We start from the raw sequence: 144179 nt of genomic DNA, 5'->3' as shown, positions 1-144179 counted from the left end.
CCACAATAGCGGCAAGAGTGCCCCCCCCCCCCCACTGTCAGCATAAAGATCGTTCTCCTCTGCCATAGCTGTAACAGCTGTGGCAGAGAAGAACGATGTTTGCCCATTGAATTCAATGGAGCCAGCAATACAGCAGGTTCCACTGAAAGCAATGGGCTGCCGGCGATCGCGGGATGAATTGTCGGGAAGGGCTTAAATATATAAGCCCTTCCCTGCAATTCATCCAGAAATGTGTTGCAATAAAAATATATACCGGCGTATAAGGCGACTGTCACCTTATACGCCGGGAATACAGCGGAGCAAAGAATAAAAATCATTACTCACTTCACCGGTGCTTCTGCGGTGCTCCTGCAGGCTGTCACTCCCTCCTGGTCCCCGGCAGAGCATTGCTTTCTGGACGCAGTGGTTGAAATCCCCGCCTCCAGAAACACACGTGCCTTCAGCCAATCACAGCCATTCAATGACATCATTGTCATTGGCTGTGATTGGCTGAAGGCACGTGTGTTTCTGGAGGCGGGGATTTAAAGCCCTTTGTAGAGAAAGCAATGCTCTGCCGGGAACCAGGAGGGAGTGACAGCCTGCAGCAGCGGCGCAGAACACCAGGAGAAGTGAGTAATGATTTTTATTCTTTGCTCCACTGTATTCCCGGCGTATAAGGTGACAGTTGGGGGGTCGTCTTATACGCCCCGTCGCCTTATACGCCGGTATATATTTTTATTGTAACACATTTCTGGATGAATTGCAGGGAAGGGCTTATATATTTAAGCCCTTCCCGACAATTCATCCCGCGATCGCCGGCAGCCCATTGCTTTCAGTGGAACCTGCTGTATTGCCGGCTCCATTGAATTCAATGGGCAAACATCGTTCTTCTCTGCCACAGCTGTTACAGCTGTGGCAGAGAAGAATGATTTGTCTTCTATATGTTCTCAATGGGGTCGGCGCTGCTGCCGCCGGCCCCATTGAGCGCATATAGAGAAGAGAACAGAAATCGCAGATCGCACATAGGTGCGATCTGCGATTTCTATGGCCTAAGAAGGACCGTTGGGGTTCTTGAAACCTAAAATCACTCCTAACACTCTCCCTATAGCAGCTCCGGCATCAACAACACTTTCCCTGAACTATGTCAGAATGCATCTGTGGCGAGCCGCGAGAGGGGCAGATTTTAATACTCGGGTGACACCTAATCTCGCCAGCCACTCACTGCAGGGGGGTGGTATAGGGCTTGAACGTTGCAGGAGGAAGTTGTAATGCCTTCCCTGTCTTTCTATTGGCCAGAACAGCGCGCTAACGTCTCAGAGAGGAAATTGAAAGTAACCCGAACACCGCGTGGTACTCGTTACGAGTAACGAGCATCTCGAACACCCTAATATTTGAACGAGTATCGAGCTCGGACGAGTATGCTCGCTCATCTCTAAACAGTAGGTATTGCAAGTACACGTGTGTGTCTGAGAATTACCAAAGAAACTTTTTTGGAGTTAGGAATAAGAGGTTGGGGAGGTAGAGGACAGGGTTATGGGGGAGGGGTAGAGGAGGACATAAGGGGGGGGGGGAGGTAGGAGGAGATCCATATGAATTCTAATAGTGCTGTAAGACACAGATCCGAGAGTACGTAATTTGGCAAGGAACTTGTAGGGATGAACAAAAATAAAAGTACAGAAACCATACAAAGCTGTCTGATTATACTCTGGTCCCATCCCGGGTGTGTTTGACAGGTGAATAGGAGCGACTCATCCAAGGACCCAAAATAATTTTGAATTTCCCATGAGATCTATTTGACCAACCCCTAAGCTCTTCAAACCTAGGAATCTCATTGACCTTGGATCACCATTGAGGGATTGTAGGCGCTAGCGGTTGTAGCCACATTACTGGAATTAATAATTTTGCAGCCAAAATGAGATGTGTGATAAGGTTGGTTTTTGAGGGTCTGTGATTTTCAAAGGTCTAGATATAAACACGTACTCTGGAAGTAGACAAAACGAGCTATCAGCTACATCTTGAATTATAAACTCAGTCTGGTTCCAATAGGGATGCATTAATGGGCAGGACCACCATATGTGTGTTAGTGAGCCGCATGTCCGTTGCCACGCCAGCACAGATTTGAGCCTGATGGTCTGTAAGCAAAAAGCCATTCCAGTGACTTGTACCGCCGTGTCAGGAGTTTGTAATGATTTTCGTGTAATCTGACGCATTTAGAATAGCCATGTGATGTACAAAGAGGTGAACACGATTTGTTCGTTCGAGAGGGTCAAGGCCAAACGAGTTGGGGACCCAACGAGATTCGACAACATCTGGAACATGTGGCTCTCTTTCATACATAGCTCACTTTCTCAACCCTCTGCTGCCCCTTGACTATAGAAGTCTCTTCTATTCAACACATCAGCCCATCACACCCTATCCCCGAAGTCCCATCCGGCCTTCGCCACTCATAAACCATTACGCATTGTACTTCCAACAGAGCTGTCACCATTTTCATATCTGTTATGTATTTGATTGATTATTGTTTTTGTGATTATCCTTTGTTCCCCCTGTTTCCTTTTGCTTTCTGTAACTCCCCCCCCCCCACACACATTTCCTTTTACCAATCAAAAATAAAGAATATATACAAAAAAAGAATAGCCATGTGAGCTTCCCAAGACCACCTTTAATGCGAGGTATATTTTTTACTGTACTTTTTGCATTTGTGCGCTCAAAAAAAAGAAAAAGAAAACGCAGCCGCGGTCTTGTACAATGAAGTGGCTAGTTAGCCTAATTGGATTCATAGGTTTTATTTCCCTGCACAAACATGCAGAAAAATAGAAAATGCTGCAGATTTTTTTGGCACGATAGAATTGTGCATGGAAAATACGTGCTTGTGCCCAAAGCCATTGAAACGAATGGGTTCTATTAACTGCATTTGCGCACGTGAATACAGTGATGTGAATCGGCCCTAGACTGGATTTCCTCGGCTGTGGATTTGGCTGCGTCCCGCGACATAATTCCGCCCCGTGTGAAGCGTCCCTAAAAGAAAAAATGTTACAACTGTGTGTTAGCTGCAGGTCATTAGGGAAGTATTCAACGTGCTACAGAAACTGTGGATTTTTGTTGTGCGTTTTTTGGGGTCAGCGCTGTTTTCTGCAGCCATCCTTTACAATCCGACATGAATCATCAAGAAAACCGCAGCAGAGAGCGGGATGTTGAAGTGCAGATTTCTCCTGTGGATTTTTATTAGTGCAGCCACAGATTGCAGACGGATTAGCATCAGTTCAATGGGGCTAATCATCATATGGTAAACCCAACAGGGAATCCGAGTCAAGTCGTTGAAATCACCACTGTAGTCGATACTCAAATGAATGGGACATTTTTTGGCGTGGATTTCACCGCTGATTTAGTGGAGAGTTGGCGCAGATTCCACATGGATTCCCCAAAGGCACAGGACCATCCGGCAACTGCTATTGAGTGCTGCGGCTGCTGGTCAACAGCTGTGGCATCCCCTGACCAGCGGTAGGGCTCAGTAGCAGTTGCTGGGAAAATTGGGTGCGCTGTTGAGGCTGGCAGTGCAAAGTTTTCGGAGGTAAGGGGACCACTGTGCAGTCTTTAAAGATCGCCCTCATATTTTCTTCCTCCCCGATGAGGTGATCTGATCAGGTAACTGATGACTATGTGACGTCTCTGGGAGTCATGGAGGATAATGATAGTAATGACCCCAACACCGAGAGTAATGACAGAGCAGAACGCCCTCACTGTATCAGGGGGAGAACATTACCCTCTGGATTCAATCGCAGCTCGTGGCAGTATGTGGTATACGAGGCTCTCCAGGTCTGGATCTACAGCTCTCCACCATTTTTAGGTTAAATGATCTGCACTGATTAATCCCTTAGTTTTATCTTTCTGACCATTGATATTCTTGTTTTTCTGATTTAAACCTCCAGATTCATTGCACAGACATTGGGGGGAATTTATTAAAATGCTTTCACAAGAATTGCGGCGTAAAAAGTTGCTAATTTTTTGTGCCAAAATTTTAGACTTTTTGGTCCCTTTCAGCCAGTCTTGGCACTTTTCTATAAATTGGATGGGGCTTGGCGTAAGTGTGTGAGGCCATACATGGCCCCCAAAATTTACTATAATTAATGTCAGAAACGGGTGTAAATTATAGCGCAAATTTTGCTGGCGCACTGACGGTGCAAGTTGTAACAAATGTATTAAGATGTGTGTGCCTTAAAGCGACCCTCCAGTTTTAGGACTAAATTCTGCCCAATTATGTCTTGCCAGACGCAAGAGATAATTGCTGCGTTCCACCAGCACCCATATACTATCTTGGTGTGTATGCGCATGTAATAAGTGCTAAGATGGTGCATGCCGCAATTTTCTTATAGCGTGTATTTTGCGCGGCTCGTGTAAGCAGCTTAATTAAAGTGTATAGGAGATTGTTACTGCTTATTACCCATGTAAAAACTGCATTTGTAATACGCAGTCAGCATATGGTCATGTGAACCCGGCCTTAAGCTACATTCACACGGATGTATTTGCATGTAAAGCGTGAATGTTCGCTAGTTAATATGTTTTCAGTTGGCCAAGTTAGCTCTTAGTGTTCGAGCTCGAAGAAGCTTACAAATCACACACACTTTGAATGTGAAAAGAAGTCATCTCATCCTTATTAGCTCTGCTTCTCTCCACCCCTCTGAGGGGTTTGCAACGCAAGTGGGCGGGGCAGAAGCAGAGCTTAGCTCCACCCCCATCCCACCCCCTCCCATTGCAAATGCTGGAGTGGAGGAGAAAGGCTGAGTGCCGGTGAGGGGGAGGGAAGGTGGGGAACTGCTCTGATGGAAGTATATATTGGCTTATTGGCTGGCTGTGAAAATGCTGGCTGATACACACTCGTGTAAATAAGATCCAAGTAAAAGAAGTGTATTTTATATTGTGCGTAATAAGCTTTATAAAAAAAAAACATGTACAAAATATGATATGGCTTTGAGTTGTAAAGCTGGTGCTGATAATACCGAGGCCTCCAGGCTGGTTTCCTTGTCTCAAGTTGCTCAAAAATCAAGGTTGTCCAATACGTCTGAAAAGTTCTTGTAAAGGAAAATGACAAATTATGATATAATATATTGAAGCATATAAGACGGATACAAGACACAAAATGAGTATATATTTACTGCTCTCAGACAAGCGCAAAATTAATGCTTGCATTATGCACAGAATAGAACTCATTGATTTAAAAAAACAAAAACAAAAAACACAGCCTGGCCTATTTTTGGCCGTATTATGAATTGAAAATTGCCTATTAAAGTCATTGGATCATGTAAATACATATGTATCTCATGGACCTAATCGGCATCCACCCATATGAATGAGCCCTAAATGTAACTACTCCCTAACGGGGGGTTGGAGCTTTCTGCTCTATGATGGTGCTTTGTTTCCACCCTTCCACCTCTTTAGCAATGAGCTTCCTACCTTGCAGGGTGGTTAGGGTCACTACCTGTGAAATGCTGAACAAAGTGATGTGGAGGCGCGTTGGAGCTCAGAATCCAAGATGGCACCTGCCCCTCTGCCAAGCGTTGGCTATGTCTTCTGTAGAGATGGGCCTTGAATTTGACACCTGTGGTTTAGCAGGTCAGGGGGTTTAGCGGGTCACCCCCATCACTTTCCTTAACAGCTCTATAACTTAGTTTCTCGTGCGGCAGGGAGATGGCAGATTGCCTTTACGTGTAGAGAAGTAACAAGGATAGCATTTCTTCTGGTAAATGGGACATAGTAGCCACCTGATAACAGACTTGGCAAAAGGCAAATCAGTCAAGTGGAAGCATTCTCTGGCCAAGCACTGACACTTGCAGGAGGGTGGCCGCAGTCACATGGCAGCAGAGGCGTACCTTGAAGCTCCCGGGCCCCTATGCAAAACCTGTAATGGAGCCCCCAACTATAATCCTTTACTGATAGTACTGAGCTCCCTATATGGAGAAGAGAGGCCTTATGGGCCCCCTAAGGCTCCTGCGCCCGGGTGCAATAGCATCCTCTGCATCCTCCATAGTTACGCCCATGCATGGCAGTCATTGAGAGGAGGCATAGACTGCACTATGAGGCTTAATATCAGTGCAAATTTCAGAAGTTACCTACAAGGAAGGTGTAATACAACATTTAACCACAAGAGGGCACTGCTGACTAACTTACTGATTGCAATAGACCCTCGATCAGCTAAGCAAAAATAATCAGGAATGCAAGAAGAACAGTAATAGAGGCTTGCACATTAACTGCCTGGGAACCCCCTTGGATCCAGTGGAATAGTTCTGGATTTCAGGCGTTGTCCAGCCACTGCCTTATGCTGTGTGTTCACTGCTGCAAGCTGGAGGGCTCACCCGCTGATTACAGTACATATTAAAGGGACGGTGCTCTGATTTACCAATATCTGCTACATCACACAATACTTTTTAAAAGTGGGGTCTCACCTCAGGCTTGCGGTCACACACAGGGAAGTGAGCCGACAACAAGCTTAAATGGCATCTCAATAATTTGATGTTTGATTTTTCACTACTCCCCCCATGTATCAAAAGTGGAGACCAAACAGGCCAAGCGCCAGGCAGCACAAAAGCAATCCAGGGACTAATTCATAGGTGAAAAGGCAAAAAGGACTTATGTTTGCAGGAAAACAGTACAGTATATAGTTTATAAATAGAAAGTTAGGTAGAGAATAGAGATGAGCGAGCACACTCGTCCGAGCATTAGGGTACTCGAGATGCTCGTGACTCGAGACGAACACCACGCAGTGTTTGAGGGGTTTGCCTATACTCTTGCAACAGAAAAGTTTCAGGGGCCCACCTATACACTTGCTTCTAAAAGGTTTGAGGGTCCGCCTATACTCTTGCTACAGAAATGTTTCGGGGGTTCGCCTATACTCTTGCAACAGAAAAGTTTCAGGGGTCCACCTATACTGTGGGTGCACAAAGGTTTCCCATAGCGGTGTTCAGCTGTCTGGCACAAATACACAGAACGACTAGGGGGGAAGTGTGGGTCAAGGTCCTTGGTGGGGTGAAACTCTGCCATGTTTGGGTACTCTCTTTTCTTCCTGTTTAATACTGTCCCTGGGTTGCAGGGGCTCGCCTATGCTGTGGGTGCACAAAGATTTCCCATTGCGGTGTTTTAGCTATCTGGCACAAATACACTGAATGACTTTGGTAGGGCACAGAAGGCTTCCCCCATTGGGGTGTTCCACTATCTGACACCTACACAGAATGAAGTGTGTGGGGACACATGGATTTCCTATTGCTATGTAACTCACAGCATCTTGGGTCACACAAGCTGGAGGCTGGGACCGAGCCTGACGCTGGGCCTGCTGATGTGCTTCCCACACAGAGTATTGCGGGTCCTACTTCGGTCATGGTTTCTCAGGCTTATTATGCCACCTCCCCCTCCTTCTTGGGGTCTGGGGATCAGCGTTGGTCGGCATGTATTATCTCTCGTGCTACAAATTACCACAGTTATTCGAGATACAGGATGGGAGCATTCACAGGAAGCGTTGGTGATTTCATGAGACTTTCACAGGGTCACTGTATACCTGTGGCGGCTACTTTTGTGACACCTCCTGCTTCAAACCAATCTTTGGTGTTAGCATGTGCTGCTGCATTGTGGAGATGTGTAGAAGTGCTGGCACCTGAGTCCCCTTTATGCCGTTTGCGGCTCCGGACAATTTTGTGACAGAGGTGGCACGGGATTGGAATGATGATCGTACGTCAATTTATCATCCATTCTCAACAGCATTTTGGGCTATCGCCCACACTTTCAAAGAGGGTCGCTGCCTGGCCCTGCCAACCCTCTGCAGTGTATGTTTCCGGTTCCTCCTTATCACAGACGCACTTATAAATAGACATGAGGGTGGTGTGGCTATGAAGTGAGCGCGTGGCATGAGGCCAGCTGAACGCTGCGCAGGGAAACTTTTGTGTGCACTGCGGATGCAGGGTCGTGGGGGGGGGGGGGGGTTGGACAGCAATGCCAGCATGTAACCCAGGAGAAGAGGCAGCAGTATCACCAGCAGGCAGTGATTGTCCTTGGTTGCAGCTAATGTGGTGCTTGGCTAAGATGCGCTAGCGCGTGTGCCCAGCTAATGAGGGTCTGTCCCAAGTAAATTGTTAGGGGGGTGACCGCCAGGCTTTTGGCTTAATAGTGCAACCTGGGAGTCTCAGATGCAGCCATGCATGCTGCTCCTGCTGTTCCCTTACCGTTTCTGTGGTGTTTCCATGACTTTCTGATGTTTTCAGATTTGTCACACAACCTCCCTCATGCGGAGCACCGGTCCCATACAAAAATGCTCGAGTCCCGGGGGTTCGTTACTCGAAACGAGCTCTCGCGCATTACCAAAAGTTCGACTCCACTACCGAGCATTTCAGTGCTCGCTCATCTCTAGTAGAGAAAGCGTACTGATATGGGTGGGGGGTGGGGGGTCTCTCCTTGAGGCCCCCCTAAATGGTTTCTGAATCAAAACGAATTCTTTGGTATCCAAGAGCTTCAGTGGCAATTTTACTATTTCCATTAAGACAGAAATCACAATGTATCGTGGCAACGTGTTTCGGGGCTGCATAGGGCCCCTTTCTCAAGCATACATACAATAAAAACAAGCTTCTCTCTATAACAGAGTAAATGACATGCTGTTGTACGTATTGGCGTCCAAGCAGGGCGTGTTATGATGACGTCACTAGCGCGGATGTGTGCGGAGTAAAGCATTTGTATAATCATTTATTACAAAGGGGGACTCATTCCCAGATAACAGTAAGGCACATAACCTTAAATAGCATGATGTGGAGGTATTACAAAGGAAAATCCCTTCCAACAGGATGATTACGTAACTCAGAGCGCGACATTGCACTCCAATTTTGTGATAACGTCAGGAACGTGATGTTGCATTCCACGCTGCATTCCCAGGAGAATGCATTCATAAATAGGAAATATTGCATTTTACCAGGATGAATAGCGTGGTGATGTAAAATAAACGAGATGTTGCATTTCATATTGTATTCCAAAGGGAAAGAAAAACATAAAAAAGAAAAGATATTACAATCTTAGTTCTACCAAGAGGGATTGGTAGGTCCTCTGGGTATGAGTGCAATGATAGCCAAATATACTTATCTTAAGACAGATGTAACCAGTGTAATATGGAGAAAAACATTAGTATTAAAACTATAAAACTGGAAAGTGCATAATATCTAAAGTAGAGATGAGCGAGCATACTCGTTAAGGCGATTTACTCCAGAGAGCATCGCCTTTTTCGACTAAGTGCTGGCTCATCCCCAAAGATTCGGGAGGGGAGGGGCGCCGGGGTGAGCGGGGGGGGGGGGGGGGCGGGGGATCGGGAGGGAGAGAGATCACTCCCCTCTGCCGCCCTGCACCGCCCCCCGCGGCCCCCCCGAATCTTCAGGGTCGAGCCAGCAGTTACTTGAATAAGGCGATGCTCTCTCTCGTAAATCGCCTTAATGAGTATGCTCACTGATCTCTAATCTAAAGAGTAAATCATGGGAATAATACCATAATATTATAAATATATAAATGCATAAAAAACACTGTACAATGAAAATGCATGAATGTACATTAGACTAAAATTAAACCATTTTCATACATAATGGAATATAGAGAGACTCTTCATTTAATATCAGATTTTTTTCTAGTACTTCATTTAGACCGTTAGGGGTCAGACAGTTGAGGGAAAATTTCTCTTTTAATCTGGAAAATTTCCCATATTAGATTTATTTCCTACTGGTGTAATTTTCAGGTCTTTGAATCCCTCATTGTGGTTGATGAAAGAAATGTTTCAATACACTGTGCTTCAAGTATCTGTTTTTTATATTGGAATGGTGTTGCTTGAGTCTTCGCCTTAATATGTTGGTGGTCCTGCCAATATGTCTCAAATTGCAAGGGCATTCTATCAAATAAATAATGTAGGATGAACTACAGGTCAGATGGTCTTTAATTTGGACAAAGTTGCCTGGACTCACCTCTATTTGCCGTATGGTGTACTGTATATTGTCACAGCAGGTGCACCATTTAAGTTTACAACTAAAGGCTCGGCTCGATAGAACAGAAGGTATACTTCAAGGTGGGGGGTCCCTATAACATATAAATGAAGGTGTGGTGTTTTGTAGAGGTAGAACACTAAAAAATGTACTTGCACCTTCATCCCCATGTTACGTGCAGACATTAACAGTCTTACCTTCAGCCAGTCTACACATTGTAGCAAGCATCATCAACTCTGACCTTCTGAGCAAAGTCCCAGTAGGGAGTGGGTTTTCCTACAATTACCAATATTGATTACCATTGCATAGCCTGTTCTGCTTGTCCATCTTCATATCTGGAACAATCTACAAAAAACTCCAAATCTGCATTAGCAATTGGTTCATCTTTAACATGTTGAAATCCAACAGTTTCCTGTATCATAAGGATAATACAATCATATTGACATAGAACATCTTGCTGTTCTGTGAGCTCTAGTGATTTAAAATACAGAGTATTTTCAGGCTGCTCAGTGGTTACTGTGTCCATTTATCCCCTTTGAATCCGAGCGAAAATAATGTAGCAAGATGCAATGTAGTTTCTTTTATGGCCTCAGCCTATTGTAAGGCAATGACTTGTTCCTTCAATGGCTGCCTCTTGTGCAGGGCTCAGGGGGTACTGAGGCATAAAAGGAAGCACAGCCCCTTCTTTCAGCTTGATCAAGACAACTGGGATCGGCAACTTCCCAATATCTGTCTTGCTAGTTGCCCATAGGGTTTGTGGGATCTGAGTAAGCTGGGCTATATCTGCAAGGGCTGTGGACTTGTTAGCTTTTTCCAAGAAGGCAGAAGCATGTAACAAGCAAATAACCTAATCCTTGCAAGGTTTGTAGCACATCTGCCCCAATCAGATTTACAGGTGCAGTGTTGTTGCCTAGGAATTGTATTAGAATCTTATGCATGGGGGAGACAATTTTGTGACCCCAGTCTTTATCTGCATTAGGGCTCCTGCACACTGGCGAGGGCGATATTGGGCCATTATTCAGAAACGGCAGGAGACAGACTTGCTGTTTCTGGCGTCATCCTGCTTTCCCTGTAACTTGAACTGCTGCATACTTCTGTCAAGCATTTTAATGGTTACCTGCTTCAGCGCTCATAGCTCAGTTGTGGGGCATTGGCAATTACTTCCCTATTTAGCGGAGCTGGGAATCCTTCCTCTTTGCCTCAGTGTTGTTGTGTATAGGTCTCATTTCTGTGTTTTTATCTGTGCTTATCCTGTACTTTATCAGTGTTTGTTTGTTGATCTCCAGTCTTTTTAAACCTCCTGTCTTGTATCCCGTTGCATGTTCCTCAGTCTTGTCCGTGTACACTTCTCCATTTGCCTTTCCTCCACTATTCCCGGTCCTGTTCTTCATTTTTGGTGTATACAGTGGTGTGTTCAGTGTCCCATCAGAATTAGTCAGGGCCGAGAGGAAGAGCGTGGGGCAGTTCTAGGCAGGGTTGCCCTTCATCTTCCTCACTAAGATCATTGTTTTTGTCCATATTGCTCCTCACTGGTCTGTTTCTCATCACCTGGTACCAAAGCCTCTGATCACTATGGGTCAGCTAATAACCTCACCTGGATTGGTTCTGTGACAAAACTGGGAAGTTGACTGAGTGGGTCCACACTAGCAGTCCCTAACATCCATGTGTAACTTCATGCAAAACTCTTCTTCAATTATTCACTATTTAACCTCTCAATATCCAAGCATCCTATAGTGCCACCTTCTAACCACATGACTTCTGGTGATGACATGGTAAAATCGGCACTTCAGTCAAGTCTGTCTACTGCCTACTGTTGGGGTTTTGTTGTCCGCAATGTCTGTATGTCCAATAGAGGCCATCTGATGGGGTGTATTTTAGGAGAGCAAGGGTAGTCTGCTACCTGTGAGGGCAAGAATTACAGGATTAGGAGTACAGAGCCTGGAGGTGAAAAGGCTTCTCAGAGAGCACTACGTCTGTCTGTTGCCTGGATTTGTAAAGAGAGAGGGAGTCTGTGTTAGAGCCACAAGCTGTAGAAAATAGTTCAACTGCAGCAGAGATCTCAGAAAGCAGTGGTAGAGTTGTGCTGCTGGTTCTGGAAAAGCCTGGGTTAGTAATAGTTATGACTTCCATGCAATGGAACCGTAAGTGAGGCTGACCTCATCCTAAACATCAGGTGTCCGCAAGTCTACAAGGAATTATATAGCCTTTAGAGAAATAAATAAAACCTAAGAGTCAAGTGTTAGAGGTCAGGATGGCAATTTATCTTCACGGCCACCATGTATTTGTTCTTGGTGCTCAGATAAGCCAGGATCACTGATGCACCATAGTATTTCTAGGCTCTAGAATATATTTTCTTGTATTTATTTCAGGTCTGAATAGAATTATATAACATTTGGGGAGAAATATACATCCCGGAAGTCCAGCATTAGAGGTCAGGATGGCAAACATCTCCACAGCCACCATGTATTTGCCTTTGGTGCTGAGATAAGCCGGGATCATGGCTATCCAGACGCTGCAGAACACCAGCATGCTGAAGGTGATGTACTTGACCTCATTAAAACTGTCTGGTAATGTCCTGGCTAGGAAAGCTGTAATAAAACTAACAGTGGCCAGAATCCCCATATAACCCAGGACAGAGAAGAAGCAAAGATCTGACCCTTCATTACACTGAACTATAATCTTCTCCATATAAGAGTGCATGTCCAGCTCCTGGAAGGGGGGAGAGAAGGTCATCCAACTCATACAGAGGACAACCTGGACAGAGGAGCAGATCAGAAGCACACAATTAGGAAGCTTTACTCCAGTCCATCTTCTCCACACACTTCCAGGCTTGGTGGCTTTGAATGCGATGCAAACCATTATGGTCTTGGCGAACAATGAAGAGACAGATACTGACAGTAATATTCCAGCAGAGATCTGACGTAACATGCAGGTTCCATCTACAGGACGACCAAGGAACAAGAAGACACAGAGGAAGCTCAACATGATGGAGACCAAGAGGACAAAGCTCAGGTTCTTGTTATTTGCCCTCACAACTGGGGTGTTCTTATAGCTAATAAAAATCCCAAATATTCCTGCAGTCAATGTAAGAAGTAACATGGATCCGGATAGAACAATCGCTGATATCACATCATCAGAGTAAGAGAGAAATTCTACCAGTTTGGGGACACACTGAGTCTTGTTGTCATTGGGCCACTCATGGTCGAGACATCTCTTGCAGATTTCACTGTCTGAAGGAAGAAAACGATTATTGAAAAAGTTTTAAAGGGGTTGTCCCGCGATAGCAAGTGGGATTATACACTTCTGTATGGCCATATTAATGCACTTTGTAATATACATCGTGCATTAAATATGAGCCATACAGAAGTTATTCACTTACCTGCTCCGTTGCTGGAGTCCCCGTCACCATGGTGCCGTCTAGTTTCAGCGTTTAATCGCCGGATTAGACGCGCTTGCGCAGATGGTTCTTTTACCTTCGGCTCCCTCCGGCATCATCGGCGTTCTGGCTCCGCCCCATTGTACGCGTCATCGCGTAGCTCCGCCCCCATCACATGTGCCGATTCCAGCCTCCTGATTGGCTGGAATCGGCGCATGTGACGGGGCGGAGCTACGCGATGACGCGTACAAGGGGGCAAAGCCAGAACGCCGATGATGCCGGAGGGAGCCGAAGGTAAAAGAACCATCTGCGCAAGCACGTCTAATCCGGCGATTAGACGCTGAAACTAGACGGCACCATGGCGACGGGGACGCCAGCAACGGAGCAGGTAAGTGAATAACTTCTGTATGGCTCATATTTAATGCACGATGTATATTACAAAGTGCATTAATATGGCCATACAGAAGAGCATAACCCCACTTGCTATCGCGGGACAACCCCTTTAATGTTAAAAATAATTAAAATAGACAATAGAAATGTTTTATAAATCAATGCAGCAAATGCCCCTCACTCACTGTTACTTGTGAAGGAACATCATGTGACGTATTTCCACTATTTATGGAATCATTGCCCTTTGTAAATGGCTGTATAATGTATATAACACTAGCTGTGTCCACGTGAAATATGAATTTAATGGAAAGTTACTACGTTCACAGTTCTGCTTGTGTTGTAGGAGTTTCTTTATATACTGAGCCACATTTTTTTTTTCCCATTTGGGGTGTAGAGGTAAAGGTTATGTTAGAGCTTATCTCTGAGCACACCACATAAATATGATCATGTGAAAAAGATGCAGAAAACTATATCTGCCAACCTCAGCACTTCTCCCTGTTCTTTGCTAATAGTCAATGCAAAACAAAACATTACTGGGAAGCGAATATTTGTAGGGATATGCTTGGTATCAACATCTTATTTCTGGTTCCAGAACCAGTGAAAACAGTTGCTTCTACAGGGTGAGCCACGAAAAAGTAGCCCAACACCACACTTTTATGAAAGCTGTCTAAAAAGAAAATCTGTGTTTGTTGCCCACATCAACTAATCACAGTGTAGTATTTAGTTTACCTTGAAGTATAAATGAAAGATGCGATGTGATTGGTTGCTTTGGGCAACAAACACAGATTTTCTTTTAGATAGCTTTTAAAAGGAATGTGATGCTGGACTACTTTTCCATGACCCACCCTGTATAAGTTGGTTTTTCAGACTATTAACTAGTAGGTAGGTGCTGCTATATAATTTGGGTGCATTTAAGTTCCTTAGCAGAATTGCTGGTGCATTGGAGACCAGCAGATCATTGCAATGGTGGTTCTGTTTCTCTCTGTATAACATAGCATGTTTTATCACTAGAGAGATGAATTACCTTTTTGTATAAGATTTGTGCTCATACAAGATGAAAGCAGCGCTGTAATTGGCTACTAGGGCCAACAAAGTAGCTTCTCTTCTAGACAGTGTCATAAATGTATTTAAGAAAAGATATAAATTGTAAATGGAAAAATTAGATTTAGCATTCTTGGGTCATATTAGGCTTAGGTTCCCTTTAAGCTTAGTTTTTTTTGCATTGATATCTATGTGACTTTGTAATACAGGTTCCTTTTAACATAAAGTGCCTACATTACTTAACAACTCATATTAAGAGAACAACATGTTGTCATTGAAAATATAGATTTTGGGTCGCCATTGTGCAGACATATCATTATTATTTTGGAAGTACCAGATTTTGGTAAAACAAAGCCTTTTAATATGTCCCAAAAATATAACTTAGGAATGTGTGAGGCTGAAAAAAAAACTCTGTCCATCTTGCCTATTACCCCCAATGTCGATCCAGAAGAAGGCAAAAACTCCCATGAGGTAGAAGACAATTTTCTTCATTTTAGGGGGAAAAATCCTTTCTGACTCCAATCTGGCAACTAGAATAGTCCCCATATCACCGACCTTTCTGAAGTAATCGTAGACTATAACGTGTAATATTGTTTTGCTGAAGAATGGCATCCAGGCCCCTCTTATATTTTTTTAGTGACTTTGCCATCACCACATTATTAGGCAGAGAGTTCCATCATCTCACTGCTCTTACAGTAAAGAACCCTCTACCATGCTTTGTAGAAACCTTCTGTCCTCTAGATGTAGTGAGCGCCCCCTTGTTACATTCCTGCGTATGAATAGACGATGGAGAAATCTCTGTATTGTCCCCTGATAGATAGATAGATAGATAGATAGATAGATAGATAGATAGATAGATAGATAGATAGATATACTAGGTTGTTACCCACGACTTAGTCCACATGGAATTGGTATTTTCTTTATCTAATCTGTGTTTTTCTGCATAGTGAAACATAAAAAGTTGAAATAGTGAAGGGAATGGAACTGCAATATGCTATGTCAGTACAGTTCTGTAAACTACATTTTTGGTCTTGTCATATCTTGCTAGAATATGAGGGTTTTGTGGGCTGTATATGTGTGAGAGTGCTACGGGGTCTCTACTGTTCCAAGAGCAGCTTGTCTTTCAGCTTGTTGATGCCTTCTTGCCTCACCGTGGTCATCAATTCTTGGGTTCCAGACATTTTTGCAGCTCGAGCTCTGCTAGAGCTACGCCCTAAATCTGACTTGCGCTTATTAAAAGAAGACCAAAAAATTGATAGAGAATAAGATTATCAAAAAGAAACCATTTCTTAAACAGCTGAGGTAAAATAAAAGCTGTGCTGTGATTAGTTAAAAAATGGGCAACACAGATTTTCTCAATCCATGTTAATGGGTCTTTCGTTCAAGTTTTAATCCCGGGCAACACGAGGTATCCCTGCTACCGGTTTTCCCAGAAAATAAGACACAGTCTTATATTAATTTTTCCCGCAAAATGGACAGTGTCTTATTTTTGGGGGTTGTCTTAATACTCAACAGTTGGTGTTCGGGTCCCTCATTCTGGGCTGCGGAGCAACGGCAGTCTTCTGTGTAGTCCTCAGCGCTGAGAGAGCATTCTCTTCCTGGTTACAGGGCTTGAACACCCCACCTCCAGCAAGAGATTGGGTATACATAGATGATGGGAGAGATCTGTGTATTGTCCCCCAACATATATGCAGCAACTCAGACCCAGAGAGGGTAAGCAGCCGAGGGGAAATTGAGATGGTAGTTATAGTGGCTATGGTAGCTGCTCCTCTTGGAAACGTGGTACAGTGGGTCTGGACTGAGAGTACTGCAGCTGAAAATTATATTGGCAGTTATTATTGTGTGCTGCCCACAGGGTCCGGCAGGGTAAGATGATATTTGTCGTGACGCCAGCTCATGGATGGGTAGGAACATGTTCCGAGCAAAATAATAAAATATAAAAATTTGGAGAACTAAATAAAAATAGTTCTGTCTTCTGGAGTGTATAGTATGGTACCTCAGTGCAGATGGTATAGATGGTGGGAAGTTACTCCAGGAAGCAGACTTGGATGGTGAAAACAATGGTCTGAGCAGTGACTTGTAAAGAGGAAGAACAATATTCTCGTCATGTGCCCCTAGACCTCTTTTGTAGCTACGTGATTATGGAAACTGCATGAAAATTGGGCCAGTGTTTTTGTTATAAAACAACAGACAGACTATTGGGCTGGCTTCACAGGGGCATATTTTCTTGCACCTTTTGGTCACACATGAAAAAAATTAATATATACGATTTTTCTGCGTATTTGTGCACAAAATCTCACAGAAGTCAAAGGGGGACGCACAGCAGCATGCACAATATGCAAGGAGAAGCATGAATACTGCGTAGTTGTGCTGGGAAAAGAATGCATTTGGAATTAATTAGCCAATCGGCACATTGTTTTCCGTGCAAAAAGTACATGCCTTACAGGCACAAAAAGTACAGTACAATACGCTGATACACATGCAAAAAAGCATGTTTAACCATCCAAAATGCAGCACTCAGGCATGCGCAAAATCGCTTCTGCTCATGTGAAGGGCGCCTTAGTGCTGACAAAACGTGAATAGGATGAACTAAGGATAGCTTATCAATAGTAAAAGTCCCAGAATACCCCTGTATGATCAGTAGGAAATCCTACCTGTTTCATTTGATATTTCTCCTTGAGAACACAGCACACACCTGTAACAACAAGGATATATTTCATTCCCTGGGACTTTTCTGCTTCCTGGCTGACAAGGTTCTGTGCTCCCAGACTTTGGAATCTGTCAGTAAAAGTTTTAGAAAATTATGAAAATAGGCATATTGGCTCTGTTTTTTTTTTTTTTTTACAGCGTTTGCCATGCAGGATAAAAAGTGTGATCAATGTACTGTAAGGGTCTTTATACATGCAGTGATGCTAAAAAAGTAGTTTTTTTTTTCAATTTCTTATTTAAACATAGGGGGAAAAGTGTGTAGTAAGGCTTTTTTTATTACTATTTTTTACCTCTTTATTTTTTACTATTTTTATTCTACATCCCCCCCTGTATGGGAATTGAACCTGTCAAGCTATGATCGCTATGGTAATACTTTGCAGTATTTATGCAGTGACCCACAAAGTTGTAAGTATATGGGGATTAAAGGTTTGGGCACACACACAAACCATTGGTCAGCCTGGAAAATGAGAGAAATTGTCTGATTGGCAAAGCGCTGTGGTGTGATATGAGGTGATGTTGAGGGAGAGCCTCTGATTGGTGGCTGCACCCAGAGTCTATCCGCGCAGAGAGGAAGTGAGGAGTTGTTGTGGAGGAGGGGAGAAGGAGGTGCGTGTGGGAGGAACGATCCCACGGAATGCCAAGACTAGAGATGAGCGAGCACCAAAATGCTCGGGTGCTTGTTGCTCGAGTCAAGCTTTCCGTGATGCTCGAGGGTTCGTTTCGAGTAACGAACCCCATTGAAGTCAATGGGCGACCCGAGCATTTTTGTATATGACTGGTGCTCCGCTAAGGTTTTCATTTGTGCAAATCTGCAAAACCAATGAAAGTGATGGAAACGACACAGAAACAGATAGGGCAGGCGAGGGGCAACATGCTGGGCTGCATCTGAGGTTCCCAGGTCTCACTATTAAGCCACAATAACGGCAAGAGTGCCCCCCCCTAACAACTTTTACTTCGGGCAAACCCTCATTAGCAAGGCACACCTTAGCTAAGCACCACACTACCTCCAACCAAGCACAATCACTGCCTGCGGGTCACACCGCTTCATCTTCTCCTGGGTTACATGCTGCCCAACCCCCCCGCACGACCCTGCGTCTGCAGCGCACACAAAAGTGCCCCCGCGCAGCCCTCAGCTGCTCTCATGCCACACGCTGGCCTCATAGCCACACCACCCTCATGTCTATTTATAAGTGCGTCTGCCATGAGGAGGAACCGCAGGCACACACTGCAGAGGGTTGGCACGGCCAGGCAGTGACCCTCTTTGAAAGTGTGGGTGATAGCCCACAATGCTGTTGAGAATTAATAATAGATTGACGTTCCATCTTCATTCCAATCCTTTGCCACCTCCGTCAGGAGCTGCAAACGTGGGCATAAAGGGGAGTCCGCTGCCAGCCCAGCACTTCTACACATCTCCACAATGCAGCAATACTCTGTGTGGGAAGTATGTGAGCGGGCCCTGGATAAGCCTTTGTCCCAGCAAACACCTTGTGTGGCCCAAGGTGCTGCGAGTGACATAGCAATGGGGACTCCATGTGTCCACACACTACTCATTCTGTTTGGGTATCGGATACCTCATCGACAACGCAAGGGGTAAACCATCTGCACTCTGCACCCTACCCAGGTCTGTCAGTGTTTTGGGGACAGACAGGTAAAACACCTCAATGGGAAGTCTGTGTGCACCCGCAGCATGGGTGGCTAGCAGGAACACACAGATGGTACATAAAGAAATCCCATTGCAGTGCCCCGGATAACTGCAGTTACGTGAGAGGAAATACATGTTGGCTGCGGCCCACACTCCATGCCCTAGACATTCTGTTTTTTTTTTAAAGTGCCAGGCAGGTACAACTCCGCTATGGCAAGTCTGTGAGCACCCACAGCATGGGTGGCTAGCAGGAACACACAGACGGTACATAAAGAAATCCCATTGCAGTGCCCCGGATAGCTGAGTTTATGTGAGAGGAAATACATGTTGGCTGCGGCCCACACGCCATGCCCTAGACATTCTGTTTTTTTTTTAAAGTGCCAGGCAGGTACAACTCTGCTATGGCAAGTCTGTGTGCACCTGCAGCATTGGTAACATAGTAACATAGTTCGTTAGGCCGAATGAAGACAATGTCCATCTAGTCCAGCCTGTCTATCCTCCTATGTTGATCCAGAGGAAGGCAAAAAACCCCAAGAGCAGAAGCCAATTAGCCCTTTTTGGGGAAAAAATTCCTTCCCGACTCCCTAATGGCAATCAGACTGTTCCCTGGATCAACCCCTAATAGTTCCTACCTGCCTGTAAACCCGGATTAATAATTAACTTAAGATTTATAACCTATAATATCCTTCCTCTCCAGAAAGACATCAAGTCCCCTTTTAAACTGCTCTATGGATTTTGCCATCACCACGTCCTCAGGCAGAGAGTTCCACAGTCTCACTGCTCTTACAGTAAAGAACCGCTTTCTGTGTTGGTGATGAAACCTGCTTTCCTCTAGACGTAGCGGATGCCCTCTTGTTACCGTTGTAGTCCTGGGTATAAACAGATCCTGGGAGAGATCCTTGTATTGTCCCCTCATGTATTTATACATACTTATTTGATCACCCCTTAGCCGTCTTTTTTCTAGAGTAAATAGTCCCAATATTGATAACCTCTCTGGGTATTCTAGTCCCGTCATTTCATGTACTAGCTTAGTTGCTCTTCTTTGAACCCCCTCCAGTACTGTAACATCTTTCCTGAGCACCGGTGACCAGAACTGTACACAGTATTCCATGTGAGGCCTGACAAGTGCCTTATATAATGGAAGGATAATGTTCTCGTCCTTCGCCCCTATACCTCTTTTAATACACCCCAAGACTTTGTTTGCCTTTGTAGCAGCTGACTGGCATTGGTTACTCCAGTTTAGTCTACTATCCACTAGTACACCCAGGTCCTTTTCCATATCACTTATCCCTAGTGGTACCCCATTTAGTGAATATTGGTGACATCCGTTTTTGCTGCCCATGTGCATAACCTTACATTTTTCAATATTGAACTTCATTTGCCATTTTTCTGCCCAAGCCCCATGCTTATCCAGGTCCTTTTGTAGCTGTATATTGTCTTCCGTTGCATTGATTATATTGTATAATTTTTGATGGCAAGCAGGAACACACAGACGGTACAGAAAAAAATCCCATTGCAATTCCTCCGGATAGCTGCGGTTACGTGAGAGGAAATACATGTTGGCTGCGGCCCACACGCCATGCCCTAGTCAGTCTGGGTTGTTTTTCGGGCCAGATAGGTAGAACACTGTGATTGGAAGACTTAGTGCAACCATAGTATACACAGACCCCTGTACTATTCCTGTAGCAAAGATATAAGCTGAACCCAGTAGCAGTTATGTGGCAGAAGTCTGGGGAGGCTCCAGTAACATTTCTGTAGTAACAGTATAGACAGACCCCAGTAACATTTCATTAGCAGAAGTATAGGCAGACCCCGGTAACATTTATGTAGCAGCAGTATATGCAGACCCCTGTAACATTTTTGTAGCAGCAGTATACGCAGACCCCAGTACCATTTCTGTAGAAGTAAAGGCAGACCCCTGTAACATGTCTGTCGCCGCTGTATAAACAGACCCCTGTAACATTAATGTGGCAGCAGAATTGGCAGACCCCAGTAACATCCTTGTGGCAGCAGTATAGGCAAACCCCTGTAAAATTAACGTGGCAGCAGTATAGGCAGACCCCAGTAACATCCTCGTGGCAGCAGTGTAGGAAGACCCCTGTAACTTTCTTGTAGCAGAAGTATAGGCAGGCAGACCCCAGTAAAATTTCTGTAATAATAGTATAGGCCAACCTCTGAAACATTGGGATACCATGAGCGTAGGCGAAGGCTGGAAAAATTAGTTGGATAAGAGTGTAGGCGTGGGCCCCAAAAATTAGTGTACCAAGAGTACAAGTGTACCTCTGAAAAATTTATCAACAGAGAGGGCAGGTGAAACCGATAAACATTTTTTTAAAGACACAGCTCACTGTTGCTTAATTTGTAACAGAGCCTGTAGGCAGCCCTGTTGAAAAAATTGGTTCATGTTACAATCTCAATACTTTTGAAACTTCGAAAAATTGTAAAAACATTGGTAGATGTAGATGAGCCTTTTGGGCAGCAGAAAAATTGACCGTTCAGCGCGATGACATGTTGTTTCTGGAGGAGGAGTAGCAGTAGGAGGACTAATGTCAGAGACAGATTGACAAAGCTAAATGCCCCGTTTTACCGGTGACAGAGAAGAGTGCTTTTATCTGCGGTTGCAGCGAAAAGCATCTTTAGGTACCGCTGCTCTCCACTGGTGGAGAAGAGAAGTCTGGGGAAATCCAGGCTTTGTTCATCTTTATAAGTGTAAGCATGTCAGCACTGGCAGTTGACAGGCGGGTCCGCTTGTCTGTGATGATTCCCCCAGCTGCACTAAACACCCTCTCTGACAAGATGCTAGCGGCAGGGCAAGCCAGCACCTCCAGGGCATACAGCGCAAATTCGTGCCACGTGTCCAGCTTTGACACCCAATAGTTGTATGGAGCAGAGGCATCACGGAGGATGGTGGTACGATCGGCTGCATACTCTCTCACCATCTTTTTACAGTGCTCCCTCCGACTCAGCCTTGAATGGGGAGTGGTGACGCAGTCTTGCTGGGGAGCCATAAAGCTGGCAAAGGCCTTGGAGAGTGTTCCCCTGCATGCGCTGAACATGCTGCCTGATCTCTGCGCCTCCCCTGCTACTTGGTCCTCGGAACTGCGCCTTCTGCCGCTAGTGCTGTCAGATGGGAAGTTTACCATCAGTTTGTCCACCAGGGCCCTGTGGTATTGCATCACTCTCGAACCCCTTTCCTCTTCGGGAATGAGAGTGGAAAGGTTCTCCTTATACCGGGGGTCGAGAAGGGTGTACACCCAGTAATCTGTAGTGGCCAGAACACGTCTAATGAGAGGGTCACAAGAAAGGCAGCCTAACATGAAGTCAGCCATGTGTGCCAGGGTACCAGTACGCAACACATCGCTGTCCTTGCTAGGAAGATCACTTTCCGGATCCTCCTCGTCCACAGGCCATACACGCTGAACAGATGGGAGGCAAGCAGCATGGGTATCCTCAGCAGTGGGCCCTGCTGTCTCTTCCCCCTCCTCCTCCTGCCCTTCCCCCTCCTCCTCCTCCTCCAAAACGGGCTGAGATATAGACATGAGTGTGGTCTGACTATCAAGCGACATACTCTCTTCCCCCGTCTCGTGTTCCGAACGCAAAGAGTCAGCCTTTATGCTTTGCGGCGAACTTCTCAGCAGGCATAGCAGAGGAATGGTGATGCTAATGATTGCTGCATCGCCGCTCACCATCTGGGTAGACTCCTCAAAGTTTCTGAGGACCTGGCAGATGTCTGCCATCCAGGCCCACTCCTCGGTAAAGAATTGGGAAGGCTGACTCCCACTACGCCGCCCATGTTGGAGTTGATATTCCACTATTGCTCTACGCTGCTCATACAGCCTGGCCAACATGTGGAGCGTAGAATTCCACCGTGTGGGCACGTCGCACAGCAGTCGGTGCTCTGGTAGATTAAACTGATGTTGTAGGGTCCTCAGGGTGGCAGCGTCCGTGGTTGACTTGCGACAATGTGCGCAGACGCGGCGTACCTTGCCGAGCAGGTCAGAAAAGTGCGGGTAGTTTTTCAGAAACCACTGAATCACCAGATTGAAGACGTGGGCCAGGCATGGTACGTCTGTGAGGCTGCCGAGCTGCAGAGCCGCCACCAGGTTACGGCCGTCGTCACACACGACCATGTCTGGTTGGAGGCTCAGCGGCGAAAGCCAGAGGTCAGTCTGCTCTGTCAGACCCTGCAACAGTTCGGGGGCTGTGTGCCTCCTGTCACCTAGGCTGAGGAGTTTCAGCACGGCCTGCTGATGCTTGCCCACACCGACTGCTGGCGACGTGCTGCTCACATTTCTTAATTGAGAGGTAGAGGTTGCGTAGGAGGAGGAGGAGGGGGAGGGTTTAAAGAAGGTGGCATAGACCGCCGCAGATACCAGAACCGAGGAAGGACCCGCTATTCTGGGTGTGGGTAAGACGTGCGCGGTCCCAGGCTCTGACTCGGTCCCAGCCTCCACCAAATTCACCCAATGTGCCGTCAGGGAGATATAGTGGCCCTTCCTGCCAGTACTTGTCCACATGTCTGTGGTTAAGTGTACCTTCCCAGTAACCGTGTTGGTGAGGGCATGATTGATGTTGCGGGAGACATGCTGGTGTAGGGCTGGGACGGCACACCGGGAAAAATAGTGGCGACTGGGGACCGAGTAGCATGGGACCCCTGCCGCCACCATGTTTTTGAAAGCCTCCGTTTCCACAAGCCTGTACGGCAGCATCTCAAGGCTGATCAATTTGGCAATGTGCGCGTTTAATGCTTGAGCGTGCGGGTGCGTGGCGACGTATTTGCGCTTGCGCTCCAACGCTCGCACTAGCGATAGCTGGATGCTGCGCTGAGAGACATTGATGGATGGGGCCGAGGACAGCGGAAGTGAGAGTGTGGGTACAGGCCGGGAGGCACTCGTGCATGTGTCCTGAGAGGGGGGTTGGATCTGAGTGTCAGGTTGGGGCACAGGGGGAGAGGCAGTGGTGCGACCCGGAGGCGATGAACGGCCTTCGTCCCACCTTGTGGGGTGCTTAGCCATCATATGCCTGTGCATGCTGGTGGTGGTGAGGCTGATATTGGCGTGACACAGGTTGCACACCACTGTTTATTGGTCGCCCACGCTCTCACTGAAAAACATCCACACCTTTGAAGACCTAGGCCTCTGCAGGGTGGTTTGGCCCGAGGGGGTGCTTTGGGAAACAATTGGGGGATTATTCCCTCTGGCCCTGCCTCTACCCCTGCCCACCCCACTGCCTCTTCCAACCTGTCCTGCTGCTGTACTTGCCTCCCCCTCTGAAGACCTGTCCTCAGTTGGCTTAGCGAACCAGGTGGGGTCAGTCACCTCATCGTGCAGCGGCTCTTCCTCCGAACCCTCTGTGCGCTCCTCCCTTGGACTTACTGCCCTTACTACTACCTCACAGATAGACAACTGTGTCTCATCATCATCGACCTCCTCACCCACTGAAAGCTCTTGAGACAGTTGACGGAAGTCCACAGCCTCATCACCCGGACCCCGGGAACTTTCCAAAGGTTGGGCATCGGTCACGACAAACTCCTCAGGTGGTAGAGGAACCATTTTTTCCCAATAAAGGCAGGGGCCCGAGAACAGTTCCTGGGAGTCTGTCTGCTCAGCAGAATGTGTCATTTCCATGGAGTGAGGAGGCTGGGAGGAAGGAGGAGCAGCAGAGGATTCAGAGTTGCAGCAGTGGACGGCGTAGAAGACTGGGTGGTCGATACATTGCTGGATGCATTTTCTGCCATCCACAACAGGACCTGCTCACGCTGCTCAGCTTGTAATAAAGGTCTACCACGTGGACCCAAAAATTGTGATATGAAGCTGGGGACCCCAGAAACTTGCCTCCCTCCTAATTCCGCAGCAGCCGGCTGTGCGTGAAGTTGACGGGACGCACAGAGCGGTGTAAAAAATTATGCATTTATTGGCCTGCAGTTGGAGGATCACAGCGGTTATGTAGCGCACACTGCAGTACCAAAAAAATTATGCGCAAGGCTGCAAAAAGGCCTAGCTGGGTAATAGTGAGCCACTACAACTCCCAGCAGCCACGCAGTAAAATGCACACGGTCGCAGGTAGCCCAATGAAGGACCATTGGAGTACTTGTTGACAGGATTCTACACTACCACTGTTCCTGCCTCACCAGTACTGCCCCTATACTCTGTAAAATTGACTGCAGACTGAGAACGCTATAGCTGTAATAGCCTGCACAGCCCAAAATGAAAAAGAAAATTGTGCAAAACGGCTCCCAGCAGCCCAACAGTAATGCACACAGTCACAGGTAGCCCTAAGAAGGAGCTTTTTTGGGGTACTTGTTGACAGGATTCTACACTACCACTGTCCCTGCCTCACCAGTACTGCTCCTATACTCTGTATAATTGACTGCAGACTGAGAACGCTGTAGCCTGCACAGCCCAAGATGAAAAAAAAAATTGTGCAAAACTCCTCCCAGCAGCCACAACAGTAATGCACACGGTCACAGGTACCCCTAAGAAGGAGCTTTTTTGGGGGTGCTTGTTGACAGGATTCACACTACCACTGTCCCTGCCTCACCAGTACTGCACCTATACTCAGCAGTCACTTGATCTCACCAGCCACTCACTGCAGGGGGTTAGGATAGGGCTAGAATGTCACAGGAGGAAGTTGTAATGCCTTCCCTGCCTATTGGCCAGAAAATGGCACTAATCATGCAGGGAAGGAAATGGAATTGACTCGAGTAGCGCGTGGTGCTTGTCTCGAGTAACGAGCATCTGAAGCATCCTAATACCCGAGCGAGCATCAAACTCGGACAAGTACGTTCGCTCATCTCTAGTAAGGACACCTTTTGCATGTCCTTCACTTTCACGACAAAACAGGTTAAATGGTAAGTCATAATTCGGTATGCCCAAAGCCCGAGCAGACACAATTGCAGCTTTTAATTTTTGGAACCCTTCTTGTGCTTCTGGCGTCATTTGAAAGGATTGTCCCTTGTTGCTAGCGATTAGCACATCAAATAGTGGTTCCATCAGGCTTGTTGAACTGGGGACCCATTCTTGGCTGACCAATCCCAGAAAGGCCCGAAGTGACTGTGCACCCGCAGGCTGAGATGCCTGGGCAATAGCTGCCTTCCTGTCATCAGTGATGTGCTTCTTTTGTGCCGACATACAGTGTCCTAAAACACCACCTTTGTTTGTGCAATCTGCAACTTGTCTTTTGAAACCTTGCACCCTTCAGCTACCAGAAACAGCAAAAGGGATCGGGTTTCAATTAGACAGGCACTCCTGGTTGTTGTACATAACATCAAATCATCGACATATTGCAGCAGCTGTGTGTCTCTGTCTTCCGGATGCCAGGAAGACAACAAATAGGCCAGCGCCTGAGAAAACTCTGAGGGGGATGTGGCCCCCCCTTGTGGTAGTCTGGTCCAGCACAATTGTCTGCCTTTATGGGTGAAGGCTAGCAATAATTGGGATTCTGTGTCAATTCGCAAACTGGAAAACGCGTTCGCCAAATCTAAGATGCTGAAATATACTGCGTTCAAGGCTATTTGGTTGAGTAAAGTATGGGGATTTAGGACGAGGGGCGTGTCTATAATAATCAATTTATTGCTTTCACGCAGATCATGTACCATCTGGTACATCTGCGGCTATCCTGGGAGACATTTCTTTTTCACAGGAAATAACGGTGTATTATAAGGGGATCTGCAAACCCTTAGGACACCTGCTTCAAGGAAATCCTCAACTTGTATTGAGATTGCTCCTGTTTGGTCTTTGCTCAGGGGATATTGCTTTATGCACACTATAGCAGCTCCGTGTTTCAGCTTAATTTTTACAGGAGTGACCCATAACAAGCCCACATCAGTCTTACCCACTATCCCCAATTCTTCTGGAATGTCTTGCAACATTTCTTCAACATCTGCATCAAGAATCTGGCACTTTTTATCAATTTGCACTACACCTATCAGAGTTATCAACATCTCCTCAGACATAGGGCCTGTCACTGTAACACCTTTCTTTCCAAACCGTAGTACCACATTAATGGCACTCAGTACCTCTGCGCCAATCAAATTTACAGGAAAATTTTCTGAAACCAGCAGCTGGATACAGATGTCAATCATATCTGCTAGACGGATTTGTAAAGGTTTAGTCTGTTGCAACAAGCACAACCTGTTTGTTTCCAGGTGGGAGCATCAGTTCCACACTTGCATGTGGTCCTGGTTTGGGTGGAACAAACAAAGTGGGGCTGCCCATATCCTAGTCTGCTTGGGGGTATTCTATGCCAAGAAACTGAGCATGTGCCTGGCCTCTCATTGATGGACAGTCGCACTTCATGTATCCCCTTCCTCCACAGCCAAAACACACACCAGCCCTCCTTGCATTTTCCCTCCTTGGCTGTGGATGATGTACACATGTATCGTAACCCTTGCTCCTTCTTTGAGCATTTCCACTTACATTCTGTACACCTACCCTGTACTGTAGACAGTACCATTTCTGGAGGGGCAGCTACAGAAATCATTACCGGCGACTGTTTTTGACTCTTCTTCAATTTCTTTTTATTAAATTTGTCCTCTATGCTTCTGGCTACCACGAGGGTCTGTTCAAGGGGGGTGTACATGCACTCTGGACGCACTTCATTCAACTCAGTCTTGATATCCTCACATAGCCCGTTAATAAAGCATGTATGAAACAATCGTGCATCTTTACTTGAGACAGTGTTAATATCATACTCCTGATCGGTAAATATATTAGCACACCGGGCATGGTATTGATCAACTGACTCATCTTGTCCCTGAACTGCTTCTGGCAGACCTGGTGACAGTTCATTACAATGCTGCTTACTTAAAGCATGCAAGCGTTTAACAAACTGAACTCCCGATTCTTCGTTTTTTCTGTTCTCTGGCATGTCATCAATGTCATCACCTGCTGGAACAGCATAAATTTTGGTTAAAATTGGTGCACCAGTGGCAAGAGAGCATGACCGTGCAAATCACTCCATGTTGCATCATAATTTTTCTGGATACGATCTATGTGCTTATAGAAGCCGATTGTGCTCTTATAACAATCCGGTAGTTTGCTAACCATGACCAGCTGTTCTGATTGACTCCACGGGTTTAAACCAATGCGTAACTTCTTTAACATCGCGTACCTCCTCAGAAAGTGTTGTAGACTGTACAATGACTGGATATGCTTTATGGGTAACAGGTTGCCATATATTACACCTGTCACATTCCTGCACAGTACTAGGTAAGGTCTTATTACATTTACAAACCCAAGAATTAGATCGTGTAGGTCTGTTATTCGGTTGCCCACCCTCCCTCTGCTCTTCTTCCCTTCTTTCTGCTTAGTTGCTTTCAGGATCCACCTAGGGTGCATCTCCGAGTCGATGTGGTCGAGGAGATACAGCCCAGCTGTCACCTTCTACTCTTCTGATGTACAAATTCTGTATGTGTTGTGATACAGCAGCATTCTGCTGATGATGACTGTTTGTGGGAGACTGTGGATCGGATGAATTACTCATATTCAACTGTAGTGTATCCATCCGTTCACACAGGCTGCTGTCTGAAAATGGTGAACTTTTATGCCCTGTACTAGGAGCGAATGAAACATGTAAGGGGGGGGGGGGGGGGGTGCAGCACTGGGAGATTGCAAATTACTCTGTGACCACACAATGCAATCCCGTAAACTTGGATACAAAGTGGGCACAGATGGACTAGGTACCGACGTGTACCCAGTAGAGCCAGTGGAACCAGAAATACTGTATTGAGGGGGTTGCTATGTGAACCCCTCAAACTGGATGGGACTACCCATAACATCAAGGCTGTCACCTGGTCCGCAACCAAAGGGTGTGGACGAGGAAACAGGTCGTAAACACGTTTCAAACCCAACCTGTTGGTTGGGGGCCGAAGCCTCCTGTTTAATCGGAGTAGAATCTGCCTCCACTGCCGGCTCAGCTGGAGGATTGGATGTGAGGGCCCTACACTCTTTTTACCATGTAACTCCAGATCGTCATCTACAGAGATAAGGGGATCAAATCGTAAAAAACATCTACCCAGGCCTGAATTTGTGGTCCAAAACCATTATCAGCAATCCAACGTGCTTCCTTCAGAGCAAAATCACGCCATGCCTGCAAATCAAGGCCACCCATTCTCGGCATGCCAGCCTTACGCAGTATTGTAGCAGCGTTTTTCACCGCAGCCTTCCCAAATGTGACCCTTACCAAATCAACAATTGTTGGCTTGTACTTCGACATTCTGTTGAGTTTGGTAAGTATCACCCCCATAGCAATCCGGCAGGGAGAGCCAGTCCAGTCTTTGGATATCCAGCTATGTGCAAAACCTTTTGTCCAGCAACTGTCAATGGGCAGCTCTCCCAGAGCCCAGTTACGTATACCTACACTCTATCGGTAGCCAAAAACCGTAGAGTCATAGTGAAACCGTGGGTAAGGCAGGTGCAGATTATCCAGCAATTGTCACAACAATGGCACAACTTATGTGTCAATGCTAGAATCTCCATCAGAAGCGTCAAAATTATTAGGACATTCAAGCTCATCTATCCAATATGGAATACACCAGTGATTATCAATTATATTAGTCCAAAGACTTGCGCTACTTAAGATAGGAATCGCATGACATGGGATTTCAAGGTAGAACTGATGGTTAAAATAATAGGTACAACGAGAAGAAATATTAGGATGTATATGACATAACACAAAAGGGCTTGTAGAGGAAACTCTAGTTAAGACGACTGTACAGATGCAAAAGTCACAAACCATGTAAGCTTCAAAAGAACCAAATGTGAGGAAGGAAACCTGCTCTATGATTCTTATAAACTATGTATACAATCCACACTGTCATCAATAACATTAGGCAATATGCAAGAAAACACTGTTCAGCATAATATGGATCCATCCACTTTAGTGCTGTCTCACACGGGTGCTGAGTGATATTAAGCATAATGCAAATTAACACAACATACTTGTACAGGAAGAAAAATTACAGCAAAGCAATGCAGAGCAGTATAACTGAAACAGTGGAGCAGGAAATCAAGACACTGTGTAGTGTGGAAAGAGTTAAAGCATGAATGCAGGACAGGAACTGAGAAAAGTTACACTGTGCAGCTTGTTTGACAGGAGAGAACGAGTAGCAGTGTAAATGAGGTAGATAGTTTATGGGAAACAAAAGACAAAGAAGCAACAAATTATTTTACCTGATAGGGAGCAAGTTCATAAATGCTGAAGCTCTACACCTGACACCGACACAGCAGGCGACCGCCTCTCTGGGGAGAAGTCAAGAGAAATCTCTTGCCCCAGGGTACTGCTTCGACCAAGAGAAGAAGGCTGCTGGTCCCCGTTCAGTAGTAAGTGTAAAGGAATAGCATCTCGCTGGGGCCTCCAAACTGTTGAAAATTTTTTTAAAGAAGTATACCTAAATCAGGTAAAAGCAATAAGTAAGAGTCACAAGTGACTTAGCCGTTAACCAAAGACCTAGACAAGAGATCTGAATCCAGTTAATGGTAATGGGGTCCTGGAAGTCCAGCCACCCAACACCGTAATTTTATTAAAAGGAAAGGAAAGGCGTAACCATTATATAGATATGGGAAGGATTATACAAATGTCACGTATGCAAGATATAGGATTATATACGTTTTTGGCTACAAAATGATTTTCTCAGGCTTAAGATATCAGTTTTGGCGTAAACACATTGGAATTTGCAGATGTCGTGTAAACAGAACAATTAAACGATAACCCATACACACTAAGCAATTCTAGCAGTATCCTGATACCATTTCTGAGATAAATTGGGAAATAATTGTGTCTCCACACTCTGGAAAAGTACATCATTAACAAGTCTGTACATGGTTCATGAGCAGGGCATCGTGTTCTTTCTGAATGCCTTAAAGGGATCATCAGAATAAACCAGAGTATATGAACCAAACTAAATTTCTCTCACAACCTGAATAGGGTTATGCATGTAATAACAATCTTTACAAGCGCTTACAAGAGAGGTGGAACAGAAACCAAACAACGTTTACATGTAGTAATCAATTGAGGGAAGCAGTAGGGGTAAGGGGCTTGCTCCAATGAGCTTACATACTACAAAAAAAATAATACAGTGATACAGAAGGTAAAGGGGCTGGAGATGTGCAAGGACTGGCGAAATGGAGAGTGTGGAATGCTATACACAGACAATGGTCAAAATTGAGCAGTATAGTGGCTAATTCGGTATGACTGCAGGGGACGGTTGATTGTGGCTGTCAGGGATTGCAGTCAGTAGGACAGGGAGCATTTTATCCCTGAAGAGGTGCATTTTTAGAGCATGCCTAAAGTTTTGTATGTAAGGTATTGCCCAGGTAGTTTCGGGTAGCGCATTCCAGAGAACTGGTGCTACTCTGGAGAAGTCTTGTATCCGGGAATGAGAGGTTCGGGTTAAAGGTGCACTCAATCTAATTTTGTTAGGGGAGCGGAGGGCACAGGCTAGGTGGTGGATTGAGATGAGGAAGGCAATGTAGATTGGCGCGGTGCTATGGAGCGCTTTGTGGATGAGGGTGGTGAGTTTAAATTGGATTCTGTATTTGACAGACAGACAATGCAGTGATTGTCACAGGGCAGAGACATCCATGTAGTGGCTGGACAGGAAGATGAGCCTGGCTGCAGCATTTAGGAGGGATTAGAAAGGGGAGAGTCTGGCACAGGGGAGGTTGATCAGCAGTGAGTTGTAATAATTGAGCCAAGAGTGGATGAGTGGAAACAGTGAGCATTTTTAGTATGTCCATGGTGAGAAAAGGGCGATGTTTTTGTGGTGCAGATAACATGTTTGGGCAAGAGATAGAATGTAGGGATAAAGGAGAGATCAGAGTCAAATAAAATGCCAAGGCAGCGGGCATGCTATCTGGGAGTTATTGTGGTGCCGCCCACTGAGATGGAGATCTCAGGATGAGGTTGGTTAGCAGAGGTCAGTTTTTGAGAAGTTCAGTTTTAGGTAGAAAGAGGACATAGTATTAAAGACAGCAGACAGACAGTCAGCGGCATTCTGAAGGAACGGTGATGTGATTTCACAGGTAAAACTGGGTGTCATCGGCATAGAGATGGTACTGAAAGCCAAATCCCCTGATGGTTTGTCCAATATGAGCTGTGTAGATGGAGAAGAAACCACCCACTACTGAGACCTTTTCATCTGTGGTGATTTTTTTTTCTGGTTTGGGGCTGTTCTATGATGATTCTGATAGGGTATCTCTGGCTAACGGTAAAAGTAGAGGTCTATGTCAGAAAGCCATCCATTAAAGATTTTTGCACTGAGTTTTGCAGATGGGCAACCGAGATCCAGTAGAATGACCCTGCATTGACGAGCCAATTCTGTTTTGTGCTATGTAACAAAATTAAACGCCTAAAGGTTTCATATTTCGCAACTAAAAATCTAGATGAAGCCATGTCATTAGCCATGCGGATTGGTCAGTGAGTCCATAGAATCCACTGATCTCAAAGAACCCATGCAAGTGTGCTCATTATCTGGTGGAGCTGAGAGAAGGGGAAAGCAAAGGAGCAGAGGTCACTGCGTCTGTACTGTTATTTTGTTCCAGTGTACCCTCTTCAGTGATCTCAGTCGGGAAACCAGTTGGCTTGCAGGTTAAGGGGAAGTTTCCTTTAGGCCTGCAAATCTCCTGGATATCATCATTTAGGGTGGTCCTTTCTGCTGAAATAGGTCTTACTGGGCGTAGCTGTCCGGTGACAGTTTTTTGGATAGTGGAACCGGAAACAATTTAATTCATCATAAGGTAGTTAAATGTCTGGGGCTATATATTAGACCTTTGGACTGTCTGAAATCTGTGTCAACCATTGAGTCCACTCTGTCCCAAAAGTGTTTAAAATCTTTTGTTTCTGATGTTTAAGAATTGGATTATTTCATACTAAGAATATAGTTTTGTTTGTCATGGAGTCTCTCCCCACACAGGTGGTGTTGCATTTGCCATGAATGAGGTTGCACAACTCAGTGGTGGAACCCTTCCTGTAGACATAATTGCATGGCAATAGATATTTTTGTGGTACAAACTAAAGAATTGCCTGAATTTACCAAAGAGTTTGCTGACTTATTTTCTAAAGAAGGAGTAGATAAGTAATCACCTCATAGAAAGTGGGATTGTACTATTGATGTTATTCCAGATTGCAAGTTACTAAAGAGTCACATGTATAACTTGTCTGGTCCAGAAAGACAGTCCCTCTAGGATTATATTGCCAACAGTCTGAGGAAGAGACATATACGTCCATCCAATTTACCAATAGCCGCTGTTTTTTTCATTGAAAAGACGAAGGATGGGGGTCTTTGACCAAGTTTGAATTTTAAAGAACTTAAAGGAGATGTCTCGAGGAAGCAGTGAATTTTTTTTCCCAGTCCCCCTAATTAAGCAAACATTACTAAGCCCCCCTGTAAATGACTTTTCTAGCTGGTTTGTACTTACCGTTCCAGCGTTTCAGCAACTTATAAAAGTTTCCCCAAGATGGCCGCCGGCTTTTTTCCCGTCGCTTGCTGCAGCCCGACGTGCGCGCTCCCGAGACGCTACCAGCTGTGTCTCCCTGACAACCAGACGCCCCGCAGCCGCCGACCGGTCACCCACCGCCAGGCAGCAGGTAACCGGTGCTAGCCCCCGGCTCCCCCGCGCTACGCCCCGGCTCCCCCGCGCTACGCCCCGGCTCCCCAGCGCTAGACCCTGACAACAGACGAAGGCCCCGGAGCCCAGCGCTAGGCCCCGGAGCCCAGCGCTAGGCCCCGGGCCACAGCGGTAGGCCCCGGAGCCCAGCGCTAGGTTCCGGAGCCCAGCGCTAGGTTCCGGAGCCCAGCGCTAGGTTCCAGAGCCCAGGTGAAGGCCCCGGAGCCCAGCGCTAGGCCCCGGAGCCCAGCGCTAGGTTCCGGAGCCCAGCGCTGGGCTCCGGAACCTAGCGCTGGGCTCCGGGGCCTACCGCTGTGGCCCGGGACCTTCACCTGTTAGTGAAGATCACCCCCCGACCCATCACTTACCTAGGCGGCTTCTCGGGACGGCTGGGCTGCTGGGCGGCTTCTCGACTGGGCAGCTCCAGTTTCTGCACCTTCCTCTAACAGAGGATGGTACAGAATGGCCGCTCCAGCGCGCTCCCGAGCAGTGACAGCTCGTCTGCGCATGCGCAGAAGAGCTGTAGCGGGGAGCACACTGAAGCGGCTCGTGCGGAAAGGAGAAGACCGGACTGCGCAAGCGCGTCTAAAAAAGCAAGCTGCCAGCGAATTTAGACGGAACCATGGAGACGAGGACGCTAGCAACGGAGCAGGTAAGTGAATAACTTCTGTATGGCTCATATTTAATGCACGATGTATATTACAAAGTGCATTAATATGGCCATACAGAAGCGTATACCCCCACTTGCTTTCGCGAGACCTCCCCTTTAATAAGATCACTAAATACAACCCTTATCCATTACCACTCATTCCCTATTTATTTAACCAGGTAATTAGTGTCCACTGGTTCTCTAAATTGGACTTGCACGGGTCATTTAACTTAATACGGATCAGAAAGGGGAACAAATGTAAAGCAGCTTTCAAAACTCTCGAAGGGCATTTTGAAAATCTAGTAAAGACCTTCAGCTTGGCTAATGCGTCCGCAGTGTTTCCGGCCTTCATAAATTAAGCATTTTGGAAGTTCATTGAACATTTTGTGTTATGTTTCGCATGTTTGACAGATGCTGCAAGCTCTCCGTGAAAACAAACTTTTTGCTTAAGTGGAGAAGTGTATTTTTGCCATACAGGAGGTTACTTTACTGGGCATGTTATAACCCCAGATGGTTTTAAAATGGATCCAAAGAAAATCTGTGCTGTTTTGGACTGGGTTCAGCCAGAGAATTTAAAGGCCCCTCAAAGATTCTTGGTGTTCGCTGATTATTATCGAAAGTTTATACGCAGATTTTCGGAGATGGTTAAGCCTTTGATGGATATGACGAGAGTACGTGTCACGGCTTGTCAGTCGTGACAATGTAGTGGCATGGGGGTCTCGACACAGGCCAAGACTTGTCGCTTTGTTATGCAGATCAAGAGTTAGTGCACCATGTGTAGAGACTGCTGGTGTTGTGTGTCTTTGCTGTATGGGTGCATGCTGGATAAGTCATGCCTGGGAGTAGGGTGGAGGTGTGGTTTTCTATTCAGTCTGCCAATTTTCAGGTGCAGAGTGGCTTTATATTCTCACTCCTCCTTGTGCTCAGTGCTTCTTATTCTATTCCATAGTGAAGAGCTTGGAGTTTGGAGCTCTGCTGGGACAATCAGGATGAAGACCATGGGGCCATCTCTATCGTGACAATCACTCTGCTTCAAGGCAAGGACCCTTCACCTCCCCTGCTAGGTTAGGGACAGGCTTCCTTCTCCCTGGAGTAGTGCTACCATTCAGCATAGCGTGGTGTGTGCCTATTTTCTACATTATGTACGTTTTCTGTTGCCGTGCTGATTGTTGTACTCTGGTGCCGCACGGGCCTTCCATCTGGGTTACGTACTTCAGTTGTAGTGCTCACTGTTCTTCAGTGCAATAGTCTATCAGCTACTGTAGTTGTTAACATCAACCTGCATCCATTCTGAGTGAGGTGCTTGTGTGCTGCACAGATGTGACAGTACAGTCCTGAGGAGAGGACATGGGTTCCAGCGGTTGACATTAATTAAGAACTTACATAAATAGAAACCTGGTTAACCAGGTCCTAAGGGTCCAGAGGCCCCTCCTTGGAGGGGAGGTACTGTCATGGCTTGTCAGTCGCAACGGCATCATGGCATGGTGGCCACAACACAGGGTCTGACCTGTTACCCTGTTACTGTGCAAGGCAGAGATTGCTGGCTGCTCTACTAAGCAAGTTTGAAGAGCTTTACATTTCTACCACTCCCTCTTCCCTTGCTATCCCTTGCAGTATATATATATGTATATATATATATGTATATATATATACTGCAAGGGATAGTCCCGGCCAAGGAAAAGAGAGCGGGGCTGTCCTTATCAGGACAATGACTCTGCTTGTAGGCTGGGTCTCCTTATTTCCCTGTTAGGTAAGGCACAGGTTTGCGTTTTGTGTAAACATCACCCTGCAACCGTGCTATGGTGAGGTGTGATTGGCGGATGTGACACATGGACTGACAATAATTGTTTTAAATATCTATAAAGGTCATGTTATAATTGAAAATGACTCACTTTTGATACTGCATTGTATAAAAAAAATGTAAAAAATTGCATGTGTTACCTTTCTTGGTTTTTAATGGTTTTAAACAGTTTTTTCTTCTCTGTGTAACTAATTTTCAACCAATTTTCCCCTGCCAGCCCTGAGCTCTATTCTGAATTACTGCCATGAACCTGTTCTCCATGACGTGACCTCTGGCTTGTTCCTTGTGCTAAAGTGTGCCAGCTGCCCTGATACAGACTGCCTGACTGCTCTCCTGTTCCCTCCCTCAGCTATCACATCTAGGCTGTGTCCACTGATCCTGGCAAAATCCAGTGATATGAGCATCTTCCCATGAGGCCTGGTCGTCGGTGTCAGACTAGCCAGGGCCAGCATTTTACTACCAACCTTGTGGTCTTTCTTGTGGAACAGTATGGACAGTATACCAAGAATGGTGTGATAAAAAAAAATCCATCGAAATGGGATCTTGTGAACGCAAACAACTCATCTCTCAATTGGTTTTACTTGCAATACTAAACCTGACCAAATGGTGTGCTAGTGAGCACAACCATTCCATGACCAACACAGCACACAACACTCTTGCATTACTGATGCATGCTATTTGTACATTGTCTACATTTTAATCATCTTTATATCTGAAAAAAATAGAGTGATAAAAAGAAAATGAGAAATGTATTTTTGAGCTTTTCCTCCAGACATTACATACAATAAGAATAGACACAGTTGTTGTCTGTGGAAGCTAATATCAGATCTCTATGTTGCTGAATGCTATATAAGATGTCTGACAATTCAGTTTGAGGCTCCTAACACTGACAGTCACTGTGGAGTCTACAGAACCTGTGGTACTTCTCTGCTGACAGAATCTCCACATTTACAGGACCTCTTGATTCATTGGCAATGCTACTACTTGTGCTGCTGATTCTACTGCTGTGTGTGACACCTTGCAGCTCTGGAACCAAGAATCCATCATCAGCTTGTAACCTGCAAATTGTCCCGGCCTATGAGGACTATGAATATGTGCAGGATGGTGACATCATCATCGGAGGGATATTCTCTGTCCACTGCTTGATTGGGCAAAATTCAATACCAGAAAATCCATTTATCAGATCCATGTTTTGTGCCAAGTAAGTAAATGTGATACACTGTACTATAGAGAGGTGCAGCGCTGAGCTCTTCACAAGGTTTTTGAAGCAAATCATAGAGGACAAGATTTATCAGCAGTGTCTTAAAAGGTACAAATGTAGAAATGAGTAAATATTGTGTAAATTGCAAAAAAAGGTATGTAATCATTTATCTCTTCTGTATGCTTCCTCATGGATATCATACTGATGCACCAATACAGATGTAGCAAAATGTAATCTAACGCTGATAACTTGCTGGAACAAGTTATGTAATTTTGCCAAAATCCATTGAAAATATTTTGAAAAACAAGAAAATGTTCTGCTCTGCAGTTTATTTACTGTGTTAATTGTCAAGTTAAACTTTGTTAGATCTGTAATTTGCATCAAAAAGGCACACCATAAGTTGTATTTTTTACCGTATCATTAAAAGTACCATATAATGTATTGAAAAGCTTTTAAAAATTTTTTAAGCGGGGCAGAATGGTGGAAAAAAACACAAGTGCGCCATTTTCAGGGGATTTTGCTTTTGCAGTGTTCATGGTGCGGTAACAATGCGATGATAACTTCATTCTACTGATCAGTTCCATTATTTTCTTATTATGCCTATTGATGTTTTTTATGTTTTAATACTATTAAAAAATTTAAAATATTAATATTTTTTAAAATTGAGCTTTTTGTCGTTATATTCAGAGCCTAACTTTTTTATTTTTATGTCGATGAGGTCGTGTGAGGACTTGTTTCTTGCGGGGTAGCTGTAGTTTTATTATTAGCATTTTTGGTACATATTACTTTTTGATAACTTTTTATTCAATTTTATTGGGAGACAGGTAACTGAAAAAACACAATTCTGACATTTTGTTTTACAGCGTTCACCGTATGAGATAAAAAAATGCGATACTTGGATAGTTTGGGCTTTTTTAGACGAGGTGATACCAATTATGTTTTTCTTTTTTCTTTTATTCTATACCCAGCTTGCCTATCCCCTGCCTAACCAAACCCTTCCTGGGTTACTTAAGGCATGAAAGGTGCCTCAGCAATACGATTCCTAGTGTTTCAAAAAGGTGTCTGCTTTATTCTGCTTGCTTTCCATTTCTGACCCTTAGGCTTCTTTCACATGAGCGCATATTAGCCGGCCATTTCACGGCTGGCCGATATGCGCTGTGATCTGATGCATTGGATTCCAATGCATCAGATCACATGGATGCATTTGCAAGACGTAAAAACGCCTGGCCGGCCAATATAGCACCGGGTGTTTTTACGCTGAGCCCAAAACATAGTGCTGGAACTATGTTTTGGCCAGAATATGTTTGGCCGCTGCATGGGCTCCTATGGGAGCCCATGGCAGTGGCCATAGGTGGAAATAGTTTAGCAGCGTGGCTGCTAAACTACCTCCCTCTGTTCTCCTCCCTTTCCCCGTGCAGGCTTACCTCTCCTCCTTGCTCGGTCTCTGCAATGGGAGGGGATGGGGGCAGAGCTAAGCACTTCTCCTATTGATGGCTATGGGCAAGGGACAAGACATGGGCGGAGCTAAGCGCCCACCTTGTTCCTGCCCCTTGTTCATAGCCATCAGGATGAGGAGGCGGGGCTGACTGGCACTTAGCTCTGCCCTGCCCCTCCCATTGCGCAGACCAAGTGGGGAGGAAGATAGGTAAGCCTGCGATGGGGTTGAAGGGGAAATGGGCGATGGCCTAGACCTCACCAGGCCATATGAATGGGAGCACTAACGTTTTATTTGTGCACCCGTTCACCAGTTTTTTCACCCCCAATGTAGCATATATCGGCCAGCTGTGAAAACGGCCAGCTGATATGCGCTCGTGTGAAAGAAGCCTCAGTCCGTATACCCAGCTTTCAGGAATGCTGCCTGCGCTGACCTCAGCCTGTATACTGGCTATGTTTTGCCAGATTTCCACCTATTTAACCTCCAGCCTGGTTTATCATATTGCATAAACTCCGCCTGTCCTGAGGCTGATTTCATATTTGACTCCATGCTAGCCTGACCCCTTGATGCCACGTTCCAGTTCCTTTTGACCCACCTGGTTCAGCTGTCACTGAACTGAGACTAGTCCTCAGCTAAAACCCAAGGAGTTTCCTACAGTAAAGACCTGATCCTTCTAAAAATGGTTTAAATTATGAAGACCAGGGACCTATTAGTTAGCCTTTGGAATAGCCCACAGTCAGGTCAGTCAGTTATACAACCGATGTGTTGTCCATTCATTATAGATTGAAACATTTAATACAGCTGTGAATATACAATAACTAATGGGGGAGCAGAGGTAGCAGTAACACCCAGGCCTTGATGCCTAAGAGGGCCCAATAGTCCTAATGCCAGATAAGAACATGCCAGTATTACCTATGGTATATGGAATGTGGGAAGCTATGATACAAATTTTGCATTGAGAACCCAAAACATCCAAGTTCCACCTTTGATAATAACCAAGTGCTTGTAATATACTGTAATAAAACTATATTATCAGCAATTGTACAGTACACATGTAATATATACTATATACTGTATTTCATTTACAACTAGTCGTTTTTCTCTGACAGGCCGCTGCATCAGTTCTACAGAAATCTTCAAATTTTTCTTTTTGCTATTGACCAACTGAACAAAGACCCAACACTTTTACCAAACATGACTCTTGGATATCACATTTATGACTCGTGTTCATATCCTCGTAAGGCGATAAAAAATGTATTACAGGTGTTATCTGGACCTGGGGTGATCATCCCTAATTACTCCTGCAGAAAGGATCAGAGATTAGCCGGGTTTATTGGGGACCAGGGTTCAATCACTACCATACCCATATCCCGACTACTGGCAGTGTATAAATATCCAACGGTGAGTAAAGAGAGCTAAGTTTACATATAATAAGGATCATTTTAAAGGGACCAAGCTAACATCAACCGCTGTTTTTGCCTGTGTCTTTTGAATCTCCTCGCTGCTTTTTCTTTATTGTCAAAGGTTAGATGAAGGTGCCGATACGGCACTGAAATGTGTTTCCCAGAAAAGTTCCTTATGAAGAATTGAAATGTCTTGCTCAGAGCACTGTTTATTCACCTTCTTCAGCTATCAGTGTAGAGATGGTAATGAAAGCCACATCTGTAAATAGTTTGTTGAATAGGGGCTGTTTAGATGGAAGAGAGAAGAGGACTCAGAATTGAGCCCTGAAGAACCCCAACAGAAAGAAGAAAAGTACAAGAAGTAAAACAAAGCAAATGATACACTGAATGAGCTGATAGCAGGAGAATAGAGAGAGAGAGAGATATGTTTTAATGATATATGAGAGCATTTTATGATTTGCACAATAGAAAAAGATGTATTTAGGTGATTTGAGAACTTCAATAGTGCATGTGAGCTCTACATAGATGATAAAAGGAGAAGAGGGACTGATGTGGATGGAATCCATTGGAGGGGTGGAAAGTTTAAAAGTAAACATCAGCTAAAAAGAAGACAGAGGCAGTGAATATGGTGAAAGAAGTTGAGTTGTGGGTAACTTTATTTGAGTTGCATGTAGATAAAAATTGATAATAGACATGAAATACGGTTACATATACTGATTTGGTCATTTTGTGCAAACGCCTGTCTTCAGTGAGGGAATTAATCTGGTGTGTTGTATTTTATAGCTGGTAGTGTCACTGGGGTCCGGTACTGGTAGTCCCTAACAGCTGCACGCAACCCCTTTCCCTACCTACTTTCCCCCCTGGGCTCGGTGCCAGGGCGACAACTGGGCGACGGTTCCTATACTCACTATGGAAGTGGGGCAAGGGGTCAGACTTACAAACAGAAACAGAGACAAACAAACAAAGAGGCAAGTCAGGAAGTCCGGGTTAGCAACAGGATAATACGAAGTACCAGGGATCAGGCAAAGGCGAAGTTAGGGTTAGAAGCAATATGTCAAAACAGAGACTCAGGCAAGTACAAGGCCGTGAGTGTAGCAGGAGACCAAACTACCACTGGCAATGCTGGAAGGAAACAGAGGTGTTTAAATGCTGTCAAAACTCCCGCACTAACAGCTGACTGGGGCGGGGAGCCTGACAGCAGCAGGTAAATCACCAAGGCACTGGAGAAACCACCCGCAGCCTAGCTGTAGAGAGTGAGACTAAGAATGCATGCCTGGACGTCATGGTGATGAAGACGTGGTGCGGGGTAGCACCCGCCGCGTCCTTACCGCATCCTTAGTAACCCTTAGTAACTCGCCTGACAGGCGAGTAGGATTCTGGTGGCCAGAGGAGGTCACGAGAATCGGGGCTCCCCTGCACCACACCGCTGTAGTCCAGGTAATGCAGCCGGCGATATGGGCACGGAGGCTCCGTGAGTCACCGGTCCTGACAGGTAGTTGGTGTGACCTGTCTAAGTAAAAAATCCGATGTGATATTTAGGGAGTGTTTTTCTTCTTTTCCTTGCTGTATCTGATAATATTGAAAAAATATGACCAAATATGAAATGACAGTTCAAATAAATCACCCCATGTCTTCTCTCTGCCTGAAACTGAATCTTTCAAAAGCTGAACTTTTTGTGTGTCCGTCATCCACTAATCTACCTAAACCCGATATTTCCATCTCAATGTGATGCCACCATAACTCCTCGGAAGCATGGCTATGGTCTTGAGGTCATATTTGACTCGGATCTTTCATTTGCTCACTATTGTAAATCTCGTGCTTGCTTATGTCACCTGCACTTCACAAACATCTCCAGAATCCGCCCTTTCCTTACTGTGGAAATATCAAAACATCTTATTCTTGACCTGAGCCAGTGGCATAACTATAGAGGGTGCAGAGAATGCGGTTGCACCCAGACCCAGGAGCCTTAGGGGGCCCATCAGGTCTCTTTTCTCCATATAGGGAGCCTAGTACTATGAATAAAGAATTATACTTGGGGCGCCCTATTACAGAATTTGTATTGGGGCTGGGAAGCTTTATGATACGCCTCTGACCTGAGCCATACTTATCCTGACTCCTATAACTCTACTGATTGTTTTTTCCTTCGCTAAATTCTCTCCTCTACAATTCTTCCAGAATGCAACAGCCAGGTAATATTTCTATCCAACACCAGTGCCTCTACCCTGTGCCAGTCACTTTATGGATATCTCCACCCTGTGCCATTCACTACACTTCTGCCTCAACCCTGTGTCAGTCACTGATGCTTCCATCCTGAACCAATCACTGCACTGCTGCCTTCACCTTGGGTCAGTCACTACACCCATGCCTCCACCCTATGCCAGTCACTGAACCAATACCTCTGCCCTTCGCCAGTCTCTGTACTGGTTGTCCATACACTATAGAATGCAATTTAAACTCACTACTCTCATCTATAAATCTCTACACAGTGCTGCACCACCCTATATCTCCGCGCTCATCTGTGTATACCACCATACTCATGCTCTCTGTTTTGCCAATGATCTAAAACTAATATTCTCCCAAATCCAAATCTCGCACTCCAGTCTACAAGACTTTTTATATGCTGTAGCACTTCTCATGAATGTGTTACTCTGAACAATCAGGATAACTAGCAATATTCACGTTTAAACATGCCCTATAACACATCTTTTTAGGCCCTCCTATTACATTCCATTTACCCCTCTTCTACATTATTCCAGTCATCCGTCAGTATCCCCTACACCCTGTACACCCTAATATACCCCATAGCTGTACATACAAAGGTATCGACCGCTTTATGTATACTACCTTACCTATATAAAAGGTGGCCGACCATTGGACAGGAAAAGCATTTTTTACCTTGGTGTAATTTCTATTTCCTCATAGATCGTAAGCTCTTGTGAGCAGCGACCTCACTCCTAATGTTTGAATTGTTTATTAGTTTATTATTAGGTAAGGTCTGATTACATGTACCTTCTTAATTGTAAAGTGCTGCATAGTAACATAGTTTGTAAGGCCGAATGAAGACAATGTCCATCTAGTCCAGCCTGTCTATCCTACTGTGTTGTTGATCCAGAGAAAGGCAAAAAAACCCCAAGAGCAAAAGCCAATTAGCCCTTTTGGGGGAAAAACTCCTTCCCGACTCCCTAATGGCAATCAGACTGTTCCCTGGATCAACCCTAATATTTCCTACCTGCTGTGTACACAGACTAACAGTTAACCTAAGATTTATAACCTATAATATCCTTCCTCTACAGAAAGACATCAAGTCCCCTTTTAAACTCCTCTATGGATTTTGCCATCACCACATCCTCAGGCAGAGAGTTCCACAGTCTAACTGCTCTTAAGGGCGCCCACCCACTGGCGATTTTTTTTTCTTTGCGTTTTGCGTTTTTCCTGCAGAGCAATTAGAATTGAATGTGCTCCTGTCCACTGGCGTTTTGCGTTGCGTTGCGTTTTTTAACATAGGAACTGTCAGTTGCATATGTGTCCTTATTTTTCTCCTAATGCACCCATGAAAGTCAATGGAAATTAACGGAAAAGCCACGAAAACGCGGCAAAAAACGCTGCGAAAAACGCGGGAAAAACGCCGCGAAAACGCAGCGTTTTTCACGCACGAAAATCGCAAACGCCAGTGGGTGGGCGCCCTTACAGTAAAGAACCCCTTTCTGTGTTGGTGAACATGTTGGCAATAAATAAAGATTAATATTATATGACATTTTTGTCGGCTGTCTCCTCATCTCTATGGAAGCTCATTCTCCTCCGCTTTTTTCCTCCAATGCACGTTGACATTTTTTTCTTTTACAGATCAGCTATGGAGCAACAGACACCATCTTGGGTGACAGACATCTTTTCCCACATTTTTTCCGGACAGTTCCAGGAGATTATAAAATTTATGAGCATTTATGTTTACTCCTGAAACACTTTAGATGGAATTGGGTTGGAATTATCACGTCTGATAACGAGAGCGGAGAGAGAGAATCCACCTTATTAATGCAATTCCTATCATACCATAAGATTTGTGTAGCTTTTATACTTACAGATATGATTAAAGCTTTTCAGAGTATGAACACTAATTATCAAAAGGTCATTGAGGTAATAAAAAATATTCCTGTTAAAGTGATTATACTTTGTGGAACCTACCATGATCAGATATTCGAATCTCCTATAAGTAAATGGCTCAGTCATGTGACCATGATCTTCACTCCTTCCTGGGGACCAAATATTGTTCTCATTGAGAAGTATCCAGAGATCTTCAATGGAAGCTTGTCCCTGAAAACATTCTCAAAACACAATGCAAAACTAAAGCATTTCATTGATGGCTTCTATCCTTTAAACTATCCGGAAGACCTGTTACTTGAGAACCTGTGGATGACAATATTCCACTGTGCGTCAGGAAAAAAAGAAAAAGATACATTGTATGAAAAGATTTATGAGATATCCCTACACAACTGCACAGGACGGGAGCGGATTAAGGATACCTGGAATTACTTGCATGATACAATTTATGACCCAGTATTTAATGCAGTGCTCATTATGGTCAACGCTCTACATCAAATATACTATTCCCAAGACAACCGGTCTAGAACAGACGCATCCTATCAATTCCAGGTAAATGACAGAAATATGTTTAGTGGCATAAAACAGCTGGTGAGTCGGTCGTCTCCATTTAGAGAACATAAGTTATAGTGAAAGTTACAGTGTTTTAAAATTTTTATATCTTCTTCAGTTCTCCCTTACTTGTTCCTTTTATTATAGCCATAGTTGGTTTTGTTACTCCATAGATGATAAATAGTTATAGGCATATATTGCTTGCATAAATAATTCTAAGAAGTTTTATGACTATTGCTGAGTAATTCACTAAGACATAATAGACACTTACGTCTAGTGAAATACTGTACTTGTTAAGGCATTGATTATGGATTTGTTATTAATCTAAACCAATCTGGCTTAGAGCCAGTGTTGTGGGGGCTACTATCACAATGTGTATTGTCCCAGAACCAGAGTCCCTGTTACACCCCAGTGCAAAGTTGTCATGTGGTTGCATAAAGCATATTTTTCATATACATAAATCTTGTTATTTGTATAGTGCCAACTTATTATGCAGTGCTTTCAGGTAATTTTTTTTATCCATTACCCCCCACCAAGCTGGGTGCTCATTTTACCGACCTCGGAAGGATGGAAGGCTGAGTCGACTACCCTAACCATTCGGGGATTGAACTTGCAACCTTCAGGTCGTGAGTGAGAGCTTACACTCTACGCCACACGAGGCTCTATATGCATAATATATATATTTTTTGTAAGTGGTATCGTGCTGATGAATCGTCTCTGCATGCGTCCTTCCAGGTATCACTTACAGAACTGAATTGTGAGTGACAAGTGGATATTGTAGTGCAGTCTGAGTGAAGCACCACAGCAGAAGCTAATCTAAATTGTACTGTGCATGTAAAGAATTGAATCTAACTGTTAGCAAAGATATTCCTGCTACCAACTAAGTAAAAGACATTCCAACGAGCATTGTAGGCAGTTGTTTCAGTACGTCTGCTAAAGCAGACACCTTTAAAGTTATGATAACCAAATGATCATTCATCTACTGCTCTTTTGCAATACCTCAGTACTAACTTCCTTCTCTGGGTCATTATGACGCAGGGATACCACATGTGTAATTTTGCTTTTAATTTTATACAAAAAAAAAGGGAGAAAATTGTTTTTATTTTTTTAATATTTTTTTTTACTTTTTAAATTTTTTTTTTGTCCCTTTAGGGGACTTCCACAGAGACCCATCAGGACCCCCTGATCACATTCTGGGGGTCTGATGGTGACAGCCCTTTACATGCTGCAGTCGCATAGACCGCTGCATGTAAAGGGTTAACAGCAGAGATTGGAGGTTTTCTCCATTCTCTGCAGTGTAATAGCGAGTGCCCGGCTATCCTCTGACAGAGGGAGCCCCCTCCTTCTGTCAGCCCTTTACGTGCTGCAGTCTCATAGATCGCGGCATGTAAAGGGTTCACACAGCAGAGATCAGAGGTTTTCCCCATTCTCTGCTGTGAAAGAGCTGGTGCCTGGCTATCCTCTGACAGCCAATCACCTGCTCTCCCTGCCATAGAGACCATCGGCTGGCTTCTGACAAGCCGATGGTCTCCATGGCAACCTGTAAATAAAGCAGTGCAGAAGTTTGAAAATACAAGCGGTAGATTTCCGGCAGATCGGTAATATCTTCTTGTTTCTGTTTTTCAGGGTCCTGCACTATTCTGTGTGGGTCTGTACAGGCAAAGCAAAATGCCACAGCTTATAGACGTGTGCTCTGCAGGTCCCATAGTGAAACATAGCCCGGAAATCTCCAGGGCTATATTGCTATGGGCAGTGGAGCTCGTCCCGGAAAATTTCCGGGCGTGCCACTCAAGGGGTTAAAGGGTTTCTGTCAATATTGCAGCCAGCCTGGAATTGGGAACCCAAAGTAGCCCTGAAAAAAAATTACAAAGTGGCCTCCTGTTATACCGTGCTTTCCCAAAATGAAGACCCTGTCTTATATTAATTTTTGCCCCAAAAGAGGAGCTAGGTCTTATTTTCGGGTATGTCTTAATATACTTATAGGTCTAAGTCCCTCCCACTGCTCTCCAGAGCTCCAATGCACTGAGCTGTGGCATTGATTGGCCAATTTATAATTCCCGCCTACACAATGTGATGGCTGTTATTGGTCCTTCGACCGCTGCTCGACTAATCAATGCAGCTCTCAATGAACAAATCACAGCCACCAATAGCTTCCTGGAGGTTGGATTTATAAATCCCATAACCAGGAAGAGATGTTCTGTGGGCGTCCTAGGACTGCAAGAAGTGCATCAGAGCTTCAGAGGGCAGCGGGAGGGACCTGGACCAAGCCTGTGAGGTAATGTATTCCTTTTTTATGTAATGTATCTAGGGCTTATTTTCAGGGTAGGGCTTATATTTCAAGCCTCCCAGAACCAGGGTAGGTACCCCCCAAATCAGGGTAGGGCTTATTTTCTACATGATCTATGTAGTCTAATGCTTATGTATATAATCAGTGTGTTTTATGCTGCATGAATATGAAGTGTATTGCCTAGCTGCAGCACTGAATGGGTTACTGTCTGGGTTATGTCTGGAAATGCAACTTGTAAGTCATGTGACCTTGTCATATAAATGTGTGTGCAAGATGCATGATTGGAGCTTTTCAGCTTTTGGCATTTGTTTTTTTGGCTTTTTGGAGCTGTACAGAGTGTGCCGTTGGAGTGTGGCCCACATGCATGTACCTTCAACCTGCATGTGGTGAAGATGGATGAAGAGAAGAGGTTGCCTAGAAGTCTTTCCCTAGGACCCCTACCCAAATGTGTGTTTGAATCAGAAGTCAGCTGTGCAGAGTTCCAGTACTACAAGTCATGTGAGTGACTGGTAGAGAGTTCATGTTTCTCCTATGGAGTATCCTGTCCAGGAGTGGTGCTGCACAGATAACGTAGACTGTGGGGCCGGTGTCATTCTATGTCTGCCTCCCTGTCCTCATCACAGTTTTCCACCTACACTTATTTTTCATCCAAAGTCTTGTAACTGATGCAAGTATCTTCAAGTAAAGTTCCTATTGTCGACTGTTCCCGGCAATGGCATGTTTTCATGACTGCCTGTGTGTATGGAATCAAGTAAGCAACCAAACCCTTTTAATAGCTTGCCCTCGGCCCCTGGGGCTCGTTCTCTGGTTACCCTTTGAGTGGGAGACGGTAGTGCCACAGTGACAAGGCCCTACTCTAATCCCTGCTTTCTCCTAGGCTGAGACCCACAGCTCAGGCGCTGCACTGGCACATCTTAGGCCTTTATGATGGACATTAGAGATGAGGGAGCACCAAAATGCTCGGGTGCTCTTTGCTCGAGTCAAACTTTTCATAATGCTTGAGAGCTTGTTTCAAGTAACAAACTTCATTGAAGTCAATGGGCGACTCGAGCATTTTTGTATGGGACCGATGCTCAGCATAGGTCATGACTTGTCAAACACCAGAAAACATCAGAAAGTCATGGAAACACCACAGAAATGGATAGGGAAGGGCAGGGGCAGCATGCATGGCTGCATCTCAGGCTCCCAGGTCCCACTATTAAGCCAAAATGGGGGCAAGAGTCTGGCTTCACCCCACTAACAATTTACTTCGGACAAACCCTCATTAGCAAGGCACACGCGCTGGCACATCTTAGCTAAGCACCACACTACCTGCAACCAAGGAGAATCACTGCCTGCGGGTGACACCGCTGCCTCTTCTCCTGGGTTACATGCTGGCATTGCTGTCCAACCCCCCCCCCCCCCCGCATGATCCTGCGTCCAGAGCGCACACAAATGTTTTCGTTAACAGCGCTCAGCTGCCCTCTTGCCACATGCTCGCTTCATAGCCACACCACCCTCATGTCTATTTATAAGTGCGTACTGGATGAGGAGGAACCGGAGGTACACACTGCAGAGGGTTGGCAGAGCCAGGCAGCGACCCTCTTTGAAGTGTGGGCGATAGCCCACAATGCTGTTAAGAATGGATGATAAATTGACGTATGATCATCATTCCAATCCTGTGCTACCTCCGTCACAAAATTGTCAGGAGCTGCAAACGTGGGCATAAAGGGGACTCAGGTGCCAGCACTTCTACACATCCCCACAATGCAGCAATACTCTATGTGGGAAGCACGTGAGCAGGCCCAGGGTCAGGCTCGGTCCCAGCCTCCTCCTTGTGTGACCCAAGGTGCCGTGAGTTGCATAGCAATGGGAAATCCATGTGTCCCTACACAATTCATTCTGTGTAGGTGTTAGATAGCTCAACACCGCAATGGGAAGTCTTTGAGTTCCTTGGGCTTGCCTATGCTGTCGGTGCACAAAGATGGTACTACACAAGAAGAAATCAGTGTGCCCAAACATGGCAGAGTTTCACCCCGCCAAAGGCCTCGGCCTCGGACCATATTTCTACCCTAGTCAGTCAGTGTTTTTGTGCCAGATAGGTAAAACACCACTATGGGAAGTCTTTGTGCACTCACAGCATAGGCAAGCCCAAGGAACTCAAGCATGGTATTACACATGAGGAAATCAGAGTGCCCAAACATGGCAGAGTTTCACCCTGCTAAGGGCCTCGGCCTTGGCCCACATTTCTGCCCTAGTCAGTCAGGGTGTTTGTGTCAGACAGGTAAAACAACGCAATGGGAAGTCGTTGTGCACCCACAGCATAGACGAGCCCAAAGAACCCAAGGAAAGTATTACACATAAAGAAATCAGAGCACCCAAACAAGGCAATTTTACCCTGCCAAGGAACTCAACCTCGGCTTACACCCTCAGTAATCATGGGTATAAAGCGGACTCGGATCCTAGTGCAGCTGTGAACGTCTCATTAATGCAGTAACGCTCCTTTTGTTTGGCCCAAACCAGTGTCTCAAGTAATATGATAGAAAATACATGTTTCCCAGCATTGATCCTCAGACCCCAAGCAGGAGAAGGAGGTGGCATAACAAGGCCAAGAAACCATGACCGAGATAGGACCCGCAATAGTCTGTGTAGGAAGTACGTGAGCGGGCCCTGGGTCAGACTCGGTCCCAGCCTCCACCTTCTGTGACCAAAGGTGCCGTGAGTTACATAGCAATGGGAAATCCATGTGTCCACACACTATTCATTCTGTGTAGGTGTCAGATAGCTCAACACAACAAGGGGAAGTCTTTGAGTTCCTTGGGCTCGCCTATGCTGTCAGTGCACAAAGATGGTATTACAAAGGTAGAAATCAGAGTGCCCAAACATGGCAGAGTTTCACCCCGCCAAGGACCTCGGCCTTGGCCCACATTTCTGCCCTAGTCAATCAGTGTATTTGTGCCAGACAGGTAAATCACCGTGATGGGAATTCTTTGTGCACCGACAGCATAGGCAGAGACCTGTAACATTTCTGCAGCAAGAGTATAGGCGTACCCCTAATACATTGGTGTACCAAGAGTACAGGCGGACCCCAGTAACATTTCTGTAGCAAAAGTACAGGCAGACCCCAGTAACATTTCTGTAGCAAGAGTGTAGGCGGACCCCAGTAACATTTCTGTAGCAAAGTTAGGAGCAGACCCTTATAACATTTATGTAGTAAAAGTATAGGCAGACCCCTGTAACATTTCTGTAACAAGAGTATAGGCAGACCCCTGTAACATTTCTGTAGTAAAAGTATAGGCGAACCCCTTAAACCATTCAGTAGAAAATGCATAGGCAGACCCCAGTAACATTTCAGCAGCAAAAGTATAGGCGAACCCATGAAACATTGGTGTACCAAGAGTATAGCCGGACCCCAGTAACATTTCTGTAGCAAAAGTATAGGCAGACCCCAGTAACATTTCTGTAGCAGAAGTATAGGCAGACCCCAGTAACATTTCTGTAGCAAAAGTATAGGCAGACCCCTGTAACATTTCTGTAGTAAAAGTATAGACAGACCCCTGTAAAATTTCTGTAGCAAAAGTATAGGCAGACCTCTGTAGTAAAAGTATAGGCAGACCCCTGTAACATTTCTATAGTAAAAGTATAGGCGGACCCCTTAAACCATTCAGTAGAAACTGCATAGGCGGACCCCAGTAACATTTATGTAGTAAAAGTATAGGCAAACCCCTTAAACATTGGTGTACCAAGAGTGTAGGCAAACCCCAGTACCATTTCTGTAGCAAAAGTATAGGCAGACCCCTGTAACATTTCTGTAGCAAGAGTATAGGCAAACCCCTGAAACATTGGTGCACCAAGAGTATAGGCGGACCCCAGTAACATTCTGTAGCAAGAGTGTAGGCGAACCCCTGAAACATTGGTGTACGAAGAGTACAAGTCCACCCCTGAAAAATTGCTCAACCGCGATGGCAGGTGAAACCCACAAACATTTTTTAAAGATACAGCTTGCTGTTGCTTAATTTGTAACAGAGCCCGCAGGCAGCCCTATGAAAAAAAATTGGTTTCCGTTAAAGTATCAATACTTTTGAAACTTTGGAAAGAATTTTAAAGCATTTTTAAACAGAGCCTTTTGGGCCGCAGAAAAATTGGCAGTTCAGCGTGATGACATGCTGTTTAAGGAGGAGGCGTAGGAGGAGTAATAATATCCGAGAGTGATTGACAAAGCTGATTCCCCCTTTTTTTGTGGTGATAGAGGATGCATTTCTGCCGGTGGAGAGAAGTCTGGGGAAATCCAGCCTTTGTTCATCTTTATGAGTGTAAGCATGTCGGCACTGGCAGTTCACAGACGAGTACGCTTATCCGTGATGATTCCCCTAGGCTGCACTAAACACCCTCTCTGACAAGACGCTAGTGGCAGGGTAGGCCAGCACCTACAGGGCGTACAGCGCAAGTTCGTGGCACGTGTCCAGCTTTGACACCCAATAGTTGTATGGAGTAGGGGCATCACGGAGGACAGTGGTACGATCGGCTACATACTCCCTCACCATCTTTTTACAGTGCTCCCTCCGACTCAGCCTTGACTGGAGAGTGATGACACAGTCTTGCTGGGGAGCCATAAAGCTGGCAAAGGCCTTGGAGAGTGTTCCCCTGCCTGCGCTGGATATGCTGCCTGATCTCCGCGCCTCCCCTGCTACTTGGCCCTCGGAACTGCGTCTTCTGCCACTGGCGCTGTCGGATGGGAACTTTAGCATCACTTTTTCCACCAGGGCCCTGTGGTATTGCATCACTCTCGTACCCCTTTCCTCTTCGGGAATGAGAGTGGAAAGGTTCTACTTATGTCGTGGATGGAGAAGGGTGTGCACCCAGTAATCCGTGTTGGCCAGAATGCGTCTAACGTGAGGGTCATGGGAAAGGCAGCCTAACATAAAGTCAGCGATGTGTGCCAGGGTCCCAGTACGCAACACATCGTTGTCCTCACTAGGAAGATGGCTTTCAGGATCCTCCTCCTCCTCTTCAGCCCATACACGCTGAACAGTAGAGAGGCAAGCAGCATGGGTACCCTCTGCAGTGTGCCCAGCTGTCTCTTCCCCCTCCTCCTCCTCCCCCTCCCCCTTCTTCTCCAAAACGCGCTGAGATAGACATTAGAGTGGTTTGGCTATCAAGCTACATATTGTCATCCCCGTGTCCTGTTCCAATCGCAAAGTGTCGGCCTTTATGCTTTGCAGTGAACTTCTCAGAAGGCAAAGCAGGGGGATGGTAACGCTAATGATTGCCGCATCACCGCTCACCATCTGGGTAGACTCCTCAAAGTTTCCGAGGACCTGGCAGATATCTGCCATCCATGCCCACTCCTCAGTAAAGAATTGCGGAGGCTGACTACCACTTTGCCTCCCATGTTGCAGCTGGTATTCCACTATTGCTCTACGCTGCTCGTACAGCCAGGCCAACATGTGCAGCATAGAATTCCAGCATGTGGGCACGTCGCACAGCAGTCGGTGCTCTGGCAGCTGAAATCGATGTTGCAGGGTCCTCCGGGTGGCAGCGTCCGTAGAGGACTTGCGGAAATGTGCGCAGACGCGGCACACATTGCTGAGCAGGTCAGACAAGAGGGGGAAGTTTTTCAGAAACCGCTGAACCACCAGATTGAAGACATGGGCCAGGCATGGCACGTGTGTGAGGCTGCCAAGCTGCAGAGCCGCTACCAGGTTACAGCCATTTTCACACACGACCATGCCTGGTTGGAGGCTCAGCGGCAAAAGCCAGAGGCTGGTCTGCTCTGTCAGACCCTGCAACAGCTCGGGGGCCGTGTGCCTCTTGTCACCTAAGCTGATTAGTTTCAGCACGGCTTGCTAACACTTGCCCACCGCTGTGCCGACATTCTCACACTTCTTAATTGAGAGGTAGAGGTGGCGGAGGAGGAGGGGGAGGGTTTGGAGGAGGTGGCATAAAACTCTGCAGATACCAGCACCGAGGTAGGACCCGCTATTCTGGGTGTGGGTAGGACGTGAGCGATCCCAGGCTCTGACTTGGTCCCAGCCTCCACCAAGTTCACACAATGTGCCGTCAGGGAGATATAGTGGCCCTGCCCGCCAGTACTTGTCCACGTGTCCGTGGTTCAGTGGACCTTCCCAGTAACCGCATTGGTGAGGGCACGATTTATGTTGCTGGACATGTGCTGGTGTAGGGCGGGGGCGGCACACCTGGAAAAATAGTGGTGACTGGGAACCGAGTAGCGTAGGACCGCTGCCGCCATCATATTTTTGAAAGTCTCCGTTTCCACAAGCCTGATTAATTTGGCAATGTGCATGTTTGCAGCTTATGCATGCGGGTGGGTGGTGGCATATTTGCGCTTTCGCTCCAACACTTGTGTTAGCGACAGCTGAATGCTGCGCTGAGAGACATTGCAGGATGGAGTGGAGGACTGTGGAGGTGAGGGTGTGGGTGCAGGCGGGGGGGGGGGGGGGGGGCTTGTGCCTGTGTCCTGGGAGGGGGATTAGATCTGTGTGGCAGACTGGGGCACAGAGAAAGAGGCAGTGGTGTGACCCAGAGGCGGTGAATGGCCTTCGTCCCACCTTGGGGGGTGCTTGGCCATCATATGCCTGCGCATGCTGCTGGTGGTGAGGCTGGTAGTGGTGGCTCCCTGGCTGATCATGGTGCGACACAGTTTGCACACCACAGTACATCGATCGTCCGCACTCTCATTGAAAAACATCCACACCTTTGAACACCTAGCACTCTGCACGGAGACTGGCTGCGAAGGGGTGCTTTGGGAAACAGTTGGGGGATTATTCGCTCTGGCCCTGCCTCTACCCCTGGCCACTCCACTGCATCTTCCAACCTGTCCTGCTGCTGCACTTGCCTCCCCCTCTGAAGCCCTGTCCTCAGTAGGCTTAGCAAACCAGGTGGGGTCAGTCACCTCATCGTCCAGCCGCTCTTCCTCCGAATCCACTGTGCGCTCCTCCCTCGGACTTACTGCCCTTACTACTACCTCACTGACAAACAACTGTGTCTCATCATCCTCACCCACAAAAAAGCTCTTGAGACAGTTGTCGGAAGTCCCCAGCCTCATCATTCGGGAACTTTCCAAAGGTTGGGCATCGGTCATGACAAACTCCTTAGGTGAGAGAGGAACCATTTTTTCCGATTCATGGCGGGGACCCGAGAACAGTTCCTGAGAGTCTGCCTGCTCAGAATATGTCACTTTCATGGAGTGAGGAGGCTGGGAGGAAGAAGGAGCAGCAGCCGGAGGATTCAGAGTTGCAGTCCCTAGGCTTGGAGTAGTGGACTGCGTAGATGACTGGGTGGTCGATACATTGCTGGATGCATTTTCTGCCATCCACGACAGGACCTGCTTGCACTGCTCTGTTTGTAATGAGGGTCTACCACGCGGACCCGTAAATTGTGATATGAAGCTAGGGAGCCCAGAAACTTGCCTCTCTCCTAGTCCCGCAGCCGCTGGCTGTGATTCACCACGACCAGGAACTCGGCGTGTGCCCACACCCTCACTTGGACGTCCACGTCAATGTCCTCGACCTTTACCCCTACTCTTCATCATGGCGGATTAAGAATAGAGCAGGGCCCAAATAAATTACCCCACTGTACAGCACTGACAACTGTGGCTAATTCACCGCTCACCGAGACTTGTAGATAATAGAGGCTATATGAAGTGGGAGAAGACTCTAAAGCCAGTGGATAGTGCTGGTAACTGCGGCTATCTCAACCCCACCAAGGAAAAAGGTATTGTGAGACGCTCTGCAAAGCGGCAGAGCTTAAATACTTTGCAATGGCCCAGGAAATATTACAGTACTGTTTAGCGGTCAGACCTCTGTCTAATGCACTGCAGACACAGAAAGGGTATAACTGAAGTCGTTTGCAGTAGGCTAGGAAATATTAGAGAGAAATTTATGGTGAGAGCTGGTTATACGGCACTGCAGGCTGAGAATGCAATTACTGAAAGGCTGGGAACAGGCCTAGATGTGTAATATGAAAATTGATGCACTACTACTCCCAGCCAGCCACAACTATAATGCACATGGTCAGATGTAGCCCTAAGAAGGAGCTTTGAGGTTCTTGCACGGAGGATATGGACTGTATAGTGTATATAACTTTCCCTATAGAAGTGGCTGTGCCCCAACACTGTGTCTAATGCACTGCAGACACAGAACGGTATAACTGAAGTAGTTTGCAGTAGGCTAGGAATTTAGGAAATATTAGAGAGCAATTTCATGGTGAGAGCTAGTTGTAGTGCAGGCTGAGAATGCAATTACTGAAAGGCTGGGAACAGGCCTAGATGTGTAATACAAAAATTGATGCACTACTACTCCCAGCCAGCCGCAACTATAATGCATATGGTCAGATGTAGCCTGAAGATGGAGCGTTGGGGTTCTTGAAGACAGGATCCTACTCTAACACTTTCCCTATATAAGTAGCTTTTCCCCTAAACTCTGCAAAATACAATGCAGACTGAGAACGCTATTACTGAAAGGCTGGGAACAGGCCTAGATGTGTAATACAAAAATTCATGCACTACTACTCCCAGCCAGCCACAACTGTAATGCACGCGGTCAGATGTAGCCCTTAGAAGGAGCTTTGGGGTTTTTGCACAGAGGATCAGGAGGACTGTATAGTGTATATAACTTTCCCTATAGAAGTGGCTGTGCCCCTACGCTGCGTCTAATGCACTGCAGACACAGAACAGTATAACTGAAGTCGTTCGCAGTAGGTAGGAAATATTAGATAGCAGTTTCAGGGTGAGAGCTGGTTGTACAGGACTGCAGGCTGAGAACGCAATTACTGAAAGGCTGGGAACAAGCCTAGGTGCGTAATACAAAAATTGATGCACTACTACTCTCAGCCAGCCACAAGTATAATGCACACAGTCAGATGTAGCCCTAAGAAGGACCGTTGGGGTTCTTGAAGACAGGATCCTACACTAACACTTTCCCTATATAAGCAGCTCTTTTGCTAAACTCTGCCTTATGCACTGCACACACAGAACAGTATAGCTGAAATGGCCTGCACAGCCCGAGATGCTTAAAAAAAAAAATTGATGCACTACTGCTCCCACAGTCAGCCACAACAGTAATACACACTATAAAGAGTAGCCCTAAGAAGGACCGCAGGGGTTCTTGAAGACAGGATCCTACTCTAACACTTTCCCTATCTCAGCAGCACTTTCCCTATACTCTGTAGAATACACTGCAGACTGAGAACGCTATAGCCGTAATGGCCTGCACAGCCTGAGATGCTTTAAAAAAAATGGTGCACTACTGCTCCCAGCCAGCCACAACAGTAATGCACACTATGAAGAGTAGCCTTAACAAGGACCTTTGGGATTCTTGAAGACAGGATCCTACTCTAACACTTTCCCTATATCAGCAGCAGCACTTTCCCTAACCTCTGCCAGCGTGTGTCTGAGGCGAGCCGCGGGCGGGACCAGTTTGGCGGTCACCTTATCTCTTCATCCACTCACTACTGTGGGGGGGGGGGGGAGGAGGGGTGGCACATCACAGCAGGAAGTGGTAATGCCTTCCCCGCATGTTTATTGGCTAGAGAATGGCGCTAAACATGCAGGGAAGTAAATGCAATTGACTCGAGTACCGGGTGGTGTTCGTCTCGAGTAACGAGCATCTTGAGTACCCTAATGCTTGAACGAGCATCAAGCTCGGACGAGTGTGCTCGCTCATCTCTAATGGACATTTAAATCAAGGGTCCAGCACCCAAGTAATTAGCACAAGAGTATTGTGTTGACTGACAGCTGGTCTCTCTTTGTGATGACCAGTATCAAAGCTACACTCCTAGTCATTTAACTCCCTAAATGCCACAGTCAATAGCAACCATGGCATCTAGGTGGTTAGATTGCAAATGCAACCATGGGACGTCGATGTGTAGACATGGCAGCCATAGGCCTAAAAAATCCAAAGGCAGTAAATAAGGAATGGAGATCCTTTTATTGCTGTTGTACAGGACAGATAGTTTTCCTTATAGGAAGAAATAACGGAAAAAAACTAAGGTGCTGCCTGTCTACTAAAGCCAAACCATTTGTAATAGAGCGTAAAGGCCCATTTACAAAGAGCGATGATCACTCAAAAAACGTTCGAACAACGATTTGAGTGATCATTTTGCATAAACTATTAAGTAGCAACTCAGCTACTTCGTAACTTATTAGCGCGCAAATAAAGCCTTGACCTGAATGCCATTAATAGCTGGAGGTCTCTTATCTGATTCAGCTCTATTGTTTCCCTGATGGGTTAAATAGCTATAACAATACAATCAGCACTACCTGCGGAGAACTCAGCGAGCAGTCCTAAAAAGGCAGCACAATGAATTTTAGGCTGACTTGAATTCAAGGACCAACGAGCAGTGCACGAAAAGTGCACGATGACTGCACGCCTAGACGCAACGATTATCGCACAAAAGTTGAAGGGAATTGTGAAAATTTGTGGACATTGAGGCACAATTCTCATGAAATGGTATTCAAGTCGGTAGTTTTACCTGATTCTTCTTTACTATAGGTTTAAAAAAAAAAAAACTGCAAATATTTAATGCATTTTGGGGAGCCGCCCCTTCGCCAGAAATGACTATGATGGGTGCTATATGTACATAACAGATGATAGATAAGATAAAAATAGAGACAGGAATACAAATAATAAAAAGATGAATATCCAACAGAATTAGAGCGAATGCTTGAACTAGCTTTTTGTTTTATCTATACATGCATGATCTTTTAAGTGGGGTTTCCTTCTATCTGTGAGATGAGCAGACATTAGGTAGGAACAATGACCTGTTCAGTGTATGTCTGTGTAGCACCCGAGCCAGGCCTCGGCTATGGAGGTGGGTGTTTGATGGGGTGACAGCTGGCCATGAATAGATGTCTGCCGGGGAAGAAAATCAATGCAGTGTGAATGGTTGCCTGGTTGAGCGTTTCTTTTCCACAGGGCTACCCATGAGGTAGGATAGGGTAAGGTACCGGTAGTAGTTGTCAAGTTCATTAAGCCAGTACGCATATGGGCCGAAACTCGTGCCAGACAAAATAATAATAAAAATAGGAAAAATAAAGTAAAAATTGTCCTTTCCCGTGGACCGTAGTGTGGTGCCTCAGTGCAGATATTAACAGTGGTGGCCAGAAGGCAGGAGGTTAACTTTCAAATAGATAGGACAGTTTATTTCTTGTAGACAAGGTTTTCATTACATATCCTGTATGTCTCATTACTTTGTTCCTTGAGGTAGATATACATGATAGGAAATCACAGACGCAGGGGAGTAGAGAAAGGCTAAACTCCTTTAAAACGTAACGTAATAATAGATCACTAAAATCTGAAAACGTGCGGCTTGTATCAACAGACAACATAAATACTGGTCTACACTGGCAGGCACTTAGTAAACCAAGCAAATGAATAGTTTAGTTCAGGGCTGGGGATGCTGCTAGGGTCTCTGATTTTATTGTTTTTTGGTTTTCTTAACAACAAATCTCTTTCATTAGCTAGGTATTGCTATTATTGACAACAAACCCGGCTGTTAATACACTCGCAGAAAAGGGTTCTTTTTCTTTTGCCAAATGGATAATGTGGGTCTCTATCTCCATGCCCCCTATGTATATTTTTGGGCAAATGTAGCCCGTAGGGTGACATATGCAATTTTTTACACAAAAACAGATCCCACCCGAGGAACTATTCCCTACCACTATTAGGCAATATCCCTAATCCTAAACAACTCCTAAGCTATCTCTAGGATCTATTAGGTGGCCTAGTACCTACTAGGCACTCTCCTGATTTTTCTAAGTACCTTTGGGCTATTTTTATGGTTCATTAGTTGGACACATATCAGAATTCCTATATCATACACATTTATGGTTTATCTTTTTGAAGGGCTTCTGACGCATTGAGCCACATAAGAACTTTTCTATTGGACCATACAGATTCCGATCTTATTCAGGAATTACCCAGATTTTATATTTAACCACACTGACCCCATATGTATCTTAGAGCTCTTTGTCTGGTTTAATTCCCTCACACTAGGATCTACAGAGACCTGATATCATCTTGGTCCTGTTCTCCTACTAGTACTAACTCTATCTTGGGTCCTCACCCCTGTCCCGTAAATGGACAAGCCAATATGCTTTAGGATACGGCCAGGCAGGCATTATTTCTATTGGTTCTTACAAGGCTGGGAACACATTGGTTTCCTTATTGGCACTCATTTGTTCCTCACGGAGCCTTTGTGTCCTGTGCGTTTTATCTAAATCTAAACTATGATGTGTTTACCCTATCTAAACTGTGATGTGTTCTTCATCCCCGTGTCCTTTTTCAGCAGGCGGGGATTTTAATTTCCCACCTGCTCAAGACCTTCACTGTAGAGCCGGGGACAGCACAGAGAGGACGCGGCTGAGTCCCGGCAGCTGAAGGAAGGTGAGTATGTGTTCCCCCCCCCCCCCTGTTTTCCTTGTTTTTCAGGGAAGGGCTTATATTTAAAGTTCTTCCCTGAAAAAAAATTATGGGGTGCCGGCAGCTGGATCCTCTACCGCAGTTGTCATCTGTGACAGCTGCAGTAAGGGAATTCTTTATTCCCCGCCGGGATTTAGAATTCCATTGCCGCATCTTTCACATCTGTGACAGGTGCTGCAGTGAATTCTTTATTCTCTGCAGGGATGAAGAAAACATCTGCTGCATGCGGCAGATGGGTTCTTCATTCCCGCGGGTGACACGACAGTGGTGGACAGTAGAGATGAGCGAGCACCAAAATGCTCGGGTGCTCGTTACTCGGGACGAGCTTTCCGCGATGCTCGAGAGTTCGTTTCGAGTAACGAACCCCATTGAAGTCAATGGGCAACTCAAGCATTTTTATATATGACCGATGCTCGCTAAGGTTTTCATTTGTGAAAATCTGCGAAACCTACGAAAGTGATGGAAACGACACAGAAACGGATCTCAGGTTCCCAGGTCTCACTATTAAGCCACAATATCGGCAAGAGTGCCCCCCCCCCTAACAATTTTTACTTCAGACAAACCCTCAATAGCAAGGCACATCTTAGCTAAGCACCACACTACCTCCAGCCAAGCACAATCACTGCCTGTGGGACACACCGCTGCCTCTTCTCCTGGGTTACATGCTGCCCAACCCCCCGCACGACCCTGCACCTGCAGTGCACACAAAAGTGCCCCTGCGCAGCCTTCAGCTGCCCTCATGCCACACACTGGAGTCATAGCCACACCACCCTCATGTCTATTTATAAGTGTGTCTGCCATGAGGAGGAACCGGAGGCACACACTGCAGAGGGTTGGCAGGGCCAGGCAGCAACCCTCTTCGAAAGGATGGGGGGGGGGGGGCGATAGCCCACAATGCTGATGAGAATTGATAATAGATTGACGTTCGATCTTCATTCGAATCCTTTTCCACCTCCGTCAGGAGCTGTAAATGTGGGCATAAAGGGGACTCCGCTGCCAGCCCAGCACTTCTACACATCTCCACAATGCAGCAATACTCTGTGTGGGAAGTATGTGAGCGGGCCCTGGGTCATCCTCTGTCCCAGCAAGCACCTTGTGTGGCCCAAGGTGCTGCGAGCGACATAGCAATGGGGACTCCATGTGTCCACACACTACTCATTCTGTTTGGGTGTCGGATACCTCATCGACAACGCAAGGGGTAAACCATCTGCACTCTGCACCCTACCCAAGTCTGTCGGTGTTTTTGGGACAGGCAGGTACAACTCCGCTATGGCAAGTCTGTGTGCACCCACAGCATGGATGGCTAGCAGGAACCCACTGACGGTACATGAAGAAATCCCATTGCAGTGCCCCGGATAGCTGAGGTTACGTGAGAGGAAATACATGTTGGCTGCGGCCCACACTCCATGCCCTAGACATTCTGGGCTTTTTTAAAGTGCCAGGCAGGTACAACTCCGCTATGGCAAGTCTGTGTGCACCTACAGCATGGGTGGCTAGCAGGAACACACAGACAGTACATAAAGAAATCCCATTGCAGTGCCCCGGATAGCTGAGGTTACGTGAGAGGAAATACATGTTGGCTGTGGCCCACAGTCCATGCCCTAAACATTCTGGGTTTTTTTTTAAAGTGCCAGGCAGGTACAACTCCAGCGGCTGGACATGAAGTGAAGGGATCAAACTCCCAACTACACTGTAGCAAGGTCTGAAAGGCCCAGGGCAGCTATATAGGATGGTGATTGGAAAAGGAGCATCAGCTTAACAGGAGACCAGAAGCTATTAACCCTAGGAGTGCTGGAAGAGAGTGAATATAAGCTCAGGAAACAGAGAGAATGGGACGACGCCCATATTTGCCAGACACAGAAGCATAAGATTGTGTCTGAACAGTGCACCTAACAACTGCTACTAAACAAAGACCACTACAAAAGTCAATATTACCAATAACAACCCCTATATTTGAGCCAAATAATACCACCACACTATGATCACTATTTTTACAACTATGTACTGATGGAATAATACCATCCTACTGCAACTGAATAAAGACCACTACAAAGATCGATATTACCAATAACAACTGTATATGAGGGTCTAATAATATGCCCCAAATCATGATCACATAATACCACCATACTGTTAAAATATACAAAGAACAATATTATCTTCCATACAGTGAACATATAGAAGTAGATATCAGCTCTTTGCAGATGCTCTGCAGACTGTATAAGTGATTACAGTACCTTTATACCCAGTGATCACAGGTGGTGTCCCCTCTGACAGAAGTTGTACACTTTTCTTTTCCACCTGGCCCAGACCATCATGATGACTCCTCTTAGTCACAACTAGTCTCTGCAGAATTTGACATACAGACAACTTTGACTCAATTTCCCAATCACAGTAATAATGCCTTTCACTGCCTACATTTAGTAATAATTCTCCTTGTGGTCTCCTTATCGCCATTTAAGTAATAACTAATACTCCTTTATGGCCATCTTAAGTAATAAATAGTTAAATTTATTGCCCCATTAAATAATAAGTAACGGCTCCCTTAAAATGTAATTTATGGCCCCATTAAATAATAAATAATACCTCTCATGGCCATGTTTAGTAGTAATAACCCTCATAGCTCGCTTAAGTAATAAATAATTGCCCCTCACTAATCCTTAAAGAAAAAATAATGTCCCTTATGGGCAAGACAATGAATAAATAATGCCCCTCATGACCTCAGTAATTAATAAATAATGCCCCTTGTGATCCCAGTAAGCAGAGATGACCCTTTAAGTAATAAATAATGCCTTTAATAATGCCTTAATAAATAATGTGCCTTATGCCCCCTTAAATAATAAATGTCCCACTTGGCACCCTTAAATAATGCCTCTTTAAGTAATAAGGCTTCATTCCCCTCCCCCCAATACCATTTAGTAGAAATAACTATTATAAACAATAAAGTAACAAAACAGTTATACTCACTACATTGCTCCTGGCTTCTGCAGTACATACTACACTGGAATCTGTCTGACTTCCAGGTAACACGCTATGGCCAGTTCCCTGCCTCAGTGTTGATGTGGCCAAGGCCTGGCCGATGGAATTACATGTTTGTCGTGTGATTGTGAGTGAGCTGGGGCATTGTGGGGTGTGTATTGCAAATGTTATGAGGGGAGAGTGAAGTAGGTAAGTATAACTGTTTTGTTGTTTTTCAGCTTAGAGCACTTCCACCACAATACATCAGCACCTGCACTGGCCCATTGCAATTTTTCCTGGTGGGTTCAATGTCCAGTAAACCCCTGTTCGCAACCCTGTTCATTTGCCCTATTAGAGCATGCGCATGTCAAAGAGCGGAGTCCCCCACTAACACCCTTGATTTCGCAGAATGGAGAAGCACTCAGTAAGAGCAGCTCCAGTCGTGGTGGACCTTCCACGGCAAGGCAGAGGGCATGCTGTCTGGGAGTTATAGTGGTGCCACACACTGAAATGGAGATGTCATGATGAGGTCAGTTAGTAGAGGGTGGAAACAGGAGAAGGTCAGTTTTTGAGAGGTTCAGTTTTAGGTAGAGAGAGGACATAGTGTTAGAGACAGAGGACAGACAGTCAGTGGCGTTCTGGAGGAATGTTGCTGTGATGTCACAGGAAGAGGTGTATAACTGGGTATCGTCAGCATGGAGAATGTACTGAAGGCCAAATCTCCTGATGGTTTGTCCAATAGGGCTATGTAGATGGAGAAGAGGAGAGGGCCAAGAACCAAGCCCTGGGGGACCTCAACAGCAAAGGGAAGAGGAGGGGAGGTAGAGCCAGCAAAGCAGTCACTGAAGGAGCCGTCGGATAGGTAGGAGGAGAACCAGGAGAGAGAAATATCCTTTAGTCCAATGGAGCAAAGCATACTGAGGAGGAGTTTTGGGTTAACAGTGTCAAATGCTGCAGAGAGATCGAGGAGGATCAGTAGGGAGTGGTCGCCCTTCGATTTGGCCGTCAGGAGGTCGTTTGACAGTTTAGTCAGGGCAGTTTCTGTCGAGTGTAGGGAGCTGAAGCCGACTGTAGGGGGTCAAGAAGAGAGTTTTCTGAGAGATAGCTTTTAAGGCCGGAGTAAAATAGGTGTTCTAGTAGTTTGGAGATGGAGGGGAGGTTGGAGATGGGTCGGTAGTTGGCAGCATCGGTCGAGTCAAGAGTTAGTTTCTTTAGCATTGGGGATATGATAGTGTGAGGGAAGAGGAGGTGTGAGGGAAGAGGGTCGCTAGCGCAGGTGGTGGGGCGTGGACACGATAAAAACGCTTACTGTTGCCCTCATCCACTCTTGGCTCGAGTTATGCAACTCACTGCTGATGGGCTTCCTGTGCACCAGACTCTCCTCTCTCCAATCTATTCTGAATGCAGCAGTCAGGCTCATCTTTCTGGCCAGCCGCTACTCAGCTGCCTCTGCCCTGTGCCAGTCACTGCATTGGCTGCCTGTCAAATACATAATACAATTTAAACTCACCACCCTTATCCACAAAGCCCTCCATAGCACCGCCCCGCCCTACATTGCTTCCCTCATCTTAATTTACCACCCAGCCAGCGCCCATTACCCTGCTAACTAAATCAGAATAATTGCCCCTTTAATTCAAACCTCTCATTTCTGCCTCCAAGACATATCAGGACCCTCACGCCTACGGTTTCCATCAATTGATTACTTCATGTAACCATGGTCTTCTCTTGTAAGCGCTGTGGAATATGTTGGCGCTATATAAATGAAGATTATTATTATTAAGATTATTATTATTTAGATTCTTTTTCCTGGGTGAATGAAAGTCTAGTATTATTTCGGTCATCAGCTTCCCTCTTGTGGTAGTTCTCATAGCTGTTTCTAGGGATTAATGGATTAATTAGGGTTGCAGGAGCCTCTTGGAACATTGTGGGGATATGGACTTGACATCCTACTATCCCACTTGACATCCTACAAAATCTACATATAAGAAAGAAAGCAAGAAATACAATAGTTCTTTCAACTATAGTTTGTGAGTGTTATGGAGCCAGGGTAGAACTCTACCTCTTTTCAACTGGAGAGGATCACCATATTGCCATCAGGAAGGTTGGGTGGTGCAGGTCCTTGGGCAGGTACCAATGTGCCTTACCTATAATTTGTCCCTAGCAGCTGCTATGGGTAATGGTTGCCCTTGTTGCAGCAAACCATATATGTCAAGCAAGCAAAATGGTACGATTGTGTAGAAAAAGTACCATATACTCCTTGAGGCTTTTCTATTTCGCTGTTTTTATATGTTTCAATGTGTGGTAATAGATTTGTTTCCCTTTTATTCCAAAGGTATATCATACTTTGATGTATCTAGAACTTTTTGGTGAACTGGTTTTCCAGAGAAATGGAGAAATCTCAGAAAACTACGAAATTCATAACCACATTATAGTAAATCAAACATTGTTCTCAAGTATTGTTCCCTACATTGCACCTGAATTTTTACATATGCCCAGCTTAAAAGCCATTAAAATCAATGAAAGCTTAATTCAGTGGAAAACTATCAACAATGAGGTAATGTATCATCATCATGAAACTTTGTGAGTTAAGTTTTGACATTTCTTCAGTGAATCTGAACAAATAATTGCCATCTACAAGAACTAACTCTAATGCTTTAACCCAAAGTATTCCTTAATGGTATCATCTAATCTTAAGCCCCATTTACACAAGATGAATGTCGAGCAAATAATGCCCGACACTTGTCCCCGCACATACTCGCTCCTACGCTGTCATACAAGAGCGAGTGTCACTGGCTCTCTGACAGAGCGGCAGTACAGGGGCAAGGCAGCTGGAGGAGATTTCTCTCCTTTCTCCCCCCCACCCCTCTCCATTCACTTAACACGGTGGCTGTTCAGTATGAAACGGCTGCTATTTACATTGAACGATCATCATTCAGGATTTTTGCTCACTGTTTATGCTGAATAAAATCCTGAACGATGATCATTCACTGTAAATAGCCACTGGAGAGCGAGGAGTGAAATCTCCTCCAGCTGCCATGCTGCGAGTCAACGATACTCGCTCCTGTGCAACAGCATGGGAGAGAGTACAAGCGGAGACAAGTGTCGGGCATAGTTTGCCCGACCTTCGTCTTGTGTAAATGGGGCTTTAGGCATTTGTGGCAATTTCCAAGGAGATACCACCACTGTCCAATCAGCAGAGTTTGAGCTCTGTGACCACCCCTGGTTTCTGGAACAAAGTCACAAAAAAGCTAAGAAAATATTGAGCTACTGTTGCAGGTAGGGACAGGTGTCACGGGAACCAGAGTATGATGTGGCCTGCAAAGATACATATATATTTATTTTAACAAATGTATTTTGGGAATAGGTTAGGAATGGAAGCTTCTGTTAATAGATAAAGTATGAAGTTATTACAGAAATATTCGATAATCTCACTAACTCTACCTAAGGATATATGCTCTAATGTGTGCAGAATAACAATCTTTTACAAATCACAAAGTGTAGCAATAAAACACAAAGTAGTACCACTGAATGTTTTAACCCAGCAGTGGAGGTCACCTGCACACAGTCTGAAATTAATGCAAATGTTATTCAAACTCTTGTCTACAACTGGTGGATGAATATGCATTTCTCTGGCATTGGCCTGAGCTTATGTATTTTAACAGGCAGGACTGCGCTTCAGTCACTGCCTGTGTGCACACATCATTTTTTTTCTGAGGACCCACCTCACTTACATATATCTTTAGTGTGATTGGTACTTTAGCATAGGTGAAGTGTGTTTGGACATCTGTTGGGGCTACCCCACACAGCTGCAGGATGATGTAAACTCTCTGTAGCAGTCTCTCTGTCGTCCCTGCAGCTTTGTTTTATCAGCAATGTTGGTTCTGATTATGAGGCCGCACTTCTCAGTTCAGGTTTCTTCCTTTCTCGTGCCACTAGCACTCTCTAACAGGCACAAAATCTCTAGGACACATTGTGACAGCCGAGTGCATACCTTTGTTGGGGCGCTGGTGGGGAAATAAGATGGTTGTCAATGGTGGCTCTACCGTACTAGACCGTAGTGTTTAGAAGCAGCCTGGCCCAGCTGCACACAGTGGCAAGTAGAGATAACAGTAATAATAGCGAGTAAATTGAATTGTTCTCGTGATGCCAGTACCTCTGAGTAGAAATTATCTGGTTGGTCAAAAATAAAGAGTCCACACCAGCTTTTATAACATAAACCGAAGGTATACAGTTTACTCCACATTTGCAAAGATTTCAAAAACCAGTTCCAACGTTATAGTTTCCTATTAGCAGTAATTCCAACAGTTTAGCCGTTAACAACAAACACATATGCAAATTTCAGGATTATAACTTGAAAAGACTTTCTCTTCTCTGAGCTTCAAGGGGTCTGCCCGGTCTGGGATTCTTCTTCCAGCAGGAATGAAAAAGACTCCACTCTGGCCTATGGAGCTTGACTTGAGCCCAGCTTTCTTAGGCTCTACTTGAACTCTTCTTTAGTTCCACACACACACCTCTCCTACTCTGTTATCTAAAGTCCCTCCTCTCATCCCATGCTCTACATTTTTATAGTTGCACTCATAATCAAACCCGAGCTATGGGTGAGCTACCTAGCCAATCCTAGGCATGCTTAGGTTAACTGACAAGGTAACTGGCAAGACACATAAGGTTAGGATAACACAGACACCAGACAAATGACCTAACATTGACCCAGAGAGAGCCAATAGACATAACAACACAGTCTATCACATCCAACAGTACAAACACATAAACACACCACAGAAGACAGAGATTGAAGTGCTGGAGGCACCCCTATTCTGGGGCACCACAGGGCACATCTCACACGTGTCTCTCAGCTGACTCCTCACTCCTCTGGCAGCTCTCTCTCTCCCTGCAATGCAGTCTCTTAAGGCTAAGCACCACTTAGATCACTCTCCTCTCTTCATCAGAGATTGTTGTTTACTACTTCCCTAAAGGGTTTTTTCAACTTTGAGAAAAAAAGTGCTTCCTGCAGTTTTACAGGCACCAAAAGCAAGCATAGATGGCTGTTTTAAAATATATATCCACTCCTTAGGACATCATCCAGCTGGAGTGCAAAGTAAGACAGTCCAAGTACAAGACTTACATAGTAAAATCTTGGGGAAACATAGCCACTATGAATTACCCCCACAATTTATTACCAACTCAAAAGCTTCCCAGACCACTGCTGAAGTGACAATCACACAAACACCAGTCACACACACCTGATTCTCTGAAGAAAAAGAACACCTCAACTGCTACCATACCAAAAAATTAGGGAGGTCGGTTGGGACACAATTTGTTGGCTGCCACGAGAGTGGCCACGTAGTGCCGGAGAGGCCTATAACATACCTTGCCCTGGGCTCTTTGTGCCCCTAATGCCTCTAACACCCTCCTTTCTCAATTCTCCTGCCCCCAGGCCATATCAGGTTGGCTTACCCCTAGGCCTTCAGCCCTTGTCTGGCTTTCCTTTCTAAAATATTTGCTTCTTCTATATACTCTTAAGTCTGCATGCAATTTTGTCTTATTCTTCTAACCTAAATCTTCAGGATATTTAATAACTTTGTGGGAAGTGACAACTGATCATCAAAATGAAACTGCTCGTCAATTGACTTATCGTAATTTTTAAATCAGTAATCAATGGTAATCCACAAAAAAAGTTAAATCAAGAAAATTTGTCACACTAGTATTAATGATAGGGGTGAAATAAAGATGAAAGTCATCATTACTTAGTGCACTAAGGAATATATCTGGAGAAATCCGCTTACTCCCATATGAAGAAAATATGGTCTATGGATTTCTGCCATAATACCTGACTCACCCAAATCTATTCTCCTAGGAAGATGAATGTATCCCACCAGTCCATATAGAGGTTTGCTAAGCTAGGGAATCTGTTCTCCATAGTAGTTCCCCTTATCTGTAAGTAGAACTCATAGTTATATATAAAATAATTATACTGCAGGCTGAATTTTATACATTATGCAATAGATTTGAACTTGATAATCCCATAGATCGCTCCTTTTTATATAAGAAGAAGACTGTTTCACAGCCTTTTATAGATTCAATGACTGTATATAATAAGGTTACATCCAGTATATATGAATCGTCCATTTTATTTTTATCCCAGCTCTTGCAAAATGTGTGCTGTATACTTTAAGTGAGCAGATTGTGATTTGACATGGTTGTAAATATTCAATTAAATATCTGGAAAAGTTGCCTTACAACAGTCAATGCATTACAGTTGGGAAAAATAAAATCAAGGATTCATATATACTTTTCACTTGCAAATTGACTACCTTCTTCCATCTGACCAACTGAGTGAACACCATCTGTAGCTCCAGCTACGTCATCTGTGCCGCTGACTTTTGTGATGCATTTACAGTTCCTCACCACCAGTACTGGCGGCTGTTTGTGCAAAGTGTCAACAAAAGTCTATGCTAGTTAGTTTTGGCTTTTTTAGATTCTTTGGTCAATTCTTGTAGGTCTACAGCCTGGCTCAGAAATTTTGCTAAACGTTGTCTCGGCCAAACCTACTAAAATTCTTCTTCCTTTATTTAAAAAAAGGTGACAAAGGAATAAAAGAAAAATGAGAAGGAAAAGTATAAGGACAAAGAAGGAGAAGTTAAAAGAAGGAAAATTAATAGAGATGAGCGAACAGACTCGTTTAGGGCGATTTCGCAATCGAGCACTGCTTTTTTTCGAGTAACTGACTACTCAGGCGAAAAGATTCGGGGGGCGGTGCTTGATTGCGAAATAGCCCTCAACGAGTACGTTCGCTCATCTCTAAAAATTAATCTTCTTTTTTCTTCTTTTTCTTCTTCTTTCTTCAATAACTTAGCCTTAAAACAATTCAAAAGTAATTAGATACACTCCTAGGTGACCTAGTAGTGCTATGCGGGGCTTTTATGGCTCTTAGACAGTGTTATACACCAGTTTTAGGGGTATTGGTGAGGTTCAGGTTTGGTTCAAACTAATTTGGACCAAATGCAACTTTTCAATCTGGTGGAACTGAACTTTACAAAAGTTTACTCATTACTATACTTGGTGTGTAACCAATTCTCCCAAGCTGTGGAATATGTGATTGACATTTTGAAGCAATTGGGTCCTGGATAGAGAAATTAAAGATTTTGCTGTGAAGGAGGTCATCAGAAAAAGCTTTCCTTGATTATTAAGAACAGCCTGAATTCTAAGTGTAAGGAAGGCCATGGGGTTTAAGGTAGGGAGTAAAGTTTCTTAATTTAAAAGAATTAAGAGACTATGGTGTCTCTTTTGTCCAGATACCAAAGGCCCGGTGCACAGAAAGTTGTCTACCAGGAAGTAGAAAACATGTACTCAAGGAAAGGAGTTCTTGTTGTTATGAGTGCATACCATGTTTTGAAGGAGAAATATCAAACACATCTGGTAAGTATTTCTTCTTCTTTTTCTTCTGTTTCCTATCTAAATGTTTTACAAATATGTCATTTATGTTGTATCTGGTCAGCTATTCTTATCCTATTAACCGCTTCCAATCTAGTGTTGGCCCTCGTCCGACGTTAGGCTTTCCCTACATAGCTCCCTTATCAGATGAGGTTAAACACATGTTTCTAACAGCATACAAGACTGCCCTCTGATGCTGAAGGCTGTTCTGCATATGTATGTTACAGTAAATGGCACAAGAAAATGGTAATAAAATAATTGCAAGGAATCCACAACGCATTTTCCCCTCCCAATTTAAATAAGAGGTGGGGAGTTTGTGGGTGGCAGGGAAATTGGATTGGAAAGGTTTAAGCCTCTATCATATCATAGGTCATGGTGTAGTGGTCCAGCGGATACTACAGAACACTAGCAGCACACTTGTCCTGTCTCACCTGTCTGTATGCTGTCCATGGATACAGGAGGTGCCGTCTGTGGGAGAGACCCTGTGTCTCCTCTTCTGATATAAGCTAGAGCTCATCATTGATGTCAGCTGGCCTCTGATTGACTGACAGTCAGATTTAATTTCACTGGTGCAGAGCCCCAGGAAAACAACATACAAGTCCGTATGGAAGTGGGCCGGTAGAGAGAGAGATGATAAAAGGAAGTGACGCAGAGCAGTTAGCAGACTCAACCAGGAGTATGTGAGGAGAGGTTGCAGTTCCCGTAGTCACCGAGGAGGAGTGTTCAGCGAGTTATTCCTAGCTAAGGTAGAGTGTGGTGTACAACCAGCTCCCTTGTTATTCTATAGCAGAGTTCCATAGTTCCAGCTCCGGCCATACCAACTGTTAGTGTATTAGGGTGTTACAATGGCAGGATATGGAATGAACTCGGGAGCCAAGCTCAGTCCATACTTGACAAGTGCCGGCTGTTTAAAATAATTGACACCCTATTTTAATGGCTGCAATCGGCAATAACAGTGATTGCTAGCATTTAACGATTTAGATGTTGTGGTCAGTGTTGATTGAGGCATCTAAGCTGTTAGCTGGGAGCTTTATTATCCTTTCAATCTCTCCATGATTTGATTGTGAGGTGCCGGTAGGGTGCAAAGGTAGCAAGGAGCTTAATAAAGGCCCACAGGGTTGCCAAGTATTGTACTGATGCTTATTAAGCCCTGCATGTTTTGTTGTTGCCATATTATGTGATGTTATGAGCTTTTATTTCCTATAGACAGTGAAAAGTGCAGGAGATGTCCAGACCATGAGTGGCCAAATGAGAACAAGACTCAGTGTATTCCCAAACTGGTAGAATTTCTCTCTTACTCTGATGATGTGATATCAGTGATTGTTCTATCCGGATCCATATTACTTATTACACTGACAGCAGGAATATTGGGGATTTTTATTAAATATCAGGACACCCCGATTGTAAGAGCGAATAACAAGAACCTGAGCTTTGTCCTTCTGGTCTCCATCCTGCTGAGCTTCCTCTGTGTCTTCTTGTTCCTCGGCCATCCTGTAGATGGAACCTGCATGTTACGCCAGATATGTACTGGAATATTACTCTCAGTATCCGTTTCTTCATTGCTGGCCAAGACACTAATGGTTTGCATTGCGTTCAAAGCCACCAAGCCTGGAAGTGTGTGGAGAAGATGGACTGGAGTAAAGCTACCTAATTGTGTGCTCCTGATCTGCTCCTCTGTCCAGGTTATTCTCTGTATGAGTTGGGTGACCTTCTCTCCCCCCTTCCAAGAGCTGGACACACACTCTTATAAAGAGCAAATGGTAGTTCAGTGTAATGAAGGGTCAGATCTTTGCTTCTACTCTGTCCTGGGTTATATGGGGATTCTGGCCGCTGTAAGTTTTATTACAGCTTTTGTAGTCAGGACATTACCGGACAGTTTTAATGAGGCCAAGTACATCACCTTCAGCATGCTGGTGTTCTGCAGTGTCTGGATAGCCACGATCCCGGCTTATCTCAGCACCAAAGGCAAATACATGGTGGCCATGGAGATATTTGCTATCCTGGCCTGTAATGCTGGACTTTTGGGCTGCATATTTTTCCCTAAATGTTACATCATTCTTTACAGACCTGAAATAAATACAAAATCCTATATACTGAAGTGCAGAATTCTATGATACTGGGGTAAGGATTATATTGATCATTCTAGAACAGCATTTTATATCACAGATTTTATGTCAAGTTTGTTTATATCTTGTTTCTGGAGTCTTCTGTAGGCCTTTGGCTGTTCCACTTGAGTTCTTTCTTACCTTTCAGGATTGCCTGTTGTGCTCTTGGAATTATCGTAACAGAATACCCACACCCAGGAAGAATAGAAACAATTGTCCATATGTAGATGATTTGTCTAAGTGTCCCGGGGAGGTGGTAATGTTTCTCCTTACAGAAAGTAGCACAGGGTATAGGAAGTCTTTTCGGCTATACAATGCTCCTAAAATCACATTAATAAAAGAGTAGAAAAAAAATCGCCTTCCGCACTCTTTCCAAGGGTTCCCAGGTCCAAAACAAAGAAACTTTCAGGTCTCCTCAATATTTAACAAAATGCTTTTATTCCGATAATAGTTCAAACATGAACATATAGTAAAATTGCAACGCGTTTTGGCGCTCTTATAAACACCTTTTTCAAGCATGACACACATATGCACATCTCTTTCTTATATAGCATTGCCTACCTTCCCAAAAATTGAGGTCCGGAGTTCATGGCGTGGGACGCCGGTCAATCCCGCGCTGACGTAATCCTTCTGCGACCGGAGACTCGATATACAGGATGAATGAATGCGCATGGGCACGAAAATCGTGCGACTACGCTAAGAATTACGTAATGTTCGTATGGATGCGCATATATCCGTATATGGCGTAGTTACATTAATAATTTACGTAGTGTTCGCACATGAAATTCGGATCTCAATTGCCGGGATAGCGCTGAGGCTCCACTTTGAGCGGCAAATCAAGATAGTCATAGTAATTGATGTTTACCATAAAAAGGGAAAACATAAAGATTTCTTATTATATAAGTATTAGTCATAGGAAGAATAATTTTTATCTATAATAAACTTAACTGTCTAGATTAAAATCGATATAAACTATATGTTAAATGAATATCACATAGAAACCAATGTTTTTAAATCCTGTTACCTTTCACTGAGAGAAACTCCTAACAGAATTTATAAAAAAATAACTTATTATAAATGTCTAAAACGTGGAACCCACTCTACTAAGCGACAAACGTAACAATATATATAGTACTAGGAAAACCTATGTTCCGGATGTAAATGACAGAGATTTTCACTAACTCAAGCCACAACAGATAACACAGGTCAAGTATAAACCACTGAGGGTCTTTCTTGTTTTCTTAATATTTAGAAAGTTTTTTATGAGCCATTATAACATCTTGAAACATGATAGGTGATTATTAGAGATGAGCGAATATACTTGTTTCGAGTAATTACTCAATCGAGCACCGCGATTTTCGAGTACTTCCGTACTCAGGTGAAAAGATTCGGGGGGGGCGCCGGGGGGTGGGGGGAGGCGTGGCGGAGCCCTCTCTCTCTCCCCCCCACTCCCTGCTGCAACCCCCCACTCACCCATGGCACCCCCCGAATCTTTTCACCCGAGTACGGAAGTACTCGAAAATCGCGGCTCTCGGGTGAAAAAGGGGCGTGTCCGAGTAGGTTCGCTCATCTCTAGTGATTATTCATGTATCAAAGTAAACTTTATCCAATATCACAATAATTCTTATAGAGACCTTGATTCCACCATGGTGGTCTATGTTATCAATTGTTAGACAGAGTCACAATCAATTCCCCAGAATGGAAGAATTGTGGCCTTGAGAAAAAAATTTTTAAAAAGAGAATTAAATATATAGTTCCTATTCCTTCAGCACATATACTGACGCTGGAGGAAAAAAGAACAATAGTCTGTCTGGAAGTAAAAATATTGCTCAATCAACAACAAATATTAATGTAGCCGTGCACATTTTGCAATGCACAGATACCAGTTCTTAGAACATGGATCAAGTTGTTGTAATAAATCTCCTAAGATCTCCAGACATCAATTTCTTACCGTCTGGTTATAAATCTCCTAAGATCGATGCGTTTCCTCAACTACTTATGGTCTGTAGTGGATTCATCAGGATCTTTGAGCTGATATTGAGAACATAGAACTTGAGTACCCTACTGATTCCGATGTGTTTAAGTAAGGAACAGTGTTTTGGTGACAGATATTTGAATTTGGCAAACTGCGGATGTATCGTAGTGATCACTGTATGCAGATCTTATTATAAGTGCATAGATTTAGCCAAATCACCATATGCTGGCACAAGCATTCAAATGCTACAAATTTATATGTGATGAAATGCCCTATTCATGGGTAAGTAATGAAAGCCGCTATTCCCACTACTGCCTCATTACATCTAGTGATTCAGTGATTCAGAAATTGTCAGTGTTTAAATAGGCCCGGCTCCACCTCTTCACGCAGGGGGCTCGTACTCACCATCGCCAATCAGTGGCTAGTAGGCGGACGTTTGATTAACAGGCTGGAGAGTGACGTAATCTCTCACTCTCTTCTGGGGGAGCGCATCAGCGGCTTATTATCGCGAGATTTGGTCCGAGATCTCGTGGGTACTGCGCATGTGTCTCACAGCTACAAAAAAGCGCAGGACTCACACCGGGCATCCCTCATACGATCATAAAAGGACAGGCCTTACAACCCGAACATCTGAATGATCCAGCAATTGGGTAACGACCTAACCAATTGCTCGCGTTCGGTGGTGGGACAAAATGGCTATGGACCAGGCGGTCTTTTAAGCTTCTTCCCTTCCAGTATGTTATTGATGGTTTTTCCAGCAGTCAGTCCACCAGGTCGGTATCCCTCCTCAGAATACTCCAGTATTTGTTGAGAACCCCTCTTATTCGGGTTGATTTTTCATCATAGGTGGCAATTAGTCGTATTTTGCCATCCTCATGTTCTCGATTTTTTCTGATCAGGAGATCGTTTCTAGATCTGCTAGATGCAGAGGTCTGGGCCTCATCGATGATCTCGCTTGGGTACCCCCTTCATGCAAAACAATCTACCATATCCGCAGCTTTGGTTTCAAAGTCAAATGGTTCTGAGCAGTTTCTCCTTGCCCTTAGGAACTGCCCTTTTGGTATACCTCTTTTAAGGGTCCATGGATGATGACTTTGAAAATGTAACAGGCTGTTGGTGGCAGTCGGTTTTCTATAAATCGTTGTCTCTAGGGTACCGGATGTTGTCTTAGCTATTCGGAGGTCCAGAAACGTGATGGAATGAGGGTTAATTTCAGACGTGAAGCTGAGCCCGAGATCATGTGGATGAACATGTTCAATTGGTGTAATTGTTAGATCCTTTGGATTTTTTTGGTGTTTGAGTAAGAAATGGCGTGAAACACTGTGCTTTGTGTATCCTGTGGTGATATTGAACCTATGCTGATTGAGTCTCGAATAGAGATGAGCGAACGTACTCGGATAAGCACTACTCGTCCGAGCTGCAGGGGAGAGCGGGGAGGAACGGAGGGGAGATCTTTCTCTCCTTCTCTCCCGCCCGCTCTGCCCCGCTCCCCGCTGCGACTCACCTGTCAGCAGCGGAGCGCCCCGAATCTTTCAAGACGAGTACAGCGGTACTCGGATAAAGGACATTACTCGGACGAGTAGTGCTTATCCGAGTACGTTCGCTCATCTCTAGTCTCGAACTTAAGGTGTTGATAGTGCGTCCAATGTATTTCAGCCCACACAGGCTTTCTATTAGATAGATGACAAAACGAGTGCAACAGTTCAAAAATTGATGTAATTTTATATTTTTCTGTTCTCTTTGACAAAATATTTCTTTCCTTGTGTGATATTATCACAGCATTTACATCGTTTTCTTCCACACTTCTAAACACCTACAGTGGTTGGTTTGCTGTGAATTTTATCTTTAAACTTTTTTAAGGGATTTGAAGGGGCTAGTATATTTTGTAGAGTTTTGTTTCTACAATATATCACTTTTGGTTTATTTTGAATCTCTTTGTATAATATTGGGGCTCTCATGAGGATTTCCCAATTTTTCTTCATGATTTTCTCTATCAAATTTGATTGTGAATTGTATTTTGTAATAAATAGAATATTTTTCTGAATGTCTATTTTGTTTTCTTTTTTATGAATCGTTGTATCTGTACAATTGAGTTCTATATTCGCTTTATTGTATGCGGTTTCTATTAGATTCGATGGGTAACCTTTCTTTTTAAACTGTTCTTTTAACATTTGTGATTGGGAGGTGTACATTTCAACTGAAGAGCAGTTCCTGCGTATTCTTTTAAACTGTCCGAAGGGTATATTTATCTTCCCTTCTTTTTTGTGGCAGCTAAAAAAATGTAAAAAGCTGTTACAATCAGTTGGTTTAAAATATGTACGAGTTTGAATATCACCTTCGTGAGCTATTATGATCAAGTCCAAAAAGACTACTTCTGTTTTATTAATACTGTGCTCAAATTTTAAATAAAAATTATTCTCATTAATACCTAAAATAAACGTATTTAAATCTTCCAATGTACCCTCCCAAATCAATAAAATGTCATCAATAACACGCCGGTAAAAGGAAATTCTGTCATCATTAAAAATGTATTTTTCAAAGAATCCCATGAATAAATTAGCGTAACTGGGGGCGAATTTCGTCCCCATCGCTGTACCGCTTGTCTGCATATAAAACGCCTTGTTATACGTAAAATAATTATTTTTCAAAATAAAACTAAGCTTCTATTAATTTTTTTTTTGTTTTGGTGGCATAAGAGGATCGTTTTCCAAAAAATATGAGATTGCTCTTAGGCGTAGATCATGTCGGATGTTAGAATACAAGGAACATACATCTAGTGTGACCCATATTGATGTATCTTTCCATACAATATTTTTTAAAAGAGATAAAACATGTCCTGTATCCTTTATATATGATGGTAAGTGAATAACATATCTTTGAAGGTGCTTATCGATGTATTCCGAGAGGGGGCTTGTTATGGAATCAATCCCAGAGATGATCGGTCGCCCTGGTGGTTCTAGGGTATTTTTTATGCACCTTCGGCAGAAAGTAGAAATAGGGGATTTCTGGGAAACGCGTTGACATTTTACTATATGTTCATGTTTGAACTATTATTGGAATATAGGGACTGAAGAGCTTCAAGTTAGGGAGGCAGTATTACATGTATGTACTGTATATTATGTACAGGGAGTCCAGGGGAGTAATATGTCTATGTTTGGAAAGCACCACAGGAAAGAACAAGGGTTAATGGAGTCCTAAAATCCATGCAATGCTCTCTAGGAAAAAGATATATTTAAATGAGAGATGGAATAATCCTCCACAGTGTCACATATTGGAAGGTAGCTGCCCTATAGTCAATAGCTGAACTTTTAACAAGCCTTGCTACATGATTTGTAAACCAAACCAGAATGCCCTTGTACATGTAACAGCCGATGCATTTTTCCGCTGTATGGAGGTTGTTTGTCCGTGATAATTGTGCCTGAATTTATGCATTTGATTATGTGATTTTAGGAAGGGGAGGATGCAGGATGCAGAGATTTTCTGTGTAAGCCTGGACCGGAATTTGAGAAGGGGGTGGTATGCAGCTAAGGTGTAGTGTCTGCAGTGAGGACACTTGACTTGAAGCTCTTCAGTCCCTATTTCAGATCTTTAACATCAGTACCCAACTATTATGCATCACTCATATTACCTCTCTCAGAGAAACCTTCTGAATCTCGCCATGATCCAAATTACAGGGGAAACTTCAACTACCGCAACCCCTGCTAGAGAATGTATGATTGTGTAGCAAGGCTGACTCCAGCTTTAAATTTCTTTATATGATCAAAATTGTATGTGTATCTTTAAGAAAGCTACAAACAGATATTTTATATTAACTGGTTTGCTGCAAAACAAGATATGGGTGTATTCTATCATAACTGCTTCGGACTTCTATCTAGATGACACAACCAAAAGATACACCCTTGATAGGAAATGATTGACTTCATAGTATGCGCTCGAATAGCAAAAAAAGATGACAAAGTAGAACTAATGCACGCTTGTTTGTACTTTATTGGCTAGGCAGATAGGTACACAGATTGATTTAGAATCATAAAGTTTTGCTGCATGGTGAAATAAAGGAAAGCATTCTGATTATACCAAACTGAGTGTGATGTGTCATAATTTCCAGAGCAACTGCTATATTTTTATAACAAATTTGACACAAAAAAGGTATAGCTGTTTCACAGACTTAATGCGACTGCAGCTAATCCCTCTCCTCCCCGTCTGAGCAGATGTGGCTTTAACCAATGATGCACTTTATATCTGATAGGTGCCCTTATTTAAAGTGTTCACTGTCTACAAGATGTCCCTTCAATAGAGCTGACCATAGTAAAAAAAAATAAACACCATTAGTTGTGACAACTGCTGATACTGGAAGTCAAGTGGCAATCAGAAACTGCAACGTCATGTTCCCGAAATCCTGGCATCATAGTGCTCAGGATGTGAGCACTGATGGCTGATAAGCTGCAGTGAACAACTGACTTCCGACCGTATTAATTGTGACAGCTGCCACCACAAGAAGTGAATTGACCACTGCAGCCATTCAGAGGCTGCAGCATCATGTTAACAAGGTCCTGTCATTATGGAGCTCAGGATGTGAGCGCCAATGTGAGGAAAATGAGCAGTGATACTGCAGCCTGTGATTGGCTGCAGTGGAAACCTGGCTTCTGGTAACGGTACCTGTCACAACAAACACCGGGACCACAGCGGGACTGCAGCACTGTTTCCTGGCAGTGGTGGAGGAGTAAGTATAGTTCTGTGTATTATTTTACTACAGGCAGCCTTATCAAAAAAAGGGTTTTCAGTACCTGGACAACTGTAATGGCTGCATTTGTGCATCGATACTCACCAAACAGCAGCTGGAGAGTTTAAATTTAAAGCTTCTTGGCCAAGTGAATGTATTAGAACACTCGGGTAGTAGGAGCCATCACTTCAGCTCTCAGAGGCCTACAAGGCTCTTGTCAGTTTATTAACAGGTTACATGCCAAAAATGTTGTGCCTTTCAATTTGAAATTTTTCTTCCAATACCAAACCTGACCATATGGTGTGCTAGTGATCACAGCCATTCAATCACCAACATAGCTCTTAACACTCTTGCATTAGGGCAACACAAACATTGTACATTGTCTATTTTTCATGGTCTCTATTTTTGAAAAAATGGAATAATAAAAAGAATAAATGAAAAATTTATTTTTGAGCTTTTTCCTCCAGACATTACATACGATTAGAATTGTCATAGTTGTTGTCAGTAGAATCTAATATCAGATGGCTGTGTTGCTGAATGGTTTATAAGACATCTGACAATTCAGATTGAGGGTCCTTACACTGACAGCTACCATGTACCTGTGATCACTGGTGTACCACTAGGAGGTCGCAGAGGTTGCAATTGCAATCTGGCCCCTTAACAAATGGGGGCCCACAAGCCTCTGCTATATACTGTGGCACCACCGCAGCCAATGGGCCGGCTATGGGGGGTGCTCAGGGAGGGGAGGGACCTTTACCCAGGGAACAGGCAGCCATTTCCACTCTGCAGACTCCCCGGCACACATTCCTCCCTTTCACTGAGAAACTGCAGTTGTGATTCATCTCAACTGCAGTATATCATTTCTCTGCTGGCTGAGTGACTGTTCCAGCCGGCAGTGGCTGATAACGAAAGGGGGAGCGGCAATCATGTGGTGTAACAAGGTATGAGCTGTATGTAATCAAAAATGTATAGCTGGTATAAGTTATACCAGCTGCATATAAATAATTATATAGAGGACATATCTAGGATATACCAGCATGCTCCAGATCACAATAGTGTGAATGTTTTCAATACGAGAAACCAAGTAATCTTGTAGATATGTTACTTTTTAATTGCTAACAAAAATACATTATGTTACAGCAAGCTTTTGGGTTCTATCGACCCTTCGTCAGGCTAATGAATGAAACTAGTTTGGATGGCACACAAATATAATATACAGGTGCAGAACGAAGGAGCGACACCCCTCTTGATCTAAATAAATGTTCACACAGAAATTTGTGACTTAAAATTACACAAGATAATCAGAGCAGAGAGATAAATACTAAATCAGTCCACTGAGCTGAGGAATGTGAAAGTTTTATGATGTCTCTTTTCCCTAATGCAAATAGATGGGAAAAGTATTGGGTGTCAAAGCTGGACACGTGGCACGAACTTGCGCTGTGTGCCCTGGAGGTGCTGGCCTTCCCTGCCACTAGCGTCTTGCCAGAGAGGGTGTTTAATGCAGCTGGGGGAATCATCACGGATAAGCATACGCGCCTGTCAACTGCCAGCGCTGACATGCTTACACTCATAAAGATAAACAAAGGCTGGATTTCCCCAGATTTCTCTTCTCCATCGACGGAAAGCAGTGGAACCTAATGATTCTTTTCGCGGCAACAGGAGAAAAATACATCCTCCATCACCACAAAAAAAGGAATTAGCTTTGTCAATCCCTCTCGGATATCATTACTCCTCCTCCTCCTACTCCTCCTCCTTAAACAGCATGTCATAACGCTGAACTGCCAATTTTTCTGCAAGCCAAAACAAAAATACATTATGTTACAGCAAGCTTTTGGGTTCTATCGACCCTTCGTCAGGCTAATGAATGAAACTAGTTTGGATGGCACACAAATATAATATACAGGTGCAGAACGAAGGAGCGACACCCCTCTTGATCTAAATAAATGTTCACACAGAAATTTGTGACTTAAAATTACACAAGATAATCAGAGCAGAGAGATAAATACTAAATCAGTCTACTGAGCTGAGGAATGTGAAAGTTTTATGATGTCTCTTTTCCCTAATGCACATAGATGGGAAAAGGCTGCACATAGAAGAAGCACATAGATGGGAAAAGGCTGCACATAGAAGAAGCTGCAAATACTACCTCTGCAGCACCACCTATTGGATGGCAACATTTTTACAATCAAATGCTGAATTATTATGAGAAAAACAAAAAGGGGACACCTATCTTGACCTCCGTCTGACCTTTCCTGTTCCCCACTTATGCAAGAATCCCAGGCTGTGGTGCATTCCATTCTTGAGGGTATCAAACATAAACTTATACTCCAAAATTCTTCTGTAACAATGTGATTTGAAGTTGCTTTTCAATATGATAACTCTTATCTGCTCTATGCTATGTCCGAGAACACAAAAAAGTTTTGCCCCAGGTAATTCCATCTTTTCCTCTCCAATTGACTGGCGATGAACTCTCATCTTGGCTCTTAGTTTCTGTCCTGTTTCCCCAATATAAAGCCCCTCCAACAGGACATTTACTGCACCAGATCAGGTACACAATAGAGATGAGCGAGCACTAAAATGCTCGGGTGCTCGTTACTCAAGTCAAACTTTTCGTAATGCTCGAGAGCTCGTTTCGAATAACGAACCCCATTGAAGTCAATGGGAGACTCGAACATTTTTGAGGGTGACCCATGCTCCGCATAGTGGAGGCTGTGTAAATCACCTGAAAACATCAGAAAGTCACGAAAACAACACAGAAACGGATAGGGAACACAGGGTGCATCTGAGGCTCCCAGGTCGCACTATTAAGCCAAATTGGGGTCAAGAGCCTGGTGGTCACCTCCCTAACAATTTACTTGGGACAGACCATAAGCAGCAAGGCACACGCGCTGGCACATCTTAGCTAAGCACCACACTAGCTGTAATGAAGGCCAATCACCGCCTGCGGGTGACACGGCTGCCCCTTCTCCTGGGTTACATGCTGGCAATGCTGTCCAACCCCCTGCACGAGCCTGTGTCCACAGCGCACAAATTTTTTTTCCTGCGCAGTGTTCAGCTGCCCTCATGTCACACACTCGCATGATAGCCACAGCACCCTCATGTCTATTTATAAGTGCATCTTGGATGAAGAGGAACTAGAGACACACACTGCAGAGGGTTGGCAGGGCCTGGAAGTGACCCTCTTTGAAAGTGTGTGCGTTAGTCCACAATGCTGATGAGAATTGATGATAAATTAAGTTACGATCATAATTCTATCCCGTGCCACCTCCATCACAAAATTGTCAGGAGCCGCAAACGTGGGCCTAAAGGGGACTCAGATGCCAGTACTTCTACACATCTCCACAATGCAGCAGCACATACTAACACCAAAGATTGGTTTGAAGCAGGAGTTGTCGCAAAAGTAGCCACCACTGGCACAGTTGCTTCCCCCCAGGACTTCGGCCTCTGCCCACACCTTCAACAATCGTGGGCATAAAGGGGACTTGGATGCTAGTACTGCTGTGAACGTCTCATTAATTCAGTTACGCTTCTTTGGATTGGTCCAAATCAGTGTTTCAGATAACTGTGGTAACACGTGAGCAAATACATATCGACCAGCGCTGATCCCAAGCTCCCCAGCAGGAGGGGGAGGTGGCATAATAAGCCAGAGAAACCATGACCGAGATAGGACCCGCAATCCTCTGTGTGGGAAGCACGTGAGCGGGCCCGGGGTCAGGCTCGTTCAAAGCCTCCACCTTGTGTGACCCAATGTGCCATGAGTTACATAGCTATGGGAAACCAATGTGAACCCACACAATTCATTCTGCGTATGTGTTAGATAGCTTAACACCGCAATGGGAAAGCCTTCTGCACCCTACCCAAGTCATTCAGTGTATTTGTGCCAGACAGCTAGACAGTGCTATGGGAAAGCTTTGTGCACCCACAGCATAAGCAAGCCTATGAAACCCAAGGACAGTATAAAACATGAATAAATTACGGTGCCCAAACATGCCAGAGTTTCACCCAGCCCAGGACCCCGGGTTCTGCCCACACTTCTGCCCAATTTATTCTGTGTATGTGTCAGATAGCTGAATACCACAATAGGAAACCTTTGTCCATCCACAGAATAGGAGAACCCCTGTAACATTTCTGTAGTGAGTGCATAGGCGAACCCCTGAAACATTTCTGTAGCGAGTGTATAGTCAAACCCCTCAAGCATTTCTGTAGCAAGAGTATAGACGAACCCCTCAAACATTTCTGTAGCAAGCATATTGGCGAACCCCTCAAACATTTCTGTAGCAAGTCTATAGGCGAAACCCTCAAACCTTGCTGTAACAAGTGTAAAGGGGAACCCCTCAAACCTTTCTGTAGCAAGCGTGTAGGCGGACCCCTCAAACCTATCTGTAGCAAGCGTATAGGCGAAACCCTGAAACCTTGCTGTAGCAAGTGTAAGGGCGAACTCTTGAAACATTTCTGTAGCATGAGTATAGGCAAACCCCTCAAACCATTCTATAGCAAGCTTTGTTTACCAAGAGTATAGGCGAAGGCCTGAAAAATTGGTGTACCAAGAGTACAAGTGTACCCCTGAAAAACTGGTTTACCCCAAAGGCAGGTGAAACCCATAAACATTTTTTAAAGATAGAGGTCGTTGTTGCTTAAATTGTAACAGAGCCTGGAGGCAGCCCTCCAAAAAAATTGGTTTTAACAGAGCATTTTGGCCCGCAGAAAAATTGGCAGTACACTAATATTTCCTAGGCCACTGCAAACCATTTCAGTTATACCGTTCTCAGTCTGCAGTGCATTAGACAGAGGCCTCACCGCGAAACAGTATTCTAATATGTCCTAGGCTACTGAAATTCTTTTCAGTTATACCGTTCTTAGTCTGCAGTGCATTATGCAGAGGCCTCACCGCGAAACAGTACTCTAATATTTCCTAGGACACTGCAAAGTATTTGAGCTTTGCCACTGTGCAGAACTTTTTACAATACCCTTTCTTAGGGGGGTTGAAATAGCCACAGTTACCAGCCGTGCTGAAACTAATCAGCTTAGGTGACAAGAGGCACATGGCCCCCGAGCTGTTGCAGGGTCTGACAGAGCAGACCAACCTCTGGCTTTCGCCACTCTGCCTCCAACCGGGCATGGTTGTGTGTGACAACAGCTGTAACCTGGTGATGGCTCTGCAGTTCGGCAGCCTCACACACGTACCGTACCTGGCCCACGTCTTCAATCTGGTGGTTCAGCGGTTTCTGAAAAACTACCCCCACTTGTCTGACCTCCTCTGAAAGGTGCACCGCGTCTGCACATATCTCCGCAAGTCCACCAAGGACGCTGCCACCCTGAGGATCCTGCAACGTTGGTTTCAGCTGCCAGAGCACCGACTGCTGTGCGATGTGCCCACACGCTGGAATTCTACACTGCACATGTTGGCCAAGCCCTTAACGAGCAGCGTAGAGCAATTGTGGAGTACCAGCTGCAACATGGGCGGCGTAGCGGTAGTCAGCCCCCGCAGTTCTTTACAGAGGAGTGGGCATGGATGGCAGACATCTGCCAGGTCCTCTGAAACTTTGAGGAGTCTACCCAAATGGTGAGCGGCAATGCGGCCATCATTAGCATTACCATCCCCCTGCTTTGCCTGCTGAGACGCTTGCTGCTAAGCATAAAGGCCGACGCTTTGCAGTTCGAACAGGAGACAGGGGATGACAGTATGTCGCCTGATAGCCAGACCTTCCTCATGTCTATTTCTCAGCATGTTTTGAAGGAGGAAGGGAGGAGTAGGAGGGGGAAGCGACTGTTGACCACACTACAGAGGGTACCCATGCTGCTTGCCTCTCTTCTGTTCAGCATGTATGGGCTGAAGAGGAGGAGGATCCTGAAAGTCATCCTCCTAGTGAAGACAGTGATGTGTTGCATACTGGGACCCTGGCACACATGACTGACTTCATGTTACACTGCCTTTCCCATGACCCTCGCATTAGATGCATTCTGGCCAACACGGATTACTGGGTGTACACCCTTCTCGACCCACGGTATAAGGAGAACCTTTCCACTCTCATTCCTGAAGAGAAAAGGGGTATGAAGGTGATGCAATACCACAGGGTCCTGGTGAAAAAGTGATGGTGTAAACTTCCCATCTGACAGCGATAGTGGGAGAATACACAGTTCCAAGAGCCAACTAGCAGGTGCGGCGCGGGGATCAGGCAGCATGTCCAGTGCAGGCAGGGGAACACTCTCCAAGGCCTTTGCCAGTTTTATGGCTCCCCAGCAAGACTGTGTCACCACTCCCCAGTCAAGACTGAGTCGGAGGGAGCACTATAAAAAGATGGTGAGGGCGTACATAGTCAATCGTACCACTGTCCTCCGTGATCCCTATGCTCCATACAACTATTGGATGTCAAAGCTGGACACGTGGCACGAACTTGCGCTGTGTGCCCTGGAGGTGCTGGCCTTCCCTGCCACTAGCGTCTTGCCAGAGAGGGTGTTTAATGCAGCTGGGGGAATCATCACGGATAAGCATACGCGCCTGTCAACTGCCAGCGCTGACATGCTTACACTCATAAAGATAAACAAAGGCTGGATTTCCCCAGATTTCTCTTCTCCATCGACGGAAAGCAGTGGAACCTAATGATTCTTTTCGCGGCAACAGGAGAAAAATACATCCTTCATCACCACAAAAAAAGGAATTAGCTTTGTCAATCCCTCTCGGATATCATTACTCCTCCTCCTCCTACTCCTCCTCCTTAAACAGCATGTCATAACGCTGAACTGCCAATTTTTCTGCAAGCCAAAAGGATCTGTTTAAAAGTTTTTTAAAATTTTTTAAAGTTTCAAAAGTTTAACTGAAACCAATTTTTTCGCAGGGCTCCCTCCAGGCTCTGTTACAAATTAAGCAACAGTGAGCTGTATCTTAAAAAAAATGTTAATGGGTTTCACCTGCCCTCGCGGATGAGCAATTTTTTTAGGCGTACACTTGTACTCTTGGTACACCAATTTTTCAGGCCCTTGCCTATATTGTTATCTAACTAATTTTTCCAGCCTTCGCCTACAATCTCTGTGACCAAATTTTTTCAGGTGTTCGCCTATACTCTTGCTACAGAAATGTTACTGGGGTCCGCCTATGCTCTTGCTACAGAAATGTTACTGCGTTCGCCTATACACTTGCTACTGAAAGGTTCGAGGGGTCCGCCTATACTCTTGCTACAGAAATGTTACTGGGGTCCGCCTATACACTTGCTACTGAAAGGTTTGAGGGGTCCACCTATACTCTTGCTACAGAAATGTTACAGAGGTCCGCCTATACTCTTGCTACAGAAATATTACAGGGGTCCGCCTATACATTTGCTACTGAAAGGTATGAGGGGTTCCCCTATACTCTTGCTGCAGAAATGTTACTGGGGTCTATCTATACTCTTGTTACATAAATGTTACTGGGGTCTGCCTATACGCTTGCTACTGAAAGGTTTGAGGGGTTCACCTATACTCTTGCTACAGAAATGTTACTGGGTTTCACCTATACACTTGCTACTGAAAGGTTTGAGGGGTCCGCCTATACTCTTGCTGCAAAAATGTTACTGGGGTGCGCCTATACTCTTGCTACAGAAATGTTACTGGGGTCCGCCTATACTCTTGCTACTGAAAGGTTTGGGGGGTCCGTCTATACTCTTGCTACAGAAATGTTACTGGGGTCCGCCTATACACTTGCTACTGAAAGGTTTGGGTGGTCCGTCTATACTCTTGCTACAGAAATGTTACAGAAATGTTACTGGGGTCCGCCTATACGGTCCTGGGCATGGTGAAACTCTGCCATGTTTGGGCACTGTCTTTTCTTCATGTTTAATACTGTCTTTGAGTTTCATGGGCTCGCCTATTCTTTGGATGCACAAAGGCTTTCCCATTGCATTGTTCAGTTATCTGACACATACCAAGAATTAATTGGGCAGAAATGTGGGCCGAGGCCTAGGTCCTTGGCAAGGTGAAACTCTGCCATGTTTGGGCACTCGCTTTTCTTCCCGTTTAATACTGTCCCTGGGTACCAGGGGCTCGCCTTTTCTTTGGATGCACAAAAGCTTCCCTATTGCATTGTTCAGCTATCTGACACATACAAAGAATGAATTGGACAGAAATGTGGGCCGAGGCAGAGGTCCTTGGCAGGGTGAAACTCTGCCATGTTTGGGCACTGTGATTTCTTTATGTGTAATACCGTCTTTGATTTTAATGTGCTCGCCTATGCTGTGGGTGCACAAAGACTTCCCATTGCGTTGTTTTAGCTATCTGGCACAAATACACTAACTGACGGGTAGGGTGCAGAGTGCCACCTCCTCTTCCTGCTTGGGGTCTGGGGATCATCCAGTCTTTGGAGCGATGAAAGCAACCATAACTGATTTAATGAGACGTTCACAGCTGTACTAGCATCCCAGTCCGCTTTATGCCCATGATTGCTGAAGGTATGTGCAGAGGCTGAGGTCCTGGGAAGGGTGAAACTCTGCCATGTTTAGGCACTCTGATTTCTTCATGTGTAATACTGTCTTTGAGTTTCATGGGCTCGCCTATGCTGTGGGTGCACAAAGATTTCTCATTGCGTTGCTTTACCTGTTTGGTATAAATACACTAACTGACTTAGCTAGGGTGCAGACGGCTTCCGATTGTGGTGTTTTACCTATCTGGCATAAATACACCAAATGACTAGGGCAGAAATGTGGGCTGAGGACCTTGGGGGGTGAAACTCTGCCATGTGTGGGCACTCTGATTTCTTCATGTGTAATACTGTCTTTGAGTTTCATGGGGTCACCTATGCTGTGGGTGCACAAAGATTTCCCATTGCGGTATTTTACCTGTCTGGCACAAATACACTGACTGACTTGGCTAGGGTGCAGAAGGCTTTCCCTTTGCGGTGTTCAGCTATTTGACACCAACACAGAATGAAGTGTGTGGGGACACATGGATTTCCCATTACTATGTAACTCGCGGCACCTTGGGTCACACAAGGTGGAAGCTGTGGCCGAGCCTGACTCTGGGCCCGTGCACGTGCTTTCCACACAGAGTATTGTGGGTCCTACCTCGGTCATGGTTTCTTGGGTGTATTATGCCACCTGCTTCTCCTGCTTGGGGTCTGGAGATCAGCGTAACCACAGTTATCCGAAATACACGATTGGAGCATTCACAGGAAGCATTATTGATTTCATGAGACTTTCACAGGGTCACTGTATACCTGTGGCGGCTACTTTTGCGACACCTCCTGCTTCAAACCAATCTTTGGTGTTAGTATGTGCTGCTGCATTGTGAAGATGTGTAGAAGTGCTGGCACCTGAGTTCCTTTTATGCCCACGTTTGCAGCTCCTGACAATTTTGTGACAGAGGTGGCACGGGATTGGAATGATGATCGTACGTTAATTTATCATCAATTCTCACCAGCATTGTGGGCTATCGCCCACACTTTCAAAGAGGGTCGCTGCCTGGCCCTGCCAACCCTCTGCAGTGTGTGTCTCCGGTTCCTCCTAATCGCAGACGCACTTATAAATCGACATGAGGGTGGTGTGGCTATGAAGCGAGCGTGTGGCATGAGGCCAGCTGAACGCTGCGCAGGGAAAATTTTGCGTGCACTGTGGACACAGGGTTGTGCGGGGGGTTGGACAGCAATGCCAGCATGTAACCTAAGAGAAGAGGCAGCAGTGTCACCCGCAGGTGGTGATTGTCCTTGGTTGCAGCTAGTGTGGTGCTTAGCTGAGATGTGCCAGTGTATGCGCCTTGTTAATGAGGGTCTGTCCCCCCTTTTGGCTTAATAGTGGGACCTGGGAGCCTCCGATGCAGCCATGCATGCTGCCCCTGATGTTCCCTATCTGTTTCTATGACTTTCTGATGTTTTCAGGTGTTTCACAAGTCATTCCCTATGCAGAGCATCGGTCCCATACAAAAATGCTCGAGTTGCCCATTGACTTCACTGGGGTTCATTACTCCAAACGAGCTCTCGAGCATTAGGAAAAGTTCGACTCGAGTACCAAGCACCCGAGCATTTTGGTGCTTGCTCATCTCTATTCAGAAACATACCCGTTTTGGCCCTAATAATCTGTCTGTATGCATAAAGGAGCCCAAACCAAAGGGAGCAGCTGGTGGCTTTCTGAACAGACATTTTGCTTGAAGGTGGTTTAGGCCCCATTGCACACTTGTTGAGCCTTTTACCTGCCAAAACCATAGGGAACCCCACAAATCACCCCATTTTACAAGCTCAACAAATTCATGTAGTGGTGTGCTGCATATTTTTACCCCGCAATTGAATAGCTCCTCATCAGCACAGGTTCATGAGTGGTCCATTGTGTCAAATCAATTTGATTATCTTCTACAATAAAGTAATTTCTATGCTGGACCTAACAGAATCTATTGATCTTATGTATCTGGATTTCTCCAAAGCATTTGACGCAGTGCCGCATAATAGGCTGATATATGTAAATAGGCAGCTCAGAATGGGTGAAAACGTGTGTATCTGGGTAAAGAACTGGCACAGAGATAGAAAGTAGAGGGTGATAATAAATGGTTCACACTCTGATTGGGCCACCGTTTCTACTGGGTTGCCACAGGGCTCAGTACAAGGCCCCATTCTGTTCAATATATTTATCAATGACCTGATAGAGGGACTACACAGTAAAATATCAATATTTGCAGATGACACAAAATTATATAAGATAATTAATACAACAGAAGACAATGTGCGACTACAAAAGGACGTAGATAAACTGGTGGCTTGTAAAAATGAAAGATGGCAAATGAAGTTCCATATTGATAAATGTACGTTTATGCTAATGGGCAGGAGAAATAGATGTCAGCAATATGCATTAAATGGGGTACTGCTAGGGAAAAGTGATATGGAAAAAGACCTGGGGGTACTAGTGGACTGTAGATTTAACTGGAGCAACCAATGCTAATCAGCTGCTGAAAAAGCAATTAAAGTCTTGTGTGCATTAAAAGAAGTATAAAGGCGGGGGCCGACAACATTATTCTTCCACTATAAAAGGCACTTGTCAGGCCTCACATGGAATACTATGTACAGTTCAGTATTCAGGAAAGATGTTGCAGTGCTTGAAGGAGTTCAAAGAAGAGCAACTAAACTAATAAATGGAATGGAAGGACTAGAATACCCGGAGAGGCTATTAAAATTAGGATTATTAAGGGGCGATCAAATAACTGTGTATAAATACGTAAGGGGACAATACAAGGCTCTTTCCCATGATCTGTTTATACCCAGGACAGTGACGGTAACAAGAAGGCATCCACTAAGTCTAGAAGAAAGTTTTCATCACCAACACAGAAGGGGGTTCTTTACTGTAAGAGCAGTGGAACTCTCTGCCTGAGGACGTGGTGATAGCAAAATCGATACAGGAGTTTAAGAGGGGACTAGACCTTTTTTAGAGTACTACAATATTTCTTTTTAGAGTTCTACAATATTGCAGGTGTAGCAGGGCAGTGTCAGACTAGCCTGCAGAGGATGCTAGATAGGCATTCTGACATCTGCAAAAGGAGAAGTAATGGTTAACACCTGATGGATGTAGCAGAAAATGCTACAAAAGAGCCAGTCCCTGCCAGAAACAGGAAGACGTTGGCTGAGAGAGCCAGAGAGACTTTGGCTGAGAGAGACAGCTCAGTGGAGCTGGAAGGGCTGCTAGCCTAGGGTCTAATGCAGACCAGGAAAGGCGTGAGTTTGCTAGAGAAGACAACCCTAAACTCAACACCCAGGTGGGGTGCTTATTTGGACTGTGTATGTTTACGTTGTTATGTGCTGTGAATAAAGGCTGTCAGGAGCCAGATTTAAAGAGAATCCACATCTCTGGAGCATTTCTGCGTGGCTGGTGGCCATTCCAGTATCAAAGGTGGGCGATCCAGGGGCAAGCAGACCACAACTTGTCACACGGGATATAGATATTAGGTGATTAGTGGGGTTGTTGATCTCAAAAGTTGATCTAGGGATTACTCTGGCTGTCATTATGGAGTCAGGAAGGATTTTTTCCCTCCAAATTAACTAAATAGTCTGTTTTTTTCCCCTTTTTCTGGACTAGCAAGTGGGGGATGGGGCAGGGGGGGGTTGAGACAGGCTGAACTAGATGGACATTGCAATCATTTAGCATAACATACTATGTTACAGTTTCTGAATGAATCTAAGCAAAGCAGAGAGAAAGATTTAAGATTTTCATTTTTTGGCTATTGTGTCATTTTAAAAACAGTTTTTTTGTACATCACACATATGAATGAAGACTTTCACCCCAAAATGAATACTCATGTTTGTCCTGTGTTCAGAAACATACCCTTGTGGCCCTAATCTTATGTCCATATGCACAACAGGGCCCAAACCAAAAGGAGCAGCCAGTAGCCTTCAGAACAGAGATTTTGCTTGAAGGTGTTTCAGGCCCTATTGCACATTTGTAGAGCCATTGAGCAGCTAAAAGGATGGAGAACCCACACAAATGACCTGATTTTGAAAACTAGACCCCTTAACAAATACATATAGGGGTGTACTGCATATTTTGACCCCACAGTTTTGAAATGAATCTAAGCAAAGCAAAAATATATTTTTAATTTTTTGGGCAATTGTGTCATTTTAAAAACAGGAGTATTTTTTGTACAGCAGACATATGAATGAAGACCTTAACCCCAAAATGGATACCCCTGTTTGTCCTGTGTTCACAAACATACCCACTGCAGTCCCAATCTGCTTACTGGACACATGGCTAGCCCTGTAATGGAGGGAACACACATTGGATTTCAGGGCGCAACTGAATAAATTCCACACCCCATGGAAATTATTCCATTGCAGAAAAAAATGGACTTCTTAAGAATCCCCCCTTTCCTTTTTGGCATTCCCTAAACTTTAAATAAAAGTAATAATTTAAACTGTGTGCTATGTCTGAAAACGGGTAATTATGGAGGCTTGGTTGGGATGGGCTCATGGGGCAATAAAACCGGGTATCCCTCCCCCTCCCATGCTTGCTGCAAACGCGACACTTTTTTTTAGGGAGTATCTCTTGACTCCAGTCGCAGGGAGTGAAAAGTTGCACTCTGTGAGGCTTTGTAATCTTGCTGAGAAGCTGCGGTCCCAAACATAAGCCGCTCAACAAGCTGCCCCTGAAACTACAGGAAGGCAAGTGTTCCCGGGGCTTCTTGTAAATTACGTATTACAGGTAGTGAGCTGAATAATGCTGAGCTCTCACATCCATTTGTGGTAACTGCTTGCGGACACCCGCAGCAGATCTCAGCTGTGAGCCCGGCCGTGGCCCTGCATACAGCCACGTAATGTACTGCCCATACCTGCATACTCACATAGGCGGTCATGTGAAGTAGACCTGTTTTGTTTATATTTTCCATGCCGTCGCTTAGCGCTGATGCAGGTTCCTGCAGCCCGTACACAATGTAGTTGCGTATCCGCTGTGGGCATATTTGTCACCATAAAGCACAATGGGCTCTATGTTGCGGATGTCCACCATAAAATTTGACATGCTGTGCTCTGTTTTCTGCGAAAGGATTACATAATTCCAATCTGCTAATGTGAGCGGCATTGTGTAATTGCTTCGGGAGCAAGGACATTTTACATTTACCGGGCCCTCCCCAGCTCCTACGCATGTGTGCGGCATTTGGCTAGTGGGCGCACCCACAGAAGTCGGGGTAGGTCCATGGAGGATGATCGCATCAAGATTCAAATGTGGAGGCCCATGGTAAGAAGTTTCATCTCCCCTCACTGATCACATCGGTGAGGGCAGATTAAGCTTCAACTCTTTTTTAACTTTTACGTGATTGCCATTATCCATTGGATTATGGTGATCACGTGACCAGGGACCGCTTACCGCAGCCCTCAGTCTTTGCTCCAGGCTCTCAGCCTCAGTAGCCCCAGTACTAATATTAACCTTCAGTAGCCCAAGTAGTAACATTAATCCCCTCAGTAATATTAACTCCATCGTAGCCCCAGTAGCAATACTAACCCCACATTAGCCCTAGTAATAATAGTAATCCCACAATAGACTCAGTAGTAATAACATAGTATATATGGCCAAATGAAGACAATGTCCATCCAGTTCAGCCTGTTCAATCTCCTTGTTGATCCAGAGGAAGGCAAAAAACCCCAAAAGGAAGAAGCCAATTAGCCCTTTCTAAAAAAAATTCCTTCCCGATTCCCTAATGGTAGTCAGATTAATCCCTGGATCAACTTCTACTAGTTCCTACATGTCTGAAGACCCGGATCAACAACCCACTGATCGCCTAAAATTTATATCCTGTATTATCCTTCCACTCTAGAAAGACAGATCATGAGAGAGATCCTTGTATTGTCCCCTCATGTATTCATACATGGTTATTTGGTCACCCCCTAGCCGTCTTTTTTCCAAGGTAAATAATCCCAATTTGGATGCCTCTCTGGGTATTCCAGTCCCTTCATTCCATGTATTAATTTAGTTGCCCTTCTTTGAACCCCCTCAAGCACTGTAACATCTTTCCTGAGCACCGCTGACCAGAACTGTATGCAGTATTCCATGTGGGGCCTAACAAGTGCCTAATATAGTTAATATTACCCCAGAGTAGCCCCAGTAGCAAGACTAACCCTACATTAGACCCAATAGTAATAATTCCCCCACAGTAGCCCCAGTAGTAATATTAACCCCCTCGGTATTAACCCCACATTAGCCCCAGTAATAAAAGCCACCCCAACCTATATATTTACCTTCTCCTTGTAGTCAGCACCACTCCTCTTCTCAGTGGTGATCCTGGGTGCACACTGACGTCAGTGTATGAGCCTGCAATGTTTCCTCTCTTCTCCACTCCTGCAGAACTGAGGAGGAGAGGGCAGGGGAGGAGGATCTCGGGTGCACACACTGACGTCAGAGAGTTTACCGGGATCGGCCCCACTGTGTGATGACCGGCCAGGGACCTACTGCACCCCGGCCATAATCACTATCGTGGTGAGCAGCAGTCAGTGCAAGTACCAGCAGAGAGGACTCAGCGTGTCCCCTCTGACATGCATGCCATAAGTTTACCACCACGAGTCTAGACCCTCGGTCAGAGCCCCTGACTGTCACTCGCGGGGCCCCTGGAGCACAGTTTTGGAAACACTGCCCTAGATAGAGAATGCACCATTTTTACAGTGCTTAGTATAAACAGATGATAGGAGGAATCTCTGTATTGTCCCCTGATATATCTATACATAGTTATTAGGTCGCTCCTTAGTCGCCTTTTTTCTAAACTAAATAACCCCGATTTTGATAACCATGCTGAGTATTGTAGTCCACCAATTCAATTTATTACTTTAGTTGCCCGCCTTTAAACCCGCTCAAGCTCTGATATGTCCTTATCGAATGCTTGTGCCCAAAACTGTCCACAATATTCCATGTGTGGTTTGTCCAGTGACTTGTATAGGGGAAGAATAATGTTCTCATGTGTCCCTATTTGTCTTTTGTGATTGTTCCCAGCAAGAGAAACCAAGTAATCTTGTAGATATGATACTTTGCTAACAAGGTTGACAAAACTACATGATGTTAATGCAAGCTTTAGAACCTACTCAGGATTCTTACTCATAATGAAATAGATCTGACTTATGACAAGGCACAGGCATGGATGTGATTAGTTTGTGCTTAAAAGAATACTAAAAAAGAATTACAAAAATAGATTTAAGTGCAAATTAATCACACCTATGTCTGTGCTTTGTTTCCCATTTGTTGTTTATATTCTTATTTTTGAGGACATTGTCGCAGTCAATAAGGTCAAGGGCATCAGTAAGCTGATTGAACTTTGCCTTCCTAAAGGTTAGTATTTTTGTAGCTTCTCTCTAAAACTCTCTCTTAGAGGAAAAGTTGAAATTTATTATATTGTAGTCACTATTTCCCAGGTGCTTCCCAATCTGCACCCCTGTTATTCTGTTAGGTCTATTGACCAATATTAAATTGAAAATGGCCGTTCTCTCTTCATGTTCTGTACAAGTTGGATAAAGTAATTATCTTCAGTAACTGACAGGAAGTTATTACCTTCACGAGATCCGCAGGTTTCAGCTTCCCAGTTTATATCTGGATAGTTAAAGTCCCCCATAATAGTTACCTCATTGTGATTTGCTGTTTCATCTATTTCTTTTTAGTGGATTCTGTTGTAGTTGGTGGTATATAGAAAACCCGTTTGAGGATTTTAATGTTGTTTTTTCCTCCATGTATTTCCACCCATAGGGGCTCCACATGTTCCTCCCCCTCCCATATAACTTCCCCTAATGTAGGCTTTAAACAGGACTTTACATAGAGACAAACCCCTCTCACTTTCTGGTTTTTACGATCTTTTCTAAACTGACTATAACCCTGTAAGTTGACCATCCAGTTACAGCTTTCATTCAACCAGGTCTCCCTTACTCCCACTATGTCATAGTTTTCCTCAGACATTATTATTTTTAGTTTGTCTACTTTATTGATCCAACTTCTAGAATTAGTCACCATACAGTTTAGAAGGTTTTTGTTATTTTTTTATATTATGTGTATCCCTGCTAACTGTTCTGCCAGTTCTAACTGTGCTAACCCCTGACACCACTCCAAGCCCATTTCCATTACTGTTCTTAGTTGCAGGTCTCTCTCTACACTGTCTTCCCCCCATCTCTGTGTTTGCTCTATCCCCAGACCCTAGTTTATACACTCCTCCAAACTTCTAGCCATCTTCTCCCTGGCACACCTGCACCCTCCCCATTGTAATGCAGCCCATCACTACGGTAGAGCCTGCAGCCAACAGCAAAGTCAGCCCAGTTCGCCAAAAACCCAAACCCCTCCTTTCTACACTAACTTCTAAGCTACTTGATTACCTCCCAAATCTACCGCTGCCTTTCTTGTTTGGCACAGGGTACAGCTAGCATTTCAGAAAATGCCGCTTTGGAGGTTCTTGCCCAGAATTTACATCCTTGTTCCCTGAAATTGTTTTTAAGGACCTTCCACCTACCTCTAACTTTGTCATTTTTACCATGAGCAGTGGAGCCTAACAAGCCCTTTCCACTAATCTGTCAACCCGATCCATGATGTGTCAAACCTGAGCGCCAGGAAGACAACACATCATTCAACGATCCCAGTCTTTGTGACAGATTTCCCTGTCTGTCCTCCTAATAATTGAGTCTCCCACTACCAGCACCTGTCCAGCCTTCCCTGTGCTCCTATACCCCTTTTCACTAGAGCATCCATTCCCTGGCGGCCAAAGGCCATGTCGTGCTGCAGTAGTGCTGATCCTGCAATGGCAACTCCCTCATCTGCAAACTTTGTAAACTTATTGAGGTGTATAAGTTCAGGACTAGCCTCCCTGGTGCTCTTTCCTCTTCCGTTCCTTCTAACTGTCACCTAGCTAGCAAAACTGTCAAAGCAGTTTAGCAGAGATAGAGAGAAAAGAATATAGGGAATAATTGCAATCAAGGAAGATGTTACCAGTGAGTCAATTAGTTTTGAGCTAACTGAAACATTAAAACCTGTTTTTGGTCAAACTTTGTCAATAGTTTGATACAGCAAGAACCCAAACCTCTGGAGGTTCATCTCGACTGAACCAACTCCAATTCCTCGTTCTTCATCTTACTCCAACTTTTTCTCTTCCTCCTCCTCTTCTTTACCACTGGCATAGCAATGGGAGGAACGGCTTTGTGGTCAGCGGCCTGGTTCAAGTGTTGCCTGCCACATTTTTTCTAAGTATTTACTCCTCCGCTCATCCTGTTATGGTCCTTTTTAAGGGCAAATTAACCTCACTCCCCCTGTGCCTTTTAATATATATATATATATATATATATATATATATATATATATATATATATATATATATATATATATATATATATGTACATATATTTGCCTCTTCAGTTCTATTTCATTTAGCCTGAGGAAGAACCCTGAGTAGGTTTGAAAGCTCGCTATAACATCATGTATTTTTGTTAGCCATTAAAAGATATCATATCTGCATGATTACTTGGTTTCCCTTACTAAGAACAATCACATTTTATGCTCTCAGTCAGCACACTACATTGCTGAAACACCACCTGGTGCCGTTGGTGCCAACCTGTCTTTTTACATAATGCCTGACATTAGCCTCCCTTCCTCCCCAGTGATCGAGACCAACAAAAAAGGTGTAATACAACACTTAACCACATGTTACTGGTTACCTTATTGGGCGCAATAGACCCCCGATCAGCTGAACAAGGATAATCAGCAATGCGAGAAGAACAGTAATAGAGGCTTGCACGTTAACTGCCTGGGAAGTTAACGGATCCAGTGGAATAGTTCTGGATTTCAGGGCTCAGTCACACGGGCGTCGCACCTACAAAAGATAGAACATATGGGTGGCAATGGACATGGTCATGCGTTTTTTTACATGCATATATAAGCGCGTAAAAACGCCCGTGTGACTGAGCCCTCAGGCGTTGTCCAGCCACTGTCTTATTCTGTGCTTTCACTGCTGCAATCTGGAGGGCTCACCCGCTGATTACATCAGATTGAGATGAGACTCTGTTTGTGATTATTAAGGACTGGCTGCTGCTTGCTCTGGTGTTGGCGTTGCACTGTAGGCTGCAGATTACAGGCAGGAGTGACAGCAGAGACCGGGGCAAGGATGAGCAACAAGGGGAAGGAGATGAAGAAAGCAGCACCCCAATACAGACAACTTCACAAGGCCACACATCAATATATGCATAGCATCCTGCCATGTCCTGATATACACTAAATCTCCTGACAGTTGCACAGACTATAGTAGGAGACCGGAGCAGGCTGGGTGTGTATGGATGTGCTTTAGTGGTGTTTGAGATGTGGCTGAAAATGTTGCTGCAGAATGTGCATAAGCTATTCCTCTTTCTGTGCCCCCAAAGTTGAGAGGTATAGGTACAGTTCTGTGATGGTTGAATTGTAGAGACTGGACAGTCAAGGTTACCGATGCGAGTCTAAATGGTTAAAGTGTTGATATCGCAACAAACTGAGAGATGTGCCAAAGTTTGCACTAAATTACCGTGTGTATCAAAATCTACATCAAATTTTGGCAAAGTAGAAAAGAGCAAGCCCGAACGACTCTTATTGAATGTCTGAAGCTCTTCAAAAAATATATATATATTGTTTTGCATAACAGGGAGAGCACAGGGTGTCATGCCGTGCGCTGGAGGTGCTGCTGGAGATTTAGTGAGTAGATTGCCCAGTAGTCTGCAGATAAGCTGCTGCATGCGAAAGCAAAATTAACAGCAGTGGGAGTGAAAGGGCTGCTTAGAGAGTGCAGCGCAACAGAAGCAGACACAACTTATTGCCTGGAACTGTAAAGAGAGAGGGAGTCTGCATTCTAGCTCAAAGATAGAGGAAATAATTGAACTGCAACAGAGATCTTGGAGAGCACAAGTAGAGTTGTGGTCCTGATCCCGGACAAGCCTGGACCAGTAATAGTGACAACTTCCACCCAATGGGTCTACAAGTGAGGCCGGCCTCAAACTAAACATCAGGCTTCATACCATTAGAGGCGCAGTCAGTACTCAGCAGGACTGTTATATTGGAGGATGCTAAACTAAGGGGTTTGGACTGCTTTGTATACTATTGTTGCTCATGGTATTGCATATGAACTGAGTGATACAAGGGCACAAACTGTAGGTAATAGGGACCTTGTAAGTGAATTTCTGCACAACGGGGCACTCTATTCCAAAGTGGTATTGATCTTTAGATCTGTTCTTTAGATCTTGTTGTTATCTCCAATTGTGCACAAAGTATTACTCATAATATTCGGTTACCCGTGCATTGAATGATGTGGAGCTTGCAATATCAGAATAAAGGAACAAGTGCAGATAGTTTGTGGTTAACCCGAAGGCACACAGTTTACTGTTTTCTTGCGGAAACACAGCACACAGCTCACACTTGGTAGTTCAGTATGCGGTAAATGTTTCTCATGCATTTGAAACAACAATCAATGATTCCTAGACTCTCTTTCTTGCAGGATATGACTTAGTTGAAGACTTGCTGGGTTAGGAGGTTATTTGTGGGGAATGAAACTCACAATTGCGACGACTACTCTCCGTCCAGAGTCCACAGGGATTCCGCAGGGTTGAAGTAATCAACGCTTCCGCTCTGAGCGCGGTCGGCTTCCCACGTCTTCCTTTTCCTTTGCTTCCCACACTATACTCTGACTCCTAACCTCCGGCACTTCATCAACACTCTCTTGCTCCACTCTCTGCTTCCTCTCTCTTTCTTTTCCTAATCCTAACTGCGCACTTCCCACCAGTTCCTGCTCTTTCTTTTCTCTTGCTGACTCACTTGCTCTCCTCCAAGCACACTTTCCCTGGGCTTCACTTGACTCCTCCAACTCCACCAATCAGAAAATCAAGCGTATGAAGCCAATTAGAAGAGGGCTGTTGCTAGGCAGATTAGCTTTAGCCCGATATTCAGGGAAAGACAGTGTCTTTCTCCTGCAGGATGCCTCCTATTCTGCCCCCTAAGGGCTCATAGCGAGGTCTCTAGGACTTATTAGCCCTTTTGACTACCCTGTAGAACCCTCTGGGTCACTACACCCATAGCTAATGCCAGTCTATGTAAAGGTGACAATATGACTGCTTGTTTTCTTAAAATTATCCACTTGTATTCCATTGTTCTTTCACAAATATTGAATCTTTTTGGAACTACTATTGTTGCATCACATCCTGAATCTTGCATCACAACACCTGAGCCGTCAAACAGACACTAATCCCCAACCTTCAGCATGGTGCTGTAACAGCAAAGAACTGTTGATTCTCCTAAGGAGATAGTGAGCAATATGCATAAAAGTAATTGTAACTACTATCCTGTTAGTAAATGTTATCTGTTGCAATTTTGTTTATTCTACAATTGTTTTCTTTCTTACAGAAAAATGACATCAACCCCATGTACTTTATCCCATTATAAGTCATTCTCCATGGTTTTCGATAGAAATGTGTAATATAATGTATTTATGCTCCTAAATATATACTATTTTCAGGTCTACGAAAAATTATATAACCTTTAGGGAAATAAATAAAACCTAAGAGTCCAGTGTTAGAGGTCACGATGACAAATATCACTACGGCCATCATGCATTTGCCTTTAGTGCTTAGATAAGCTGGGATCACTGATGTAACATAGCATTTGTAGGCTCTAGAATATGTTTTCTTGTATTTAGTTCAGGTCTGAACAGAATTATATAACATTTTTGGAGAAATATACATCCCAGAAGTCCAGCATTAGACGTCAGGATGGCAAATATCTCCACGGCCACCATGTATTTGCCTTTGGTGCTGAGATAAGCTGGGATCATGGCTATCCAGGTACTGCAGAATGCCAGCATGCTGAAGGTGATGTACTTGGCCTCATTAAAACTGTCTGGTAATATTCTGGCTAAGAAAGCTGTAATAAAACTAACAGTAGCCAGAATCCCCATATAACCCAGGACAGAGTAGAAGCAAAGGTCTGACCCTTCATTACACTGAACTATAATCTTCTCCATATAAGATTGTGTGTCCAGCTCTTCGAAGGGAGGAGAGAAGGTCACCCAACTCAAACAGAGGACAACCTGGATAGAGGAGCAGATCAGGAGCACACAATTAGGGAGCTTTACTCCAGTCCATCTTCTCCACACACTTCCAGGCTTGGTGGCTTTGAACGCAATGCAAACCATTAGGGTCTTGGCCAGCAATGAAGAAACGGATACTGAGAGTAATATTCCAGTACATATCTGGCGTAACATGCAGGTTCCATCTACAGGACGACCAAGGAACAAGAAGACACAGAGGAAGCTCAACATGATGGAGACCAGGAGGACAAAGCTCAGGTTCTTGTTATTTGCCCTCACAACTGGGGTGTTCTTATAGCTAATAAAAATCCCCAATATTCCTGCAGTCAACGTAAGAAGAAACATGGATCCGGATAGAACAATCGCTGATATCACATCATCAGAGTAGGAGAGAAATTCCAGCAGTTTAGGGACACACTGAGTGTTGTTCTTATTGGGCCACTCATGGTCGGGACATCTCCTGCAGATTTCACTGTCTGTAGGAAAGGAAAAAATAATGGAAACATTTTTATGTTAAAATAATAGAAATAGTGTTTTAGGAATCTATGCAGCAATAGTGGCTTTATAACACAAAAATAATGTAAGCAAAACAAGAAACAAAAAACATACAAATGGCAGGCAATATATTTTGAAGGTCACGGGGCGCCTTCTTTTTCAAGCAACTGGTACATACTTGAGGAAGTAATTTATAAAGTATAGTGAGAAAAAGGCCAAGCATCGTGATTGGATAATAGTACTTACCAATCAAGAAAATGTCACTAGGACAGGTGGAGTCACTAAAGATTTCAATCCTATAGTAATAGACATTGCAATCTATCAGAAAGGAGAGGGTATGCTGGTGGGGTCTGGCAATTTGCTGGTAGTTTGCAGGCAATCAAGTGATGACTTGATGGAGGGGATTGGCTTCCATCACTTCACTGACATCACTAGTCATGTATAGGGGAGCAACTCCGTGAAAATGCATGTGGGGATCTCGCAACAGGACACTCTTCTGTGTTGATAGGAGCCAGCATTTAGCCGGAAGAAGATGTCTGCCAATGGGGAGTCACATGACGGCAACCAGAAAAAAATGGTCAATGTCATCAACATTGCTAGCAGGGGTCAGTCATGTCATCCGTGACTTTGTTCCCACATGATTGAGCCTGGCATTTTCTTACATCCTTTACATCACACTTTGTGTTCAATTATTTTCTATAACCCCTGGAATGTACATTTCAGAAAATATTTTGTCTAATTATAAATGTGATGTTTAATCTTATTATTGTGAAGATTATTTTGTGCTGAATCCTTGGCAGCTTGCTTTAGCGTGACTGTGCAATGTCACTCGTAGCCTTCACTGCCCATGCATGAAGTGAGCTGCAGCTAATGGATGCTCCAAAATAGGAAGAAGAGGATCCAGACGGCTGGTGGTGATGTGACCCGGGGAACTGGAGGAGCCAGGAGAAGATAATTATATAAACATCATTAGTGACTCCACCTGTCCTGGTAACATTTCCTTGATTGGTAAGTACTATCATCCAATCACGAAGCTTGGCCTTTTTCTCACTATACTTTATAAATTACTTCCTTATAAGAGATGAGCGAGCACCAAAATACTCGGGTGCTCGTTGCTTGAGTCGAACTTTTCGTAATACTCCAGAGCTTGTTTCGAGTAACGAACCCGATTGAAGTCAATGGGCGACTTGAGCATTTTTGTATGGGACCGTTGCTCCGCATTGGTGATGACTTGTAAAACACCAGAAAACATCAGAAAATCATGGAAACACCACAGAAACGGATAGGGAAGGGCAGGGGCAGCATGCTGGCATTGCTGTCCAACCCCCCCCCCCCCCCCCCCCGCGCGCGCGCACGACCCTGCGTCCACAGCACACCCAAAATTTTCCCTGCACAACGCTCAGCTGACCTCATGCCACACACTCGCTTTATAGCCACACCACCCTCATGTCTATTTATAGGTGCTTAATGGATGAGGAGGAACCGGAGGCACACAATTCAGAGGGTTGGCAGGCCTAGGCAGCGACCGTCTTTGAAAGTGTGGGCGATAGCCTACAATGCTGTTGGGAATTAATGATAAATTGACGGACGATCATCATTCCAATCCCGTGCCACTTCCGTCACAAAATTGTCAGGAGCCGCAAACGTGGGCATAAAGGGAACTCAGGTGCCAGAACTTCTACACATCTCCACAATGCAGCAATACTCTGTGTGGGATGCACGTGAGCGGGCCCAGGGTCATTTCTGCCCTAGTCAGTCAGGGTATTTGTGCCAGACAGGTAAAACAATGCAATGGGAAGTCTTTGTGCACCCACAGCATAGGCGAGCCCAAGCAACTCACACATGGTATTACACATGAGGAAATCAGAGTGCCCAAACATGGCAGAGTTTCACCCCGCCAAGGACCTCGGCCTCGGCCCACATTTCTGCTCTAGTCAGTCAGTGTATTTGTGCCAGATAGGTAAAACACCGCAATGGGAAGTCTTTGTTCACCCACAGCATAGGCAGACCCCCTGTAACATTTCTGTAGCAAGAGTATAGGCGGACCCCTGTAACATTTCTTTAGCAACAGCATAGGCTGACCCCATTAACATTCCTGTAGCAAAGGTATAGGCGAACCCCTCAAACCATTCAGTAGAAACTGTATAGGCAAACCCCAGTAACATTTCTGTAGCAAAAGCATAAGCGAACCGCTGTAACATTTCTATACCAAGCGTATAGGTGAAACCCTGAAACCATTCAGTAGAAAAAGTATAGGCGGACCCAAGAAACATTTCTGTAGCAAAAGTCTAGGCAAACCCTTCAAACCTTTCAGTAGCAAGTGTATAGGCAGACCCCAGTAACATTTCTGTAGCAAGAGTATAGACGGACCCCCCAAACCTTTTAGTAGCAAGAGTGTAGGCAGTCCCGTTACATTTCCATAGCAAGAGTATAGGTGGACCCCAGTAACATTTTTGTAGCAAGAGTATAGGCGGACCCCTCAAACCTTTCTGTAGCAAGTGTATAGGCAGACCCCAATAACATTTATGTAGCAAGAGTATAGTTGAACCCTGCAAACCTTTCAGTAGCAAGTGTATAGGTGGACCCTTGTAACATTTCTTTAGCAAGAGTATAGGCGGACCCCAGTAACATTTCTGTAGCAAGAGTATAGGTGAACCCATCAAACGTTTCAGTAGCAAGTGTATAGGCGGACCCCAGTAACATTTCTGTAGCAAGAGTATAGGTGGACCCCTGTAACATTTCTGTAGTAAATGTATAGGCGAACCCCTCAAACTATTAAGTAGAAAACATATAGGCAGACCCCAGTAAGAGTATAAGCGAACTCCTCAAACCATTCAGTAAAAACTGTATAGGCAAACCCCTGTATCATTTCTGTAGTAAGAGTATAGGCGGACCCTAGGAACATTTCTGTAGCAAAAGTATAGGCAGACCCCTGTAACATTCCTGTAGCAAGAGTATAGGCGGACCCAAGTAACATTTCTGTAGCAAAAGTATAGGCGAACCCCAGTAAAATTTCTGTAGCAAAAGTATAGGCGAACCCCTGTAACATTTCTGTAGCAATAGTATAGGCGAACCCCAGTAACATTGAGGTACCAAGAGTATAGGCGAACACCTGTAAAAATTTGTTTACCAAGAGTATAGGTGAAGCCTGGAAAAAATTTGTTTGCTAACAGTATTGACAATGGCCTGAATAATTGGTGAGCACAAGTGTACCCCTGAAAAATTGCTCAACCGCGAGGGCAGGTGAAACCCACAAACATTTTTTAAAGATACAGCTCGTTATTGGTTAATTTGTATCAGAGCCTGGAGGCAGCCCTCCACAAAAATTGGTTTAAGTTTAACTTATAAAACTTTAAAAACTGATAAAACTTTTAAAAGTTTTAAACAGAGCATTTTGGGCCGCATTGAAATTGGCAGTTCAGCGTGATGACATGCTGTTTTAGGAGGAGGAGTAATAATATTCGAGAGGGATACACACAGCTAATTCTCCCCTTTTTGGGGTAATAGAGGATGCATTTGTCTCCTGTTGCAGCAAAAAGATTCTTTGGTATCCGCTGCTTTCCACTGGTGGAAAGGAGAAGTCTGGCGAAACCCAGCCTTTGTTCATCTTTATGAGGGTAAGCATGTCGGCGCTGGCAGTTGACAGGCGGGTACACTTATCTGTGATGATTCCCCCAGCTGCACTAAACACCCTATCTGACAAGACGCTAGCAGCAGGGCAGGCCAGCACCTCCAGGGCGTACAGTGCAAGTTCGTGCCACGTGTCCAGCTTTGACAACTTGGCAAAGGCCTTCGAGAGTGTTCCCCTGCCTGCGCTGGACATGTTGCCTGATCCCCATGCTTCCCCTGCTAGTTGGCCCTCGGAACTGCATCTTCTGCCACTAGAGCTGTGAGATGGGAACATTAGCATCACGTTTTCCACCAGGGCCCTGTGGTATTGGATCCCTCCCATACCCCTTTCCTCTTTGGGAATGAGAGCAGAAAGGTTCTCCTTATACTGTGGGTCGAGAAGGGAGTGCACCCAGTAATCCGTGTTGACCAGAATGCGTCTAACGTTAGGGTCATGGGAAAGGCAGCCTAGCATGAAGTCAGCCATGTGTGCCAGGGTACCAGTACACAACACATCGCTGTCCTCTCTAGGAAGATGACTTTCAGGATCCCCCTCCTCCTCTTCAGCCCATACACGCTTAACAGATGAGAGGCAAGCAGCATGGGTACCCTCTGCAGTGTGGCCAGCTGTCTCTTCCCCCTCCTCCTCCCCTTCCCCCTCGTCCTCCTCCTGCAAAACACGCTGAGATATAGACATGAGGGTGGTCTGGCTATCAAGTGACATACTGTCATCCCCCGTCTCCTGTTCCCACCGCAAAGCGTCGGCCTTTATGTCTTGCAGCAAACTCCTCAGCAGGCATAGCAGTGGGATGGTTTCGCTAATGATTGCAGCGTCGCCGCTCACCATCTGGGTAGACTCCTCAAAGTTTCAGAGGACCTGGCAGATGTCTGCCATCCAGGCCCACTCCTCAGTAAAGAATTGGGGAGGCTGACTACCACTACGCCGCCCATGTTGGAGTTGGTATTCCACTATTGCTCATAAATCCTGGCCAACATGTGCAGCATAGAATTCCACCGTGTGGGCACGTCACACAGCAGTCGGTGCTCTGGCAGATTAAACCGATGTTGCAGGGTCCGCAGAGTAGCAGCGTCCGTGGTGGACTTGCGGAAATGTGCGCAGACGCAGCGCACCTTGCCGAGCAGGTCAGACAAGTTTTTTGCCCCAAATGTAGCGTGTATTGGCCATCTCACCAGGCCATATGAACGAACATACAAACGTTTGATTTGTGCGCCCATTCACCAGTTTTTTCGCCCCTGATGTAGTGTATATCGGCCGTATCACCAGGCCATATGAACGGGCGTACAAACGTTTGATTTGTGCACCCGTTCACCATTTTTTTTGCCCCCAAAGTAGCGTATATCGGCTGTGAAAACGGTCGGCCGATATGCGCTCGTGTGAAAAAAGCCTTAAAGTGAGTTTCAGTATGGATAACGTTATTCCATATAAAAAGTTCTAGATCTGTAAACACCTTATGTTTATTATCTATGCTGCTTGAAAATATTAGTCCCCAATTAACTATTAAGACAAGAAATAAAATTATTGTCTTATCCAGGAAAGGCAAAGATACAGCTAAAACCTGGCCCGGCCTCATAGCAAGGGGATGATACCAGAACAGATGCAGCAACTATAATACTAAGATCATTAGTGACTCCACCTGTCCTGGTAACATTTTCTTGATTGGTAAGTTCTGTCATCCAATCATGATGATTGGCCTTTTACTCACTATACTTTATAAACTACTTCTTTATGCATGTACTAGTTGCTTAAAAAAGGTGTCCTGTGATCATTGAAATGCGTTGCCTGCAATTAGTATGTTTTTTGTTTGTTGTTTTTCTACATTAATTTTATATTTTAAAATCACTATATGGAATAAATTATCAGAAAATATCCCTCTTAATCAATGGTGATATATACACACTTCTGGATTCAGAGGAGGCCTGTTGGACCCTAGGTCTCCTTAGTGAAGTAAGTTTTATTTATTATCTCCCTTTGGTCAAATACACCTAGTAGCACTGAAGCCTTTTATTTATCTTTGTTTTTATGCTTTATGACCGAGGCCTGGCACTCTGGGTATCTCTGTTGCCACTCTCTGCCTGTCTGAGACTTGGTAGAGATTGGTGTAATTGACCATCCATAGAGGCGCGTTTGGAGCTTAGGTGTGGAGACCATTCATGAAGATGGGTTTCCCACACCAGGTGAGTCCAATTCTATTTACCACTACTCATATTACAATCTACACTGATTCCTCCTTGGAGCACAGATACATTATTCTTTTCTTTTAGTAAAATTTCTGGTGCTTTAAGTTGGTTGCATTGGAGAGTAGCAAATCATTGCAATTGTGGCATTGTTTCCCTCTGAATAACAGTTCTGTGGGCATTGAGGGATGTGCCTTTCACTATCAGCACTGAGGTGTCTCTTCAGCATGTTAAGAAGTGTACCTTTATCAGCAGTGAGGCATTATGTCCTCCATTCAGAATACTCTGCAGCACATTGAAAGGTGTGTTTTTCTCTATTAGCACTGAGGTGTAGTTCCCTGCCCTCAGAACACTCTTCAGCATTTTGAAAGGTGTGCATTGGTTCCTCCATTCAGAAGATTCTTCAGCACTATGAGAGGTGTGCCTTCCTCTATCAGAAGTTGAAACCAAAAGAAAGGGAATTCCTTTTTTTTTGGTTTCATGCCTCATGGAGCTTTGATTTAAAGCCCTCTGAACTCTATGCAGATCTCCCGTATACGACTGGGTGCCAAGAAATAGCGAGAACCCATATAAGAACTGACAAAAGGAACACACGTGTGGCACCTGGTTACCCAAATTGGGTCTAGGTGTCCACACCAGGGGAGTTCATTTGAAGAAATATTCTCCTTCTAATATTTTTTGCTACATTTCTGAGGTGCTTTCCTAATTTCTTTCTCAACAGTTGGACATAGGTCCCTCCATTCAGAATACTCTTCAGCACATTGGCAGTTGTGCCTTTCTCTATCAGCACTGGATGTACTTCTTTCCCCTCAGAAGACTCTTCAGCATGTTGAGAGGTGAGTAAAGATGAGCGAGCGTACTCGGTCACGCCCCTTTTTCGCCCGAGCGCTGCGATTTTTGAGTACTTCCGTACTCGGGTGAAAAGATTCGGGGGGCGCCGTGGGTGAGTGGGGGGTTGCAGCGGGGAGTGGGGGGAGAGGGAGAGAGAGAGGGCTCCCCCCTGTTCCCCGCTGCTACCCCCGCTCTGCCATGTCTCCCCCCGCCCCCCGGCGCCCCCCGAATCTTTTCACCCGAGTACGGAAGTACTCGAAAATCGCTGTGCTCGATCGAGTAATTACTCGAAACGAGTACGTTCGCTCATCTCTAGAGGTGAGTCTTTCTCTGTCGATAGTGAGATCTAAGTCACTCTGTTCAGAAGGTTCTTCAATACGCTGGGAGGCAAGCCATTTTTTATCATAAATGAACAAACCTCTATAGTGTCAATTTAGGGCTTCTAAACACACTGTGTCTGACTCTATCAAATGAAAGCCTCGGTCCTCCCTGTATGAAGAAGGTTCAGTTGCTCTCTGGGATGTATGTTGAATTGCATCTTGAGAAAAATGGCTTCCCTTTAGGCTTCGGTCAGACGGGCGTTTTTTCGCGCGATTTGCGGATCGCATGACGGATGCGCATCCGCAAATCGTGTGACCGGGGCTGACGATTCACTGAAAAATCTGCAGCTAGCAGCGTTTTCGGCAAAACAGCCCAGCGCTGCCCGCTATCCTCTGCCACAGCTGTGGCACAGCTGTGGCAGAGGAGATCGATGTTTGCCCATTGGATTCACTGGAGCTGGCAATGCAGCCGGCTCCATTGAAAGCAATGGGCTGCCAGCGAGCGCTGGATGAATTTTCGGGAAGGGCTTAAAAATATAAGCCCTTCCCTGAAAAACATCCTAAAATGTGTAAAAATAAAAATATATATATATATATACTCACCTTTTCCCTGCAGACGGAGTTCAGCCGTGTCCGGCCGGCAGTTCTCCTGAACTGCTCTGTGTAGTATTTAGCAGGCGGGGATTTAAAATCCTCGCCTGCTGAATGGGCTGCCTCTGATTGGTCATAGCCCTCTCCAATCAGAGGCAGCTCTCACTCACCCATTCATGAATTCATGAATGGGTAAGTGAGTGCTGCCTCTGATTGGCTGAGCGCAGGGACCAATCAGAGGCAGCTCTCAGCGTCATTCAATAGCTGAGAGCTAAGTAAATAGGATGATCGGAGGAAAGATCATCATTATTTAAAAACCTGGAATACCCCTTTAAAATCAGTGGGAAATCCTACCTGATTCATTTGATATTTCTCCTTCGGAACACGGCACACACCTGTAACAACAAGGATGTATTCCCTGCCCTGGGACTTTTCTGCTTCCTGGCGGACAAGGTTCTGTGCACCGAGACTTTGGAACCTGTGAGTAAAAGTTTTAGAAAATAAACAAAAAAGGCATTTTAGTTCAATTTTTTTTACAGCGTTTGCCATGCAGGACAAATAGTGTGTTTTAATCATTACAGATTCAGTGATACTAAACATTTGGGCTGGAGAGGGTTCCATTTTTATTTGGGAAAATATGCAGACCTTTTTTTTTTAATACAATGTTTTTGTTACATATGTATTTTTTACTATTTTTTTATATATTTTTTTTGGTCCCTATTAGGGACTTTAAACTGTGAAACTATGTTCGCTATGATAAAACTTTGCAGTACTTACAGTATAATACTAATCATAGGCCATAGCAGTCCCATACACCTTTTTCTGGTGCCAATGGGTTTACCATTGCAACCCATCAACCCTGTGCGATTAGTGAGGAGGGTCAATTATGTCACAGAAGGAGCACCCTGTGAACCCTTTTGTATGCCGCAATCAACATTGATAGCGGCATGTAAGGTGTTAACAGCAAGGATCAGTGTTCTGTGTGGGAGTCACAGCTTGCTCCTGCTGAGGATGGTGCACGCTCAGAAGCTGAGCCCACACCATTTATAGGTCATAAATAGAGATGAGCGAGCACGCTCGGTTAAGGCAATTACTCGAGCAGGCATTGCTTTTTTCGAGCAACTGCATACTTGTCCAAGAAAATTCGGGGAAGGCGGCAGGGGTGAGCAGGGGGGACAGAGAGAGAGAGAGAGCTCTCTTGCTCTCCCGCCCCCACCGCCTGAATTTTCTCAGATGAGTATGCAGTTACTCAAAAAAAGCAATGCTCACTCAAGTAATTGCCTTAACCGAGCGTGTTCGCTCATCTTTAGTCATAAACTTACATCCTGGGGAGGAAATAGCTTTCCAGCTAAAACATAAGTTTACATTCTGTTGCGCTAAGGGGTTAAAGCCCGGGACCAAACGCCATATATTTATGATTGTCTTACCTGCTCAAGATTTAGCAATTCTACAGCCTCGTTAGCATACAAACTCAGCAAACTGAGACAGTTTTGAGGTAAAACAGATATAAATCACGAGTTTATTTACTCTTTAGTATATAAATTTAAGTAAAACTGTTAATCAACATGTAAAGCATACAGATCACATGGGTAACAAAGATAAGCATCAATATATCACCGGATTTTGTAGCATCACTCCGCAATCGGTGGATCTCCAGGTACGATTGGTAGGAGGAATCCGGGAAAACGCCGGCACGTCTGCTAGACCACAAGTTGAGTCCCATCGTTTCACTGAAAATCCCCCTCTTATATACTACTTTGTGATTATGTAACAAATCCGCTTCTGCGCAGTTGTGAGTATATACGTCATGTTTATATAACTGATTAGGCTTTACGCATGCTCAGTACTACGTCTGGTAATATTCTAATGCATAACTTCTCTATGAAGTTTTTCACATCTGGATTCTATTACTTTGCAACATCCCGTGACTATGAGTCATTCTAACCGGTTTGATCAGGAATATCCAGCATCTGTACAGAGTTTATTGAACTTATAATGACCCAAGTTCGTATCACAGGCAAATAGTTAAATGAGCACTAACTAATACCTTTATTATACACAGTCTGTCAACTCAATCTTGTCACACACGTATCACAATGATGCTTGAGCAATTTTCAGCTGTAATTATGTGTTGCCATTAAGGTCACCATATAGCCCTATCCTAAAACTTTCTGTCCTTCATTTTTGGGTTGAATGTGACTTCCGACGTTCACTAAAAGTTGATTTTGGATCATAAGGTTGGGTGCAGCATCCAAGGAGCAGGCCAACAGCCGAGGAGATGGCGGGGTAGATAACACAGTGCAGAAAGATGTAAAGAATTGGTCAGGAGATGCTTATGTTCTCTTAGTGATCGGTGGGTCACCCATGCAATTCAGTTGGCTAGCAATAAAGGAAATCTCAGCCGTGCTCTCTGCTAGATCTCAAGCCCACCAAAAACTCTACCCTCCTCTTGGAAACTGGTGAGAGATAACAATCTAAGAGGAGCAGCCGTACCCTGGAGTACCTTCTCTATTCCATTTTGACTGCAGCTCCATGGCATATAAAGCATCAGGGGCACACAACCAATAAATATATCCTGTGCAACACAGGCACCCCTTACAGATCCATAAGTTGGAGATGACTGCTCTAGAAGCATCTCAGTAAAAACAGTTTGAGTAATTTCATCCCATTATGGTAACATCGCCTCACCTCATTGTTGATGGTTTTCCATTTAATTAAACTGTCGTTGATTGGAATCCAATCTTTACGTGAAGTGTACGGCAGGAAGATACAGACGGTAGTTTTATGCCACGTTCCATTGACTATAATATTGTTATTAATTTGATATTCAGTTTCCAGCTCTCCGTCCTCATTGATGGCAGCATGTCCCCGGTATTTTAAATGCTTCAAATTATGACTTATCTGTGAATCAAAATTTGATTCTTAATTACAGTTTGTTACCGAAGGGAATCAGAGAACTAACATAAAATATAACTTTTATTAAATTTAAAAAAAAAATAATTCAGTGAAAAGTATATGCGTAAAAATAGTAACCAAGCGTCACAATTTCTCACAATATTATCAATAGATAATTCCCTTTAGTGATGGCTTTACTTCACTTTACTGATAGCTTGGCTGTGGAGACCCCACAAACTACAGGCTCACATGAGATGGTTATAAATACTCCACCAATTCTCATAACTTTAATACTAGCCTATAAATCTTCATGATATCTTACACATTTGGGTAACACAGGAACCCTAGAAGGGACACCGCTGGAAACAATTAAGCCTTTATCAAGCAATAAAAGTATATATATTACACATAATAGGATCAATATTACTGTGCTTGATTTTATATATAACTAGCTTACCCGTCGCGCGTTGCTGCGAAGACAGACATACATACATTCGTTTTATATATATATAGATAACAACCAATCACAGCGCAGCTTTCAAGTTACCTCAGCGGTATAATATATAACAACCAATCCCAGCACAGCAGCTTTCATGTTACCTCAGCAGTATAATATATAACAACCAATCACAGCACAGCTCTCATGTTACCTCAGCGGTATAATATATAGCAACCAATCACAGCACAGGTTTCATGTTGCCTCAGCAGTATAATATATAACAACCAATCACAGCACAGCTTTCATGTTACCTCAGCAGTATAAGAAACAGCAACCAATCACAGCACAGCTTTCATTTTACCTCAGCAGTATAAGAAATTGCAACCAATCACAGCACAGCTTTCATTTTACCTCAGCATTCTCAATATCCAGCAATTGTCTTGCGAAACGTTCGGCGGATGCATCATTTTGTGGTTGAACACGCATCCCATTGCTCATAATGCCTTTTGCTTTTGTGCTTGAGATGGAAATCAAACGATCTTTGTCTGGGGGCATAACTGTCGACGATGCTCGCACGCGCCCCACCTATCGTAGGATAGATGTACTATGCCAGTAATCTACCCAGGAGTATACTCAACAACTTTCCAAAGTTTCATGGTGATTAGATGAATGGTGTAGTAACGCAAAAAGGACAGACAGACAGACATACATTCCTTTATATATATATATATATATATATATATATATATATATGACATCAGGAAGTGAGAGAATTAGATTCCGTAGGTAAAAATTGGACGCTTATTCTTTTGCGCTTAGAATTGAATAATCGAGTTGGGACCCATTAACTTTTGCTATTTATGACATAATCAATGCTCGTGCCAAATTTCAAGTTTCTATGACATTAGGAAGTGAGAAAATTAGATTCCAAACGTAAAATTTGGACGCTAATTCTTTTGCGCTTAGAATTGAATAATCGAGTTGGGACCCTTTAACTTTTCCTATTTATGACATAATAAATGCTCGTGCCAAATTTCAAGTTTCTATGACATTGGGAAGTGAGAAAATTAGATTCCGTACGTAAAATTTGGACTCTAATTCTTTGGCACTAGAATTGAATAATCGAGTTGGGACCCATTAGCTTTTCCTATGTATGACATAATCAATGCTCGTGCCAAATTTCAAGTTTCTATGACAGCGGAAAGTGAGAAAATTAGATTCTGTACGTAAAATTTGGACGCTAATTCTTTGGCGCTTAGAATTGAATAATCGAGTTGGGACCCATTAGCTTTTCCTATTTTTGATATAATCAATGCTCGTGCCAAATTTCAAGTTTCTATGACATTGGGAAGTGAGAAAATTAGATTCCGTACGTAAAATTTGGACGCTAATTCTTTGGCGCTTAGAATTGAATAATCGAGTTGTGACCCATTAACTTTTGCTATTTATGACATAATCAATGCTCGTGCCAAATTTCATGTTTCTATTACATTGGGAAGTGAGAGAATTAGATTCCGTACATACAATTTGCACGCTAATTTTTTTGCGCTTAGAATTGAATAATCGAGTTGGGACCCTTTAACTTTTCCTATTTATGACATAATCAATGCTCGTGCCAAATTTCAAGTTTCTATAGTCGAATAGTTGACTTAGCTTCGTTGACTTTAAAGTTGGAGATGTATCCATAGAGGTTAAGGATGTTTTTTAAGATTGGGAGGGCTTGTTCTGGGTTGCTGAGAACGAACAGGATATCGTCAGCAAAGGCTACGGATTTAAGTGACAGGTGTTTTAGGCGGATTCCCTGAATATCCTCACTCTGACGTATCAGCTGAAGCAGGATTTCTAGTGAAAGGATAAAGAGGGTTGGGGAAAGAGGGCAGCCTTGACGAGTTCCGTTGGAGATCGAAAAGGGTGGTGAAAAGGAATCATTTACTTTAATTTTAGCATAGGGGTTTGAATATAGAGTAAAAATTGCTTCGATTAGGCGGGGGGGGGGAATTAAATTTTATTAAGTCTGCTCGCATAGAATTCCAATCTACCCTATCGGACGCCTTTTCGGCGTCTATACCTAGAAAGACTAAGGGGATTTTTTGTTTTTTGGCATAGCTGATTATGTGAAGGAGTCTAGTCGAGTTGTCTTTGCCTTCCCTTCCTGTGACAAAACCGGACTGTTCTTCATTTATCAAAGCGGGAATAAATCTGTTTATTCGCTTGAAGAGGATTTTTGCCCATAGTTTGATATCTAAATTTAAAAGAGAGATTGGCCTATAGCTTCCACATGATAGGGGATCTTTCCCTTCCTTGTATATAAGTGTGATATAGGCTTCTTGCGACTGTTTCGGCAGTAGTGCTCTCATTAAGGCCTTAGTCACACGGGCGCATCGGCACCCGTACACCGGTGCCGATGCGCCCGTCTGACTGTCAGTGAGAAGACGGACGTACCTGCAGACGGCCATCTCTCTGAAGCGCTGGAGGAAAGAACACATGACCGGCAATGGAGCCGGTCACATGTTCTTTCCTCCAGCGCTGCAGAGAGATGGCCGTCTGCAGGTACGTCCGTCTTCTCACTGACAGTCAGACGGGCGCATCGGCGCCGGTGTACGGGTGCCGATGCGCCCGTGTGACTAAGGCCTAATAGTGCGTTGAAAGATAGGGTTAATTGTGGTAGGAGTATGTCTTGGAATTTTTTGTAATAAATTAGGGGAGGTCCGTCCAGGCCTGGGCTTTTGTGAAGAGAAAAGCTATTTATTACAGAAGTATCTTCCTCTAATGTGACTGGCGCGGTTAGGGAGTCTGCTTCCGCTTGGTTTAAGTGGGGAAGGTCCAGGGAGGCAAGCAGCTCGCTTAGTTTCCTGTTTTTTGTTTCGTTAGTTTGGCCTTCTCCTAGGTTCAGGTTATATAGTTGTGAGTAAAATTTTTTTGAAGGTTTTTGCTTTCCTTGGGGTTTCACTGTGTGTCTTTCCTTCTGCGTCAGATATTTTATGTATGTGTGTTTTTCCTCTAGCTTTTTTTTTTATTAAGGAGGACATGAGTCGGCCTCCCTTGTTACCGTGGGCAAAAAGTTGATGTTTATAATATAGGAAAGATTTTGCGAATTTACTATTTAGTATATCTTAAGCTTGTTAAGTTCTCTTAAGCTTGTTAATTCTGGTTGGGATTCTTTTACTTTGTTTTGTTTAGATACCTGTTCCAATTTGGAGATTTGTGCTAAAATGTCCTCTATTCTTTTGAGTTTTTGTTTTTTCTGTGCGGAGCCGATAGAAATAAGGATGCCTCTTATATATGCCTTGTGGGCTTCCCACACAAAGGGATATTTTTCTGAGTTAAATTGATTTTCCTTAAAATAGTTTTTCAAATGGGTGGAGATATTCTCCAAAGCTTTTTGGTTCTCTAGGATTGTTTCATTTAGTCTCCAGCTCCAGGCCTTGTGTGATGGAGGGGCCAAGCTGATAGATAGGGCATGGTCGGAGACTGTTATGTTTCCTATGTTAGCATATTTTAGGTGTTGGATTAGTGATGTGGAAGTGAGAATGTAATCAATTCTTTGAAAAGATTTGTGGGGGGCAGAATAAAACGTATAGCCCTTGCCTGTAGGGTTCAAGGTCCTCCAGGTGTCAGAGATTTTTAACTCGCTCAGGGCCTTATGGAGTCTTTTTCGCGCTCTCTGAGAGATCTGAGATCTCCCAGAAGATGCGTCTAAAAGAGGGTCTAGTGACAGATTAAGGTCTGTTCCTATGACTATTTTGCCTTCTGCAAAGACTGACAGTTTTCTTAGTGCTTCTATTAGCCAGGACACTTGGTTCTTATTAGGTACGTAGAGATTGGCAAGGGTAAAAGTTTCTGACAGAATCTTGCTTTTTAAAAATAACAAGCAGCCTTCTTGATCAGAGAGGCTCCCTATCTCGATAAAGGGTACTGAGGGATGTAGTGCAATTGCTACCCCCTTTGAAGCACTCTTAGGATGGTTGCTGAAGAACCATCTGTCAAACATTTTTTGGGGGAATCTCTGGGGAGCCACTTCTTTGAAATGGGTCTGTTGCAGAAACAACTTTTCCTATTTTTGACATAATCAATGCTCGTGCCAAATTTCAAGTTTCTATGACATTGGGAAGTGAGAAAATTAGATTCTGTACGTAAAATTTGGATGCTAATTCTTTTGCGCTTAGAATTGAATAATCGAGTTTGGACCCATTAACTTTTCCTATGTTTGACATGATCAATGCTCGTGCCAAATTTCAAGCTTCTATGACATTGGGAAGTGAGAAAATTAGATTCCGTACGTAAAATTTGGACGCTAATTCTTTGGCGCTTAGAATTGAATAATCAAGTTGGGACCTATTAACTTTTCTTATTTATGACATAACAAATGCTCGTGCAAAATTTCAAGTTTCTATTACATTGGGAAGTGAGAGAATTAGATTCCGTACGTAAAATTTGGACGCTAATTCTTTGGCGCTTAGAATTGAGTAATCGAGTTGCGACCTATTAGCTTTTACTATGTATGACATAATTAATGCTCGTGCCAAAATTCATGTTTCTACGACATCGGGAAGTGAGAGAATTAGTGGCAATGATGGAAATCAAACGATCTATGTGTGTGTGGGGGGGGGGCGTAACTGTCGACGACGCTCGCACGTGCGCCATTTATCATAGCATAAATGTACTATGCCTATAATCTTCCCAGGAGTGTACTCAACAACTTCCCAAAGTTTCATGGCGATCGGATGAATGGTGTAGTAGCGCATAAAGGACAAACAGACACACACACAGACAGACATACATTCAATTTTATATATATAGACTAGCGTACCCATCGCGTGTTGCTGCGAAGACAGACATACATACATACATTCGTTTTTATATATCTAGATAACAACCAATCACAGCACAGCTTTCAAGTTACCTCAGCGGTATAATATATAACAACCAATCACAGCACAGCAGCTTACATGTTACCTCAGCGGTATAATATATAGCAACCAATCACAGCACAGCTTTCATTTTACCTCAGCATTCTCAATATCCAGCTATTGTCTTGCGAAACGTTCGGCGGATGCATCATTTTGTAGTTGAACACGCATCCCGTTGCTCGTAATGCCTTTTGCTTTTGTGCTTGAGATGGAAATCAAACGATCTTTGTCTGGGGAGCATAACTGTCGACGATGCTCGCAGGATAGATGTACTATGCCAGGACTCTTCTCAGGAGTGTACTCAACAACTTCCCAAAGTGTCATGGCGATTAGATGAATAGTGTAGTAGCGCAAAAAGGACAGACAGACAGACATACATTGCTTTTTATATATATAGATGACATCAGGAAGTGAGAGAATTAGATTCCGTACGTAAAATTTGGACGATAATTATTTTGCGCTTAGAATTGAATAATTGAGTTGGGACCTATTAACTTTTCCTATTTATGACATAATCAATGCTCGTGCCAAATTACAAGTTTCTATGACATTGGGAAGCGAGAAAATTAGATTCCGTACGTAAAATTTGGATGCTAATTCTTTGGCGCCTAGAATTGAATAATCGAGTTGGGACCCTTTAACTTTTTCTATTTTTGACATAATCAATGCTCGTGCCAAATTTCAAGTTTCTATGACATTGGGAGGTGAGAAAATTAGATTCCGTACGTAAAATTTGGACGCTAATTCTTTGGCGCTTAGAATTGAATAGTCGAGTTGGGACCTATTAACCTTTCCTATTTATGACATAATCAATGCTCGTGCCAAATTTCAAGTTTCTATGACATTGGGAAGTGAGAAAATTAGATTCTGTATGTAAAATTTGAACGCTAATTCTTTGGCGCTTAGAATTGAATAATCGAGTTGGGACCCATTAACTTTTCCTATTTATGACATAATCAATGTTCGTGTAAAATTTCCTGTTTCTATTACATTGGGAAGTGAGAGAATTAAATTCCATACGTAAAATTTGGATGCTAATTCTTTGGCGCTTAGAATTGAATAATCGAGTTGGGACCTATTAGCTTTTACTATTTATGACATAATCAATGCTCGTGCCAAATTTCATGTTTCTACGATATCGGGAAGTGAGAGAATTAGTGGCAATGATGCAAAATCGAACAAACAATCTACGTGGGGGGTCGTAACTGTCGACGACGCTCACATGCGCGCCATTTATCATAGCATAAATTTACTATGCCTATAATCTTCCCAGGAGTGTACTCAACAACTTCCCAAAGTTTCATGGCGATCGGAAGAATGGTGTAGTAACGCATAAAGGACAAACAGACAGACACACAGACAGACATACATTCAATTTTATATATATAGACTAGCTTACCCGTGGCGCGTTGCTGCGAAGACAGACATACATACATACATTCGTTTTATATATATCTAGATAACAACCAATCACAGCGCAGCTTTCAAGTTACCTCAGCGGTATAATATATAACAACCAATCACAGCACAGCAGCTTTCATGTTACCTCAGCAGTATAATGTATAGCAACCAATCACAGCACAGCTTTCATGTTACCTCAGCGGTATAAAAAATAGCAACCAATCACAGCACAGCTTTCATTTTACCTCAGCATTATCAATATCCAGCAATTGTCTTGCGAAACGTTCGGCGGATGCATCATTTTGTGGTTGAACACACATCCCATTGCTCATAATGCCTTTTGCTTTTGTGCTTGAGATGGAAATCAAACGATCTTTGTCTGGGGGGCATAACTGTCGACGATGCTCGCACGCGCCCCACCTATCGTAGGATAGATGTACTATGCCAGTAATCTACCCAGGAGTATACTCAACAACTTTCCAAAGTTTCATGGGGATTAGATGAATGGTGTAGTAACGCAAAAAGGACAGACAGACAGACATACATTCCTTTATATATATATATATATATATATATATATATATATATATATATATATATATATATATGACATCAGGAAGTGAGAGAATTAGGTTCCGTAGGTAAAAATTGGACGCTTATTCTTTTGCGCTCAGAATTGAATAATCAAGTTGGGACCTATTAACTTTTCTTATTTATGAAATAATAAATGCTCGTGCAAAATTTCAAGTTTCTATTACATTGGGAAGTGAGAGAATTAGATTCCGTACGTAAAATTTGGACGCTAATTCTTTTGCACTTAGAATTGAGTAATTGAGTTGCGACCTATTAGCTTTTACTATGTATGACATAATTAATGCTCGTGCCAAAATTCATGTTTCTACGACATCGGGAAGTGAGAGAATTAGTGGCAATGATGGAAATCAAATGATCTATGTGTGTGCGGGGGCGTAACTGTCGACGACGCTCGCACGTGCGCCATTTATCATAGCATAAATGTACTATGCCTATAATCTTCCCAGGAGTGTACTCAACAACTTCCCAAAGTTTCATGGCGATCGGATGAATGGTGTAGTAGCGCATAAAGGACAAACAGACACACACACACAGACAGACATACATTCAATTTTATATATATAGACTAGCGTACCCATCGCGTGTTGCTGCGAAGACAGACATACATACTGTACATACATTCGTTTTTATATATCTAGATAACAACCAATCACAGCACAGCTTTCAAGTTACCTCAGCGGTATAATATATAACAACCAATCACAGCACAGCAGCTTTCATGTAACCTCAGCGGTATAATATATAGCAACCAATCACAGCACAGCTTTCATTTTACCTCAGCATTCTCAATATCCAGCTATTGTCTTGCGAAACGTTCGGCGGATGCATCATTTTGTAGTTGAAGACGCCTCCCGTTGCTCGTAATGCCTTTTGCTTTTGTGCTTGAGATGGAAATCAAACGATCTTTGTCTGGGGAGCATAACTGTCGACGATGCTCGCAGGATAGATGTACTATGCCAGGACTCTTCCCAGGAGTGTACTCAACAACTTCCCAAAGTTTCATGGCGATTAGATGAATAGTGTAGTAGCGCAAAAAGGACAGACAGACAGACATACATTGCTATTTATATATATAGATGACATCAGGAAGTGAGAGAATTAGATTCCGTACGTAAAATTTGGACGCTAATTCTTTGGCGCTTAGAATTGAATAATCAAGTTGGGACTAGAGATGAGCGAACGTACTCGATCGAGCTTGATATTCGTGCGAATATTAGGGTGTTCGGGATGCTCGTTACTCGAAACGAATACCACGCGGTGTTCTGGTTACTTTCAGTTTCCTCTCTGAGACGTTAGCGCGCTTTTCTGGCCAATTGAAAGACAGGGAAGGCATTACAACTTCCCCCTGTGACGTTCAAGCCCTATACCACCCCCCTGCAGTGAGTGGCTGGGAAGATCAGATGTCACCCGAGTATAAAAGTAGGCCCCTCCCGCGGCTCGCCACACATGCCTTGTGAGTTAGCTGAGGGAAAGTACTATCGTGCTGGTGCTGCTGTAGGGAGAGCGTTAGGAGTCAGTGTAGGCTTCAAGAACCCCAACGGTCCTTCTCAGGGCCACATCTACCTGTGTGCAGGCTGCTGCTAGCAGTGGTTTTTTTTTTTTTTTTCTCAAAATCGGCAGTGCAGAGCATTACACCCGGCATTAGGGACAGAAGTGGTGCATAGGCAGGGAGAGTGTTAGGAGTGAGTGTAGCCTTCAAGAACCTCAACGGTCCTTTCAAGGGCCAAATTTAAGCGTGTGCAGTACTGTGCTGGCTGCTGTTAGCAGTGTTGCATTTTTTTTTTTCTTCTAAAAATCGTCTGTGCAGAGCATTGCACCCTCCATTGATACTACAGGGACAGAATTGTGTAGGCAGGGCCACAACACAGTTATTGTTCATTGAATATACACAGTGGGGTCTTCCCTTTGCTAAAAAGGAAAAAAATATATTTGGCCAGCCTGTGTCAGTCCTAAGGTCTCCGTGTACGTGTGTGCTGCGTGGACAACGTACAAAAATCAGACGCAACCAGCTACGGTTTACTGCAGGCTTGCGCCATTGTCTTTCCTGACTGGCAAATACCTGCTCTGCTAGAGTTAATAACTCTGCTACACTAAAGTTGTGTGTCACTTTTTCAGGGCCACACTACAGTTCTAAAAGTTATTGTTCCTTGAATATACGCAGTGGGTCCTTCCCTTTGCAAAAAAGGAAAAGAAATTGTATTTGGCCTGCCTGTGTCAGTCCTAAGGTCTCCGTGTACGTGTGTGCTGCGTGGACAACGTACAAAAATCAGACGCAACCAGTTACGGTTTACTGCAGGCTTGCGCCATTGTCTTTCCTGACTGGCAAATACCTGCTCTGCTAGAGTTAATAACTCTGCTACACTATAGTTGTGTGACACTTTTTGAGGGCCACACCACAGATATTAAACTTCTTGTTCATTGAATATACGCAGTGGGTCCTTCCCTTTGCAATAAAGGAAAAGAAATTATATTTGGCCTGCCTGTGTCAGTCCTAAGGTCTCCGTGTACGTGTGTGCTGCGTGGACAACGTACAAAAATCAGACGCAACCAGCTACGGTTTACTGCAGGCTTGCGCCATTGTCTTTCCTGACTGGCAAATACCTGCTCTGCTAGAGTTAATAACTCTGCTACACTAAAGTTGTGTGTCACTTTTTCAGGGCCACACTACAGTTCTAAAAGTTATTGTTCCTTGAATATACGCAGTGGGTCCTTCCCTTTGCAAAAAAGGAAAAGAAATTGTATTTGGCCTGCCTGTGTCAGTCCTAAGGTCTCCGTGTACGTGTGTGCTGCGTGGACAACGTACAAAAATCAGACGCAACCAGTTACGGTTTACTGCAGGCTTGCGCCATTGTCTTTCCTGACTGGCAAATACCTGCTCTGCTAGAGTTAATAACTCTGCTACACTATAGTTGTGTGACACTTTTTGAGGGCCACACCACAGATATTAAACTTCTTGTTCATTGAATATACGCAGTGGGTCCTTCCCTTTGCAATAAAGGAAAAGAAATTATATTTGGCCTGCCTGTGTCAGTCCTAAGGTCTCCGTGTACGTGTGTGCTGCGTGGACAACGTACAAAAATCAGACGCAACCAGCTACGGTTTACTGCAGGCTTGCGCCATTGTCTTTCCTGACTGGCAAATACCTGCTCTGCTAGAGTTAATAACTCTGCTACACTAAAGTTGTGTGTCACTTTTTCAGGGCCACACTACAGTTCTAAAAGTTATTGTTCATTGAATATACGCAGTGGGTCCTTCCCTTTGCAAAAAAGCAAAAACATTATATTTGGCCTGCAGGCTTGCGCCAATTTATTTCCTGCCTGGGAAATCATATCACTGGTAATACAGCATGCTGAGGGGTAGGGGTAAGCCTAGAGGACGTGGACGTGGCCGAGGACGCGTAGGCCCAAGTGAGGGTGTGGGCACAGGCCGAGCTCCTGATCCAGGTGTGTCGCAGCCGACTGCTGCGCGATTAGGAGAGAGGCACGTTTCTGGCGTCCCCACATTCATCGCCCAATTAATGGGTCCACGCGGGAGACCTTTATTAGAAAATGAGCAGTGTAAGCAGGTCCTGTCCTGGATGGCAGAAAGTGCTTCGAGCAACCTATCGTCCAGCCACAGTTCTGCGCCATCCACTGCTGCAAATCCGAATCCTCTGTCTGCTGCTCCTCCTTCCTCCCAGCCTCCTCACTCCACTACAATGACACCTGCTCAGGAGCGGGAACACTCCCAGGAACTGTTCTCGGGCCCCTGCTCAGATTGGGCAGCAGTGGTTCCTCTCCCACCAGAGGAGTTTATCGTCACCGATGCCCAACCATTCGAAAGTTCCCGGGGTCCGGGGGAAGAGGCTGGGGACTTCCGCCAACTGTCTCAAGAACTTTCTGTGGGTGAGGAGGACGATGACGATGAGACACAGTTGTCTTGCAGTGAGGTAGTAGTAAGGGCAGTAAGTCCAAGGGAGCAGCGCACAGAGGATTCGGAGGAAGAGCAGCAGGACGATGAGGTGACTGACCCCACCTGGTGTGCAACGCCTACTCAGGACAGGTCTTCAGAGGGGGAGGCAAGGGCATCAGCAGGGCAGGTTGCAAGAGGCAGTGCGGTGGCCAGGGGTAGAGGCAGGGCCAGACCGAATAATCCACCTAGTGTTTCCCAAAACACAACCTCGCGCCATGCCACCCTGCAGAGGCCGAGGTGCTCTAAGGTCTGGCAGTTTTTCACAGAGACGCCTGACGACCGACGAACAGTGGTGTGCAACCTTTGTCGCGCCAAGATCAGCCGGGGAGCCACCACCAACAGCCTCACCACCACCAGCATGCGCAGACATATGATGGCCAAGCACCCCACAAGGTGGGACGAAGGCCGTTCACCGCCTCCGGTTTGCACCGCTGCCTCTCCCCCTGTGCCCCAACCTGCCACTGAGATCCAACCTCCCTCTCAGGACACAGGCACAACCGTCTCATGGCCTGCACCCACACCCTCACCTCCGCTGTCCTCGGCCCCATCCAGCAATGTCTCGCACCGCACAGTCCAGCCGTCGCTAGCGCAAGTGTTGGAGCGCAAGCGCAAGTACGCCACCACGCACCCGCACGCTCAATCGTTAACCGTCCACATAGCCAAATTTATCAGCCTTGAGATGCTGCCGTATAGGGTTGTGGAAACGGAGTCCTTCAAAGCTATGATGGCGGCGGCGGCCCTGCGCTACTCAGTTCCCAGTCGCCACTACTTTTCCCGATGTGCCGTCCCAGCCCTGCTCGACCACGTCTCCCGCAACATTGTACGCGCCCTCACCAATGCGGTTAGTGGCAAGGTCCACTTAACTACGGACACGTGGACAAGCACAGGCGGGCAGGGCCACTACATCTCCCTGACGGCACATTGGGTGAATTTAGTGGAGGCTGGGACCGAGTCAGAGCCTGGGACCGTTCACGTCCTACCCACCCCCAGAATTGCGGGCCACAGCTCGGTGGTGGTATCTGCGGCGGTGTATGCTTCTTCCACTAAAGCACCCTCCTCCTCCTCCTCCTCCTCAACCTCTGTCTCGCAAACTAGATGTGTCAGCAGCAGCAGGACGTCGCCAGCAGTCGGTGTCGCGCGGCGCGACAGCACAGCGGTGGGCAAGCGTCAGCAGGCCGTGCTGAAACTACTCAGCTTAGGAGATAGGAGGCACACAGCCCACGAATTGCTGCAGGGTCTGACAGAGCAGACGGACCGTTGGCTTGCGCCGCTGAGCCTCCAACCGGGCATGGTCGTGTGTGACAACGGCCGTAACCTGGTGGCGGCTCTGCAGCTCGGCAGCCTCACGCACGTGCCATGCCTGGCCCACGTCTTTAATTTGGTGGTTCAGCGCTTTCTGAAAAGCTACCCACGCTTGTCAGACCTGCTCGTAAAGGTGCGCCGGCTCTGCGCACATTTCCGCAAGTCCCACACGGACGCTGCCACCCTGCGCACCCTGCAACATCGCTTTAATCTGCCAGTGCACCGACTGCTGTGCGACGTGCCAGTGCCCATGTTGGCTAGGCTCTAGGAGCAGCGTAGAGCTATAGTGGAATACCAACTCCAACATGGGCGGCGCAGTGGGAGTCAGCCTCCTCAATTCTTTTCAGAAGAGTGGCCCTGGTTGGCAGACATCTGCCAGGTCCTTCGAAACTTTGATCAGTCTACCCAGGTGGTGAGCGGCGATGCTGCAATCATTAGCGTCACCATTCCTCTGCTATGCATCTTGAGAACTTCCCTGCAAACCATAAAGGCAGCCGCTTTGCGCTCGGAAACAGAGCCAGGGGAAGACAGTATGTCGCTGGATAGTCAGAGCACCCTCCTGTCTATAGCTCAGCGCGTTCAGGAGGAGGAGGAGGAGGATGAGGAGGATGAGGAGGAGGGGGAAGAGACAGCTTGGCACACTGCTGACGGTACACATGCTGCTGGGCTGTCATCATTTCAGCGTGTATGGCCTGAGGAGAAGGAGGAGGAGGAGGAGGAGGATCCTGAAAGTGATCTTCCTAGTGCGGACAGCCATGTGTTGCATACAGGTACCCTGGCACACATGGCTGACTTCATGTTAGGATGCCTTTCTCGTGACCCTCGCATTCAAGGCATTCTGGCCACTACGGATCACTGGGTGTACACACTGCTCGACCCACGCTATAAGGAGAACCTTCCCAGTCTCATTCCCGAAGAGGAAAGGGGTTCGAGAGTGTTGCTATACCACAGGACCCTGGCGGACAAGCTGATGGTAAAATTACCATCCGACAGCGCTAGTGGCAGAAGGCGCAGTTCCGAGGGCCAGGTAGCAGGGGAGGTGCGTAGATCGAGCAGCATGTACAGCCCAGACAGTGCAACAGTCTTTAAGGGCCTGGCCAGCTTTATGGCTCCCCAGCAAGACTGTGTCACCGCTCCCCAGTCAAGGCTGAGTCGGCGGGAGCACTGTGAAAGGATGGTGAGGGAGTACGTAGCCGATCGCACGACCATCCTCGGTGACGCCTCTGCCCCCTACAACTACTGGGTGTCGAAGCTGGACACGTGGCCTGAACTAGCGCTGTATGCCCTGGAGGTGCTTGCTTGTCCTGCGGCTAGCGTCTTGTCGGAGAGGGTGTTTAGTGCGGCTGGGGGAATCATCACAGATAAGCGTAGCCGCCTGTCAACCGACAGTGCCGACAGGCTAACACTCATCAAGATGAACAAAGCCTGGATTTCCCCAGACTTCTCTTCTCCACCAGCGGACAGCAGCGATACGTAAGCAATACGTATTATGCACCCGCGGATGGAAGCTACGTTCTCTCTCACCATCCAAAACGGGGACATTTCTGCTTCATCAATCTGTGTCTAATATTCCTCCTCCTCCTCCTGCTCCTCCTCCTGAAACCTCAGGTAATCACGCTGAACGGGCAATTTTTCTTAGGGCCACAAGGCTCACTCATCTAATTTTTCGAAACAATTTTTATGTTTCAATGCTCTTAAAAGCGTTGAAACTTTAACTTGAACCAATTTTTTGTTAAACTGGGCTGCCTCCAGGCCTAGTTACCACTTAAGCCACATTAACCAAAGCGATTAATGGGTTTCACCTGCCATCTTGGTTGGGCATGGCCAATTTTTACTGAGGTACATTAGTACTGTTGGTACACCAATTTTTTGGGGCCCTCACCTACAGTGTAATCATAGCAATTTGTATGTTCTTCACCTGCACTCATGGTACAGAAGTGTGTGTGGGGTTGGCCTACACTTTAGCTACATAAATGTAACTTGGGCCTTGGCTATACTGCAGCTACTGAAATGGAACGAAGGCTGCGCTCCCACTATACTGCTGCTTCGGAATTGTTACTGGGGCCTGTCTTGAGTGCTACTATTGCTGACATGGAACGAAGACTGCGCTCCCGCTATAATGCTGCTAGTGATATGTTAGTGGGGCCTGTCTTGAGTGCTACTATTGCTGACATGGAACGAAGACTGCGCTCCCGCTATAATGCTGCTAGTGATATGTTAGTGGGGCCTGTCCTAATGCTACGGCTAAAATGTTACGAATTCTGGGCTCTGCCTATACCGCTGCTAATGGTATGTCTCTGGGGTGTGGAAACAGAGGCTTCCCAAAGACATTATGGCGGTGGCACAGGATTCTATTTCTCATTGCTTCTGTACAGCATTGTGGGCTATCGCCCCGCCACTTTTAAAGAGGGTCGCTGCCTAGCCGTGCCAACCTCTGCAGTGTGTGCCTGCGGTTCCTCCTCATGGCAGACGCACTTCTAAATAGACATGAGGGTGGTGAGGCATTACGGCAGCTGAAGGCTGCGCAGGGACACTTTGGTGTGCGCTGTGGGGGGGAGGGGGGCGGTTGGGCAGCATGTAACCCAGGAGAAGTGGCAGTGGAGTGTCATGCAGGCAGTGATTGTGCTTTGTTGGAGGTAGTGTGGTGCTTAGCTAAGGTATGCCATGCTAATGAGGGCTTTTCAGAAGTAAAAGTTTTTGGGAGGGGGGGGGGGGCCACTCTTGCCGCTATTGTGGCTTAATAGTGGGACCTGTGAACTTGAGATGCAGCCCAACATGTAGCCCCTCGCCTGCCCTATCCGTTGCTGTGTCGTTCCCATCACTTTCTTGAATTGCCCAGATTTTCACACAAAGGAAACCTTAGCGAGCATCGGCGAAATACAAAAATGCTCGGGTCGCCCATTGACTTCAATGGGGTTCGTTACTCGAAACGAACCCTCGAGCATCGCGAAAAGTTCATCCCGAGTAACGAGCACCCGAGCATTTTGGTGCTCGCTCATCTATACATACTATATATTATTTATTATACAAAAACAGAATACATTGTAATCACATATAGGAATAACACATTTAAAAATGTATTTATAAAAATCAATCATAGGTAGGATCACAATAATCTTATAGAGTAAATAGAGAAAAAAGAGGCCATGCACAGTATTTTTTAAGAAAGTGCAAATGTATGAATGTACAAATAGCAAAAAAATACTAAAAACAGCAATTGACCATTCTCTATATAGACTCCTGAAAAACTTGTAATAACATGGCTGCATGTAAGCAATCGATATATCAAAAGCATAAAAAAGACCCACCCATGATACAGAAACAGCTGTCATTCATAGGTAGGATCAAACTGATCATATAGGGTATAGGATAAATAGAGGATGTAAGGGATATATGAAAATATTGTAAACCTTGATAATAAATCTCTCTCAATGGACTAGTATAATATGATTATGTGTCAACCATGTGTAGTGTCCTAGAGTAGGGACCCTCCAGCACTTTAATATCTAGCTTCTGTAGTGTGTATGTGTGGTACTGTTAAATGTGGTAGACTGTGTAATGTCATGTGTATTGCCTTGTCTGGTGTTTGTGTAACCTAATCTTGAGTGACTGTGCAGAACTCCCCCTAACCTTAAGCAGCTCTGGGATCTGCTGAGCAAATCACCTTATATTTGTAGATATAATGGTAGAGTTTAGGTTTTGGTGAGCAGTTGGTGCAGTAGTAGATAGTGAGTGAGGTGTTTCGCAGTAGAATAGAGGAGAGTGAGGAGGCTGAAAGTGGAACTTAAGCCAGACAGGCTTAAGCTAGGATAAGTCAGGCCTAATGAATTGATCAAGCTCAGTGAAGGAGTCTCTTTCATCCCTCCTAGAGAGAGGAAGTCTAGACAGGGCAGACTCTTCAGAACCAAGAGGATGCAAAAATTAGGATGGCGCTCCTGAAATTACGGCCAAATACAATTAACCCGTGGTGTGCCTTAATGGAAATGAAACACACTTACCCGGTGTATAGCAGAGACCTTTGAATAAAGATCCCCACTAACACCCCAGATCCAGATAAGCCTGTAAAGCGATCCTCCGGAGGTCCCGTAATATCCTGCTGGGCTAGACAGTAGGAGAGTCGTGCGAATCCTCCGTCTCTCTAACCAGGGAGCCGCTATAAGAAAGTCTATATGGATAAATATGGATTTCGCGCTCCTTAGGACATATACACTCCGGTCCGTGATTACTATCCCCAACTCCGTTTTTTTGCTGTACAACGCGTTTCGTCCCGGTGGACTTTTTCAGAACCAAGAGGAGAGAGGTCATTAGCTAAGAGTCTAGCTAAGCTGAAGAAGTCAGCCTGATTGCCTTCATTCATCCACAAATACCCATCTGTAAGAATTCCCCAGATAACTTAGACTGGTGAGTCCATCTTCCTGTACAGAGAAGAAGCTAAGAAATATGTGCCTATATTTTCTGCTCAAGTGGAACTGTTGAATTTAATGCTCACTAAGAATTCTGCAAAGTGTGAACTGTTGTTAACTTTTCAAGCGTGGAGTAAACTGTGTACCTTTGGTTTACTTTGTCAAGTCTGGTTTAGACTCTTTATTTTGTCGTTACCAGAATGCTTCATTTAAAAGGTACTGGCATCTTGAGAACATTAAAACTATATCATTTCTTGCTACTGTTGTTGTTTTGCCACTGTGCACAGCTGGGCCAGTAGAGCCACCATTGACAAGCATCTTGTTTTCCGCTGTCTCCCTGCTAGGGCCTGCGCTTGGCTGACATGCATGGACATATCAGAAGCATGCAGGGAACCTACCTATTTTGCAGAAACACCCCCAATGCGCACTTCGACCTCTTTGTCAAGGGGTAATATCTCCATCACAGATCCCCTTGTATAGTCCTGTAATAGTACGTGATGAATAGCAGCTGTGAAAGCTAATGAGTAATGCATGTGTGTAAGGTCTGATAGGAAGTGACATCATAAAGTGCTCTCAAAATGCAATGTCAGTGTATTACTATGTAAACTATGGGTGTACCAAGATGGTGACATATAAAAACCTGCACATGTGTGAGGAAACGTCACAGCAACGTCACTTACAATATAAGTTGCCAAAATTCTTGCGAGATTCAGTCCTATTATACCTGGTCAGTGATAGTGGCAAATGAAGGAATCAACGTTGGAGAGAGGAAGTGCAGCGCAGCACTAATTCATCTGAACATTCAAAAAAATGAACACCCAGATGGAAAATGAGGCTGTGACGTCATGTCCAACTCACCTGACAAATTCAAACACGCTCTCAAGTAAAAAGAGTAATGAAAAACATATATAAGTGTTAATAAATAAACATAAATATGAAAGTGCCAGTGATCAAAAAAATGTGTATAGTAAGAGTATAAGGGAACGGCTGAGCAGGATTCTAGGAGAGTCAAAACACACAACTGTACCTCCATACAAGGAATTGGCTGTGCAGGACCAAAGAGGAGCTAGGTGGTGTTCTGCAGGACAATGGAAAGGCTAGGTGATATTCTGCATTGCTACGAAAAAGCTAGGTGACATTCTGCAGAACTACGGAAAAGCTGGGTGATAATCTGCAGGACTGCTGAAAGGTTGGGAGATATTCATAATAAAATCAGACAGTGAAATATATATATATATATATATATATATATATATATATATATATATATATATATATATATATAAACAGTGCAAAAGAAAGGGAGAAAAAGATCTCCGGGGAGATGCTACTACAAAGGAGCAAAAAAGAAGTGAAGCCCATCTATTTCTCTATCTACTCTATTTCTTATAAGGTTATTGTGATCCTACCTATGATTGATATATATATTTTTCCTTTATATGTTGTTCCTATATGTGATTACATTGTATTCTATGTTTGTATAATAAATAATATATGGTACTGGCTGATATACCCAACTTTGCCCATGTTAATTTGATACAGGTGTTTGCCCGTTGTTCGTACAGAAAATTTTATGAAGTAGTGGTTACTTCAGAGGGGCTGAGGAATAAAATATGTATACACAGGGGAGCGTTAGATTTTCCTCAGACTTCAGGAACCGATGTCCCTCTGCAGAATGTGCCACCCCTCTACTCATTTTCTATTCTTAAAGGTTATGCCCCTTTTTATTAAAATTTACCCCGAGACTGGAGGTTGCAACCCCTTCTTACATTTAAGGCATGCTCCATCCCTGCAGTCCATGGCCGCTTCATTATGTACTTTACAACCTTTCAGTACATGCACACAGAAGTCAATTATATTCTCCTCAGTTTATACTCATAGAAGTGAGGTAGATTCTCCTCAGTATATACACATAGCGGAGCGTTAGATTCTCCTCAGTACATACACATAGAGGAGCATTAGATTCTCCTCAGTATATACACATAGAGGAGCTTTACATTGTCCTCAGCCTGCATGTACTGATGTCCCTCTGCAGAATGTGCCACCCCTCCCACTCTCCTTGCTTTTTACCCTTAAAGGTAACACCCCTTTTTATTCAAATTAAACCCCAGACGGGAGGTTGCAGCCCCTTCTTAGCCTTAAAAGCATGCTCTATCTCTGCGGTTCATGGCAGCTGCCTTATGTACAGCCTTTAGCATATGCACATAGAGGTCAGTTAGATTCTCCTCAGTAAATACACACACAGGTCAATTAGATTCTCATTAATATATACACATAGAGGTGAGGTAGATTCTCCTCTGTGTACAAATCATTTCCCTAGGCTTTACGGTTTCTGAGAAAAGAACTGTGTCATGTATTACTGACTTTCACAGTTTTTAACGCTTAGAATTTAATATTGAAGTTGCAACCCCTTTACTTTTCTGATTAGGATGTAAACAATGGTCATGGCAAATTTCAAGCTTGCGGGTTCAGATGTGTGCTATTAGTTACATTACATTGGGGGTCACTTACTTTCGCACTTTGAATTGAATAATCAAGTTGCGACCCCTTAACTTTTTCTATTTAGGCCCTAAACAATGGTTGTGACACCTGGAAGTTAGAGAATTAGATCAGGTGCTTAACATGGGGGAAGTTGGGGGGTGTCATTTACTTTTGCACTTAGAATTAAAGTTGCGACCTCTTCATTTTTCCCACATAGGATTTAGAAAATGATAGGGCCAAAATTAACGTTTGTATGACACTGGGAAGTTACATAACATAGGGTGTCACTTACTTTTGCACTTCGAATTGAATAATAAAGTTGCAACCCCTATATTTTTTACATTAGGACATAAAGAATACTCGTGCCAAATTTTAAGTTTGTACGACACCGGGAAATTACATAACATAAAAGGTCACTTACTTTTGCGATTAAGTTGCAACCTTTTACTTTTGCTATTTAGGACCTAAAGAATACTCGTGCCAAATTTCACGCTTGCAAGACATGAGGAAGTTACATAATATAGGGGGTCCCTTACTTTTGTACTTAGAATTGAATAATCAAGTTGTGACGCCTTTACTTTTCCTATATAGGACTTAAAGAATGCTCGTGCAAATTTAATGTTTGTATGACACCAGGAAGTTACATAAGATAGGGGGTCACTAAAGCCCCATTTACACGGGTCGACTGTTGGGCAAACGTTGCCCGACACTCGTCCTTGTATGTACTCGCTCCCATGCTGTTGCAGAGAAGTGAGTATAGTTGGCTCGCAGTGGGGCGGCTGGAGGAGATTTCACTCCACGCTCTCTCCCACCACTCTCTATTCACTTGACACAGAGGCCGTTCAGTACTGAACAGCTGCTGTTTTCACTGAACGATCATTCTTCAGAATTTTAAGGAGCATAAAATTCTGAACGATAATCATTCAGTGTAAACAGCGACCATTCAGTACGGAACGGTCGCTGTTAAAGTGAATGAAGAGGTGCGACGGAGAGTGAGGAGTGAAATCTGCTCCAGCTGCCCTGCTACAAGCCAACAATATTCGCTTCTGTGCAACAGCATGGGAGCAAGTACATGCGAGGATGAGTGTCGGGCATCGTTTGCCCAACAGTCATCCTGTGTAAATGGGGCTTTACTTTTGCCCTTAGAATTGAATAATCAAGTTGCAACTAGAGATGAGCGAACGTACTCGTTACGAGTACATACGCACCCGAGCACCGCCATTTTCGAGTACAGCAGTACTCGCGCGTAAAGATTCGGGGGGCGCCGTGGCGGCACGGGGGGTAGCAGTGGGGAGTGGGGGGGAGAGGGAGAGAGAGAGGGCTCCCCCCTGTTCCCCGCTGCTACCCCCCCGCACCGCCGCGCCTCTCCCCGCCCCACGGCGCCCCCCGAATCTTTACGCGCGAGTACTGAAGTACTCGAAAATGGCGGTACTCGGGTGCGTAAGTACTCATTACGAGTACGTTCGCTCATCTCTAGTTGCAACCCCTTTACTTTTCTTATTTGGTGCTTAAATAACGCTTGTGCAAATTTCACATTTGTACGACACAGGGAAATTACACAACATAGGGGGTCACTTACCTTTGTACTTAGAATTGAATAATCAAGTTGTGAACCCTTTTACGTCTCCTATTTAGGTTCTAAATAATTCTTGTGCCAAAGTTCACGCTTGTACAACACTGGGAAGTTATATAACATAGGGGGTCCCTTACTTTTGCACTTAGAATTAATTAATGATGTTGCGACCACTTTACTTTTCCTGTGCAGGACCTAAAGAATGCTCGTGCCAAATTTTAACTTTGTATAACACAGGGAAGTTACATAACATAGGGGGTCACTTACTTTTGCACTTCAAGTTTTTACGACACCGGGAAGTTAGAGAATTAGTGGTGAATCAGTGAGTAATTGAGTCAGTGAGTCAGTCAGTCAGTGAGTCCATCAGTGAGTGAGTGAGTCAGGCCTTAGTCACACGGGCGTTTTTTCACGCGATTTGCGCATCGCATGACGGATGCGCATGCGCAAATCGCGTGACCGGCGCCGAAAAATCGGCCCAAAAATCGCCCGAAAATCTGCTCCTAGCCGCGTTTCATTAGAAACGGGCCGGAGCTGTCCAGCGCATTGCATTCAATGGAGCCGGCAATACAGCGGCTCCATTGAATGCAAGCGCTGCGGGCGAGTGTGGGATGAATTGTCGGGGAGGGGTTAAATATATAACCCCTTTCCTGCAATGCATCCTTAAATGTGAAAAAGTAAAAAAAAAGGATGTACTCACCAGCTCCCGGCAGCTGGAGATCCCGGCGGACGGCCTGCAGTGGGTGTGAAGGAGGTGTGACTCAGACTTGCCCCTGATTGGCTCAGCGCTGAGCCAATCAGAAGCAAGTCTCAGTCACACCCATTCATGAATTCATGAATGGGTGTGACTGAGATCAGCCTCTGATTGGCTCAGGCTGAGCCAATCAGGGGCCAGTCTGAGTCACACCCCTTCACACCCACTGCAGGCCGGCCGCCGGGATCTCCAGCTGCCGGGAGCTGGTGAGTACATCCTTTTTTTTATTTTTTCACATTTAAGGATGCATTGCAGGGGAGGGGTTATATATTTAACCCCTCCCCGACAATTCATCCCGCGCACGCCGGCAGCCCATTGCTTTCAATGGAGTCGGCTGTATTGCCGCTCCATTGAATTTAATGGGCAAACATCGTTCTTCTCTGTCACAGCTGTTACAGCTGTGGCAGAGAAGAATGATTTGTCTTCTATATGTTCTCAATGGGGTCGGCGCTGCTGCCGCCGGCCCCATTGAGCGCATATAGAGAAGAGAACAGGAATCGCAGATCGCAGATAGGTGCGATCTGCGATTTCTGTTCCCTAATTTATCGGACGAGCGCATAAAAAGCGCTCATGTGTCCGATACCATTGAAAAGCAATGGTTTAAAAAAATCGCCGGACGCATGCGCATGCGCAAATCGCGGCAATAAACGCCCGTGTGACTAAGCCCTCAGTCAGAGCTTTTGCCTTTATATATACATATATAGATGTCCTTACTCCATTCTTTTGTGCTGCAATCTAATATATGGTAGAGTGGTATGCAATACTGATTTGTTTGGCATTTCTACTAAATATCGGCCTTACAATTATATGGATACCCTGTGTTATTTTTATATACGATGTGGACATGGCTTAACGCTGGCAGCATTTTCTGTATCCAGAATTGATGAGGTGAATGGATGTCACAGCATCTCTGAATCCTTAACTATACGAGTCTTGCTTACATCATGCAGAAAAGTGAAAACATGTACTTTGCCTCCGGAAGCGTCTTGCCAACCATCAAAGAATTGACAGAGAACATCCCTCCGATGATGATGTCTCCATCCTGCACATATTCATAGTCCTCATAGGCCGTTACAATTTTTAGAGCACAAGCTGATAACTGGTCATTGATGATGGAGGTAAAAGTTGGCACAAGTAAAAGGAGAAGCAAGAAGATTTTCAGTGGATGAAATCCTGTAAAGCTGCACATGCTACCAGCAGGTCTAGAAATATTCTATACACAAGGTGTATAGAATCTGCCGCATCTGGCTGTGCAAAGAGCCTGAATCTTGTCAGACGTCTTATATAGAGGCTGATAACAAAGAGACCTGATTTTAGATTCTGCTGTTCATCACCAGTGCGACTATTCTTATTATATGTAGAGTCTGGCGTCATCAGCTGCAAAAGAGAACATTTTATTTTTCTTCTTTCTATTTTCTATCTTTATTCTAGTCATGAAAAAAAGTCACTGATATTTACAGTAAAACAATTACATCCTATTATCTCTCTCTCTGAAAATGTGAAAAATTAGTTATAAGAATTGGAGCTCTGTTTTTCTGACACATTAAAAATAATTAATAATAATATAAGTGTAACTGTGCTTTCCAAAAATGTTTGACACGTCAAAGGCCTTCATAAGGAGAGGCCCAGCTGCTGAGACCTCCACCAAACACTGGAATGAAGCAAGGAAAGCACAGCACTCAGAGCTCCATTCATCAAAAGATTTGATATGTCGCCTGATACCTGTGTCGTCCACCATTTCTCACGACACAGGTATCAGGATACGAGGCAGATACTAGACTTACAAAAATACAAATGTTTATTACAACTATTTACAAAGCTTGATTACAAACGGTTAATAACTAATTGTAAACAAGTTGCATGCTTCAATGTTTTTGTTCCATAGTCCTGACACTAACTAGCACTATTAAGATCAGGGTTGTACCACTGGATTGTCGAATTGCCAATGTGGCTCCAATATACAAAAAGGGGTGACGAAAAGAGCCTAGTAACTACAGCCCGGTAAGTCTCACTTCAATAATTGGAAAAATATTCAAGAGGTTTCTGAGAGACACCATTCTGGTATACTTCAAGGAAAACAATGGTATAACTCCTCATCAGCATGGGTTCATGAGGGGTCGATCATGTCAGACCAACCTGATTAGCTTCTACAACAAAGTATGTTCTAGGCTGGACCTGGGAGAGTCTTTTAATCTTGTATATCTGGATTTTTCTAAAGTAGTTGACATCATGCCCCATAATAGGCTGATATATAAAATGAGACAGCTCGGTCTAGGAGAAAATGTGTGTAGCTGGGTAAAGAACTGGCTCGGAGATAGAAAGCAGAGGGTAGTAATAAATGGTTCGTACTCTGATTGGGCCACCGTTTCTAGTGGGGTGCCACAGGGTTCAGTATTGGGCTCCATTCTGTTCAATATATTTATCAATGTCCTGATAGAGGAAATCCACAGTAAAATATCGATATTTGCAGACGATACAAAATTATACAAGATAACTAATACAAACGGAGGACAATGGACGGCTGCAAATGGACTTAGATAAGCTGGGGGCTGGGGTAGAAAATGGCAAATAAATGTAACATTATGCCATGGGCAGGAGAAACAGATGTCACCAATATACACTAAATGGGGTATACTGCTAGGGAAAAGTCATATGGAAAAGGACTTGGGGGTACTAGTTTACTGTAGACTTAACAGGATCAATCAATGCCAGTCAGCTGCTGCAAAAGCAAATAAAGTCTTGGGGTGCATTAAAAGAGATAATAGGGAAAGGAATGAGAACATTATTCTTCCACTATATAAGGCACTTGTCAGACCTCTCAATTCTGGACACCAGTACTCAGCAAAGACATTACATTGCTTGAAGGAGTTCAAAAATGGGCAACTAAATTAATAAATGGAATGGGAGGACTGGAAAGCTATCACAATTGGGATTATTGACCCTAGAAAAATGACGGTTAATGGGTGACCAAATAACTCTGTATAAATACATTAGGGAACAATACAAGGATCTCTCCCATGATCTGTTTATACCCAGGACTGCGACGGTAACAAGAGGGCATCCGCTACGTCTAGAAGAAAGCAGGTTTCATCACCAACACAGAAGGGGGTTCTTTACTGTAAGAGCAGTGATACTGTGGAACTCTGGCTAAGGGCATGATGATGGCAAAATTGATAGCGGAATTTAAGAAGGGACTAGACGTTTATTTAGAACACAATGAAATTACAGGATATGAACATTAAATAACCAGAAGGGTTGTTGAGCCAGATCTTCCAATTGCCGTACTTTGAGTCAGGTAGGACCTTTTCAAATGTTGATTCAGGAAGTATTCTGAGTGCCGTTATGGAGTCGGGAAGGATGTTTTCCCCCAAAAGAGAGTAAATTGGCTTCTGCCTTAGCGGGAGTCTTGCCTTACTCTGGATCAACATGGAGAGAGGGTGGAAACAGGCTGAACGGGATGGAAATTTGTTTTTTTACAGCCTAGCTTACTGTGTTACTATGTATCAACTCTTTATATATGTTCTGCAGTTAACAGTTAGTAACCACAATATTAAAAATGCACTTTAAATAAAGAATAAACAATATAGCAACATTAAGTAATAATTCAGCAATAGGGGCTTGCTGCACTGAATCCAAAGATAACACAATTTTATGTCCAAAATCTTGTCTGCGTAACAAGTGGATGCATACACATAAGGTAAAGTTCCGGTAATACTCTGCTTCAACTCCAGAAATGTCCTTTTATTTTCTCTTCTGTTTTAACCAAAGGGTTTCCTTGGATCTTACTGGATAACGTGTTATGACTAGTAGGCCTGCTTAGTCCCTATCAGTCTGTTTGTGTGCACATGTGTAGTTTTTTACCGAGCACCGTTCTCACTTCTGAAACTCAAAATCTACTGGTTACCCCCGAACCATCAAACTGTAGTGGGGCTTTGGAACTTTTTCCTTTTCAGAAGAGTGTTGCTCCCAGTAACAGCGCCTGTGTCCGATGTGATTGTTTTCAGTAAGAGAAACCAAGTAATCCTGTAGATATGATAGCTTTTAATGGCTAACAAAAATCGGACCTACTTAGGATCCTTCCTTAGTAGAGATGAGCGAACGCGTTCGTCCGAGCTTGATATTCGTGCGAATATTAGGGTGTTCGGGATGTTCGTTATTCGTAACGAACACCATGCGGTGTTCTGGTTACTTTCACTTACTTCCCTGAGACGTTTGCGCGCTTTTCTGGCCAATTGAAAGACAGGGAAGGCATTACAACTTCCCCCTGTGACGTTCAAGCCCTATACCACCCCCCTGCTGTGAGTGGCTGGGAAGATCAGGTGTCACCCGAACATAAAAGTCGGCCCCTCCCGCGGCTCGCCTCAGATGCCTGGTGAGTTAGATGAGGGACAGTGCTGTTTGTACCGGAGCTGCTGTAGGGAAAGAATTGGTAGTTAGTGTAGGCTTCAAGACCCCCCAAAGGTCCTTATTAGGGCCACTGATAGCTGTGTGTTGGCTGCTGTTAGCAGTGGCAAATTTTTATTTTCTCAAAATCGGCAGTGCAGAGCATTGCACCCGGCATTAGGGACAGAAGTGCTGCATAGGCAGGGAGAGTGTTAGGAGTGAGTGTAGCCTTCGAGAACCTCAACGGTCCTTTCTAGGGCCATATTTAACCGTGTGCAGTACTGTTCAGGCTGCTGTTAGCTGTGCTGCATTTTTTTTTGCTTCTCAAAATCGCCTCTGCAGAGCATTGCACCCTCCATTGATACTGCAGGGAAAGAATTGTATAGGCAGGGCCACAACACAGTTGTTATTCATTGAATATACGCAGTGCTGCCTTTTGGTGCCAAAAAACGGAAAATAATTAAATTTGTCCTGCCTCTGTCCGTCCTAACGCCGGTGGACACGTGTGAGCTGCGTCTGCAACCTGTAAAAATCAGACGCACCCAGCTACGCTTTACTGCTGGCTTCGCCATTTGCTTTCCTTAATTGGGAAAAAAATACCTGCTCTGCCAGAGTTATAATAACTCTGCTACCCTCACGTTCTGTGACACAGAACCAGGGACACAGCACAGTTATTAAACTTCTCATGTTCATTGAATATACGCAGTGCTGCCTTTTGGTGGAAAAAAACTGAAAACAAATCTATTTGTCCAGCCTCTGTCCGTCCTAAGGGCGGTGGACACGTGTGAGCTGCGTGAACAACATTGCTAAATCAGACGCACCCAGCTACGCTTTACTGCTGGCTTCGCCATTTGCTTTCCTTAATTGGGAAAAAAATACCTGCTCTGCCAGAGTTATAATAACTCTGCTACCCTCACGTTCTGTGACACATAAGCAGGGACACAGCACAGTTATTAAACTTCTCATGTTCATTGAATATACGCAGTGCTGCCTTTTGGTGGAAAAAAAAACTGAAAACAAATCTATTGTCCAGCCTCTGTCCGTCCTAAGGGCTGTGGACACGTGTGAGCTGCGTGAACAACATTGCTAAATCAGACGCACCCAGCTACGCTTTACTGCTGGCTTCGCCATTTGCTTTCCTTAATTGGGAAAAAAATACCTGCTCTGCCAGAGTTATAATAACTCTGCTACCCTCACGTTCTGTGACACATTAGCAGGGACACAGCACAGTTATTAAACTTAGATTATTCATTCACTAGAGGCAGTGGGGCCTTTCGTTTTCCAAAAAGGGCAAAAATTATATTTGGCCTGCAGTCTTGCGCCAATTTATTTCCTGCCTGTGAAATCAAATCACTGGTAATACAGCATGCTGAGGGGTAGGGGTAGGCCTAGAGGACGTGGACGCGGCCGAGGACGCGGAGGGCCAAGTCAGGGTGTGGGCACAGGCCGAGCTCCTGATCCCGGTGTGTCGCAGCCGACTGCTGCGCGATTAGGAGAGAGGCACGTTTCTGGCGTCCCCACATTCATCGCCCAATTAATGGGTCCACGCGGGAGACGGTTATTAGAAAATGAGCAGTGTGAGCAGGTTCTGTCCTGGATGGCAGAAAGTGCTTCGAGCAACCTATCGTCAACACGCAGTTCTGCGCCGTCCACTGCTGCAAATCCGAATCCTCTGTCTGCTGCTCCTCCTTCCTCCCAGCCTCCTCACTCCACTACAATGACACCTGCTCAGGAGCGGGAACACTCCCAGGAACTGTTCTCGGGCCCCTGCTCAGATTGGGCAGCAGCGGTTCCTCTCCCACCAGAGGAGTTTATAGTCACTGATGCCCAACCATTCGAAAGTTCCCGGGGTCCGGGGGATGAGGCTGGGGACTTCCGCCAACTGTCTCAACAACTTTCTGTGGGTGAGGAGGACGATGACGATCAGACACAGTTGTCTTGCAGTGAGGTAGTAGTAAGGGCAGTAAGTCCGAGGGAGCAGCGCACAGAGGATTCGGAGGAAGAGCAGCAGGACGATGAGGTGACTGACCCCACCTGGTGTGCAACGCTTACTCAGGAGGACAGGTCTTCAGAGGGGGAGTCAAGGGCATCAGCAGGGCAGGTTGCAAGAGGCAGTGCAGTGGCCAGGGCCAGGGGTAGAGGCAGGGCCAGACCGAATAATCCACCAAGTGTTTCCCAAAGCGCCCCCTCGCGCCATGCCACCCTGCAGAGGCCGAGGTGCTCTAAGGTCTGGCAGTTTTTCACAGAGACGCCTGACGACCGACGAACAGTGGTGTGCAACCTTTGTTGCGCAAAGCTCAGCCGGGGAGCCAACACCAACAGCCTCACCACCACCACCATGCGCAGACATATGATGGCCAAGCACCCCACAAGGTGGGACGAAGGCCGTTCAGCGCCTCCGGTTTGCACCCCTGCCTCTCCCCCTGTGCCCCAACCTGCCACTGAGATGAAACCCCCCTCTCAGGACACAGGCACTACCGCCTCATGGCCTGCACCCACACCCTCATCTCCGCTGTCCTCGGCCCCATCCAGCAGTGTAGTTCAGCGCACCGTCCAGCCGTCGCTTGCGCAAGTGTTCGAGCGCAAGCGCAAGTACGCCGCCACGCACCCGCACGCTCAAACGTTAACCGTCCGCATCGCAAAATTCATCAGACTTGAGATGCTGCCGTATAGGGTTGTGGAAACGGAGTCCTTCAAAAGTATCATGGAGGCGGCGGCCCCGCGCTACTCAGTTCCCAGTCGCCACTACTTTTCCCGATGTGCCGTCCCAGCCCTGCACGACCACGTCTCCCGCAACATTGTACGCGCCCTCACCAACGCTGTTACTGCCACGGTCCACTTAACTACGGACACGTGGACAAGCACAGGCGGGCAGGGCCAATACATCTCCCTGACGGCACATTGGGTGAATTTAGTGGAGGCTGGGACAGAGTCAGAGCCTGGGACCGCTCACGTCCTACCCACCCCCAGAATTGCGGGCCCCAGCTCGGTGCTGGTATCTGCGGAGGTGTATGCTTCCTCCACTAAAGCACCCTCCTCCTCCTCCTCCTCCCCTGTCTCGCAATCAAGATGTGTTAGCAGCAGCATGTCGCCAGCAGTCGGTGTCGCGCGGTGTGGCAGCACAGCGGTGGGCAAGCGTCAGCAGGCCGTGCTGAAACTACTCAGCTTAGGTGATAAGAGGCACACGGCCCACGAACTGCTGCAGGGTCTGACACAGCAGACCGACCGCTGGCTTGCGCCGCTGAGCCTCCAACCGGGCATGGTCGTGTGTGACAACGGCCGTAACCTGGTGGCGGCTCTGCAGCTCGGCAGCCTCACGCACGTGCCATGCCTGGCCCACGTCTTTAATTTGGTGGTTCAGCGCTTTCTGAAAAGCTACCCACGCTTGTCAGACCTGCTCGTAAAGGCGCGCCGGCTCTGCGCACATTTCCGCAAGTCCCACACGGACGCTGCCACCCTGCGCACCCTGCAACATCACTTTAAGCTGCCAGTGCACCGACTGCTGTGCGACGTGCCCACACGGTGGAACTCTACGCTCCACATGTTGGCCAGGCTCTATGAACAACGGAGAGCTATAGTCGAATACCAACTCCAACATGGGCGGCGCAGTGGGAGTCAGCCTCCTCAATTCCTTTCAGAAGAGTGGGCCTGGTTGGCAGACATCTGCCATGTCCTTGGTAATTTTGAGGAGTCTACCCAGGTGGTGAGCGGCGATGCTACAATCATTAGCGTCACCATTCCTCTGCTATGCATCTTGAGAAATTCCCTGCAAACCATAAAGGCAGCTGCTTTGCGCTCGGAAACGGGGGCGGGGGAAGACAGTATGCCGCTGGATAGTCAGGGCACCCTCCTGTCTATTTCTCAGCGCGTACAGGAGGAGGAGGAGGAGCATGAGGAGGATGAGGAGGAGGGGGAAGAGACAGCTTGGGCCGCTGCTGACGGTACACCGGCTGATTGCCTGTCATCCTTTCAGCGTGTATGGCCTGAGGAGGAGGAGGAGGAGGAGGAGGATGATCCTGAAAGTGATCTTCCTAGTGAGGACAGCCATGTGTTGTGTACTGGTACCCTGGCACACATGGCTGACTTCATGTTAGGATGCCTTTCTCGTGACCCTCGCGTTGCACGCATTCTGGCCACGACGGATTACTGGGTGTACACACTGCTCGATCCACGGTATAAGGAGAACCTGCCCACTCTGATTCCCGAAGAGGAAAGGGGTTCGAGAGTGTTGCTATACCACAGGACCCTTGCGGACAAGCTGATGGTAAAATTCCCAGCCAACAGCGCTAGTGGCAGAAGGCGCAGTACCGAGGGCAAGGTAGCAGGGGATGTGCGTAGATCGAGCAGCATGTACATCCCAGGCAGTGCAACAGTCTTTAAGGGCCTGGCCAGCTTTATGGCTCCCCACCAAGACTGTGTCACCGCTCCCCAGTCACGGCTGAGTCGGCGGGAGCACTGTAAAAGGATGGTGAGGGAGTACGTAGCGGATCGCACGACCATCCTTGGTGACGCCTCTGCCCCCTACAACTACTGGGTGTCGAAGCTGGACACGTGGCCTGAACTAGCGCTGTATGCCCTTGAGGTGCTTGCTTGTCCTGCGGCTACCGTCTTGTCGGAAAGGGTGTTTAGTGCGGCTGGGGGAATCATCACAGATAAGCGTAGCCGCTTGTCAACCGACAGTGCCGACAGGCTAACACTCATCAAGATGAACAAAGGCTGGATTTCCCCAGACTTCTGTTCTCCACCAGCGGACAGCAGCGATACGTAAGCAATACGTAGGCTGCACCCGCGGATGGAAGCTACGTTCTCTCTCACCATCCAAAACGGGGACATTTCTGCTTCATTAATCTGTGTCTAATATTCCTCCTCCTCCTCCTGCTCCTCCTCCTGAAACCTCACGTAATCACGCTGAACGGGCAATTTTTCTTAGGGCCACAAGGCTCACTCAAATAATTTTTCTGAACAATTTTTATAAGTTTCAATGCGCTTAAAAGCGTTGGAACTTTAACTTGAACCAATTTTTCCTTACACTGGGCTGCCTCCAGGCCTAGTTAGTTACCACTTAAGCCACATTAACCAAAGCGATTAATGGGTTTCACCTGCCCTCTTGGCTGGCCATGGCCAATTTTTGGGATGTACATTAGTACTGTTGATACAGCAATTTTTGTGGGCCCTCGCCTACAGTGTAATCAAATTAATTTTTAGCCCACCTGCATAACAGCTGACGTTACCTCAGCTGTGTTGGGCAATGCAATGGGATATTTTTGTGTACCGCCGGTGGGTTCCAGGGAGCCACCCATGCTGTAGGTGCACACGGAGTTTTTAATACATCTGTACACTTCTAAAGAACCCCAGTCTGACTGGGGCATGCAGTGTGGGCCGAAGCCCACCTGTATTACGCACGACATTACTACCTCAGCTGTGTTGGGCAATGCAATGGGATATTTCTATGTACCGCCGGTGGGTTCCAGGGAGCCACCCATGCTGTAGGTGCACACAGAGTTTTTAATACATCTGTACACTTCTAAAGAACCCCAGTCTGACTGGGGCATGCAGTGTGGGCCGAAGCCCACCTGTATTACGCACGACATTACTACCTCAGCTGTGTTGGGCAATGCAATGGGATATTTCTATGTACCGCCGGTGGCTTCCTGGCACCCACCCAGGCAGTGGGTCCACAGGGAGTGTAACCTACATGTGTCCACTTGTAAAGAACCCCAGTCAGACTGGGGCATGCAGTGTGGGCCAAAGCCCACCTGTATTACGCACGACATTACTACCTCAGCTGTGTTGGGCAATGCAATGGGATATTTCTATGTACCGCCGGTGGCTTCCTGGCACCCACCCAGGCAGTGGGTCCACAGGGAGTGTAACCTACATGTGTCCACTTGTAAAGAACCCCAGTCAGACTGGGGCATGCAGTGTGGGCCGAAGCCCACCTGTATTACGCACGACATTACTACCTCAGCTGTGTTGGGCATCGCAATGGGATATTTCTATGTACCGCCGGTGGCTTCCTGGCACCCACCCAGGCAGTGGGTCCACAGGGAGTGTAACCTACATGTGTCCACTTGTAAAGAACCCCAGTCAGACTGGGGCATGCAGTGTGGGCCGAAGCCCACCTGTATTACGCACGACATTACTACCTCAGTTGTGTTGGGCAATGCAATGGGATATTTCTATGTACCGCCGGTGGCTTCCTGGCACCCACCCAGGCAGTGGGTCCACAGGGAGTGTAACCTACATGTGTCCACTTGTAAAGAACCCCAGTCAGACTGGGGCATGCAGTGTGGGCCGAAGCCCACCTGTATTACGCACGACATTACTACCTCAGCTGTGTTGGGCAATGCAATGGGATATTTCTATGTACCGCCGGTGGGTTCCAGGGAGCCACCCATGCTGTAGGTGCACACGGAGTTTTTAATACATCTGTACACTTCTAAAGAACCCCAGTCTGACTGGGGCATGCAGTGTGGGCCGAAGCCCACCTGTATTACGCACGACATTACTACCTCAGCTGTGTTGGGCAATGCAATGGGATATTTTTATGTACCGCCGGTGGGTTCCAGGGAGCCACCCATGCTGTCGGTCCACAGGGACTTCACAATAGGGAGTTGTACCTGCCTGTGTCTATGAATTAAAAAACGCGGTCTGACTGGGGCATGCAGACACCTTGACAGAATGAATAGTGTGTGGCACATAGGTTCCCCATTGCTATGCCTACGTGTGCAGCTCCTGATGGCGGTGGCACAGGATTCTATTTCTCATTGCTTCTGTACAGCATTGTGGGCTATCGCCCCGC

At 45.0% G+C, this 144179-nt stretch overlaps 2 protein-coding genes across 2 annotated transcripts; one reads left to right on the top strand and one right to left on the bottom strand.

Moving 5' to 3' along the window:
* The first annotated feature begins 29246 nt into the window (after positions 1-29246).
* On the top strand, positions 29247-72080 carry LOC136581802 (vomeronasal type-2 receptor 26-like). The gene is made up of 5 exons (XM_066582425.1): positions 29247-29357; positions 44068-44871; positions 64868-65089; positions 69828-69951; positions 71173-72080. Exons 1-5 carry the CDS (start codon positions 29247-29249, stop codon positions 72078-72080), a joined length of 2169 nt encoding a protein of 722 aa, XP_066438522.1.
* A 27728-nt stretch (positions 72081-99808) lies between these two features.
* On the bottom strand, positions 99809-134183 carry LOC136581801 (vomeronasal type-2 receptor 26-like). Its single transcript, XM_066582424.1, has 3 exons — positions 133936-134183; positions 108690-108772; positions 99809-100728 (listed from the first exon to the last, which is right to left on the bottom strand). Exons 1-3 carry the CDS (start codon positions 134181-134183, stop codon positions 99809-99811), a joined length of 1251 nt encoding a protein of 416 aa, XP_066438521.1.
* Positions 134184-144179: the final 9996 nt, after the last annotated feature.

The sequence above is a fragment of the Eleutherodactylus coqui genome, chromosome 11 (assembly GCF_035609145.1).
Source record: "Eleutherodactylus coqui strain aEleCoq1 chromosome 11, aEleCoq1.hap1, whole genome shotgun sequence".
Classification (NCBI taxonomy): domain Eukaryota; kingdom Metazoa; phylum Chordata; class Amphibia; order Anura; family Eleutherodactylidae; genus Eleutherodactylus; species Eleutherodactylus coqui.
Note: the sequence above shows the minus strand (reverse complement) of the source record. Positions and strands in the feature narration are given on the sequence as shown.

Excerpts from the sequence above, each read along its gene's own strand:
- LOC136581802 (XM_066582425.1), top strand. The coding sequence starts at position 29,247 with ATGCCAGCCTTACGCAGTATTGTAGCAGCGTTTTTCACCGCAGCCTTC. Across the intron at positions 44,872-64,867 it reads ACGCATCCTATCAATTCCAG|GTATATCATACTTTGATGTA; the intron begins GTAAATGACAGA and ends TTTATTCCAAAG. Across the intron at positions 69,952-71,172 it reads AGAAATATCAAACACATCTG|ACAGTGAAAAGTGCAGGAGA; the intron begins GTAAGTATTTCT and ends TATTTCCTATAG.
- LOC136581801 (XM_066582424.1), bottom strand. The coding sequence starts at position 134,183 with ATGTGCAGCTTTACAGGATTTCATCCACTGAAAATCTTCTTGCTTCTC. Across the intron at positions 108,773-133,935 it reads TTTTCACTTTTCTGCATGAT|GTTCCAAAGTCTCGGTGCAC; the intron begins GTAAGCAAGACT and ends TTTTACTCACAG. Across the intron at positions 100,729-108,689 it reads ATACATCCTTGTTGTTACAG|ACAGTGAAATCTGCAGGAGA; the intron begins GTGTGTGCCGTG and ends CCTTTCCTACAG.